The sequence below is a fragment of the Chamaea fasciata genome, unplaced genomic scaffold (genome assembly GCF_029207755.1).
Source record: "Chamaea fasciata isolate MVZ Bird 193981 ecotype frontalis unplaced genomic scaffold, bChaFas1.0.hap1 SCAF_5, whole genome shotgun sequence".
In the NCBI taxonomy this organism is placed as follows: domain Eukaryota; kingdom Metazoa; phylum Chordata; class Aves; order Passeriformes; family Sylviidae; genus Chamaea; species Chamaea fasciata.
Window position 1 is genome coordinate 34,777,618 of NW_027094090.1, and position 121,896 is coordinate 34,899,513.

The 121,896-nt window shown below is 39.4% G+C and overlaps 3 protein-coding genes and 1 long non-coding RNA gene across 6 annotated transcripts; 3 read left to right on the top strand and 1 right to left on the bottom strand.

Moving 5' to 3' along the window:
- Positions 1-45,033: 45,033 nt before the first annotated feature.
- Positions 45,034-76,086, top strand: RAP1B (RAP1B, member of RAS oncogene family). 2 transcript variants are annotated; one of them, XM_066183213.1, is made up of 8 exons: positions 45,034-45,187; positions 63,855-63,939; positions 65,334-65,402; positions 68,223-68,279; positions 69,359-69,499; positions 71,431-71,574; positions 73,307-73,422; positions 74,865-76,086. In XM_066183213.1, the coding sequence occupies exons 2-7, from the start codon at positions 63,883-63,885 to the stop codon at positions 73,391-73,393; spliced, it is 555 nt and encodes a 184-aa protein (XP_066039310.1). In that variant the 5' UTR covers positions 45,034-45,187; positions 63,855-63,882; the 3' UTR covers positions 73,394-73,422; positions 74,865-76,086. The 2 variants fall into 2 exon arrangements, with proteins under 2 accessions (XP_066039310.1, XP_066039311.1); XM_066183214.1 differs by lacking the exon at positions 45,034-45,187 and adding an exon at positions 60,894-61,011.
- Positions 76,087-82,381: 6,295 nt separating this feature from the next.
- On the top strand, positions 82,382-103,986 carry NUP107 (nucleoporin 107). Its single transcript, XM_066183215.1, has 28 exons — positions 82,382-82,447; positions 83,193-83,278; positions 84,271-84,360; positions 85,105-85,220; positions 86,082-86,217; positions 86,754-86,857; positions 87,347-87,474; positions 87,801-87,849; positions 89,057-89,128; positions 89,610-89,698; positions 90,464-90,542; positions 91,495-91,608; positions 92,515-92,605; positions 93,759-93,835; positions 94,359-94,418; positions 94,765-94,910; positions 95,022-95,070; positions 96,131-96,200; positions 96,642-96,760; positions 98,383-98,421; positions 98,779-98,929; positions 99,936-100,042; positions 100,969-101,071; positions 101,252-101,412; positions 101,605-101,730; positions 102,388-102,501; positions 102,788-102,955; positions 103,643-103,986. Exons 1-28 carry the CDS (start codon positions 82,440-82,442, stop codon positions 103,748-103,750), a joined length of 2,760 nt encoding a protein of 919 aa, XP_066039312.1. The 5' UTR covers positions 82,382-82,439; the 3' UTR covers positions 103,751-103,986.
- Positions 103,987-104,906: 920 nt separating this feature from the next.
- SLC35E3 (solute carrier family 35 member E3) lies at positions 104,907-110,910 on the top strand. Its single transcript, XM_066183216.1, has 5 exons — positions 104,907-105,339; positions 105,428-105,538; positions 107,061-107,219; positions 108,109-108,191; positions 108,643-110,910. The coding sequence occupies exons 1-5, from the start codon at positions 104,950-104,952 to the stop codon at positions 108,827-108,829; spliced, it is 930 nt and encodes a 309-aa protein (XP_066039313.1). The 5' UTR covers positions 104,907-104,949; the 3' UTR covers positions 108,830-110,910.
- A 5,489-nt stretch (positions 110,911-116,399) lies between these two features.
- LOC136290195 (uncharacterized) lies at positions 116,400-119,916 on the bottom strand. Of its 2 annotated transcripts, none has more exons than XR_010721038.1 (3): positions 119,844-119,916; positions 118,187-118,251; positions 116,400-116,692 (listed from the first exon to the last, which is right to left on the bottom strand). It is a non-coding gene; the product is annotated as an uncharacterized lncRNA (long non-coding RNA). The 2 variants fall into 2 exon arrangements; XR_010721037.1 differs by lacking the exon at positions 116,400-116,692 and adding an exon at positions 117,472-118,103.
- Between the last annotated feature and the right edge of the window lie 1,980 nt (positions 119,917-121,896).

Genomic DNA, 121,896 nt, shown 5'->3' on the forward strand with positions numbered 1-121,896 from the left:
AGAGACACCAAAATGTAATTGTGATTCCTGCCCTCAAAAGCTTCCACTTCAGCAGAAGCAGGAAGTTTGGGGTGCACTGGAAACTCAGAGGAGGCAAGCTCATCTCGAGGCAGAGAGCCATCATGCAAAAGCTAACTGTGGCCATGTGGGAGGGTGGGGGAACACAGACCAATCCAGAGGGTCACCAAGTGCCACCTCCGCGCTGCTTTTAAACTCAGCATAGATGAAGATCTGATTACAATACAGAGGTGAAAGGGTGAGGAAAGAAGGCATCAATTAAGATGTGATCATCTGACTGTGTGGTTAGGTATTTGCACATCTTCCTGTGTGCTCAGCCAGCTGTGTATGTGTAACATCTGGAGTTGGGAGGGGGAGTACAGCTGGGACATGGTCCTTTCCTGATTCCTGCAGATAATCAGCTTTTGTCCTGAGGCACTACACTTTGCTAAAATCTTCCTCAAATCCAATTTTAAACAGAATGCAAGTTCATACTGTAATGCTGGCTGGCCAGGACAGCACATAAATCAAGGTATGATGTGTGCAATGCATTTCACTGGGATAGTGAAGAAAGAAGTCAGTTATATTAAAGACAACAACAGCCATGTCTTTCTATGTGGCTATTCTTTCTATTATATTTAGATATCTAGACTTTTATCATTTTCTTGAATAAGTAAGGGCTGTTTCACAGAAGCTTCAGGAAAATGGCTGCATTTTAATACAGTCTAATTGACTTTTATGGTTATCTCTGAGGATTCCTGGTCATAAAAGCTAATTAAATTATGCTGATCTACATATTCAAGAACCATTCTATTTCTTACCCTTGAAAGAAAGAAAGAAAGAAAAAAAAAAAAAAGCCAACCAAACTGGAAGCTTATACTAATGATTAGAACACCTCAGTTTGATTTGTTCATTATTACAGGATTCATTTAACTTTCTTGAACAAGTAACTGTCCGTAACAGTTTGAAGAATGTTGGTTATGTGATTTCAGATCCCTCATTCTGCAAATGTAGAAAGATCTGTACACTCAATTTACAATTCTACATTCGTCTAATAATTCCCAAGAGAAAAGGTTAAAAAAAAAAAGGGCAAAACTAAATCATCTGAATCTGCATGACAGGGTCTTTATAAACTAGACTTTTTGCATTTTCTCCATTCTGTTCATTATCTTTTTTTTAGGTGTCCATTTTTTATTTTTACCTTTTAGTTCCATGCATCTTGTAAGAGATTCTGACTTCTTTGTATTAACAGTTAAACAGTGTGCTAATCCTAATACTGTAAAAAATTGTGGGTTTTTTTTATCTGAACTCCCATTATTTTTCTGCATTTACTACATGCACATTGCCAGGTTTCCAAGATATTTAAGTACTAAACAAACCAGATGAGTGCCAAGTAAGATTTTATGAAGCAGGCAATATTTCTAAAAGTCTTTGTAGAAGTTTTAAACTATCTTTCGGCACCTAAATACCTTTCAAAACATGGCCTAAGGCAGTAAGCAAAATTCTCCCTTAGAATTATGGCCACTTGACCTGTGGCAAAAATTACAGAAACCAGTTCCTCTAGAGTTAATGTCCACATATTTCAGCATTTTTATTTAGAGGACTTCTGACACAATGCACCATACCGATCTCTGTCTAAATGCCTTTATCGAGCTAAAAGCAGCACAATGCACACTAAAGAATTTTCAAGAATTGCCCAGCAGCAGCTCAGACTCCAGCAGCTTGTACCCACCATGTCAGGGGACACGAAATGCTCTAGACACCAGCAGTGAAGTGGCAACATGCTAATTTTGCTTTTCTGTTATGAATTGACTGAGCAGCTCTGACCATCTCTTTCACCTTCTGCCTGCCTGTCCCCTCTTCTCTCAACTTCTATGGCTCCAAGTATTCGGGGGACTGCTGTTAACATCTTGTTTGTATCTGGGAATTGCCCTGTAATGCAAGGCACAAGCATTGTTATTTCCACCATTTTTCCATACTGCTGACCCACTCTTTTTGCAGCTCCAAGCAGCTTTTAAAAACACACCTAACATGATTTTTTAAAAGTTCATTTACTAAACATAAGGAGACGACATCAAGAAACCAGTGCAGTTTGCACAAATAAGCACCACCAAATCCCTCTGCGAAGACCCTCAGTGCTGTGGGAGTTTGTAATGAGCATGAAAATCTAAAGATAACTTCCAACTAGAAATAAAAAAGAAAAAGAGGAGGAAAAACAAAGAAAAAAAACCCCTATCTCTTTCTACAATGTCACGTAAAAAATTAGCAATGTTTGGCAAATCTTTTGTATGAACCTCAAAAGGAAAAACTGTGAACAAAAGGAGATAAGGCTTCTGCTGGCTTGCTAATTTAACTAACCTGTGAAAGGAAATAGTGAGGGACTAGCCTAAGGACTGGTCTCTGCCTGTGTTTCATACTGTTTAAGACCTTACTGAGCAACAGGTGCCACTTCTTTAACAGGAGCACCTCCCTGGGGACCAGGGCCTGCAGGGTCTCACCAGGGGGATGGGCAGGGCAGGACCCCACCCCAAGCAGGGAGCAGGGCAGCCAAGGACTGCTGGGTTCCACCAAGAATCCAGATCACTGGCATGTCTGTGATGGAGAGGCAGGTCCAAGGGCAAGCCAGCCTAAAGACCAGGGTCCATGAGGGTCAAGAAGGTCCATGACCGGGCATAGCTGTAGACCAGCATGACAGCTCAGATGGAAGTCTAAAAGTACGGGCTAAAATGGGGCCCGTGGGTAGAGGCCTGGTCCCTGGAGAGGCAGGGCAGGGACAGTAAGGCTTTCAGTGCACCCACAATGCTTATCAGTCAGGAAACCTTGCTTACTCTGCTCTCCTTAAGGATCTGGGGCTCTTCCTGTGGTCTTCATGCCTTTCCTGTCTTTCCAGGATTTCTGTAATCTTTCTTGCTGAAGTCCTTGTCAGCACAAAGATGCACAACAGAGGTTATCTCCTGCACTGTCCTCTTGCCTTAGCACACCCTTGGGCTTTCGCACTCCAGCTCCTACTGTGACTTCAGTAGGCGTGGAGCTCCCTTCCTTTCCAGATGAACTGGTGGCTTTTTTTAGGTTCATCCTGGAGGAAAAGCAGCTGATTATGCTCACAAAGTTTAACCCAATCCAGAAAAATATTGGGGTCAAACAGTCTTAGGTACATATGCCTTAGTTGTATTTACGTAACAGCAAGCCCTTCAGGTTCTAATAAACAGTAACATTTAAAGGGTTGGGTTTCAGCAGTGAATTTGTGCACCTAAAAAGAAAGTGTGTCAGCTCTGCAAGAGGTCTGGTAATCCAGAATATCTTTGTTTTTACCTGGGAAATCTGACCCCCAGGTTCATCCTCAGCAGGGCTGGGCTGCAGGCACTGCTGACAGCTGTAGCAGTGCGTGCTGTGCCTCTCAGGCAAATCTGAGATCTGATCAGGCAGGTCAATAAATATGGCTGATGAATTTTAACTGACTAGTTTCACAGACCTATTATGTCTGTGTTCATAGATGGATCGCTAGGGAAGAGATTCACAACTTTCCGTATTAAAAATGTTTGAAGCTGTTTCACCACCACTTTGGCATAATTCAGAAGCAAACTGCTCCAGCTGGACGTTTTTCTTTTTAGCAAAGCTGCTCATCTGTGTCAGTTTGATCTAAGGATAGTTATCTTGCATTAGCACGCAGGATCTGATAAACAAGGGTGCACAATAAGATTAGAGCCTGTGGTGTTGACAGTAACATGGTCCATCCACAAAACCCTGCACAGTGCTTAGTGAGAACCCAGAAAGTCCATTCCCCATTGATCATATTCTGCTTCTAACCTCCCACCACCCTCACCCACAATACTGTTTTGCTCTCATGTCCTTCCCACAAGGCACCACAGTTTCTGTAACAATTGATTTTTGTGACTCAAATGCATTTCTGAATGCAAAACCGGATTGCAAAAGAACTGCTGAGGCAATGACTGTCACTGTTTTGGATTCCTCCACAGATATCTTCTAATGCACCTCTGAAAAGAAGGGGAAACGTGCCCTTTTAGCACAAGGGCTGTGCTAGAAATTTTGATTATCTTTTAGGAAAATGAAAGTTTTATAAGTCTTCAATTTACTGTCTGACTGTACAATGTCTAAGTGACAAGAGAGTACCAGTTTTTAAAAAACAACTCATATTTGGAAACCTCCTTTCCTATTGGAATTGGGAATATTGGTCACTTAAATAGGCACTAGGAATCTAAATGCCTTTTAGGGTCTAATCCTTAGATGCTCCTTGTCAGAAAATGGCCTGCCCACAGGGATACGTGATATGATTTTGACACTAAATTCATTAATCCTGAAACTAGGTGTGAAAGTGATCAGGAGGATTCTCTGCATGACAGACAAGCATCTTGCATCATCCAGGTGTTGTAAGTACATCAAACCATGGTTCATCTCTCAGGACCTCAGTAACCCTTATTAAAGCTCTGGTACTGATCATAAGGTTGTTTCTATGGGGAGATCTAAATCCTGAAAAAAATTAATTTAATATATTGACCACTAATACAGCTGATCTGTGGTGTGCCAGAGAGGCAAGAGGTGTTCATGCCAGGAATGACAGTCTTTGTACCAGACCTTCTTTAAGTAGAACATGAGAAAAACAGTTCTGTCTCTCAAAACTCTACAGTTTAAATCTAGGAAAAGATGCAGCAGATAGGCAGAAAAGAAGATGAGAACAAATTTAAGGAAATCATAAAACAAATATTTGTCCGTCTATTTGGTCTCGTGCAAACTCATGGAGAGAATATGAAAAAGGAGAGTTTTAAAGGAGAACTGAAGAGATATTATGAGGCAGCTATGCAGATGTTTCAGGGAGATCTTCTCTTGAGTGTTTGGGACAGCATGAGACAGAACATGGAGGCATGTGTTAGAAAAGCTAGCAGGAGGCCATGGGTACTGTACAGTCAAAGACACAGACGGGCTTCCCAGTCCTGAAGGAGGTGATGGGTAGGAGGAGAAGAGATACTCCCTTAGAGCATTACAAACACTGTCTGTTAACAACGAAAAAGCCCTCCTTGGTTTTGACCTGCTGTGCGTCAAAAATAGCTATAAAACTGAAATGAAAGCAGATGGACAAATAACTGCTGAGAGGAAGGACTCCATAAAAGCAGTATGAACAGAGAGTCTTCAAGTGTTTCTGAACCAGCTTTTTCTCTGCCTACAATTCAATAAGAAGGTACTGGGTGTACCTTCTGATGTTTGTAAAGATTTAACTACAACTTGAGAATTTTATTCCCCCATTTATTCTTTTGTTGTCTGTTTGTACTTATTTTCATAGATCTTTCTTACCACGCTGGATTTTCTAACATTCAACAACCACTTCTTGCTTCAGCTGCACTTTTTTTATATCGGTGTAACCACTTTTTGCACAGTCCCTTGGTGTTTGTGCTCTGCTTTGTTTGGATTAAAGAAGGACTTCCTCTTGTAATCCTACCGATTTCTGCTTGAATATTGACCAGTACCTACTTGTAAATTCCTGAAAGTTTTAGCGAGTTTTGCTTAATTGTTCTGATTATTATCTCTATTGTCCTTTATAAGGGAAAACTTGTGTCAGAGTCATCAGTATTCCACATTCTTCCAGCTCCAGAAACAACCCTGAAGTTAGGCCAGATAGATGCCTGGATTTCACCCTGTTAGTCTGATTTTCCATGTGTTTGCCAGATGTCCAGGTTAAAGCATAACACAGACCATTGAAAGTGCAAGTAGGAGGGAAGTAGAGTTGCAAGGAAGAGATAACCTTACCATGTCACACTGGGGACACCACATTCAGTATGTATTTTCACCCCTTCTGCAGAAACAGAGGTAATCTTCTCCCTGACACCAAAAAGGTCTGTGTTTGCTCTGAGGAGCCGCTGTGCAGGGCTGATGTGTTGGCAGGATGCTGTCCTGAAAAGAGTTCTCTTAAAGTTCAGGCACAGATGGATCAAAAAAAATTGACAGCTGTCCTGACTACAGCATTACCATCCACAAAAATATTGTCAGCACTTTTTTCTCTAAATTCTCTTTGTTATAGATACCTTACAACACTATCAGAATATACAAGCAAAAAAATAATCCCATATTATCATTAACACTTGTTTCTTCATTACTATTTTGGACTAAATGACCTTTACCATCAGCACAGTGAAGGGATATTTTTAGCAGTTGTAAACTGTAGCAATGGGCCAGAAACATGCAGTTTAGTATGTTTCAGTCAGAATCTGAATTTGTGCTATTTGGGTCAACCACATCCAATGTGAGTGTTTGTAATAAGTCACCTATATCAACAGTGTGTTTGTCCTCTGCTAAAGATCATATTATGTAGATTAAAGTACCACAATTCCTCTTTAAAAAAATTTCCTGACATGTAATTGTGGTGACATGGCCTTCAGGAGGCAGGGGCAGTGTGGTAGGTCAGGAGGCCGGTCGCCACAAGCTCTGCCCCATTAGTTCACCATTAGTGGGTTGTATGAACTCTCTGGGAAGTGTACATATGAAGGCTCAAAAAAGAAGCCCGCTCTCATCATTCTACATCTCAGTACTTATATTTAACTAACATTACTTTAATTACAGGAGATGTTTCAATGGGTAGTATTTAAAATTGGCTTCATCACTTCATGGTTTTTTTGACCTATTGACTATACTTTAATGTATAACCTACATATGCAAGAGGAGAAAAAGCATGAGTCAAAAGTAGGTGGTGGCAAGATCCTTCACCACATTTCAGTCCCTTTATGAAGTGTTGACAACACAGCAAAAAAAAAAAAATCCACAGTACTGGCAGCAGCAAATGCTCCTTTGAGTAAAGCACTGCTGAAGACTGTAGTAAAACCTGGACACTTGTGCCAATACTGTCCTAGACGAATGCCAGGAAGGGGACTGGTGAGGAGATGAAAATCAAGTGCGGCTCTCAGTTGGATTTAAGCTGCAGTGCCTTTAAAAATTCAGTATGTGCCACTGAAGGTGTACAAAAAGGTGAGTGCTCCCAGGCCTATGACATTTGTATCATATTTCCTGGGGATCCAGCCCAGTATTTTACCCACAAATTTTGAAAACAACTGCCATACAATATTGACAAACAGCTGAATTATTTATTTTGAAAAATAAAGAAGAATATGATCCAGATGGTATTGGAAGGAGACTGAGAGTCAGGAAGGCTGGGTTATATCCTGGTTCTGTCTTTAAATGGCTGTTTAATTGTGTAATTCTCTTAACATACATGCACATTTCCATGTCCATCTTTTCAATTATAGTGCTCATCTGATGATGAAGCCTATATAATTTCTAAGAAAGTAATTTAGATACCTGGATAGATAACAGGAACTCTGAGCATGCATTGCATTATTCCTGGCCCATCTGGTCTGAGGAGATCTTCACTGACATATTAAGCAATAATCTGATTGATCCGTCTTATGACTTCTTGACCTGAGCCATGATCCAAATTTAGATGTCTTTGCTGATTTGAGAAGAAGCTTTGGAGAAGGTCCTAGGTCTTTTTTCACTTCCAAACATCTTCAAAAGACAGGTGTTTATACTTAGGGATTTTCCAAACAAATCACTATTCTGCTGCCTGTGAGTCAAAGAAGAGATCTTTGAGCTAGGCTCTTCTCAGGGCTTGTTCAAACATTGTCCTTTCAGTTGTGTTCTCACCATCTCTGTCCTTCTGTTGGCAGGCTAAAAGAGGGTCATCATTCCTCCCATCTCTAAAACATACTTAACTTCCAAAAGTGTTATGCAGTAGGCTGTCAGAGACTTGATCTGGGCCTTTCTTGTAGATGATGATCTCCTGGCTTCTTTTTTTCATTTATAGAAGCTCTTATTTTTAAAGTTCTCTTTCACACCCTCCAGGTTCTGTGGGGTGCAGCCTTACACACAACATTTGTTTAATAGAGTGAAAGGCCCTTTTTACCACATGTAGTGTTCCTTCTGACTTCAGCAATAATTTTGCTGCAAACTGAAATCAAAATTTGCCCTGCATTTGGCAGGGCCTTGAATTAGCTGTTAGCTGCTAATTTTTCAAACAAATATTTACATTTGTGTTTTATTTGTGGCTGATCCTATGGGAAAAAATTAAATGTGTTCTTTTCCCAATTAAATCCGAATGATCCATATTTGGGGTTAAGAGTTCATGCTGTGATTTTTACTTGCTTTGCTGTATTTTATTGCTGAATTTGCTGTGTTGAAGAACTGTGCGTGTCAGAAATAGTCTGCAGGCAACTTAATTAGGCAGGAGTATACATTTCTGAATGTCGCATGAATGGTTCAGAAGTGTGGACAGGCAGCTTCAGAAGAACGTCAGCAGCATCAGAAAATGTTCCTCTAAAAAACTGGGAACTCTAAGGACAGATAAAGGGGTTTTATATTTAAAAATAACCTCCTAGCTAATCATTCTACCCACATGTTGAAGAGCTGCTGCTTTGTCATTTCCTTATGTTTGTTTAGTTTATATGGTAGTATATGCAATGTGTAGATAGACTGTGGATTGTTTTTCTAACCTCAAAACTCTGAAGTTTCACCTAGAATTTAAAAAGGGAGTATTAGAGCTCCTGTAAATGGGCTATTCTACTGATTTTGCACAGTACAGTCTTTCACGCTTCTGATCCCAAGTAAGATGATTAGACCAGACACTCTTGATGTTGTGAGTTTGTCGATGCTCACAGGGATCCCATGAAGGCAGAAAACCGAAGTGCATAATCCATTTATATAAAGTGACCTACAAGAAAGTGCAGTTTGGGGAATACACACAATCTAAACACCTCAACCACAGTCCTCATGCCAAAATCTTGCTGGGGCAGCGGGAAACTCCAGTGCGAAGAAGTCTACCAGGTGTGGGCCTTATCTTTGTGCCTTCCACACATCACCCCTGATTTCCCAGCTGCAGATGCTTTTGCTTCCCTGACGCTTTCGTACTGAGCTATTCATATGTGTTGATATGTTCTCTATTTGACAGTGTAACATTTTGTATTTTCATCTATTTATGGAATTCCTTACTCTTGCTACAAGAAATGTAGTTGTAAATGGATATTCCATTGACTGCCTAAGCAATCAGAGCTTTAATTTTGCTTTCAGTGAAGTTTCAGTTTTCCACAGATACAAGAACAGATCTGTATTCACAACTGCTTTTGATAATTAAACCAAAAAGAGAATAGTTGCCATTAATGTAATGCAGTTTTCCAAATCAATATTGAGGCCTCTTCCTCCCTGATCTGCTGAAATACAATTTCAGAAATGCAGAACACATGGCTGTTTGTGGGGAGGGAGGCACAGAGTTCCTAATGTTTCCTCACTGTTTGGAAAAAGTAAAATCTAAGTTGGTGAGCCATAAGAAAGAGAGGCTGAGGAGAACTGCTAGAGTTAAGCAGTTTTATAAAGCAAACAATATCAGCTTAAGCCACAGTAGTGCCTTTAATAGTTCCATGCAGGGGCAAGGTATTATCAATCTCTTTCTTGCTTCCTCATTAGTTATTTTTGGTTCCAGACAAGTCCTTCATTCCTCTTTACCAAGAATGCTGGATTTCCATCACCATCTCAAGAAGAACAGCGGCATAAAAACAATGTGCATGTCTGGGAGTGCTCTGAAGAATGAAGCTCAAAGACAGAAATTGTTACGCTATTTTAACAGAATAAAAAGGGTTTCCAATTTAGCAACTGAGTTTTTGTCATAAAATGTTATACTGGCAAAGACGTTCTTTGTAAATACATTTTCCAAGCCTTCCCAAAGTCAGCGTGTACTACATATATTTAATCTTGTCATTAGGATATCTTGCAAAATTGAAGAAGTAATATGACTGTTTCTGAAACAGTGAGGCCTCACATTGCAAAGTACAGTGTTAGAAAAACACACAGGGGTCTATATTCCATCAGAGCACCAAATTCTACCAAACACTGTAAAGTTGCATCAACTTCTCCTATTTGGTTGTTGTTGTTGTTTTGTTTTTGTGGGTTTTTTTTTTTAAGAGAGAGACAGAGAATTATGATAAAACAAAAATTTAATAAAATATTTCAATCAAAAATTTCAGAACATATTTTCAATTATCAGGGCATGTTTTTTATCTCATAAGAATGAATCTTCCAAATCTGTGGAAATCATACCATGCATCTGCACTTTTGGACATTTTCAGCATCCTCTAGGTCAAAAATCTCATGCACAGGTGGGATTCTCCTGAACATTCTTGTCTACTTTGGGTATGTTTTCATCTGAATAAGTGACTTAAGATTTCTACATAGCTAATCCCAATGCGAGAAGAAAAAAATCTTAAACAAAATTTCTTCTAAAAAATTTTTAATTTTATCCCAACCCCGACATCCAAAACCAAGATACATCAAGCCCTTTTAAAGTGCCTATCTGTTGATAGTAAAGATAGCCCAAGCTGCCTAGTTCAGACATAGATCTTTGTATTGCAGATGACTCAAGTTGGTTGAGATGTACTCTGCCCCATATGTCTTTTTGATTCTACAGGCTGTCTTGGAAGCAGACTAGGCAATAGACAGTAAAAATACTGAGACATTTTTGTTCTGTATACCAGAAAGTTTGGTATTCCCCCAGCAGGTCTACTCACCATATGTCTTTACATTTGTTCTGTATCACAAAATTGACTTCTTGTTGCATGGTTAAATACAACATTTTTGAGAAACTGACATATGGTGGTACCACGCCACTCTTCAGAACTGGGATTCTATGGAAAGCAATGGGGAATTCTGTTTAAAAACTGGTGTTAGAAGATGTCCTCAAATAATCTCTGCTAAATGGGGAAAAGAAGAAGGGGTTTTTTAATCAAAAGCACCTCTTCTTAAAATATTGGTAAATTACTTAACTACTATGAGTTATTTGTATCAGAAAATGCTTATAGCAGCTGTTGAGTATGGCACTGAAGTGGATCTGATTCTGTGCATCCAAATGCTTGAAAATTCTTTACACATAGACAGATGTTTAAGATGCAAATGTGTTAGAGCTGAACCTGTCAGATCTAAAAAAAATCGTTTGCTTGCTGTTTTCTCCCTCTTTCAAGTAACATTCATTTCATTATTATTTTTATGTTCCACGGTAAGGAGTAAATAATGTAATGGCAACCAGCTGTCTCACTGGCAACGTTCTCTCTGCCCCCTGAGGCTTCGGTACAGTCAGTAGGTGTCCCACACTGTGAGAGCCAGCAGAGGAGAGATCTGGGGAGGGCACAGTTACGCAGCTCCAGAAGGTTGAGACTATTTTATAAAAGCTCTCTGGGTGTCACAGTTTCCCTCTGGACTAAGTAACAGAGGTCAAACCATACCTCGTCCAGGGGTAATGTAGTATGAAATATCAACAAATTTTCTTGTTCCTGTGAGGTAATACTCCCTACATCCTAATGCTTCAGATAACGTGTCATCTTCAGAGCCCTCCACCCACTGCCTTAGCCACCCTTCCTCTGAGCTGAGGAGGTCTCAGCTGCAGGATTCTCCATCTGCACCAGTCACACCAGATCTTGGGTTCAGAGTATTTGATCTCGTTTCACACAAGCTCCCGAAGCTCTGCTGGCGTGCCAGCATTGCTGCTGAATCACCAACGTGTCTTAGTCAGCCTGCTTAAAATGGCACAGTTCTGAATTGTCTGATTGCCTCCTCCAAGCTGCATCTGACTTTGTGCTGGCATTCCTTGCTTGTTTCTAGCTCCTGGCTGGTCCTCTTCACTCGTTTCTAGCTACTGGCCTCATCTCTGAATTGGCACCCCCACGCTCCTTCAGACATCTGTGTTCCAAAGGCCGTGCCCCTTCCTCTGATGAGATACCAGGGCTCTCCTGCACTTGCGCTATCAGGCTACAAACCCTTCAGGGCAAGGGCTTACTATGTGTTAGGCACTGACCTCTTCCTGTACCACATCATGTACATTTACAACACTATCAATTATTTAAAACAGCACTGTCTTCAGTTCAGCCTCATGCTGAGTTAAGCTCCATAGCCTTTGGGTAGTTTGCGGCAGTTTTATTTTTCCTCCTCAGTGTTCACAAATCTCTTGCTGCTCTGTAGCACTTGTTAATATTTGCTAGGGGAGATTATATGGTGTATTATCACTTGAGAGAAGTGTTTTTGGGGAGATAACGCAAGCTTTCTTCACAAAAATCCAGCTACACCTTCATAGCAATGAAGCCAGACCTTATCCCCAGAGAGGCCTTGACTTCATTAGCACTTCCATTTAGTACAGACAAGTAATTATTAATATCAACATCCAATTCTAGCAAATCTAGCTGGATGTGCCACAAGGTGACAAGATGTAATGAACATAAAACAAGATAGACTTAGAAGAAGGGAAAATGTTCCTTTCACTTAACAAGGGACACAAGGCAGCAACAGCAACAAATGGCAGTGCATGAGTAGCTGCATTTTTTTTAATGTAATCTTATTCCCATACACTAAGATTTTTTTTTAAAGCTTTTTCTCTTGAAGTGTTTGGGACAATTTTAATTTTTTACTCAGGTTAATTAAGAAATTAAATTCTTCCTCCTGAAATATAAATACCAGGATGTTATATGACACAAATCTATTTTTATTTAGCTTAGAAATAGCCAAAGATAAATGCAATGCCTTTCCCCCTAAGGTCTGCCAGGAGCCAGGGCAGTCTGTTGGTGAACTATCAATTACCTTTCTACACATGGTAAACAATGGACTTGGCTAATCATTTTACATATCAGATTCAACGTCACCAAGAGCTTCATCCTCAGCCTGGGGAGGTGACTTCAAGTAAAGACTCACTGCCAGCCTCCAGAGTCACTGCTTCCTCACAAATTCCTCACACATTAGTAGCTCTCTACACATCCTTCCATCCATCATATCCCTGCTGGAGGCACCACAACAATGGGAGAATAGTTATTGCCAGTGCTGCTCTGAGGAGCACCTAGCAGCACACAAAGAGGATCCTACAGCACTGGGTGTAGGGAGATGGGGAAAACTCCCAGTCCTACAGTTTTTTCTAGGAACACACCTTAAAGTCCTGGAGGAGAAATTACAAATGGAGTAAACTTGTACACCTTCATCCCAGGAATCTGACTCTGGGATTCTATGATAAGAGGCCCAAAAGAAGAACTAAACCAAAAAACAGTGCAAAGACTGGAAATGCTGAATGAGAAGGACATCATTCTGAAATTTTTCCTTGTCCACAAAGCATATTAAAAAGCCACAGAAGCACAGACAACATAAGGCCTCTAAAGGCAACACTATAAAACTACCCTTTTTCTGACCCATGGCTCAGATAGAAAGCTTGAGGCTAGAAGTGCATTCTGTTCTTCTCTAAGTTTTAACAAATCATCATGGTGCATTTGCCATTTTTCCTATGGCTGATCAAAGAGATCCACTAAAGACTGCCCAAATATTGTAATTTTCTTTTAATTTTTTATTCACTGAAGCCAGTGTTTTACTCATGGTCTAGCAGCTCAAAAAAGGGAAGCAATAGAGGAAGAGAAGTAAAAACTTATGATTTATGTAGATTGCTGGTCTTCTATGCATTCTCAATTCTCTTTAACTTGCCTATTGTGCATAGTCTGGCTTCTTACTGGCCTTCTAAAAAGTGTATATTTCAACAAGGAATTTGAGTAAAGGGAACAGTGACCTTAGTGACTCCTTAAGGCAATAGCTGCAATAATCTTCTCAGATGAGCAAAATATACATGCATATAACTTGATTTATTCTCTAGAGGATAACATACTGCTTTCAGAATGACCTCCTACGTGATCAGCTGAGCATCCTCTAACATTCAAAGTGGTTTTATGTTAAAAGCAGCTTTCAAGGCAAATAGCATGACCTTGTAGAGGTGACAGGCCTGCTGCTGTGAAACGCATGCAATATCAACAGTCACCTGAGCAAACCAGCCCGGTGTGGGTAAAGCTGCATGCCTAAGGCATTTGCTGGGTATAGCCCCATAGCTGCAGCCATCGTGGAAGTTTTTTTATAACCGGTCTTTCCAACAGAGTTTATAAGCATTTCCATTAATAAAATACTATAAACACTTATGCCTTTGCCATAAAATCTGAGGTAACAAAATAATGTTTCTCAGAGGCATGATGTGAGGTTAGCTGTGCACTGGGAGTGCTTTCCTCAAGCACAAACTCATTCTCTGTTCTGATTAGGGGTCCATTAGGAAACAACTGGATTTCAGTGACTCCAAGAACAAGACAATTGCACCCCTCCTACCAAAACACTGTCTTCAGGAGGGTTTCTATGTGCCCCACTCTCTTCAGGCAAAGTGATTTTACAACACTCAGACTAGTGTTAACATAACACTAGTGTTAGCAAGTGAAGCAAAAAGTACAAGCGAATACTATGTGTGCCCAGGATACTTGCACTCCAGTTGTCAGCCTATGCTGTCATAAATTTACCACTGCATGAAGTATATTAATATTAACACAGGTAGCTCAAAAGTATGCCATATCTGCCTTGAGCAAATATTTATAGTCTGTGTAGACACATCCAGTTCAAAAGCCAAAAAATGTGGAACAAATGTCTATAAAGGCACTCTCTTGCTACTCTTTTTTTCTCTTTTGCATATTAGCAAACTAAGCTTCCTTTGTGGAAATTCTTATTATAGTCTTGCTTAGAATAGACTGGCAAGTGTTGGGCTGAGTCATACTAGGTCTGATCTCCCTTATATGGCAGCAACCTAGGAGTCACTCTGTTGAAGTTCCCTGGCATAAAATTAGGCTAAGTGGGATCAGAATTAGGCTCACAAACTTGTGCAAGGGTGTTATAGGTGCTGCTAGTGATACATGTATTTTGGAGTTAACCCCCATCTAATTCTTTACCATCACGTTCACAACAGTTCTCAGAATTGAAGAGGAGCTCAAATCCACATGGAAGAGTATACAACAAAATGATCTACAGCCTGGGAAATGGGTTTTGTTTTATTATAGGATGTGCGAGAGTCTCTCAAACACACAATTGATATGTGCAACACATAATGGCAATGAGACTAAAAGCACAAGGAAGGGTTACAAGATAATCCCTGATATAATTTTACTGATGCCTTACACTCTTTTTATTCTGACCCTCTAGGCTGTCATTAAAAACTACTAGGGGATTCCTTGTGATTTCTCTCAGAAGCTGGTTCATGAATCTCATGATCAGACTGGCTTAGAAGACCAATTGTTCCCTGACATGTAAGCAACATTATAACAATATTAAATAGCAAATCATCTCATCTTCACACAATTCCTGAGCATTTATAATTGCTTAATTGCTATGAGTTTTGTTGGCAAAAACTGTACAAACTACTTTCCAGGGTGTATTCATTTCCAACCATTTTTATTGTGGTCCCTGCTGTTCTTCTTCATTATTTTTATCCTCTCTGGGCCATGTACCACTTTGCTGAATCCAATGTCTTTTCTTAAAAGCCAGTTTTCCTTGCTAAGTTGTTAATTTTTTTTCCTACTGGCTTTGATGTCTTTCTTCAGTTTCTCAGTGCATCTTCAGAACTCCAATTCATTTCAGGCTTTTATTTCTGTTGATGACTGCTCTTTAATTTACGACTACATATGCCAGCAATTTACAACTGTCTGATTTCCTTAATTTGAATTTTTCACGCAATAATAACTAAGTCAATGTAGTGCTATCAACTTAAGGTGAAAAAAAAAAGGGGGGCGGGGGGAAAGGGAGGATACAAACCGACATCTTCAGTTGTTTTATGAATCTAAGTCTTTGTGCCATTTTTGGTCTTCTAATCTAAAGGTAAGGACAAAGATATGCAAATTAGAAACAACAACAAAAATAACACTGAAGGAGAGTCCAGTGTATTTGAAAATACTAGTTGGTTTAGCAATAAAGCTAATATACTCATATTTTTTTCAAATGAGATTTTAAATTTCAAGCCAAAATTCTCAAGGCCATTTGAAACTCACTTTCAAGAACTGTTTGAAGGTGAACCCCAGTCCAACCATGCAGCACTTGCACAGGGCAACTGTGGGAGGTCAAAAAATGGGGAGAAATCATAGTGAAGGGGAAGGAGGAGAAGGGGAAGGAGGAGAAAAGAGTAGAAGGTGAGGAAGGGAGGAAAAAGACTTACAGAATTATCCCCTGGTTCTTAAGAGTCCCCCAGAATATAGTGTACATCCTACCTTTCCCTTTTAGCTCACTACATGGCACAAAAACACTCTGTGCTTTGTAGTTTTCCTTTAAGAATGTGTTCGCCTGAACTTAAACACCTTGTAAGGCTCTGACATACAGAATTATTCTGCTCAGAGCACAAGGATCAGGCTTATACTTAATGTTGATGTAAACCATAAAGGCAGTGTTTTTAGTATGTGGTTAAAACAAAGAATAGAGAATTTAGCATGCCTAAATTCACAAAGAGAAAACTGGAACATACTTCTAAGGGAAAAAACATGTCGGACACCGTTCTCCTTGTCATGTTCATAAACCCATCATTTCTATGTGATTCCTTTTAAGTTCAAAGCACTGAGTTTTTTTAGTAAATGAGACAAGGGGGAAATGGTGAAAACAGTTTCCCTGAGGAGAACTATTCCCCAGTTCTTAAAAAGTTTGAACATTTCAGAACCTTAGAGAGATGAAAGCATTTTCTATTACATTTGTGTTTTTCTTCCTGGTATTTTTTATTTTTTATTATTATTACTGAACGTAATACAGCAAGAAAGAAACAAAGAGCTGATTCAGATCCATAAATGAGCTCTTGAGTTGGCTGACATCAGTCTCCTCTCAAAATGTTTGGAAAGGTTTCCCACCATTTTCAGTGGGATCGTACTTCTTGCTGTCCTCACATTGGGCCCCCATTCAAGTGTTTCAGGGCTTTGTAGGTGTTTTGTACTTGTTGTGTAGATTATGGAAGAAAATTCAGCACAAAAAAGAGCTAAGAAGAGTAGTTTCAGTTATGTCACAGATTTTTTTAATGTTTCCATCTGAATTATTCTGAAAATGTTTATATATAGCAATAGACTCACAAATAGCTGGCAGGAAGGGAGCTTGGGAGGTCCTCTAATCCATCCTGTAACATACAGCAGGACAGACCATACCTATGCCACTTCCCACAGATGCTTCTCCAGCTTGCTCTTAGAGATCCGCTTCCTAGGACATATACTCTAATACTTCATTACCCTTACCATTAAAAACCTTCACTAATGTCCAAACTGTGCGATGCATGTGCACTATCCCCCTTAGCACATTTTTCTGGTCTTATCTGACATGTACACAGAGGTCAGACAATTTCCTGTCCTGTCCCTGGCAGGCCTCAATGTGTCTGAAAAAAAACACATTTGAAGGTTGACATCATGTCACTCCTCCCTCTTCATTTCTCCACAGAAAATAACCTGCCTTTCCTCAGAGTCTGTGCCCTCATTATTTCTTGAGCATTGATCATTCTTGTTGCTCATCTCATGAAAATCTGCCATTAATTCTGCCTTTTCTGAAGTGGGATACCCCAAAATGGGATTGTGCATGGATGCGAAAAAAGATCCCACCCTTGTCAAACCCTTCCTCTCCAACTCGATATGGAATATCAATACGGAAACTCTTCGGCAGCCACGGCAGAAACAAATAGTATTTAAAGATCTATTAAGCTCAACTTTCAGGAAATTGCAATTTGGCCTCATTGTGGCATTTCTAAGCATTAAGAGGCATTAAGACTAGCTGCAGATACACTAGTGCAAGTGAATACCTACCCAGAGGGAAGAAAAGTTGTAGGTGCTGTTGGATCCAGACATGTTCCCCTAAACGCCGTGTAAGGGCCTCCACTGTAGTGTCCCACCCCTAAGGGTCATTTGCCTTCCTCACACACACATACACACACACCAAAAAAAAAGAGATGCAGAAAATCTGAGATGAGAGGGGGAAAGTGCTGACCTGCTGTAACTCAGAGTTGATACAAAATGATGCTTGGATAGCAGTGTTCTATCTTCATTCTTTCCATCTTTTACAAATATCAATCCACACAATTAGTACAAAATTTTCTGGAGACTTTCAGAGTTAATCTCCAGAGAGACTGGTCACTAGCTTTATAACAGTGAATCTTGTTCTGTGGGCTTCTCTTGTGTAGCATTTAGGATTCCATTCAAGAGCAGTTCCCCTTTGTCTGCTGCCTTCATAAATAATGGATGCATCTTGCATTAGAGATTAGCAAAGATTGTTAAGCTTGTTAAGCTTCCTTTTCTTACATGTGCAAGATTTGGTAGCTTTTGAAATATTGATAAAGTTCTGCAATTTGGTGTACCTATTATGTTTTTAAGAAAGAATTTTTTTAAAAAAAGACAAAAGAGGAAAATTATGGTAGATCTAAAAAGCAGATACCTTACTCTCATAAACATCAGAAAATGTGATCCTTCCGTCTTTAAATCTATGAAAAAATAGTTGCATTACTAACTTTTGTAATATTCTTTTAAGAAGACTCTACAGAGATTGCTGTAGGTTTCAAAGCAATTATGGTAGGAGGTCACGAAAAGCCTTCAGGAAATGCTGCCAAGGTACTGTACCATCTAAAAGGAAAAACACGGTGCTGGATACTTTTCAAATCTGATTGAGGGTAGATAAAGGAAGACAAATTTTTAAAGTCCTCTTTACTCATTTCACTGATGTTATTTTTAACGTAATACTTTACAATTGCATCTTTTATCTGAAAACACATGTTTAGCCTGGATATCCCTTTTAGGAAAAAATCCCCATGGATAATTCACTGCATGTTTTGGTGGGAACCATCTTTATCAAAATTGGTGACTTCTGTTTTTCATTTTGTGTGCATGCTACAGAGTTTAACTGTCTAAGCAGTAACATTGTGCTCATTGTTGTGGTTCTCTGTATGCAACTAAGTCCTATTTCCAGCTCTCTAGCCCATCCCTTCCACATATTCCACAGACAGGACTTGTAAGTACAGCTTATTACAGGGATGAGTTAACCAGTAATTTCATTGTGCTCCGTGGCTAGGATCCCAAAATGCAGTCTGCCTAGCCAAAAAGGGTGGGCAAAAATTGAAAGGCTGCATTAAATAGCCATAAAAGTTACAGGGTCTGATAATACATACAGTTATGGCAAAATCATTGCTTTCATGCTGTGGCCAACTTGCCAGTATCCAGAGCTGCAGGAGAGAAGAACAGGAATAAAGGCCTGAAATAACCAAGCTAATGAAAATTGCAGGCAATATGGTACAGAGCAACTTGGTGTCAAGGCATTTGAATGGTTTGCTCTGAAGTCAGCCAGGATGGCTGGTGCCACATTAGTGCTAATATGCCCTTCTGGAGCATGTTGATTCCTTCAAGACCACACAGTTGGGGCCTTTTGTCCATGTTCCACATTGCACAGATGCTCAGAGCTGGCTGAGAAGCACAGTGTAGTTGTACTCAGGGCTCTGCAGGAGTTAGCTCAGCTCCAGCTGGACTTGGTACCTCAAACTTAGTGCCAGACTTCCTAAACTGAAGCTGGCTTTGTGCAAAACCACATTGGGCCATGGGGTGCTTGGACACCCAAGTTGCCTCTGTTCAGAGCAAGCTTCATTCTGGTGGGATTAAGTAGTTCAGTGTACAAAATTGGCTGAGCTTCTACAGTGGCAACCTAACTTTAGATATGGTATAGCTATCTAACTGCTATAACTATCAAACTACTACTAACACTAACCAAACCACTGAGCCTGGTCAGATCCAAACTGCCTCTGTAATCATAACATGATTTATCCTGCATGTCAGTAAGCAGTCAATAGCTACCAGCTAACTCAACTGTTTCCCAGACTTTAGCTCTTAGTCCACACTACCCTGTGAAAACAAGGCTAGAGTTTCTGTCCTTACTTTCACCAATCGAGGGAACAGCAGGGTGAGGAACTCATAACTCATGAAATAGAACTGAAAAAATTATGGTTTAGCAGACAAAGAGCAGAAACAACAGGTCTTTCCACAGGGACAGAAATATTCAGCTTTCATGACCACACAGGGATATCATAAAAATGATCAAGAAAAGAAAGTTATTTGAATGTTGGAAGGCAGGGAACAGGTACTCTATTCCTAAATGGATTAAGTAAAGCATGACTGACTAGAATAACATGTGCCTTTTTAAATTACCCATTTAGCAGCACTAGGGAATGTGAAGAGAGCAAGAGAGATGGACCAGATTGTTCTTTGACTCTAAGGCAGGCTATTTGGACTGGAAGAGGATCAGAACTTGCAAAAAGCTCTTCACTCTTCTAAGATTTATCAGGTTACACATAATGTGTCCAGAAGTGGCTTAGCCTATCCCCACATCATAGATATGTTATAGAGGGAGAGTGGAAAAGTATGACAATATTTACAATTTTCTTCTCTTTCAATTTTGTGACCTCTATTCACCTTCCTTTCTGAGTTGTCATTTGATTCCTCTCTTCTTCCACCTTTCCTGTGAAGAAATGTGAAACAATCCACAGAAGTATTTCAAACCATAGAAACAGGGACACCAATTCAAGGAACATCAGTGCAGCCCAGGTTCTAGCAGTGGGCAGCAGTAAATGCCTAGAAAAGAATTAGGAACAGAGCAAGTACATAATATTGTTTCCAGAATATCTACTGAGCACACAGCAATTTGTGGTTCAGAGGACTCCTGAACCAGACATGGTGATTTTGCATTTAATAGCCCCCAATGGATTCATCTTTTCATTAAGTTGTCTAGTCACTCTGGAATCCATGCTAATTTTACTCATCTGCAGTATTTTGTGGTGAGGGGCGTCACACCTTCAGCATTCTCTCCTCCATGTTGTTACTTAAGGTTCTTGGCTTTGATATATGAAGAAAGTATTTCAGGAAATATTTCAAGAATTGACAAATGAAGGTTGATATTTGACCTTGAGGTGGAGACAGATATGATTTCCCTTCAGAAGATCGGACAAATGTACCTCTGCCTTTGCAGAAACAAAAAAACTTACCATAACTAAACTCAACAGTAGCATGTCTTTTAACAGTGAAAGTACTTGAATCCAGTTTCAGGTGCAAACTTTTTGTCATGCACAGCTGAATCCATTCGAAAAGTTGTCAAGAAGTAATCTAAATTTGGCTGCATAGTCGGACTGTGCAGATATATTGCTTTTTGATAAGTATTGAACTGAATTTATGCCACAGTATGGCTAAAGTGAGAGCAGACTCACTCCCATGGAGTTTCATAATCAGCATTTCCTGTTTTCCACCACTCCTTCTTTCTAAGGGACACAGTTCCCTGTGCCATTTCTCATAATATTCAAAAGAATTCACAACACAAGTGTGAATTATCTTGAATACTGAAAAAACCAAATCCTTTGTGCCTTAAGGTAATCAAACATATCTAAAATAATACAGCACAAGCTTTAAGCTCAGCAAGAAGAATTCTTTTACCACTAGCTTATTGACAGAAAATGAAGCTGAAAATTTTGGCCAAGCATACTTCTGTATTTTCTTTAGGCCTGATTGTTGTGTTCAAACAAAGGCCTTCTCTTTTCTACTTAACATAAACGCTCCTTGTTTAAATCCAGAGTTCATAACTTTAAATTTTTTCCTAGGGAAATTGTTCTATTGGTGTTACTAATGCTGCTGAGAAGACAAAATTAAAAAAAAAAAAAAAAAAAAAAAAAAAAAAAAAAAAAAAAAAAAAGTTTTCTAAAGCATTTAGGATTCTGCACTATATTAATATAGACTGAAACAGGGGAGACACTAAAGCACTGAGCTGGCTTTGGACAGCCTATCTGGCAATAGCCACTGCACTCTGCTGGCACACCCAGTTTTACCTGACATTGTCCGGGGATTGCTACAGAATGAGGTGCTGAGATTTGGACAGGAAGCTCTGGCAAAGAGATGGAAGTCCAGGATACCCACAGGGATATCACCTGATTTTGTGTAGGTGGATGAGATTATGTTAGGTCAAAGGCAGACAGGAAGAAGGGAAGACCAGGGAGTATTTTCCCATGGAATCTGTACAGTAACCTGGAAGAGGTAAAGGAAGACCTTCAAAAAAATGCTAGAAGAGGAGGTGGAAGGAGGAGAAAGAGAAATTAGTATGATGGCAGACATTCAATATGATATGACCCAGCATGGGACTAACTAGGATCAGAAAGTGGCTGGAAGCAATCCAAAATCCCTTATAAATTTCAAAATGTTTTCTCTGAAGATCTGGGTCAAGAAATACAATAATAAATGAAAGGGTCAAAGACTCATATATTTGACTTTGCACTGGTATGTACAAGTGTCTTCACTGATACAAAATTCCGTCTCTCCAGGGCATTGCTGTTTGCTGCAGCAAGCAGCAATACACTGGTTAATAGATTCTGGTTTTCCAGTTCCAGGAAGGCAAGATCTGCTTTCTGTTTCCTTCCAAGGACAGGACAGCTTCAGAAGCAGTGGGACAGTTAACAGCATGGGTATAAGCAGTAGAGGGGACAGAATGGCTCCATACATTGCTAGCCCAGCAAGCAGGATTTTGCAGGGGCAGAGTGGGCGATCAGACCATAGGGCTGTTGTTCCAATGACTGACTGCTTCTCCGCAAGACAACGAGAGGTGGGAGCTGCAAGCAGGCATAAGGCCACAGCTGTCCAGAGTGAGAACCAGAACATCCCATGTGTCTGTGTAGAGGAGAAAATGCCTTCAGTTGTCACACCCCCAAGTATCCCACCTGGGTTCCTGCCCCCTCAGGTTCAGTGGTTCAAGATTTTGCATGGAGGAACAGACGCGGGTTGTTCTTCAGCCACTACGTCATGCTGTGCTGTTTGCTCTAAACTTACATTCAAAACAGAGATGGACTTTTGAACTGCAGGCCCCTGGGGAGACAGAGCTATGCACCATTACTAAATTTAGATGCGTCTGAAGTGGAAAATGGTAAAATGTTTTGCAAAAAGCTAACTTTTCAGGATGCAACACGTAAGAGTTGTTCCACATAGCCTGGCTGTTACAAACAAATGATTGGAAAACAGGCAATCATTAATCTCTTTCTGGAAAGACATACAGATTCCTGAACTGTTCACACATTACTTCAGATATATCCAGAAAGAAAGGCAGGATTTTTTCATCCTGGCTCCAGTCGCACTGAGCATTTCACACTGGCATCTATGCTTAGGAATCGCTGTTCCCTGAGGAGGTATTTCAACCCTCTGTAGAAACAGATGACTCTATGTAAACACTCCTGCATTTCTTTACAATATTTTTGAAAGAGTTTCTTACACTATATTGTGATTTTTTTCTTTTTTAAAGCTATATGGGTATCATCAAAATTGATAATCTACTATAATTGCGTCAGATAATTACGTTATTTATGGCCTTGTTCAGTTCAGAGCATTTAATTATATTTTGAATATGACTTTTCTGTACAATCTTCAAAGTCATCATTCCAACAGCCAAATATTTATTACTTCTTAATATTGGGATACCCAAGATTAATTAGGGTACCTTACTACTTTGTGTGTCTTCTTGTGGCTTGTTTATAAAGATCTGTAGGAAATCTGGCTTTGGATTTCGTGAGTTTTCTGTGAGGATTCATTCACTGCATTGCATCACAACATCTGCTTCATGTAAACTTGTTGAAGGTCACTGGGACTCAGCATAGCAAGCAGTAACTAGGGGTTAGCTTGGTCGGTGGCAGCAAGTGAAGGTTCCTTTGCAGAACCTTTCAGACAAGGACTCCAGTCACTACAAGTGATATGTGAATTACCATGGATATTCCAAACAGTAAATCCAAATTACTGTTGGGATCTACAAACTGGAATACATAAAGAGGAAAAGAAAAAGTCCAGAGCTATGTTTCCTCCTTTAGTTTTCGTTCATTAACAATAGAGAAGTCAGATGCAATGAAATAAAGTGTGTACCTAGACCAGATTGCTTTACTATTTAGATAACAGAGTTTTTTAATAACAAGAGATAAAATCCTATAAAAATTAGTATGTTGCCTCACTGATGCAGACTGACGGTTCTGAGTAAAACTTGAATAATACAGCTGCATAAATTATAAGACAATATAATTTAAGATAAAATGCAACTATGTTGCAACACCATCTCTTTGTTTAAGTTGCATAGCAGGACAAGGGTTTCCTAAGCCAAATTTGATAAACCACCTGAGAGGTTTTTTTTTTTTTTTAGTTGCCTAGTTACAGAGTTTGTAAGTATCTATTACAAGGTTAGCCCATTTGTGAGGCATCCTAAATATGTTACATCTAAAACTACAGCCTTGGCAATGTACCAGAGACCCAAAGGTTTTTTACAGTAGTCTCTGATATGCATCAGATTTCAACAAAACCTACAGATTAAGATAATTTTTGGCATTAAAAAAGGTCCAGGCTAGGCCCAGACAAACAAAGACACAGTGTTTCTCCATGAGTTAGTCATTAAGCTTCTTTGTGATTCAATCCCCTTGATATCTGTAATATGCAAAACAAAAGTACATTTCCCTCATTTCTATAATTTTAAAATCTACAAATAAAAGACGTGTACAGTAAAGTACTATTAGCCTAAGTAATTCAATTGCTGTATCTCAAATCTATCTATCTATCTATTGATCTATCTTCTGTGATTCATAGATTTCCTCTCTTTTTACTAGCATTTTACATGGGTTTTGTACTTTTTGAAAACATTTTCAATATTTTCTGCTGACATGCTCCAGAATTTGCAAGAATTCCCTTTTTGCGACTCTGGTTTAGAGCCTGAATTGCCCTGATACCTGCTCCTCTCCTGATGGCCACAAAGGTAAGCTTGAAGCTGACAGCATCATCAACCGGTGCAGCAATGCCTTCTGTGGCTGCAAATAGTCTGTGTTTGGCACAATGGCCTGCCTGATGGTATTCCAGGTGACCTGAAAGCCATGTGTGCAGAGGGCAGAACCAGGCAGACCAAGGGCCATCTGGGAAGCTGGACCAGACCAGTCCCAGCATGCAGCTGTTGAAGCTGCCTAAAAGTGATCTCTTTCCTTTGAAAAAACTGAAGGGAAAGAAGGTGCTGAATAAACATCAGTCAAGCCAAGTCCTGAGAAGCAGACCCTGACCAAAACAGAGGTGTAATGTAATAAACTCTTCCTCTTATATAACCTTTGTTGAGAAAAATCACCAGTTATTTCCACCGTAAACTTCAACAAGAGTCAGATGTCAATTGGCCATCACTAATTATCACTATTCATCCTGATCTTGGTAATTTATGAGACAGCTCTGCAAAAGCCCAGGTCAGGTCTAAAGGCAGTGTGGGCCCTTCAGGGGGGACTGTGCCCTCCTGTAGGCATAATGCTAGCTTACAGCTTTCTCTTATTGTATGCCTTTAAACCATAGTTTAGATACCATATTGCTCTTCTGTTTTTCCTCAAGCCAAGCACTGACCTCTGTCTTCCCTGCCTGCATTTTGCTAGATAATTAGCAACTGCATGAACCATGCTGATGGGATGAAAGTGGACATGGAGAACTGGGAGCAGAGATTAAGGCCCCATTCTTTCACCTTAGAAACTGCAGTTTGTTTCAGAGGAGCCCATAAGAGTTGCCATGGCACTCATGGATTGTTTTTGTGCGTTGGGTTCCACTGTGTGGTGACTTACATAGATCTTCTTTTAATTTCCTGACATTTTCACTGATGGGGCTAAACTATGAATTCTTAGATCCTTGAACTTTGCTCTTATTTTGTGGTTTGAGCTCATTTTATTGACTGATAACGGTTTTATAATAAGAGAATTGTTTCTCATTAGCAGTCCAGTAACTGCTGAAGGTCTGTGCCTAGCGTAGAATACTTACTCCAGCACACCCAGGTACTTAAATTGACCAAGCATTTCAGCTGTTTCAAATGAAGGCTGTTTTAGTGAACTAGTTTCCATTAATTTTCACTGCTCTCTGACAACTGCTGCATCAGAGTTTCCTTTCTGTAATTAGCTATTGCAAATTTTGTATATATGAGCACTGTTTAAATATGAAAGGTAGCTGACACTGGTGATCTTCATACTGGTGCTGCCAGAGTGATTAACTCAGTCAGAAAATGAGCAGGGAGGAATATGGAAGACTCACAGGAGTGAACTCCTGCAATATGAAATGCCATGTGATGATACTGATCAGAGCCATGCAGCAATCATGTGGTGAGTAACGCCATGGTCCACCACAACCAACCAACACTCCCTGGGAACAGCTCCCTCACACTCTTCTGGCCCCCTCTGTCACAAGGCTAACTTTGCTGCCATACACATAGATATACCACTATTGCAATGAGAAACTGACCTAAAGTGCCAGTTGCAGAGTAAGGCCATGGAGAAGTGAGGCTGCCAGGCCAGTCTAGCCTTTAAGAGCTCTCCCTATTGACACACCTCCAGTGCACAAGTCATCATTGTCAGCAAGTGGCCAGCTTTTCCACTGGTGGTGACACCTTTACTGGGTCTCACCATTTCTTTTAGGCTCTCATTTGTGGCTCCACAAGACTCTCACAGCAGTTCAGCGAAACTCTGTGTGGCTGCTCTGTGACTACCAGATTGAACAACCAACGTGGACTAACAGGAGTTCTTGATTTCCCAACATAATTCACTGTGTCCCTCAACAACAGCTTCACCAGCACCAGTCATACAGCAGTGCAGAGGAGGGAGAAGGCAGGAAGACAAAAGAGCTGCAATTTAATTAATGCCATAGCTGACAGCAAAGAAAACATCTGTGGAGCCACCATGTCCACACTGACTGCAGAACAACTGAACCTCCTCTGGTACTTGTTCCTGTCTGCAAACTACTTGACAGAGCCTAGAAAACCTCTTCAGGCTGAACATTTAACTTTGAGATGGTTAAAGTCAGATTAAAAAACCCAGTCCAAAACATCTCTGAGACTTTGGTGTGAAGAGACCACATCCTGGCATCTTGTTTGCTAACCAGGTTATCAGATGCTTCATTTCTGATCATGCATTTCTCTTGGTGCCCCCTCACTGCCTACTTTTCTTTCCCCTACCCTTTCAAAATCTATTTTGACCTTTTCATTTGCTCTCGCTTCTATTGTACTTTTTTTCTCTTTTCTCTGATGTTTTTCCTCTTCTCTTTTTTCGCTCCCCGGTTTCAGCTTTACTTTCCATACTTTGTTTTCAGAGTGCTGCTGCCTCCTGGGTTGTCACAGTAACACCTCATAATTAGCTGGTGTATTCCTCATTGTGCTGTGGGGTACAGATCTAACTGGCCTCTCAATTTCGCTGCTACAACTCGGTGGCCAGACCAACGACAAGGCCTTGGCTGTCCCTTCCCCTTTGTGCTAGCAGTCACCATTGTCCTCCTAAACCTTTCTTCTCCCTTACATCCACATGTCTTCAGTGAAGAAGGCTGGAAAGCAGCTGATACAGCCTCAGAGCCAGCAGCTTCCTGCTTTGGTAACTCGTCAAAAATTTGCATTCCTTGAAACCTAATTTGGAGCTGGCAAGTCTGAAGCTGAGCTTCAGCAGTTGTGTGCACATGTGATTTCAGGCTGGTGCCCCTGACTTCAGGGAGCTGCACACACCAGAACCACGCTTGGGCCCACAGGACCAAAAACTCTGAAAGATGCAAATAGAAATAATCCTGAGAAGTGAAATAAGCAGTGGCTGGAAAGGAGGCAGGAGGAGAAACAGACATGGTCCTCAGTGTTTGCCAAGAGACAGCTTGCTGTCCAATCTGGTTTATAACCATTAGCCTATAAAGAGGTACTTCCCAGCTCTCCTGTGCGATAACACTGAGGATTCAGTGCTCTCCAAGTTGCAAAGGATCTATGCACAGCCTGTTGTAACCAAACAGTGTGGTTGATGATATGTTTCCTGCAGGTACTGCTACACATAAAAAATATTCCAGATTATTTAACCCCAGTAAAGAAAGCAATTACTGTCTTTAATTCAGCTGCACTGGCAGGCCAGAACCACTGTAAAGGAAATTCATCTCGAGGATGTCTAAATGCCAGAGCTGGCCCCTGTATAATACAGCTTACTGCAGCAGCATTAGCTGCAGTACCTTTCATTACATTCTGCTTACACCGTACAATATTGGGTAACTTGATATTTGTCTAAGTGACATTTAGATTTAAGTCCAGAAGAAAGCTGTGATTGTCATCTTTTGTGAAAACATTACGTGAGAATTTTAGGTCCCTATGTCACTTGATGTAAATCAGCTCTGTATATATATAGCTACTAAACTACCCTCAGACCTTGTATGGGCTATGATTTTCATCATATTAAGCATCTTTTGGTGTGATTATTGTTCAGCCATTTATGTGTGACTATGATAAACATACTTCTTTGGAATTAGTCCACTTAAAAATACATTGCCGTGATCAGCTCGCCCTTTTTAGTCCTTCTCAACCCCCACTTGGTAATTTCTCCCTAGTTATTTTAATAATGTTTATCATTGCAATGGTTCTTAATAGGATGGTCTAGCTTTCCCTTCTCACTGCATGAAACACTGCTGCCGGAGTTTGATTTGCATGACCTAAATGATTTCTGCAATCACTGCTCTCCAGTTGTTTGTCCTGGAGGGACAGTGAAGGATTATGCTCTTTTAAAAGCATTTCTATTTAGCAAATGCCTCATTTGCAATAAGACATCAGCATTTACCACATTCATAAAGCAGCTAATAAATTTCATTTCTGCTTCAATTTTCTTCCTTCACAGAAGACCAGAGAAAAAGATTGCATAATTGAGATCCAAAAGCAGGTAATAATTCCTTACCTTTAGCCGTTCAACTGCAGACATGTAAGCCTGTTCAAAGCTGCTGAATGTATCAGCAGCTTGCACTATCCATCCTATCACAAGGATCCCTCATGAAGACCTCCATATACCACTGCATAAAAATGAAGGGAAGACCACTCTACCGAAGCCTTGAACTTCTGTCCCTCATGCTACTGTTCCTTGCTGCCTCAGTTTCCCTTCATTTAAAATAAAATAAAAATCAAACCCAGGAATTTAGCACCACAAGTATTCTAAATTTGAAGATGATATTTCTTGTATGTGGGAGACTGACCCGATCCATAGGAATCGCATTTAAGAATTAAACTGCTCCTAGTTCAAGCTCATCTTTTGGGAATGGGGAACAGAAAAAGGATGGGGTGAGGTGAAGGGTTGTTGTTCAAGCCTTTTCCAGTTGATCTCCCAGATGGGCAATTCTCTGTACCACCAACTAATGGAGGTAACACTCTCTGGGCCAGGAGCTATTAAGCCACTCCATAGAGGCACTGAGGAAGAGTTTGCTGAGAGGAGGAAGGGTCTGAAGTTCTCCATCATGATGCAGCTATTTTAATACAAGAGGCATATTCTCCTCGTAACAGTAAGCTAAATGAGACTTTGAGTTGATTAATGATCATGGCAGAAAAAGAACCAGCAGTGAAAGCATTTGTAAGTCACTGTACACCTTCCAGTACAGCAAAGGATTCTGAAATAAACTATTTCATGCAGTGGCTGCTGTTAAAGGGAGGCATTCACAGTGCTTTGTTGACGGTTTATTCATACAGGTATTCACAAAAACCTCTAATGTCATGTCAAAAGCAGCAATAATGGATTTTCCACATCTTCTTGAAATACACTGTCTTTCTTAAAACAGGATATGTCTCTGCTTCTGTCTCTGTGTTTCTGTAAATCCTAGGACATTGATACTGGACCTATTAGACCTCATCATAGTAGAAGGAGTAATTATTTTATAATCCTTATAAGTACAACATAACTGCATAAAAATTATTTCCTTATCTCAGCTTCCATATCTGGTGATGCAACAGCATCCAGCTGCACAGTTCATTCATTAAACTGATCTCTTTCTGGCAAAGAGAAGGAACTTCTTTGGGAGGACACCTTTTTTTTTTTCATCTGTCATTGAACCCAAGAGAACCTCTCCCTCAACACCACCAGCAGCCTAGAATATTGTTCCTTGGAGCACAGCACACTTTCCTCCGCACTGCCAGCCTGCTCTTGCCGTGGATAAAAAATCAGCTGAGCCAGCAGACACTTGTTGCATTCTAAGCATTCCCCATCACCCACCACAAGCAGTGAGGGCAGCTTGGCTGCTGGCTGCAGCAGGAGCAACACAGAAGGCCTATTAACAGAACAGACTTTACGGTGTCTCATCAGTTACACACACACACACACACACACAAGTACACACACCGACACACAGAAGTGCACACAGGAAAAGTAACAGTGGCTCAAGAGAGATAAAAGTAATTTATAATGTTTCCACCTTGCAGTGTCACAGCAAATCCAAAGACAGACAGCTTCTTAACATGTGGCAAACAGCTACAATTGGAAGTCTGACCACTAGCAGACTGTTTCTCGGCTAAATTTGTCTTAAAAAGGAAATCACAGAATCTGTTGTCAAAAAAAGAAGAATCCTTTACAAAGCCAACACTCTCAGAGCAAGTGAGGTTCACGGTAAATTGATACAGCTCATGCAACATCAGGCAATATGAGGTGTCATTTACAAAAAAAAATATATTTGGCAGGGAACTTCGGGTCTGTTGGCTGAAGCAGGAAAAGCAATCAATACATGTTGGCAATATTTACCCACTTAGAGTGCTGCCAAATGTGAATTTGCAAGAATGTATCAGCTGCTTTGAACTGGTCTTTGACTTTGTCTCTTCATAGACAAATGTGAATTGAAGCTAGAGTGATCCACATTACAGAAAAAGAGATATGGCAGGAATGCACAGGGTCACCCCTATTATTTGTTCTTGCTGTAAGAGTCACTACAGAAAAAATTAGGTCAGATACAGTTTCCATAGGGATTAAGTGAGGTAAATCAAATTCATAACAGAATATGAGTCTGAAAAAACTCAGCGTGTCATACTAGATCATCCTCTACCTGGAATAAAGCATAGTTGTGTTTTTTTTAATTGGAATTGAAATTTTGAATTTTACAAGAAAGAACCCACATCTGGTACATTATCTGTCTCCTGCTCCCTCACTCTCCCTTCTAGTCCATCAAGCCAAGGCTTTTAGATGCATCGCTCCACCAAATTACAGACTGAGGCTTCTGCAGTTGTTAGATGACATGTTGTAAATGAAGAGTAAAAAACACCTACCAGACAGAAACACATCCTGTGGCAATAAAAATTAGGACAAACGTGACTTTTGGTTATTTAATTTGATTCCTGGTGGTTATTACAATCCAAATCCTATGAAAATTTCACTGAAAAACAATAATTATTTCAAATATGTGGTCCTAATTAAAAGCACCAGAAATGTCCCACTAAGTCAAACTAATGATACATACTGTTCAGTATTTTGTCTCCAATGGAAGATGTCTTCAGTGGAAGATGTTGTTCATGGCGAGCATGTGAGTCTAGACACTTTCTGCTTTCCATTCTTTTACATCTCCCAGCAAGACAATTGCTGTTGTAGCATGTCTGATGGTGCATTGCCTGGTGCTGTTAGCATGTTTACTGACATTTTTTCTGCAAATCTGCCTCATCTTTTTTTGTCCTGCTGGTATATTCCACCTTCCCAACCTCTCATATCTCTTGTGTAACATAACAAAGCCTTCCCACTCTCCACGATTTTTGTAAGGAAGACCCAGCTAACCCAGAGACTGACCTTGGGCCGTGAATGACAGCATGTGGGTCCCTTCCCAGAAAAATGTCTTCCTTCTTGTTCTGCAACATTTCTTCTTCCAAGAAATAGTTTGAAACTGAAGAACTGGTTTCTGCAGAAGAGCAAGGGCAGGAGAGGAAAATTAGCTATTTGCAAGTTGCAAACAGAAACAGGGCTCTCCTACAGTCATACAGAATTATTTAAAAATTAAGCAACAAGCTTGAGACATGGAATAAATCAAAGGAAAACCAAAGTTGTTCTAGGACTTTTGCGAGCATTTCTAATTGTGGAAAGAAATGAGAAAACTGTCAAATGGAATCTCTTTGATAGGACTGCATTAAAAGATAATTTCCATTCCCCAGATGCATGATCTAACTCCTAATGAAAGGTGTGTCCTGAAGAACAGAATTTGGCCTTATGTGAATCTAATGAACCCAACATCTTTAACAGGCCTCTCAAAAACTCCTTTGTTCTGCAAAGTGTTTTACTGTACTGTTTACATGAAAGAAGCTGTACAAAAAAATGAGTCAGATTAAATGCTGTAGGGCCAGATTTCATCTGACCTTCCTGTGATACTCTAGTAAAAAATTAAAGGAAGGTCTTGCACAGGGAGTATTTCTTTTTCTTGCATGAAGCAGCAGGTATGCTCCCTCACTGGGGAGGAAACAAGGACTCAGGTCTAACTTCCCTCTGCAATGGAGGAGATACTGAAAAGTTGAGACCATTGGCATTTCCCCCACACAGCAAAACTAGGAAGAGCACTGCCCAAGGTATAGGCTTACCTTTCAATAATATATAGCTTATAAAAGGATTATGGCTTTCCCTGACACTGTGCCTGCAGGGCAGAGCTGCCTGCAGAGTGTGGGGCTGAAAGGCCTATAGGGGTGGTTGATATAATTGTTTAAGTCGGAAACAAAATTCAAAATAAAACTAATCTTTTAATAAATCACAGAGGTCTACTGTCCGACACAGGTGATGAATTCTAAATAATTAAAAGCTTTATTTCTCTTACAATGCAGATTTATTTTTAATTTTCCCTGCAGCTGTATTGATATCACCTTCTACTGCTTTTACTCTTAATGGCAAATCTGTTTATGTCCCTGGAGCACTAAGTTCAAGACAAACAAAACAACGGGAGACCCTATAGGTGTCATGTAGCATTCTGGAAGAACTGCTCCTAGGTATGAGCTCTGTTCAACAGAAGTGCAAAACAGATTGGGAGAATGACAGTAAAACAGACACTTTGGAGATGCTGTATGATCCCGAAGGAATGGAAAGTGTTTTGGATGTGATTTTTATTTGTTGCCAGAGGCCTTTAAATGTGCATAGCAGAGAAGGAGATATGTTTTCAGTTAATAAAATAAGGTTCCAATTTACATGAACATTCATTATGAAGTACTATTAACCTGTAGATATGGCCAGATTCTACTTAGTGGCAAACCTGACAGAGACTGAAGTCAGACCTCTGTGGCTCCACTCTTCCTGATCATTAACAGCCAGCTTTAAAGCAGTTTTAAAACTACTGACAGCAGGACAACCACAAGGCAAGGCAGAAGGGACTGCTGTTTCACAGACACTGTAGCTGTTAGATCTGACCTGGCTGAGCTACCCAAGCTGGCTCACACCCTTGTGCCTGGCTTTGGGATCCACACTGGGAAACTCTGCTGTGCTTTTTGCTTCTGGGGACACGGAGGAAGTGTGGATGGACCCCAGTCAGATGGACCATCCAGTCAGATGGACCTCACAGCAATGTCTCTGGACACACATCTCATGCATTTCCCTGACCCTCCCTGGAGAGGTCCTGGTCTGATCTCTGTCAGGACAGCAGGAGCAAGGCTCTCAACAGCCTGATCTCACAGTGAGCATAACTTTTCTACAAGTGAGGGATGAACACATGACACTAATGCTATAAATGTACTGAGGGAATTCAGAAAAGCTTCTGTCACACTTAGACAAAAGATTTTCAGGATGACCATAATGGGCCATAGTACCAAGTTGTCCTCTGGTCCAGAGGAATCCTTTGAGCAGATCAACACCTCTGATTGCAAAAGAAAACCTTATGAGCACAATATAGAACACATGGACTGAAGAAACACAGAAAAACTATTAGATTATTGTAACATGGCAGGAGAAAGGGATAAAGTTTTCAGTACTTAAAATCCAACAGCCATTTCTTGCACCCATTTTGACTATCAGTTTAAATATGAACATTCCTGATCTGTTCCAAAGAGTTGCTGGTTAATGTATATACAGTTTTCATATAGGGCTTTTTCCTTAGCATTGCTGAGTATCTGTTATTCTCATACTTTATCAGCCAGTAGGAATGGAGTCAGCATCATTTTACACTTGGCCCACAAGTTCCTGTGAGTAAAGAGTACTCATCATCTTCTACCATTGCAATCAGTAATTATCTTCAGGATAATTAGCATCTGTATCTTGGAGATCTCCATCAAGAATCTTCTTTCTATTGTGGACTGTAACTATTAGGTTGAATCTCAGCCTGGTATGAACTGGCATAGCACCCTTAATTAATATCTTTTCCTTTCCATCTGAGCTGGGAGGAAGCCTTAGGAATACATGTTGTTAAGAGATACTCAAGGCAGCTGTGAGCTGTTGAACTGAGTCTCCCAAAATCTGAATATACGTTCCTTGTGCACTCTGAGCTCTGAAAGCTATAGCTTTGTTGTAAATATGTGATCAGACCCTTGACTTGTCTAAATAGAGTGTTGCATAGAATGGAGGTATCACTAAACTGCTAAACTTTGCACTGATAGAAATTATTTTTTAAAGACACAACAAATTATTTTCAAACCTTAAAACTTCACAGACAGTATCTATGATGCAAGAGTGTGTGGTCTGCATCCTTCCCATTTTAATCAGTATAATTATAGGGGATTATTTTGTATCATTTTTTACAATGACACAAAGTTCATGTATCATCATCTAGCAACCAAAATACCAGTGGCACTTCATGGATCTATGTCAGCCTGAGAACAAATAAGGTTATTATTTTTCCTCTGCCTCAGTTGTTGCTATGGCCTGTTTCATGCTTGCTGCTGAAACATGACTACAGCCTACTGTAGCAGCAGATCTGTACGCAACCAGGGAGCTGGCAGTGGGAACAGGGAAATCAAGTCCCCACTTCCTTTCAGCAATAAAAGCCTCAGGATAAAATGTCTGTAAGCCGAGTGCTACTGAATGAGCCCGTTCGGAGGAGTGGAAGCAGGCTAGGATTGAAGTCTAGCTATTTATCTCTTCTTACAGCAGATTTGTGAGTGTTTGCCCTGGAAAGAGGAGAGGCTTCAGAAGCCATCAACGTTCACAAACCAGAGTGTTAGAGCAGAAGTGTTAACGCCTTTCTGTGGTTCTGTGTTGTCTTTGTAAAAAGATGTTCACTACATCGATCTCACAACTTGCAGAGAAGCCATTAGTAATAACAAGAAGGTTTCTGTACCTCATAACATTTCTCTGGATTAAAGTAAGGTATGCTTATTCCGGGACAACTACATTTTCAGGCACACATAATCCACTTCAGTTATTTTAGTTAATTTTCTCCTTGTAAATAAGTACCACTAGCAATGGCTAGGATGTTGATATGATTCTTTTATGATCTTTCTCATCATATACCATTTATACACAATTGTAATTAATATTATTACATAACCCTGTATAATAATTGCATATGGAATATACAGGTCTTAGTATATGTATGATGTTGCAATAATGTATTATGTAACAATGTATTAATGTATATAAAGTGTTGTAAAAATAAATAGTAAATATTTGTAGATATATATTATTTGCTACATATATGCACAAGGCAGTGATGGGTACTTTGACGCAGAGTATCACTGTTTGAGGCATATATAAAAAAAATTTAAGAAATAAGAGAAAGAAGCTATAGTAAAGATTTTCTATCAATATCCAAATTGTTTATGACAAAGCATTTTTGAGGATAAGTTAGGATAAAATTATCCCAAAAAAAGAAAATAGTAATCAACAATCAAGCTGTATTTTCTTTTCTTTCCCCATTAGAATGACTTTGATTTTTACTCAATTCAGATAGATTCCAACATATTCAGGAACTGTCACCAGACCACTTATCATTCACAGAGAAATATAACAGAACTTGTATACCAGTAAATGAAACAGGACCATCTGATATTGCCAGCATAATATCAGCACCTTCTATTTAATTTGGATGAAATTAATCTGGAAGGACAGCAAGGTCCCAAGAAACCAAATTTCCCTAGTTTTACACAGCAGAAATAGATGCAATTTACTGGAATAGTGGCCTCATTTATGTGGGACAGACCTTCCAGTTGGAGTTTCCAAGCACCCCAACATTCATTTCACCAAGTTTCACATACGGTATACATATCTATTTTCTGTGCTGGAGTTACATGAGCTGTGAACTGCAGGTGTAATGACACAGGGCGCACAGCCTCTGCACTCAAGCAAGGAGAATTGCAGGACATTTATGAGAAGATTGGGGTGACATAGGCAGGAGGACAAGACGGTGGATGTGTTAAAAGGAACAAACATACTGAAGATATGAGAAGCAAAGAAGGTCATCTTCAAAACACTCCTTGTCAACAACACACAGAGAGGGCAACCGCAAGGTCCCCAGCTCCAGTGGAGTTATTGTCTCGTTTCGAATCCATGTGGTGGCTCTGAATGGCTTAGAAGTTCCTCACTCCCTGGATTTGTTCGCTGTAATGACTGCAAGCACAGGGACGGTGGCTTTGAAAAGCTGCTCAGCTGGGGGGTGACGATACCTACCAGGATGCCTCTGTTGTGTGTTGCAACTTCCCAGTGCCACCCTCAGCTGCTGGCACTAGCCAATACTGGGCATAAATAAATGTCTTTTACTGTCTCTGCATGAGGTATTCAAACACAAAAAAGGGCAGGCAAGTCCCTAGCCTATAAAGCTGCTACGAGTATATTGACAGTTCACTATTGTGACTTCATCAAGATTTGTAAATACATTAGAATGAGCAAGTGATACACTCAGTGTCAATTAAAACAAGAGGATGACACAGCACTGAGCTGATACTAGCCAAAGATATTTCTTGATGATCTGAAAACCACACCTATCTACCGCTGATGCTTGGGGCACATTATTTCCATAGGCTCAAACAATTAGAGATACCCTTCTGAACGATGTTTATCTAACACTGCTTTCTTCACAGTAAAGACTGTTAATGCAGCAGTTGAGCAACTCCAGGAAGGCACAGTTATCCTGAGATAATCAGGAGCCTGAGGGCTCAGAGGCAGTCATCTGTGTTCTCTGCCCCAATTTCATCGGTATATTAAATTAAAAAAAGAAACCCTCTGTGTTAATACATCATGAAGGTCAAACATTGCATTGCAAAGAAGGGTGGAAATTCAAAAATAGGATTCCCAGAGCAATTCTAACTAAATGTTTACGTGTATATAGGTACAGTGCATTATCCCAAATATTATTATGTTGTCACTGAAAACCCATTAGACTGCAGAAAAATTATTAGAAAACTGATGTATCAAAATTGTTCATTTGGGGTTTTTGCCTACATATATATGTTTATGAAGTGTGTGGGTAAGCAAGTAACCAAATCAATTTCATTTTGGAGATGTCTTTTAAAATATTCTTTGATTAGTTTTGTAATTCACTTACATATTATGCTATTACTTATATGGGAGGGCAGAACTAAGGTTCACCTGTCCATTTTACAAATTCCACATAACTACATGTTTTATGTGATACTGGTACCAAACCACAGGACACCGAGTATATATTATGTTTTTAATTGTCTTTTAGGTAAATTGCAGTTTCTATATAGGTTCAGCTGGCATGATATACTGATACACTCTGAAAGAAAATGGGCCTGAGATTTATTAGTTGTGTTTAGGATTCTTAATTATGGACTAAGCTGCCTTGGACATATACTAGCAAACCTGGAACAAGCTGTAACAAGCTGACAGACATCTATATAACAGAATAGCTCATGACTCTGCTGTGCATAGGTAGCTTATTAGAGAGCATTAAAAAATATATCTCCAGAGTGTAACTTGGACAAGTACACACTCAGCTTTTTCATCATGGGTGTCATGTATGTGGCAAGGAGTCATGACTGACTGCCCTCCCTACATCGTCATCTGAGAGAGTCATTTAATCACACTTTGGCTAGGTAATCACACTTTGGCTAGATGAGCAAAAATCCTGTGTATAGAAAATTCTGAGAATTACTCGCCCTGTGACTTGTTGACACTCCGTGTTCTCTGTACCTTAAGTACTGTGGGCAGTTGTGTTCACTTTCTGGAGTCCATGTGCCTTCATGAACAGCCTAAACCACACAGAGAATGTTTCTGGGAACTAAAATACAATGTTATGCCTAGAACAGGGCAGATATAGGGAGAGTAGGATATGGGCTAACTTGGGAAAACTTGAAGCACCTCAGAACTTCTTCTACAAAATGAAGGATTACCCCCTGAGGACTTTTCCTCCATTACTGAATGCCAGAGACAGGAAAAAAAATCACTTAAATGATAAAAAGCTACTCACAAGAACTGGTTATAAAATGACGGTTGTCTACAAGGCACTGCTCTTTCTCTGAATCTACTGTTTTGAACCAGAATTGTTAAATAACAAAGTACAAATATAAGAGTGTTTTCAGGCAAAAAAAAAAGCTACAGTCCTCTCTTTATAACACTGAGGAGCTTAAAAAAAAACAGTGTATTTTACAGAGTAAATACTGATCTCTGAGCATAAATTTCAGTGTTGTAGTGGATGAAAGGAAATTTAAAGGAGATTTTGAAGTTGATTATATCACACAACTCCACCCTAGAACTAAGTCTTTAAACTACCATGTTAAAGCAAAAAGGAAGACAAGATAAAAGATAAAGACAAGAAGGGGGAAAGGAAAACTTGCTATTTTATAAAATAATGGGATTATGTAGAATAAAGGAAAGACACAATAAAAGGAGTTAGAGAAAGACAGCATGAAACCCGTTACTTTAGTTCATTGTGGCCTCACTGGTGTCTGAAACTCATATAATTTCATGATCTTTTTAAGGAAGAATGGAAAAGGAAAAATCTAGAAAACAACAAAAATTAGGAAAAGCAGGGAGGAAAACTAACAATTCAGGTGGCAACATCGTTAAAACAAATTAGAATTTTTATTTTATGTCACATCATTAAAATCATGGCCCTGTGTCTTCTTTAATTCGAATTGAATTTGGAAATGCCACGCGGGGCACACAAACTGGCTACACAACTAACATAGCCCATGGAGTATCACCTTAGCATGTGAAATAGAGCACCAGGGCATCCGGAGTATCATTTTCATGAAAGGAAATGCAACACCAGGGCAACGGCTTCCATTCTGTCCCTATCCTTGGTAGTGATTCACAGGCCTCCTCTTCATCAGCCTCTGAATGTTCGAATCCTGTCTGGAGTTCAAATTTAATGCTGCTTGAGGTTGAAACAGAAGATTCTGTGTAGTGCAGAGGCAATTAAAAGTCTTGGGACTTCTGAATTTCTAAGAAAGGGAGAGGACAGCATTTTCATTTCAAATGCATGTCTTTATTGGTAAAAAGTGAATATAACAACAAAGATATCTCATGTGAATAGGATATTATGAAATCTTCAATTTGAAGTTCAACAGAATTGCACAGCAGAAGTAAAATGAAAGTATTCATAAAATAAATCTATTGCACAGATCTTCTATTCAGACTTTCAGGACAGTTAAGGAACAAGTAGGGGTTTGATCCCTGAGTCCTTCTAAAGGTGACAGCAGAAAGGAGCAAATAGGTTATAGGCCTACTAGGTGATAAACCACCCTGAAAGTCAGACTAAAGTGAAGCAAACAAGCTGCAGAGAATGATGAGAGGGAGAGAGAGAGAGAGAGGAGGCAGAGCGGGGAACACCACATTTCTGCACAGGTCTGATGCCACCGATTATGACTGCACCCACATGACCCAAAAAAACACTCAAACTTTTCCGGAACACACTGTGAACACGGTCTGTGCCAGATGTAACAGCTTATCTGGAAATGGTTGAATACATGGACTTACTCAAAATCAACATTTTCCTGTTTTCACACTGCTTATTTAGAGGATACAAAATTTCACTAAAATATTTTCTTCTAACTATATTAAGTATACTGTTGGATTAGTGGTAAACTCCTTAATGAAATTACTATTTCAGAGGTTTGTAATTTATGGACTTTCTAAGAAAGAAGTAAAACAAAGAAATTTTTATCAGCTAAAAAAACATTCATTTTGGAAAAAAATAAAAGAAAAAAAACCGGAAAAAATAGAAAAAAAAAAAGGAAAAAATTAACCTGCTTTTTTTCCATGGCCAGAGGAAAGATATGGCAGAACAAGGCCACATGTACAGAGAAAGCTAAGAAAACAATCATTTAGCAAAGTTTTGAAATAAATTCTCCTTTCTGTGCTGTACATTTCGTTTTTCTAACCAAACTGAGTAGCAACACCAATGAACAACTAACAAAAAAAAATATTTTTCTGTGAATGCTTTCAGCCCATTGGGTTAATTAAAGCTTGATTCTGAAGTGGACAGAAACAAAAAAGAAGCAATGAAAAGTCACTTCCACATCTACATGTCAGTGTAAATTGCTGTATTAGTCGGGATATAATTCAGCTGCTAGGGAAAGCAGGACGAAAACAATGAGTATTTTTAGGCCTGTCATTGTTAAATATATGTGTTACTTTCTTAATATTGACATGAAGCAGAAGTGAATATATATTTTAAATGCAAGTATTACTAAATGTTGCATATCCCTCAAGGGCTGAATTTAGGTCCTGATATAAAGCTCATTAAAATCAACAGGAACCTTTCTTTCGTCTCCAGCAGTCAGAATCTAGATATAAATGAGTATGCTAAAAACAAGTAGCAATGAAAAAGAAAAAAAAAATCAAAGTATAAAAGAAGGGTACAATAGTTAAAATGTTGCTACTGACATTCAGTTATAATTATAAACATGTTTTTACCAAGCAAAAATTCTGTACTTTCATGTTCTCACAGAGCAGAATGAAAAGTACTCACTTTCCCCATAGCACTATGGACCCAGTCCTATCTTTGAACAGGATGTTCTATTTAGCTCAACGCATTATTCTAAAATATCTGGTAATGGGGTGAAGGACATTCTTGGGAATAGTGCAGAATTATAAATGAGGAAACTGTTCGTTTACAACTTTATACTCACACACTGTGATCAGTCATCATCATCAGTTAACTGCCATTGCACCCAGCCCTTTTATGGAAGACTTTGAAGAACTATCCAGGTATCACAGCAGCTGGTGATTCACAAAGTAGTAGCCCCCTTTCCACATCACGCGCTGCTAGGAGCTTTCTCCTGGAAAAACGGAGAAGTAAAACTTCTGAAGCTTTGAAATTGTGGAAATGTCTGTGTGACTTTTGGCTTTTTTTTGAGAGAAATAGTCACCCATATCCTGGACAGATTTTCCTCCAGGTAATTACAGTCCTTCTCTAGTTTCAAGTAGATACATTATTCTTCATTTACACTTTTAAAGCACTTATGTTGCTGTGACAATCTTGTTCCTTATCTGATGAGCTGGTTGGCCAAAGCAATTTGAAATCCCTTTTCCACAGAGGATAAAATAAAGCAGGCTTTTCCTTTTACCAAACGAATCCTTATTTTTAAGAGTTTAAATTCCAGAGCTGTAGACATTTTCTTGAATCCCTCTGCAATTCAGAGTATTGTGCTTTCACAACAGCTATGTTGTGAAATAGCTATTCCTTGCTTTATCTGAAGTAACAGAAGTGATATAAAAGTAGTCTCTCAAAGACAGAAGAAAATAGATTAAAAAATTAGACCCCTGTAAATAAATGCTGACATTTACAATTTAAATTGCAGTAGTGTCCATTGCCTGTTCTTCCCAAGCTTAAAAGAACAAAGGCAAATTTTGCTTCTCAAAGCAGTTATCACAGGGTAGGGAAGGAGACAAATCACAAGATAAAGGGAGAACTATATCGTATGAACAAATAATAGGATTCTGGCCAAGGCTAAGGAAAAGGGTTGGTTCAGTAAGAGATTTTGGCAGATAAATTGAAGAGTCATGGAACATCACTTAGAGATAAGAAAAAGCATTAACTCAAGATAGTTTGGAGGAGGAAGTGGAACAAAGTGACAGAATTTTCCTCAACAATGAGGTAAACATATGGAAAGTGAAAAAAAAAAGTCGAGAAAAAAATCTTCATATCAAGTTTCAGTCAAGCTTGTGATTAAACCAATGTTTAAACAACATTGATTAGCAAACAGCAATACAGCAAGAAGATGCAATGAAGAGACATTAAGAAGCAGAAGTGCATAATGGAAGCAGTGTCTGAAGGGAAGATGATGAATGAGTAGAACTGATAATTATCAGGTGAAAAACCTCAGGCTGAAGCTGTATCAACAGATACGAAGACACAGAGAAATTGCATTGAGTCTGGAGGGGAAGACACATCCCTGAAACATCTAAAGGCTCCATCCAGACAGGTATTCCCACTCTGTGTGACTAAATCTTCTGAGTATGGAGAAATAACAAATGAAAATCATATTGAAGGATACAGAATGAAAAAAATATCTCATATACCTATGTCTCAAAAATATGTTATTTTTCTTTAGTGTTGAAGAAGTTTTCTCTTTATTGCTCTTATGATCTAAAGCACATTCTGATCTAGTAACCATTCTCTTGCTGGAACATCTGAGTTGTAGAGCTAAGAAATGATCCCTTTCTGTCCATTTACCTTAAAAGATGAGAAATTTGCTTCCCCTCTGAAAGAAAAGCATCCTCTTAGGATTTACCAAATGGCGTTTCTTTTCCCTTCAGGACAAATTTCTAGAAAAGCTCACAGCTAGCTGGCATGCAGCCAGCACTGTATTCCCTGGCACCACATACCCATTTAACTTTAGAGTTTGCTGGCACAAGCCAGCTCTGCATTCTGTCCCAGAGATGGCTGTGTTTCAGCAGTAATGAAACTGCAATACACATAGTGCCACATTCTTCACCCCAACACCCATGCAGTCCCAGTGAAAATAATGCAAAGTCAGAAAAATTACATGGAGGTGACCAAAGGCTACCCTGCCAAGCTTTTATTAAAGAATCATTTAAAAAATATTACTTTGTTCTCCCCAGATAATCTACCGACCCCCACTTTACTCCCCCACTAATTCCACGGAACTTTTAAACAAGATTTATCAGTATTTTCCTCCTCATCTTCCATTAGAGGGGATCTTCTATGTTCTCCTGTTTCTCACAAGAGCCATGACATTACCAGATGGTTCACTGTGTTAGTGATGAGCAGACCGAACTACCTCCAGCTAAGCACTGGTCATCGAAACAAAAGGGGTTTGAAGTACATGCAGGCAACTGGTAAATTAGGAGGCATAGATTACAGCATAAAGGACAAGTGCTACAGTGGTTTAGAAAGGTCTGTTTGATGTTAAGATTTATGTGCATAAGCAGGTCTCTACTGCTTTTTGTTCAGAAAACAGGAGTCTGAGTATTTGACCTTCTTCTTTTAAAAATTCCAGATCAATGCTGGGCACAGGCAGGCCCACTAAAGCAAGCTGATGTGTCTGTGTTGTTCCTATTCAACACAACAGTGCTGTGGGCACATCCCCTTCATTTCACCCAAATTCCTGCTTCTCTGGGGAGTTGCTCTATCACAGGGAAACCTTCAGCACTTGTTCAGCTGCTTGAGTGACCGTCAGTCATTAGACACATATGAAACTCTGAGCAAGATGAGCAGAACAAGCCCTGTGAAGTACTGGGTGAGTATGCTTAACAAGCACACCAATTGCTATTTGCCAGTCACACTGATATGAGTATAGCTGGTTTAAGAATTGTGCTGAGGATTAGGTAGATGATTCATAGGAAAATCCAAAATTAAGGGCCCAATTTACATTCAAACTATGTGGCTGAGAGAGTTGGGGAGAGGAAACACTTGGTCTCTTGCTTAGAATGAATCCTAATTGCCTATTTCTTCAGTCTCCAAATGTGTCTATATTAAGCAAACCATATGTTTATATATGTGTATACACACTTCTTGTAAAATACTAAGTTCCAGTTACCCCTAAATGAAACTCAAAACTCCAGGATCTGCTCACAGAGATTTACTCAAGACTCCCAAAGGCCACCTTCCTCTTTTCTTACTGTTTAGCAAAGAGGAAGATTTGCCCCAGAGTCTATAAAACACAGAACAGTTAAAGGCACACTGTAAATACTATGACATTAATGACATGTATCTATTCCTGGAATGCTGCAAGTTATTTGTGATTAACCTAGTTCACTGAAGAAAGTTGTGAGGCCTGAGGATATATATCTTTGTTCTTTTCCTCTGAATATTTCTGGGTACTGATAATAATATCTAGTGACAGAAAAAAATAAGAACACAAGTATTTTTCTGTCTGGTGAGCTGATATGCTACACAGCTAATAATTGCATGAAATGTTCTTCTGTTTTTCACTTGAAAGGCTGTATTTCACCTATTTATCTAATTAATGATTTTTGTCCTGCATAGGATGCCTTGCTGAGAAAAGATTGGTTTCTATGGACTTGTTTTTTCACAACCAGGCCTCTCTTGCATTATCCATCTTTTACAGGGATTCATTATCAAAGGACTGCACACGGGTTTAAGCTGCAAAACACCAAGAGATTCGTCTGGACTTTGGAAGAGATTTTATGACGTTCAGGATTTGGGAGCAAAAGAAAAGAAAAAGAAAAACCTTTTTTAAAGTGTGTTGCTTTCTGGATGCCCTGTATTCTTCCCTATCAAGGGCAGCTCATTTCACTGGACACCCTTTGACCCTGCTCTGAGTTTCAGCATCTCCCACAGATTCACTTGAAGTCATATCGTCTCCCTTTTCTATGTCTGTGCTAGAGACAGAAAGCCTCTGCTTCCTCCACACCCACTCTCCTTGCCAGAAGCCACACTGCAACTTCCTGTCAGTTTTATACACTCTTGTGTAAGTGTGGAAATGCCGTGGACTTCCTCAGAGCACAAGTTTTATCTGAAAGCACCACGTTAACTATTTGCTAAGTTTTTCCTAGAAACATAAATGCTCATTTATTTTTAATCTTTATCAGCTAAACCCTTTGTAACTGGAAAATATGAGTGACACTCGGGGTGGGGGGGGGGGGAAGTGATTTACATATTTTAGGACTAAAGTAACAAAAAAGCTAAGTAATTGTTTGCAGGCATTGGGAATCCTGCCTTGTATCGGCAAGACTGTTCACATGCACAGGCATAATGATCCACATAAACCCAGCACTATGCGGCATCTCTGAAACACCCTTCACCAGTGCATCTCAACACCCTTTGAGAAACGCAAGGAATACCACACTGGCATTTACTTTTCCAGCTCTTTACGTTCTTAATTAACTTTAAGCAACCACACTGCGCTTCTGGCGCCCCTTCGAGCTGTAACTAACCCACAGCCCGCAGCACCGGGAGCGGCCCAGCACGACCCGGGCCGAGGGGCGGCGTTACCCAAGGAGAACCGGCCCCCGCCGCCGCCGGGCCGGGCCGGGGCGGGGCGGCCGCGCGCCTGCGCAGGGGGCGGTGCGGGGTCAGCCCTCCCCGCGCCCGCCCCTCCCTCCGCCCCCGCCGCGCCAGAGCGAGGCTGGGCGTGCGGCGTCACGGCGACGGCCCCGAGCCGCGCCCCGGCACAGGCGGCGAGCGGAGCCGAGCGGAGCGCAGCGGGCGCAGCGCAGCGGGATCGGCCGGCGAGGCGGCGGCGGCGGCGCGCGGTCGGCGGGGAGCGGAGGCGCTGTCCGGTGGGTAGCGGCGGCCAGCGCGGGCCGGGCCGCTGTGGCGGGGAGCGGCGCGGCGTCTCTGGTACAGGTGGCGAGGCGAGGCGAGGCGAGGCGGGGTGGGGTGGGGGCGGCGGCGAGAGGGGGGTGGCGGCGGCGACGGTGGGGAGCGGCGCGCTCTGAAGGAAGGGACACCAGCCTGGAACATGGCGGAAGTGGAACCGGGAGCCGCCGCCTCGTCCGGCCTCAGGCGTGGTGGGACCCCGAGGGGGTGGGGGGAGCGGGGCGCTGGGGGGCAGCCGTGGCGGCCGGGCCCAGGGCCCGGCCCTGTCTTTCGCCGCCGCCCCCCGCCCGGCGGTCCCCGGAGCAGAAGTTGGAGCGGAAGCGGAAAGTTGTAACCCCGCGGGTCGGGGCCGCGACGTGGGGCCCGGACGGCCGCGGGGAGGGGCGGGTGACGCCCGGCTCGGCCCCGCCGCGGGCGGGGAAGGGGACGGTGCCCGACCGCCGCCGGCGTTGTCAGCGGGAAGTCCGAGCCGAGCCCCACCTAGTCCGGCCGTGGGAGAGAAGCCGCTCGCTCTTTCCGGCCGGTGTGTGGGGGCGAGGCGGGGGGGTCAGGCCGGGCGCGGCCGGCCGGGGCAGCCCGCCGGGGCTTGTGCCTGCGCTGGCCACGGAGTGGGACAAGTAGACAGCGCTGTGGCCTGCGAGTTCCCTTCCTGCTTTTCATAAAATGAAAAGGAAATGACAGGGATGTTCGCCTCGTCTGAACACCCCACCATCACTCGTGTCAAAGCAAATGGAAGAATTTGACTGACACTTCCTGCGCCAAACCCGTCTAATGAGCCTGAGATCCTTGTACCCTTCTGCGTGCGTTGGTGAAGAAGTGGTGGAAGGAAAACAAAGTTTACTGAGGGGAGAATAAAACCAAATCTGACCTCGCATTGGCCCTAGATTACAAAAGAGAGTGAGAAACCAAGGTTTTCTGTGAAAAAAAATATAGCGTGCTTTTACTCCCATTTCCATCTTGGAGGCATGGGTTATGCTGCTCAGGGTAAACGAAACAAAAAAAAGGAAGGTCTTTTTCTATACTGCTTTGAGGTACAGTAGGAAGGTAGTACAGTTCCAAGAGAGAGGATATGTCAGAGATGCCTGGCTTGAAAATCATACAAGTTGTGTGTATGTTCTTGCATTTAGATGTTTTGATTAGTGTAATTTTAATTTTCCACATATAGCAGGTACATCTTACCCCAGGATGAGATGAGTAGACAGTGTATGACAAAGACTTTTCAGTACTCTCACAGTGAAGTATATGTTGAAATTACTGTTATAAGAAAAGGAGACAAGAAACACTCATTCTTTCTGTGAATTATAATTAAAAGGCAATGAAGCAATCACATTGCCTTTAAGAATAACCATTCAAAAGCAAGCGTATTTCCCCTTGGAAAGAGTCTCTAACCTCTAAGAAAAATTTTGAACATTATTTAAGTTACTACCTTTTGGATAACTTGCCTCTATATTAAAATCAAAAGCTTTTGGGAGGGAAAAAAACCTAACTAAACTTGGTAGAGTTGAGTATCTTCATTTTTATTATTCATTGCATCTTTTTTTACTCTTGCTCAAAATCTATCCTGTAGACTAAATTCTAGATAAAAATGAACTGAGTGAGTAGTGGGGAATACTTGTACTATTCATATTAAAGGCTTTGCAAGAATAAACTGATTAGATGTGATATTGTATTCTTTTGGTACCTGTGTGTTTTCAGGGATGCTTCTTGTAGTGATATGAGCTGCTTCAGCTTTAACTTAAAGTTGTACTGTAAAATTGTATTTATATCTGTACCCAAGTAATGAGTTTGGAATTACTCAGTGCAATTTAAGTGCCATGTATCTTTTTTGCAGCAAAGATGATCATACTTGGAGCACCTGTCTGCCTGGGAGTGAAATAATCTGCAAAACAGAGTTGAAAGACCCAAAAAAAAGTAAACTCAGAACTTTTATATGGGGGAAGAAAAAAACAATAGTCTTTACTGTTGGTACCTGTGCTTCTATTACTATATATGTGCACTACATAAGTTTTCTGAGTGGGGTTAAAATTGTGCTATTTTGTTCCAAAGCTCTCCTGTAGGACAGTTCTTCAAAAATAAATCTGAAGTGAGCCATGACAGTTCTTTTTGTGCTGTGCCAGTTTTTACAGAGTAAAACTGACTGTCTTGTTAATTGAGAGCCTTTCTGGAGCAGAGGCAAACAGATGGGAATCTAGGTGAGGGCCTACAAAAGGAGGGAGAAATTGCTTCTATGGCTGAGGAAGGAAGTGTGCTGAAGGCTACACTGTAGCTTGTGATCTCACAGTTAGTAAATGTGGCAGGGAACTAAAATAAACAGTTGTCCACCTATCATCTGAGATGTGGGAAGTGCAAGAGTCACAGAAGTACTTGAGTACTTGATGCTTTCTGCTACTGTGCCAATCCTGTCATCCAGAGAGCTCTGCTGGCTGCTCAGGGTTAGGTGCAGAGAGGTGTTCTTAAGGATAAGAATATCTTACCCATTCCAACAGGCACTCTTGTCCTTGCATGTATGCTGAGAGGGTGGGAGGATCCTGTATGAATTGGTCTTTCTAAGTAATGCTTCGATGACTTTCAGATACCTGCTGACATTTGAGAGTGTTTGTCGTGTTAGCCTCAAGTTGTGAGTTCTAATCAAAATTGGTCTCTCAGTAAAACAGATCACTCAGCATAAGCTGAGCGAAAGAAGTCTGTGTTTAGCTTGTGATTGTGAATGCTGCCACTCCTTTACCTCAGAGCAAATCCAAAAGCAGACTGAAGTGCACTGTGTGGTGGTGTCAGTATGCTGGATCCCTGCTGAGTTGGGGCAGGCTTCTGCTGTGTTCTGTTGCATCTAGGTCAGGTAGAGGGATATTTTAGACAGCCTCCTTATTCAAAGAGATGAAAGGAGTATCTACAGTAACTACACCTTCATATTTCAAGGTAAATTTTGTTTTCCTGCTCAGATGTGCTTAAGATGGTCTGTTTCTATTCTCTCATAAAGCAGAGGAAAAAAAAGAAGTGTTTTTGTACTTGAATGTCATTAATAGACCTGTTTTCAAGTTGATTGAGTTTTTAAAGTTCTTTAACAGTTGAGTGTAGTAGATCTTTAGTACCTTAGAGCATCTAACGTATGACTTTTTCCTTAAGTGCTGTCATCCATGAGGCAACTGGGTGAGACAGGCATAGAAGAAGTAATATTTTGATGAAGTCATGGTAGTTTGCTTGTAGTAGGCAAATGCTATTTGGAGAAAGTCAAAGACCTTGTCTGCTGGTACAGACTGTTTCTTCATGAAGCAGTTGAATGAGGTTACCTTCAAAAGCAGCAGTAGCTTATGGCTTGAAGCTCTCATCTCTCAAGTTTTAGAGTGTGTAAAGAAACACCGGACAACTAAAAGTTTTTATTTTTATGTGTGCCTGTTCATGCATGATGTTGTGAGCTCCTGACATACTGCATGTTCCTCTCTAGCAGCAAGGATAGGGAGGAAGGCTGTAAACACCAGGTTGGAAATGTGCCTATTAGGCAGCTTTTGAAATATAAAATTATTTGGATGCTCTCTAGCTATTCAGGATGCTTTTTCAAGAACAGTGTTTTAATAGTGATTTTTACTCCTGAAGCAGTAGAGTGAAAGTCACTATAAGACCCTAGAGGAATGCGCATTATAGAAATACAGAAACTTTTTAGAGGGGAACCAGGAAAAAGAGGAGGCATTTGACAATATCTTGTACACTGTCCCAGTCAGCACTCTATAGTTATTAATCTAAGGACTTGATGTTATTTGAAGCAAATCCCTGCTATGCAATGATGAAAAGAGACTGCCAAGTAAGTCCACATGGTTAGTTCATTCCTGATCAAGGGAGGAAGGCTAGACCATAGTGCAGGAGTAGGACAGCCTAGCCCTTCTACTGGATTGGTGTTTGCATCCTGTGGCAGACAAGCAACATCTCATGTTTCTTCCCAGCTTGAAATTCTCTTCAGGAAATCTGTACTTTCTTAGATCACTTGGTATCATTCCTGCAGCTGTTGCAACACAGGAAGCTGGCCTAAATCTGAATGACTTGACCAGGTCTTCTGCAAAAAGGATATTGTGTGCCGCTGTTACTCATTCATGAAATAATTTTCAATGTATCCCTAATAGTAGAGCTGTGAGAAACCGTACAGCATTTAATTTTTGGACAGTATTGAAGACCTGGAACAGGAGAAGAGTTTATTTTCGTAACTGAAGACAAAGCAAAGTTCTTTAGTTACTTAGTGGTTATTATTACCTAATTTCAGTAGGTAATCTGGATTAAAGGAAAATATGTACTTCAGCATTTCCATTAGCATGGCTTAATGTGTAACTTTTTGTGACATTAGATGGCAAAAGTTTTTTTCTTAAATTAACTTCTTAACTATTGCCCAGATAATGTATATTGTCTAACCTCATCTTCAGTTAATCTGAAATAATTTGTGAACACAGATAGTCCCTGCAACTGTTTCTTTTTGTTTCTCTGCATTAGTTGTCTTAGCTTTTGAAGTCTTGTCCTATTTTTCCCACTGACAGTCTCTCTTTCTGAAACCTAACCAATTGTGCCTTCACTTTTTTATGTCTGCAGTGAGGAAAAGTTTCTTAAAAGCATGCCTTGTATATCAGGAGGAAGCAAAAAAACCAGTACCACCACGTCTCTGTCAAGGATGAACTGCAGACACTTGTGAGTTATCTATGTGGAGCTCCAGAGGTGAGGTACAGGAGATAGAAGGAGGACCTGTTACTAGAAGTGGCACTTCAGCACTGTGGAAGTGAAAATGGTTTTGGTAATTGCAGAGTCAGGCCAGCTACTTTGAATAATTTTTTAGACTTTTCAGGTACGGTCAGTGTTTTTTTATTTGAAGCTAGTGTGCTGAACAGTAGTTGGACTGCATCAGAACCCAGATAGCAGTGATACTTAAGTTGTAAAACTGTGTAGTCCTTGTTTGTAGTTAATCAAACTTCTATAACAGCTGGTCTAATATATTCCTCCCCTAGAAGTGATTTGTTAGAAGACTAGTGGAAAGTTGCAGACTGTTTTGGAAGGGTAAACTGGAATGTGGAGTGGAAGTAATCTCCATTGAAGTGGAAGTTACCTAAAAATCTTACTCTCTGCAATACAGTGTTTAGGACTGGATTGATTTATTTATCAGGTGACATTTGCTGTTGATACTGATTTGTGGATGCCTGATTGCTGGAAATGTTCAAAGCCAGGCTGGATGAGGCCCTGAGCGACCTGATCTGGGGGTTGGTATCCCTGTCTGTGGCTGGCAGAATTACGTCACCTTTCTACTCAAGCTATTCTGTGTTGGTGGCTGTGTCCAGGTGTGTGTGGAGGCAGCCCAACAACCTACAGGAACCTCTGTTATTAATCTCCTAAATGTGAAACAGTTATGGGGGATTGGTAGAGTTTGTAAGGTGCGGTCAGTAACCCCTCTGTGATCTTTTACTGTGAGACTACCTACAAAGTAACATTCTGAAAGCTTGATGTACAGGTTGACCCATAAATGTAGCCTATTTGGCTTCATGATTGCTTTTTGCATAAAATATTGCTGAAGAATTTTCTTTTGGTTAGGAGAGTGTATAAATTAATACAGCTTGCAAAATCTTGACTCTTTCACTTCTGGAGTTACATTTATATAGTTAGTATGAATGAGGATATATCATACTGTCTTTTTGTGACCCTTCTGACTGTTTTAAAGTAGAGATTTGATGGGCAGTAGACATTCTGTGAGTGTGGTGATTTTATTCCCATTCAGGGAATGATCCTTTTGTTATTTACTGCCCATTGTTAATATTGGTAGAAGCATGCAGAAAATACAATGTGTTTTCATGGGTTTTAAAATGAGGAGCATCAAAACTAAGTTAGGGGTAAGTGTGAACTCACATTTAGAATTCTTACAAATATAATACCAATCCATAGATGAATTTCCAAGGTAGTTTTATGTCAACAAGTATACAGTTCAAGATGCCTTGGACTTGTGTTCTTTGTGAGCTGTGAAATGTTATGTTCAAAAATCCAACCTCGACCAAGATATGTTATTTCACAATGTGCCATGCTTCTAGAAACTGATGCCAAATTGTCATCAAATTGTCACTTGGTGGAATCAAAGAGACTTTAGTAGTCCTGTGGCATCGAGGAGCACTGAAGAGGCAAGAATAGCTGACTGTCATGCTGGAGAATATCACTCTTCCATTTTTCTGATACAGCTTTTTTGACTTAGTAGCAGATTAGATGGGATTTCACCAAAGAAGAGACGCCCTGGCACTTAATCTCTGTGGGCAGTGCGTAAGTTTGGAGACAAATAGAGAGAAGCTGTAATACTACAATAAGCAAGCATTCATAACTAGTCTTTATTGGGATGCTTGGTCTTCAAATGTTCTTATTTCTGGTATATTTTCTACTTACTTTTAAGTCTGAATATGAGAGAGGGAAGCAAGCATTTCTGAATTATAGCTATGTATACATCTAGTTATTGTTGTCCTTATTTTATTGTTACCTTTTCACCTTTCTCTATATTTGAGCTTAAATTTTTATATTTGCTTATATTTTTAATGATCCTCTGGTTTTTGTCCTGATCTCCCTAAACCTTTTATTTCAGGAATTGCCAAAGCTAAATTGAGGTTCAGCCAGAGATCTTTTATAGAAAACTTAAGTGTGGTAGCTGAAATTCTGCAAAGGCTGAGGAGTTGAAAATTAGGTCTTACAGTTAAGTGCTTTAGACCTCTGTGTGTGTTTGTGTTTGGCATCCTTTTGATCTGTGTGTTGCTTTTCATCAAACTCTTAGGAGTAATCTCAGAAGACGAGTGCTGTATCAATGTAAGTACAAATTAGAGTGAGAAAATAGGAATATTTTGTGTGGAGCCTGGAACAGAAAGATCTAGTAAGTTGTCCGGTTTTATGCTTGAAGAACAAAAAAGTCCTGAAGTCCTCCTTTTCTGCTAGAAATCTGGGTCCTGTTTAGCCAGGAAACCAGTGAAGAAGGAACATTAAGTGCACGTTAGTTTGAAAATTATTAAACTGCAATAACCAATATTTAGAACAATGTGCAGTCTTGCTAGCTAGTTCTGCTTCTAGCCAGAGGCAAGATCTTACGATGCAGTTTGCAAAAATGTTTTTTAAAGACAAATATGTCAATTTGAAAATACTTGTATTTACAGGTAATGCAATTCTCTCATTACTTAATCTTATTGTGAGAGTACTTTTTAAATGAATTTTGGTGCTATAAGTTTCACAGAGGAAAGCTGAAGCCTCTTTTCTGAGCTGAATGCTGAATCTGCTGTGGTAGAAGTGAAAATAAGGAACTGTTCACACACTTGCCTACAGAAGGCTGAAGTCACAGATCACAAGAACCTAAACAGAGTAAGCATTTGATAAACTGCAGGCACCTTAAGCAATGTGGGAATGAAAGACAGGTTTCCTGAAGGATAAACTTGCTTCACTGGGACAGTCAGGATGGACTGAAAAGTCATTCTTCTGCCTGGGCTTTGCCCAAAATACAGATAGTTTTGAGATGCTTGTATTTAATTGGCTGAAAGTAAAACTCGTCAGTGAAAGAGTAAGGATGTAGTGGTGATGCTCATTCAAGTGCTGTGGTGATGTGACTGTCATAGCCTAAATAATAGATGACCCTTAAAGGACAGACATGCAGATTTTATTTAGAAAGGTCTGCCCATCCAAAACCCTAGAGTCAATTTAACATTTCAACTGGAGCAGGCTCCTGGCAGGGACTTGCAGACTGGTGGAGAGAGGAGCCCAAACTGGAGAAGTGTCCTGGTAGGACTTCTGATCCCTTGGGGGTCCAATGCTGGAGCAGCCTGTCCTTGAAGGACTGCACCCCATGGAAGAGTGATCCATGCTGCAGCAGTTGGAGGGGTTCTGTTGCCCGTGGGGTGGACTCATATTGCTGCCATTCGTGGAGAACTGTTGTTTGTGAGATGGACCCACACTGGTGAAATTCATGGTAGACTATTTCCTGTGGGAGGGACCCCACGCTGGAACTGGGGAAGGACTCCTCTCCCTGAGCAATGGGAGAAACAACCTGTGATGGACTGACCATAACCCCCATTCCTTCCTCCCTGTGCTGCTAGTGAAGGAGGTAGAGCTTAGGAAGGAGGGAGGGGTGGGGGGAAGATGCTTTAAGGTCTTACTTTACTTCTCATTATCCTGCTCTGATTTTGTTAGTAATAAATTCTGTTAACATCTCTAATTCCAGCCTGTTTTGCCTCTGATTGGATTTGGTGAGTGATCTCTTCTGGTCCTTACCTCAGCTCATGAAACTTTCATTGTATTTTCTCTCCCTTGTCCAGGGCAGACAGTAGTGATAGAGTCTTTGGTGGGTGCCTGGCATCCAGCCAGACTCAACTCACTACAGATAGAAAAAATACAGCACCAGGCTTATGAGTCAAGATAAGGACAGGGAAGACCACTTGCCAGTTGTTGTCATGGGGATAAAATAGACTTAGCTTGGGGAAATCAGTTTAATTTATTGCAAATCATATCAGAGTAGGATAATGAGAAATAAACCCAAATCTTAATAACACCTTCTTCCCAGGCTTCACTTTGCTCCTACATTTTCTACCACCTCTCCCTTAGAGGCACAGTGGGCTAGAAAATGGGGGCTACAGTCAGTAGCATGTACATGTTGTCTCTGCTCTCCTTCATCATCAGTAGGAGGAATCCACACACACTTCTGCTCTAGTGTGGGGTCTCTCCCGTGGGAGATAATCCTTCACAAGCTTCTCCAGTGGCAGTCCCTCCTGGGGATGCAGTCGTTTGGGAACAAACTACTCCAGCATGTCATTCCCATAGTGTTACAGCCTCCTTCAGGCATCTGTCTACTCTGGCCTGGGGTCCTCCGTGGGCTGCAGTGGAACAACCTGTTTCACCATGGGCTACAGGGGAATCTCTGCGCTGGCACCTGCAGCACCTCCACCCCCTCCTTCATTTCACTTTGGTGTCTGCAGAGTTGTTGCTCTTGCATATTCTCACTCCTTTCTCTGCTGCTGTTGTTCCCCCAGCAGTTGACCCCTCCAACTCCCTTCTCAAATATGTTGTCCCAGATGTGCTGCTGTTGCTAATGGACTCAGCCTTGGCCTGCAGTGAGTCTGTCCTGGAGCCCATCTGGCGTTGGACATGGGGGAAGGTTCTGGCAGCTTCTCACAGAAGCCACCTAGCTAACAAAACACTGCCATGCAAACCAAATAAAATTTGACTTCTAGCAAGGTGAGTCTGGAGGTATGACAGGTTTCTCCAGAAAATGGCAAGCTTTGAAGATGCAGAGGAACCAAGAATTATGGTCTAAATGTGAACTAGAGTGCTCTTAAGAAGATTCAAATAGAATCTTGTGGAGACTTGATTAAACAAGTTTAACCCTCATTAATTTGGTAACTGTGTACTAAAGATCTAGTCCATGTAGTTGAAAGTGGTGTGGGGATGAGTATGATTCAAATTCATTTGGTTAAAATTATTCAGCTTTTTGTGTAGGTGTCCTCATGGAAGAGGACATGAGCTCAGGCTTGCAAGTGTGAATTGCTTACCTTTGGGGTTATGCTTCTAACTCACAGATCTTTCACCTCTTGAAAATGTGAGACCCATTAAATGAGAGTTCTAGGTGGGACTAAGGAGCATCAGCTGTTCACAGAGCAGATGCAGAGCAATGGCAGTTCACAGCTTTGCATTCAAACATTAGCTAGAATTTGATTTTGTCGGGGCTGTTGGTTTGTTTTTGGGTTGGGGTTTCTTGTGTTGGTTGGGTTTTTGGGGGGGGACAGCATGGGGATGGAGACTCATTTTAGTGGCTGGGATTTTTTCTGTGAGATTTAATTTTAATTGGTTGAGGGTTTTTTGTGTTTGGGGTTTTTCTTGAATACCCTCTTCTGAAGCTTGTGGCAACTTAACAGTTGCCTAAGTGTACCCCTAAGGAACAACCAAGTTGTCTGTGCATCTCCATATGGGCAGGGGTGTGAAGGTCAATGTCTGCAGTTGTCATCTTCTAGTTAAGGTTTGCTTGTGAGTTGGACCCTTGTGGAGCAACCACCCCTAGGTTCAAAGTGCTACTGCCTTGCTGCCAGAAACAGAACGGGACGTTTTGCCCAAGTTTCACCCTCTTCAGTTAAGCATGTCAGACCTTTTAGAAGCTCATGTTCATCAGTGGATTCAGCTAATGGAGTTAATTGTGAAAAGAAGCAGTTAAGGTTGCGCCTCCATCATTGCACAAGTAGCAAAACCAAGTGGCGGAAAATAGTAGTTGTTGCTGGGTGTCAGTGTACGCCTTTTTCAGGTTACTTTAAGGACAGATGTCTGAAGCTGTAACAGAAGAACCTTTGGTGAAATTAGCTATAATTTGGGTGACTTTGAGTGAGATTTGTTGCTCATGTTCAAATACCATGTTTCTATTAGGGAAGTATCAACTGAGAGTCAAAACAGACAATGAGTTACAATTACTTGGGACTGTGGTGGTATGGTTCAGTTGTCATGAAAGAGCTAGTTTTATTCCTGTTAATGAATGCTAGTAGGGAGTAGTCCCAATTTGCATAGAATCAGTGTCTTTTCAACAGATAAAACTTCCAATCTTAATTTGAACAACGTATGGGAATTTGTAAGACTTTTCTCTGGCTACCAACCTGATTTGTAATAGAATTACTGTAAATTGTACTGTGGAAGGATACTTTGTACACAAAGGGTCTACAGTAGCTGGGTTTAAATGGCCAGTTACAAAACATCATATAATGATGGAAAAAATCTTTATATCTGTGCCTTGATGATGTGTTAGTAATCTAAACAAACATGAATAAAACCCAAACTTCTTATAGTGAGGACAGTACAATTAATGATACATTAGCATGCAAGCTCTGGCGTTGCCAGGGTGTATATGATGTGTAGGTTATGGAGAAAAATAAACAAGAGAGAAAAAAAGGTGGTCCTGGAACTGCAGTTGAACGCAGCATTGGCTTAGGTCTGTAGAAGGAAACCCGATACAAGGCTTTCAGCAGCCAGTGGCACAATCAACATAGAGCTAGGATTGCCAGATATTAAGCAGATACCAGATGGAATTTGAGACTAGGTCTTGCTTCTGAAAGAGAAATTAAGATGCCTTTTTCCAAAAAAGAGTATCTTAAGCCAGCTGGCAAGCTTAAAGTAACTTTCAAACTGCACTTAAAAAAAGAAATATCTTAACTCAGAAAACTTCCATGCCTTACTTGTAGTCCTGCTGGGTTTTACATTGTTTTGTAGCTTGAAAGATAAAATTTAGTGTAACAATTATAGGGACAAACAAATACTTATGTCTCCTTTTAATCAGAAGGATGCATATCAGGTAAAGCATTCTGTGTGTATTATGATGTGGCAATTCATTAACTTGGAAAAATTAGACCTAAATACTGATCCTTCTCTGTCATGACAATAGAGCCAATTTCACAGCATCAAATTGCTGGCTCAGTTCTCAGAACTTGCTTTATGGTTGAATATCTAGCTTATGCATAGCAAGATATTGTAATGGGGTAATTATGCCTTCTCTGAATTTAATACACTTATAGTATATTTTCAAATCTGTGTGTTGTTTCTGATTATTGCCTGCCTGGATTTTCTTTGAAAGCATAAAAACTATTTGCAATTCAGTTTCTTCGGGAATTCCAAGGTCATAATTTTAACTGTAAGTCTGACTAGTAGGACATTCATGAACAGCTTTCCTAGGGGATGGCGACTGTTTGACAGGAATAGGGAGAAAATGCAAAACCATGGCAAACAGACACAAAAAAATCAGGATGATAAATGTTACAAATTCCATTTGGAGCTTAAATAGATTCTGTTGCATAGGCTTTATAAGGTACTCCTCATTTGAATTGACACATTAAAATTTTTGCACAAAGTTGAAACTTGAACTCAGTAAGTGTTGAAGCATAGTGTATTCTTAGTAGCATAGGAATGTTCATTGCATCACTTGCTTTGAAAGTGCTTTCTATATTTTGTGTGAATCTACTGCAAGTTGCACATGATTGCTAGTCTCTCACATCAGGAAGCTTTCATCTTGAGCTATCAGTATTGACTTTAAGCAGGCAGTTTTTACCCTTACAACATCCATTAAATTTATGTTCAAATTTAAGACCTAGCTGGGAGTTAACTTTGGCTTAAGAAAAAAGCCCCACCAGATTTTATTCAGCTGTTCTAATTATAGACAGTGGAACTAGTCTCACAAGGTCAGATGCTGTTAGCTGCTTTGCAGAAATGGTCCCTGTGTGCAGTATTAGTCAAGGTAGCTCCCTTCAGTGGAAGGAGGAAACCTTGGTTAAACTTTCTCACTGTAAGTGTCCCTGTGGGCTGGTGAAGCAGCAGGTTAAACCTTGGTGCCATGTTTGTGCTGCAGTAGCTTGTTCGCAGGTCTCTGGCTGTTTCTCAGGTGATTAGTATGATTTCATGTCACTGAATAAGCTTAACCACCCAGACAGCTTTTTGAAAATCCTCTGAAGATTGTCTGACATCAGTTAAAATATTTGAACATAATTGAAGAGCTTTTTTTGTCCAAGAAAAATCACAATATTAGTGCCCAGAAGAACTAGCTGTTCAACTGACAAAATACATGTTTGTCAAGACCAGAAACAATCAAAAACAGGTAAAAACTAGAAATAAAAATTGCTCCTAGCTTTGTTTACTGAACAGTTGATTTGCTTCCAGAGAGTCTGCATTAGTAGTGAAATAGCTGTACTTACAGGAATATAAAAGTATGAAAGTCTTTATTAGACCCCAGTCAGCCTTTCAGAATTGATTGATGAATAATGCTTTTTATAATTTTTTACAAATGTATGAAAATCAGCTCTGGAGTATTTTAATTTCTCTTTCATAACAGGTACACTTACCCTGTTGAGTAAGGGTTATCTAAATTGCTTTAACTTCTGAAGCCTCTAAAAGTTGGTGAAAATGAACAGGCTTCCACTTTGGGCTATGTTGTCAAAGTTATGCTCGTGTGCTTAAATTTTTTTTTTGGGGGGGGAGCCCTCCTCAGAGTTGAGAGATAAGAATTTAGGACATCACACTTATAAGTATTTGGGGAATATTAAGAACAGCACACATCATCTTTTAATTAATTGTTTACCTGAAGAGAAGGTTCTAAACCAGGATGTTGAAAATGTAGTGGAATCTGTATGGTTTGGCCATCTATTTGTGTATCAGAAATGGGAAATATCTCTGGAAAGACATAATTCTCTGAGCTTGGCTGGTCCTGTGACTGAACTAGTGCTATTTTTCCAAAAGTAACCACTGTTATCTTGTTTCATCTCAGGGCTAGTATCTGCTTTCTGAGAAAAAGATCAGATTTTTTTTCCCACCTCTGCTAATTGTAAGCAGGTAAACCAGTCAGTTGATTTGTTTCATCTGTCAATCTAGTGTTTGAATCTTTTTTTTCCCATGCAAATAGTTGGGATTAATTTAGGACTGCTGTTCTCAAGGTGGTTCTAACAAAGTCTCTTCCAGAGAGGTAAATGTTCTGAGGCAAAAATATCAGAAAATTTTAGTGAATGCAGTGCAGCCAAAGAATCAGGGTGTCTGTGAAGTGCTATATAATCATAATCTCTTCTGAAAATGATAAGACTTCTGGGAGGGCCAGTTTATTTAATTCCGTACCTGAACAACTAGTTCATATAAGCAAGTCTTGAGGATATCTTCAAGTAAGTGACTGTACCTAGTTCATGTCTTCGGCCTGGGGCTGAGCTCCAGTTACAGCTTCTTAAGGCTTAATATCACTTGAAAAAATAGGATTATTAGCTTTCCCATCTCTTAGATAACAAAGTTCAATCAGAACCCAAAATCTGAAACTAAAGGAATTGAAAGAAAATTAAATAAAAAATAAAAAACCTACCTCACTTTCACAACTATCACATCGGTCCCAATTACCAATGGTATATGAATTTCCTTGAATTCTTCATTGTGTGGTTGCTTTTTAGAAAAGCTGTACAAGCAGTAAGTGTGCAATTTTTTCCATTCGCCTCTACAATAAGGTTACTCATTCCTCAACTTCCTTAGCATCATCTTTCGTTTGCATTTTTTTAGAGATGTGCTTCAAGAAACTAATGAAGAAAATGTCCAGGAGGCACATTTTCCTGGTTTGTCTGAGAAGGACAGAGGCAAAAATGTTCACAGTCCTTGTCAGATACGAAACTTCTGAAATGCTGCATTTTCAGTTCCTTGTCCTGGTTAACCTTTCTTCTGTTCTAATGGGCTTATTCAAAGATGTGCTGCTCATCTTTGGAGAGAGTCTTTATTGGGAAAAGTGTCCATGTGCATATCAAGTGTGTGTGTGTGCTCTTCTAGTTTATCAAGTATTTTAATTCTAAGTATGTGACGGAGAAGTAGAATTAAGCAGTTAGCTTAATACACTGCACTAATGCACTAAGTACAAAAAGTAGTATGAACAGACTGGTGAGAGAGACTGCACAGACTCAGTGATTTTCTGGACAGTTGCATCTCTGGAAGTGTGCAAGGCAGTTCCTGGGACATCACTGGCAGTTAATGGAGGCAATCTAGGATTGAGCTCTGTACTTTTGAGAGATTGTATACTCGAGACGGCATTAGAATCAAGTTTGTGATAGTGCTGTTTATTTGGAGTAGCTTCCCTCATTTTTTCTAGCCAAATCTTACATTAGGCAACTCCACAGTTCAGTTATGTCAGATATATCTGTACATAGAAATACTCAACTCAGCTGTTAGAAGGCAGTACCTGCTCCTACTAAATTTAAAAAAAAGGTCTTGTTTTTTGCATACTTCCCATCTTCTTGCTCTTTAGCATCTGCATAGGGACAAAGTTGACAGTATTTTCCTGCCTAAAGATAGGGGAATGGAAAAATGCAAATGCAAAGGAAAGTTGGCATTGCTCTCACTTCTTGCAGGTCACTCACCTTATAGGTAGGCAGCCTTTAAAGCAAAATTTGTCCTTTAAAATAAACTCCATTAAATGAAGAGGGAGATTCAAACAAGTTACTTGGTGTATTTGCTGGGAATAAGTTTAAACTTATTTGTATCTAATTGTTGGGTGGTTAGGTAGATACTTCTCAAGTGTCCAATAAATCTGGGGATGTCTTGCTTATCTGTTGCTCACTTATCTCAGTATCTTTATTTCTGTTGTGCCTATTTGAGTATACTCATTTTGTATCCCTGAGGTGATCTGGGGACTACAGGCAGATACTGTTGTTGGACTTGACCCTAACTTACTCTAGAAATGGCAGCCCAATACGGTGTTTTATAGCTTAAACATCCTCTTTTAGACTTTGTCTTCTGCTTTTTCCCCCACTCATTTGTCACTAATGAGTCAAAAGGAAATCCTGTTGGCACTAGATGAATCTGGGTACATTATTAGTTTCAGAGTCAAGCATTGTGTCAACTGAAAAATAAAGTAAGAGCATGATAGGGATTTAGGATGCCAACCTGTCACTACTGTATTAGGTACAGCGTTAATAACGACACACCACTCTCTTCGGTCTCAGAAGGCAAAGAGAGCAATCTTTATCTTTGACCATCCTTTTTATGGACAGTTTTGAGGGAATAAACATGATTGGCCAGTCAGAAACAACACCCCTCTAACATTTTTTCAAGTAAACAACAAGTTGGACAAACACCTGCAAAGACTGTTCTTCGCCTTCAAGGACTGTTTTGATTCCTCCTCACAATTTCTCAGGCCGGTGTGAGAAAGTTAGGTGACTTAATTTCACACAGACTCTGCTGCTGCTGCCTGATCTCTCGCATTCAGCATCCACACCAGCCTTTTCTACAAGATCTGATATGGAAGAAGAGGCTTGATCAAGAGCAGAGCCAGGTCAGGTTAGCTGGGATTCACGGAAGAGTCAAGTTCAGGAGGAATCGGAGCCAAAGCTCAGTCTGGGGCGTGCTTGCAGCCATCAGGCATACTGTTCAGTGAAAAAGGGTGTGCTAGGCTTTAGCAATGTCAGATATTTGGTAGACTGCAGTGTCCTACATGATCCAGTGGTTTCTTGGATGAGGAGGCAAAGACCTGCAAGCAGGAGCATTTTGTTAGGAAGGCTCTTTTAGCTAGGAGTTAGCTAAACTCCTCTTACTGTTAGAAAACAGTAAGAGAAAGGTGAAGTGACATTAGTGCTGTTGCTCAGAGGCAGTGGGGTGGTAGATATAAGTGGCAGCAGGCTATAGATGGTGCTTCTTCTGCCTGCTGTGAAAGGGATGTCCAGGTTAACTTTCTTAAAGTGTTTTAGAGGATGCATTTGTTTGTGTTCCATTCCAAAGTGTAATGGCCAGATGGTAACATCAGTGCAGGGATGCCAAGCTACCTATATGCTATATGGGGGTGTGCACATATAAAGCATTACTGTGTGCTCTTGGTGAGTTAAAAAGTAACTGTACAAATGATAAAAAATTGTCATGGTAGAAGAAGTTAGTTACTTGTATTGTCCATTGCCTGAGTTTGAAGGGAAGGTCAGAGAAATGTTTAACCTTTACTGCAGTCTGGCTTTGTCCTCAAAGATCTTAAAAAGCTTTTTGCTTAGGTGTTCATTGATTAAGAAGATTGCCTAACCAAGCTGTAATACTGGAAATATATGTGCTTTAATTGTGTGCCACCACTTAAAGTAGGAAAATCAGCTCCAGAATGTTGTACAGTGATTGGATATTTAGGGCTGAACTTCCAAATCTGGATGCTGAAAGAAGCTTCAGCTTGCATTAAATTCCTGAATTGCTGTTTCTGAGCCAAAAGTGAAATTGGAAGTCTCTCACTAAAACCAAGTTAGTTTATTTCAGGATTTGGAATTTTCTTTGGAATTGTAGGTCACTGAGTAAGAAAAAGTCAGAAATAACTTAAAACAGAGATGTGGTACCTGCTGCTGAAGTTCTGTTACTTTTAAACTACTGTCAGCCTTCATTATTGATATCTCCATATTTAGCTAACTTCAGTCTGAGGACTGAAAAATTCAGCTTAAACTTTTCTTCTAAAGACAATGAAACTGCTGCTGGTTACCCAGTTTACTGTAGTGGGATTTCCACTACACCCACTATGTTTGTCATTCTAGTGATACCCTTCTAAAGATAAAAGGATAACTGAATGTTTGTTTTAAAGAAATGAAAGTAAGGTAATTACAGGCTTAACTTGTCATGAGTTTGAGAGGTGTCTTTCAGGACAGTTAGAAACAATCCTGTTTATAGAAAGACTGGACAATTTACAGATTTGTGGATCTAACAGCATTTACAGTGGTGCCAACTAGATGAAACTTGTGTGAATGGTTCTCGTGATCTGTGTGTGCAAAAAATTTTGTAGGGAGGGAAGAGTTTTTTAAGTCAGGAGTGAAAAGATGTCCTATTAGGTGTGAAAATCACCAGAGTCTCAAAATGTATTGTTAACGGAAGCCTGTGGAGACATCTTTTGCCAGACATCAGGTCAATTATTTTTCCTTAAGACTTTCTCCTTGTGTTCCTTTTGTGAGGGACAGTTTAGATAAATTGAAAGATTATGCATTTGCAAGAAGAAATAGGACCTGGTCTCATGATTTCTCCATCTTCTGACAACTGGTTGATTTAATAAGTGATGGTAAAGGCAGGACTCTACCATGGTGGTTAAATTTCTGCATAAATCCTTAGAGCATTTTGTTCTCAACACCTAACAGATGGTGTTTCAGAGATTTCAGATGGTATTTCAGAGATGCTGTCCAATTACTGCTGATGAGAAGGGTCTTTCTTACCTTACTTTCCTCCCTGCTTACATTTTACAAGCACCTGTGTTGGATCCTTGCACTTTCCCTTTTCCCTGGCCTGTAGATTATTCATTATTTGGGGAGGGTTTCATCTTTCCTTGGGGGTGGAGAGGAGAGAAAACGGGTAACTCAATCTGATAAGTGCTAGCTAGAGTCCCTGCAGGAAAGGAACTGAGACCTGCCTCAGGGAAGCAGTAACAGTCCTGCTAGCTCAGTTGCCAGCAGGACTGTAAGAGGTGATAGGGGTTTTTGAGCAGTTTGACCCAAAGACATGTCCCAAAATCTGTGACCTTGTTTTGGTTTGATGGGTCAGTTTCCAACAAAGATGAGCAAGCAGATCTTGCTTGCTCCACACCAGCTAGTGTGGAACAGGGAAGCAGATCTAGTTCGTAAAAGAGGTATAGTCTCAAAATACTATTTCAGTTGCTTCTACTTACTCATGAAATGAGTCATAACAGATCTAGTGGAACATTAAACATTAAACAGTTTTCAGACTAGGGAAGGGATTTTTTTGAAAAATGATTTCTGGGATCCTGCTGTTCTTTTTAAGAGGTGTTTGTTTGCTGGGAAGGGGAGGTTTTAATTTTCTTGGAAAGGTCTCTGTGATTCTTTGTTTAGTGCTTAAGTGTTTTAGAATGATAAAATTCATGCTTTCTCCTCTTGGATAATTATTTCTTATGAATAGTAACTGCCTGCTTTAGTATAGTAGGGTTTGTTTGATATTTATGGGAGAACCAGTAATGAGGTAGAGCTAATGTGATGGTTTGCAGCGTTTTATTGTGGCTGCAGTAGGAGTTGATAGTTAGAAAATATCTGCTGTATTAAAGAAGTTAACTAAGGAATTTTTATCAAACCCTGCTTAGTGAACTGGATTGTGGTGTCATTATTGTACTCCCTGCATATAGATCAAGTTTTAATCAGACTGATGTTTTGTGTGTTTTAGGTGTTGAGGTTGATTTATCTCTTGCATCATGCGTGAATACAAGCTAGTGGTTCTTGGTTCTGGAGGTGTTGGAAAGTCTGCTCTGGTAAGTATGAGGCAGTTCAAGTATGGGTTTTTTTAGGCTTACTATTTTTTTTTCTCTCTAATACACTCTCTACTAAAGTATATTTCTTTATGTAAGTTTGCACAAATAAATACAAGCATTAGGAATGCCCAGTGAGGCGTCATGGCCAGTAGATAGATCCTTTTTGCTGGGTGCATCTGCATCCATTGGTGTGCATTCTCACATGCTGCTGTTTTTGTATGGGTTTGGTTGATGGTAGTTGATCAGTCTCGTGCAGTGAGCTGCAGAGCTACCGCGTTATGGGGGTGCCTGGCTTTGACAGATAAATCAGCTATCAGCCTGTGGGAAATCAGGCTCCTTTGTGAATCTCTCAAAGGATATGAACTAGCTTGCCCCTGTAAGTCCTGTCTCTAGAAAGGTCTTCAGGGTGCCGTTTTCTTAATGTTTGACGGCAGTGTCTTTAGCACTAGTATTTTTATGCAGATAGAAATACAGATTTGCATGTTGGTGGGAAGTTGAATGGATTTGCTGCATCCTTTCTGTGAGAGTAGGTATATAGTTGTGGCAGGTAGATGATTAAAATGTGTGAGCTCTTTTATTTACAACATAACATTTAAATAATTACAGAACAGTTTAGTGTGACCTAGACTAGAATTGAAAAAGTTCACAAAATATGATGTTCTCAGCCTGCCTAAGAACTTTGCATCTTTCTGTTTAATTGTGCACCTTACCATAAAGTAAGTTCGGAGCTTACCCACTCCCTTGAATAAGAAGTATTCCCTTTTGCAGCAATTCATAAAGAAATCTTAAATGACAAATCATGTTAAGATTGTGAAGCAACATTTTCGTTCACCTCTGAATTCTTTATCTCACTGCAGCATTTCTGGATTTGAATGTGCCTGCCCTGGCTTGGCCATTGAGTCTTAAGTTCCATTTGACTTGTGCTAAAAACGTCCTTCTTGCTAGGTACACAGGAACAGCCTACTGAGTGTAGTTACGACTAGTAAAGGCTGGCAGTTGTTTTTTGACTAATTCCTGTGCTGGCAGATAAGTAGCAGAAGATGAAGTAGTTCTAAACACAAATGTAAAAGCTGTGCAGCTGTATAGTATCCTGGTCAACTAGAAACTAATACTGATTCTAAGAGTTAGGCAAACCTTAAATCCAATGCATGCTTTACTTCTTACCCTCGATGTGATGGTGGATAAAGGAAGGTGTAGCATTGCTTCATCTAACACTTAAATAGGCATACACATCTAACTTTCTGTTGTTTCTTAAAATTATAGTTATGACAACCATTTGATTTGCTTTAAAAATGTTATGGATAACAGAGTATATGGCTAGAACAGTGATTTGTGTACAATGTTTACAAAATGTTGCTAAGCAAGAGGATCTTACAAGAACTTTTGTGTTGCAGACTGTACAGTTTGTTCAAGGAATATTTGTTGAAAAATACGATCCTACGATAGAAGACTCCTACAGAAAGGTATGAACAAAAGACCTCTCTAGTGTTACAGAAACTTAAAGCTGTAGCACACATTGTCAAATATTTGAGTCGCTGCTTGAAAATGGGTATGCCTCATAATGCCATATTAAACCAGATAACAAGTTTGAAATACAAATGTTCTCCTAAAGTTTGTTGAAAAGGAATAATTCAAGACTAGCTTTTTAACATTTAGTCATAATACCTTGCTGGTTAGTCAGTAAAAAATGGTTATTTCATTGTCAGAGTTGGGAACATGGATTGAAAAAAAATACCAAAAACATTCCCACTTTTTAATTTTATAATAAATATTACTAGTTTGTTTATGTGTTAGTATTTGCAGGTAGATTTGGACTTGGAGGTACTAAGCTGCTTTACTACTGGAAAAATAGCTAAAAACAACTTCACACCCTTAGAACACTGGAGGCATCTATCATACTGTACTCATAACAATTTAAATGATAGCTAGATATGCTTCCATTAGATGGGTTGTTGTTTTATTAGTAAGCTAACACAAACCTGTCATAAATGAACAGGCATTTACAGCAAGTGGCCTGTTAGTTTCTCTCTTCCTGTCTTCAGCATGACAGGCTGAAAGTCTGATTCTGCTTGCATGGTCTTGAATCTCCATATTGCTCACTTTTCAGTTTCACCTGAGACCACGATTAAGATTCCAGACTAAGATAATTTATATGCAAACTGCTACCATTAACCATTTGGTGAAAGAGAGAACTTTTTGGCTGTGTCAATTTCTAAATCTATCTGTCTTTTTTAGCTGAATTACTTTTCATATGCATTGATACTCTGATGCTGCTTATCATGTGGCCACAAAACCGTTGGTGTCTATACAAGGGAGGCAGGATGCACAAACTGTAGCTGGGAATGGGCAAACTGCAAGACCTCCTCTTTCAGCACTGAGCTACATTTGTATTGGGACAAAGGTGGTGCATTAAGAGCTGTTGCAGCCTGCCGTCACCAGAATCTCTTCTGAACAGAAGAGGAATTAGTGAGAGCAAAATAATAATTTCATACCTCTTTTCTTAGACCTCATATAAACTGTGTGTTGGAAAAACCCAAGTCTCTCCTAAGTATGTGGGCTTCCAGCCAAAGGTAGAACTCTTATTAAAGACACAATAGCAGAACCAAATTCCATGTTGACACTTTTTCTGTGTTAGAGAAGCAGGAATTTTTGGCAATATCTCAGTGTTTGGTGTGGGACTTTGCTGGGTAATGTAAATTATCAGTATATACTCCAGTATACGAAGTAATTTACCCAGTAAATGACTCCAAAAACATTCACAGGCTGAACTAAAGTGAAGTGTTTCCTTTGTTACATATTTACATTCTTAAGGTCATAGTAGAACAATGATGTTTGCTGGGTGAATTTTTCCAAAGTCTGTGTCCATGGAGCCTAAAAAAGTAATGCCATCTTACGAAATTTTGCCGTTTGTTAACTACTTTTTTTTAATTGCTGCTGCTAATAAAGATTTATTATATTCTTTTCAGGTTTGTTCCTGAAATAACTAGTGATAAATAACTCTGGGTATCCTTCTTTTCAAATCAGCCAGATTGTTCAAGTCTTGCTAAAGTCTGGACAACACTTTATGTAATAGTAATTTTCACCTTCTCACTGTTAGTTACAATTCTAACTTGTTTCTTGACTTCGAAATGTGTTGGTTTGGCAGTTGAAATTCTATGTTATTTACATTAAATGTAATTTTATGATATTTATGTTATTTACATTAAATGTAATTTTGTAATATTTAAAGTTGAGAGGATGTGACTTGTTTGCCCAATAATTGAGCTTGAAATCTTGAAACTTTATGCCTTGGTTTATTCCCCAGATATTTCTTCATAAAGTGAATGAATGCTGCTTAATTAGCTGAAGAACTTCAGCAACAATACCTGTTAAAATAGGCTTTATTTTTAAGGAATCACAATCCATAGGAAACATGGGGGAGGTGTGAAAGGAAGGAAAATAGTCCCCTTCCCTATCCACAGCTCAAATCTAGTTACAGAAGATCAGTTGCAAATGAAACTAGTGACAGTGCATTAATGGAGAGGAGGTAATCTTTTAACTAGGAGTTTTACATGCAGATGGAAACAAGGGAAGTTTGCCAATAGTTTGAAAGAAAAATAATTTTAAAAAATGTGGGTAGTCCACTTGAAACAGCTTGAGGGTGCTTCCATGTGCTTTGCTCCTCTCAGGGCCATTTCTTTGAGGTATTTCCACTACACAGAGGAACTCTGGAATGAATACAGAAATTGTTCTATCTTCTTAAGCTTTCCATTTTTTGCCAACTTTTCTAAGCTGGGTCAATTTTCTAATTAGCGTTCCTAAAGGCTTGTTTTGGGGACACCACGTCTAGTGGTGGCTGTTTAATTGTTTGCTATGTACTACTTACTCTCTTATAGATGTAAATTACTATTAAATGAGCCTTAGTATGCCAATCCTGTTTTCTGGCTTTCACTTGTACTTTTCTTTCAATCTGTGATGATCCCTGAAACAAGTGGAAATTAGTTGTGCTAGCTGCTGATAACCATCATTACAAATTTAGCAGCCTCCCTTTAAATAATCAAAAATCCCTAATCACTTTGCAAAGCGGTACTTGGCTGCTGACACTGCATTTGAAAATGTCACTGGGGCTCTTCGAAAGGCTTCTTCCTGCTGTTTTGAAAGTGTATATCCATACAATCTTCTTAAGCCATTATGTTGCTTTATGCATTATGAATTTGCTTATTAAAAATCACACAATCTCTGATGTCTTTGGAGGGGAGAGTTGCAAGGGGAAAAGTTCTAACCATATCTTTCTCTCCTGACAGCAAGTTGAAGTAGATGCACAACAGTGTATGCTTGAAATCTTAGATACTGCAGGAACGGTACGTAGAAAACAACTTTCCTAAATACTGATATACAGCGTGTTTAAAAAAACCCCTTAAATATTGCAGAAAATAATTACAAGTTTCCCATGAGCTTATATTCTGTAACAAGGGAAAGAAATAGAGCATTTAAAGAGATGGTGCTCTTGATTTAAGTTTGTTGCCCAGAAAAAAATTAGGACCCACTGGCCACTGAGATTTGATTTCTGTTGCTGTAGAGAATACGTGCTTTCTTCTGATGTCCTTTTTCTTTTGTGTGTGAGATGTGCTGTGACATTGGGATAAAAATAGTATTGCTTCCGTCAGCTTATAGGAGCTCAAAGCAAAAGGGTTATGCTGACCCTTTGCATACTGGTCAGGTTTTTCTCTGACTCGTTCCAAAATTACTGAAACCAGTAATTTCCTTTATTGATTCCAGTGAGTTTAAGCTCAAGACTCTTGGAGTTTAACATGTATTCTCTGAAGTGTGGCAGTAATTTGGTCCAGTAGTAACTTATTTAAATTCCCTGTTACATGAATACGCTGTAAAGATATAGTAGGATGGAGTGGCTGTTTTCTAGAAATAAATTGCACTTTTCATCTGACATACAGCAAGGGACAGGCAGTGATTGATCAGGCACCAGATAGCCAAGTCGCCAATGCGAAAAAGGCACATGCCATTCTACAGTTGTACTGGTAAGAGTGCACAAGCAAGTCTTTATATGCAATATCATAGTTGTCACTGAAGTCAAGGAAATGTGACAAGTCTGTTGAGTATCTCCATCCCCTAGTCCATCTCCTTGAAAATTAATGTAGAGTTAAACATAGGAAATTGGCTAGACTACAAAATTTGGTGTCCGAAGGGATGCATTTACTTTATGATCCATTTTAAGGCACTATCTGGATATGGAGAAAATGTTGGTGTTAGAGATTCAGGAGAAGTTTACCTTCTGTAATCTACAGATTACAGTGTACCTTCTACTGTACTTCTCTCCAATGAAATTACTCTAGTTTCTCTAAACTAGACCCACAGTTTACAGCAGTGTGTGCAAGTAAAATGCAAATTGAATACAGCATCTCTGTCTTTTTTTTAATTACAGGAACAGTTTACAGCGATGAGAGATCTGTACATGAAAAATGGACAAGGTTTTGCATTAGTATATTCCATCACAGCTCAGTCCACATTTAATGATTTACAGGATCTAAGAGAACAGATTCTTCGAGTCAAAGACACTGACGATGTAAGATCTCTAAAAATTCTTGATACTTAAAGATTTCATTAGCATCTTGCAGTGTACACACCGTGGTCAGGTGGTCTCCAAGTTTTAAGTTAGGATGTATGAACCAGTAGATGCTTAGTACAGAAATGTAACTCTTAAGGTAAACTGAAGAAATATAACTTGTCATGTTACATGAAGAGTTGTTTAATCCCTTTCTTTAAAATACCTTAAGTGAAACTGGGTATAACTTTATTCATTAGACTGCAGCGAACATTTCTAAAGCAACTATGGTTGCCTTAATTACTATGAATGAAGTTTTCTGTTCAATATCCCTATTGTTTATGGTATTTTAAAAGCATAAAATTTTAAGTTGTAACCTTTAAACTTGCATGTTATGTAACTTTCATATTTTGTCTGTCTGTTCGCAATTAAGTTTGGTCATCCTATTTCCACACAATTTCTATTATGCATCTCTTAGCATTATTAAAGCTGTAAAGTGAGGCTAAAACATTTTTTAGAAATGATGGAAAGAACCTTATGGCAGTTGGAGGAAGTGAATGCTTGGTCCCCTAATAAAGGAAAGAAGTATTTCAAAGGTGAAAACAGCAGTAAGAGTGTGTTTTTAACCGAAACACCTCGTAGCCTTCAGGCAGAAAATCTACCTTCTTGAAGAAAAAAAATAAGCAATGAATGGTTTTTAAGCATGATCATCGTCTCATTTAAACTGTGTTTATGCAATCTTCTATCAGTTTGATACATTCCTTACTGCATGTATCTGCATATGCTTCTGCTGTCAGCAGACACAGATATTAACCATTTCCATTTCAGAGAAGTGTATTAAGACTTTTTAAATACAAACCACCTTGCACTTCCTTGACCATAAGCACTTGCAGGTCTTACCTATGTTCAGAAGATTTCTTCTTGGAGCAATTTATTGCACATTTTCACAAATGTGTCTCAGAACATTATTATTAAAGTTTCATGGACCTTCCCATCCACAACCTACCAAGTTATAGCCTTGGTTACTATGAAATTAGTTTTGTACCATAAAACCAAGATAAATGTGATGATATTTAAAATCTTACTTTGTGTGTTATATTTATGCTGATTAGTATAATTTTGGAGATATTTCCTTAGAACTGTATTTTTTAGAAGACACCCCTCAGTCCTGAAAGGTTTTCCATAGAATCGGGAGAAGGATAATAAGCTTCAAGTTTCAACTTTAGTTTCCATCAGAATTCACAGAAAAAGGGTTTTTTTATGCCAAAGCTTAGGCATGACTTGCTTTCTTGGTGGGGGGAAATGAAATGGTCAAAATATCATAAAACTTTAGTCAACACATGAATCTGTGAGGACTTTAACTATGTCCTTAAATTAGTAAAAGAAATGAATGGGGGGAAAAAATAGATGATGATGTTTTCTTGCTACAAAGCTCAATCAGCATTTTCTGTAGTTGGTAAGGTAGCATGTTCCTTTTCTCTGTGTGCTGTAGCTTGCTGATAAGAACTGTGTGATATGCTGAGAGTAGAGGAATGGTGAAAGGAGCTTCAGCATCTTTCATCATGCTACCCAGTATACGACAGTTTCCAGGATTTTGGGATTTGTAAGAATCATTTGGTAAATTCTTCAGTAGGCTTCTTGATACCTCAAACATCTAAAAATGAGATCTCATTAAGTCCTCTAAAAAACCTTGAAATTTGCTTAATTGGCAGTGCATGAAATCTTCAGACCATTCCTCGTATTACCATGCCAAAAGCCAGCCAAAATGCAGTCACTTCCATTTGAAGATTGAAATATCACACAGCTGTAAACTTAAGTTTTAGTTATACCAGAGCTTGATTATTCTGAAAATCAGGGTTCTCTAAGGAATCAGATGGCTTTTAGGTGTGCATTTACATTGTGCCATTGAAAATTTTCAATTGTTTCTTCGTTGGCATTGAATTGTTTTTTAGGTCCCTATGATTCTGGTTGGCAATAAGTGTGACTTAGAAGATGAAAGAGTTGTGGGAAAGGAACAAGGTCAGAACCTAGCAAGGCAATGGAATAACTGTGCATTCTTAGAGTCTTCTGCAAAATCAAAGATAAACGTTAACGAGGTAAGGCATTTTATCTGTGGTGGGGAGAGGTGTAGAAGAATGGGGACACTGTCCTGATAACCATTTACTGTTTATCAAGGAAAAAAACTAAAAAAATCATGAATAATATTCACTGTAATGGACAAAACTGTACCCTGCTATTGTGAGATGTTCAGGTTAAGGGATGTGTTTAGCTTTGACATGGCATGTTTTCAAATTATATTGATTTTTAGTGTAATTAATGTAATTTTCAAATTATCTTTGTATGAATTTGGGATAAATATTTCTCTCATGTTCCATTCTTTAGTTGATACAATCTCTATCAATTGAGATTGTACTGCTAGACTTCTTTTTTTAAAGACCTTTAAGAGAGTTAAGTCACTGAAACTACTTGATTTAAGTTATTTGTTGTTAACACTGTTTGAGATTGTGAGTACAAAAGCTATTAAAAGTTTTGTTAAAACTAGCTGCTCTGTAAAGTAAAAGGGATGCAAAATCCTCTCTACTATATATGTACTTGTTTATTTTACAGGAGCTAGACAATTAATCAAATGCATGCATTTTGGGGATTTGCCAGCATAAAGAAAGGGATACAAAAATTTTAGAAAAAAAAAGCTGTGTTACTATGTACATTTCTGGAACAGCTTGAATTTTATGATAAGTCATACAGTTCATTAGGTCATCTGGAAAACGTTGGCGGCATCAGTCAAGTTGAAAGGGCCTCTGTGCAAGACTTGCAAGTTATCAAAACAGTATGGTGGTTTTGACACAGATGATTTTTAAAATAAGTAATGTGTGTTTAATTAGTTGGGAATTTCTGGAAGCCACTGACTTTTTTTAAAATTCAAATTAATCACCGTAACAGTATAAAAGTCGTATGTTCAATAAACTAGAACTTCCAGGAAATACTGTAAGCCCTTTTTGGAACATTTGCTACTTTGCAGCCAGTGCTTAGGAAAGTGCCAGGATGCCTTTAGCATGAGGGCTTCCTTAGTTTATGAGATGCAGAAGTAATTGGAGCAATGTCAATTATGAATGAAACAGACGCTGTTGAAATGTTGTATGTTGATTTGTTTTAAATTAACCTTTCAAAAAAATCATGTTCTACTTAGAATTCTAGGAGGCTCAAAGTGTGAGAGTTGCATAAATGAGTTACTTTTCTAGGAAATTTTGTGTTTCTGTCATGCTGTAGGTCTAGAGAGGTGGAATTAGTTCTTTAGACTTCGGTATTTCTTAAGTATCTGGAAAACCATGATCTCATTCAAGTACAAGGGACTATTATTGAATATGTAGTGTATGTGAGTTACCATGAAAAATGTGTTGTTAGAACTTATTAGAATGTTCTTTATAAGAATATCCTAAGAGTGATTTGAGTTAGAAGAAAGCTGTGACCTGTTTCTTGACCTTACTGCTAAACTGCAAAGTAATACCATAGAGTAGTTGATCATTGTGGCATTTTTTCATGTGAGTTCAGATGAGTTTGAACCAGAGATTAAATGGCTGTGGGTTATAGATGTCTTTCCAGTTTGCTTCTTTGAAACTGTAGAATCCTTTGCAGACAATTATCTTAAGCAAGAAAAAAAACCCCAACCAATTACTAAATAAGCATACAATTTAACTTTGCAGCTTTGTGGTAGCTAAGTATTTTCAGGGGTTCTTGAGTATGTGAGTGCATTATGTGTGAAAATTCAAGGCTCGAGGTTATAAGAGAAGCCTCCTAATATCCATAATCAACTGATTTCTGTCTTTTCAGATATTTTATGACCTTGTGCGACAAATTAATAGAAAAACTCCGGTGCCTGGAAAAGCACGCAAAAAGTCATCATGTCAGCTACTTTAATGCATAGCTGTACTGTAGCTCTGAGCCAGGTAAACATTTTAAATTTTTCTATGCATTATGGCTATTCAAAACAAACAAAACAACAACTAAAAAAATCCTAAACAGCTGTGGTAGCTGTTGATGCAGAACAGCATTGAAAACTATTGATTTACATTATCATAGAAATGTCTGTGGTCTTTATTTTGCCATTTCAAAGTCAGAACTACAAATATGTGCAAGATACACTGTTCACACTAGTATGGGTTTGGTTTTTTTTCCAAGCTTTAAGGTGCTGGTAGAGTTCAAATTAACAGTGCTTTCTCTGATATTTCAAAGCTTTTGGAAATGTGGTTTTCTCTTTTAAAGCCTAATGGAATATACTGCAAGAGCTCAGTTATCTGGAGTTATCTGGAATATGCACACAGTACAATATTGTAGTTTGCATGCTGGTGTCTCTTTCTGCTTTGAACTCCTGCATATGCTTGTGTGATGTCAAAGGAATTTAGCTTCCTTTCTTGAGATTGTGTGGATATTTTGGAGGCCAAATCTTAATTATTAAATTGTAATATTTGGATGAGAAAGGTGAAGTGATCATTGTAACACTTGAAATATTTTACCTGAAGCTATTGGTTACTAGATCAATTTCTTACTTGTTTGCAGTTGGCTAAATTTCTACGTGACTTAATATGTGCACAAAGAATGGTGCTGAAGGATAAAGCAAGCTCCAGCCTGCTCTTTAGGCAAGCCTTTCCAGAAGTTAGTCAGGAGGCATGGATTTTTTTCTGCAGATTTTTTGGGGGGTTTCTGGGCAGGTTGTTTTCTCTCTCTCCATTTCCATGTCTTAGTATGGGCAGTGGTCTGTCTTGATTGACCTGACATCATCAAAGCTGCATCCCTTTCCTTCAATGTTATTGAACATACAGTGCTGCAGGTACTTCAGTACTGGGATCCGTAGACCTATTGGATGTACTGAAGGATCCTATTAGGACATGTCACTGCCAGAAATCGTAGGTTTTCTTTAATAATCAGGTAGTGCCATATGTAATTTTTTTTTTGGTATATTAAAAGCTCCTTAGTTTGAACAACTTAGATCAGTTAAAAGTAGAAAAAAAATGGTTCCAAAAGCATTAGCTGAGGGTGGCAGGAATGGTTGCTCCATTTCCTTAGTGGGACTTTTGATTCAGGAGCTTTCATCCTTCAATTGTGCTTGTTTTTAAAACCATGGGAACTGTCATGCTGTAAGCAAAACTAGTCCCATCAATCACATATTACTTCCACAATGCAGCCTGGATTCCTCTATGTCTCCTAATCCAGTAAGGATAATAATTGCGATAGTCTGGTTTTTGTATGTGTACAGTAGGAAGTGTATGATTAGTGTTAAGGTAGTTTTCTGTTTGTCAGGAACTTTGCTAGTTCCTGCTGTAGCTGTTTTAAGCAAAGAGCAAGGACAAATAGTTGTTACTAATACTAATCCCTTGTTTTGTTGTTACAGGTCTGAAGAACTGTTGCCCAATTCAACAGTGCCAGCATTCCAACTTTATTAAACCTACCAACATCTTAAATGGACTTTCCTGTGGTGGTACCCTTTAAGAAATGGATGAAAGCTACATCAGTTTGCACATTCTATCACTTTCCAGTGTCATGAGAGATTTTTACTTCTAAATATTCTGTGTATGCAACTGGTAAAACCAGAGCCTACATCCAGTATTACCGATAAGAGACATTGTTCATCCACCAATGTTGTACATGTATGAAAACTGTGTACTGTATACTTCAACAATCCCCACTTTCTATTGGAGAGTACAATAATGTAAATCCTAAAAGCACCACTATTTTAGCATAATAAAAGAAAGTCCAAAGAGCTCCTATATAGACTACTCCAGATAACTTTGCTTCATCGGTATTTGTAGCTTATTGTAACTTTTTTAAAGAAATACAGGATCATCATCATCATCGTATTGTACAAAAGCGCTTTGATTAACACAACGGCTATATAGTTTTTTAATTTTAGGAAAAACCTGTGGAGACAGTGACCTAGTCTTTAAGAGTCCTTTCAGTATAACGTCTGACTAAAGACATGGCCTTTAATATCTGTTGGGAAGGAAATGTCCAGACTTTTCAACCTTTTATTGTATGTTTCCTTTTCCTTGTTTACATAGGGAACAATGTTTATAGTTGTGTGTACAGTGGGGGTCTACAACAAGAAGTGTATATTTTAAGACAATTTTTTAATGATTTAACAATTTTTTGTAAATCATTTTCGGGCTTCTGCAGCTGTAGATTCTCACTGTGAATTCCCTTGCTTGCTCATGCATAAGTGTATTTGCAATACCAAATATACAGGTTTAGTACTTTTGCCTGTTAGTGATTGTTTTACATGTGTAACGTTTTGGTTGAGATGTTAAATGGTGGAAGAGTACTGTGGATGTGAATGTGGGAAGTAATTTTAATCATGTGTAATTGGTCACAGGGCCTAAGTTGCAGTAATTAACTTTTGCTGATTTATTTAACAATGCCTTGTTGCTTTGTATGCATTAACGTTTGGGTGTAAAGATTGTGTGTATATCCAACAGGGAGCCACAGTATTTAAATTGACCAACCTAATGTTACAACTGCTTTGAGGTGGCCAAATGTAAACTAAAAGCCTTAATTAAAGTGGTGCAATTTTGTATGACTTAGCATCAGTAGTTCAATAAATTTGGATTGCCATGCAAGGGCTTGCATTACAGTTATACTACTTGAATGTTCTGTGTTTTAGTAGTGCTAGTAAATATTGATTTTTAAATCTCTTGCACAGTGCAGATTCATACATCTTAGGATGAAGAAGAACCCCTATGTCTTTGTTTTCTGACAAATACATGCCATAGATATTTTTTCTAATGGTATCCCATGTGTGAATGAATTTCTGACTGAATGAAATTCCATTTATTTCTGGACTTGGAATATTCCAAGCTCTAACAAAAGGAAAAGTCTAACAGAAAAATACCTGTCTTCAAAGGTTACACTATCAATGGCTGTTTTGGAAACTTTCAAATATGTTGCCTGCTATTTTCTTTCTTTCCAGCAAGGATTAATTGTTAAAATCTACTTAGTCTGGCAAAAAAAATCTTGGGAGACAGAATGATTATTCTGCATGAACCAAACCTTACTTGTTTGCTTTTAAGGAAATCTGCAGAAGAGCATTCTTGCGGTATTGAGTGTAGAATTTTTCAGACTTGAAATACCTGTTAATAGCGTTGGACTGAGAAGTGGAATGCATGGACTGTATATGATTTCCTGATCTTGGCTGTACTGCTGAAAATTAATGTCACACCCAGAAGATACTTGGTACCTTCTGTTTCTCTGGCACAGAATTATCAGAGAGCTTGTTCTAATTCATTCCTGCAAATTCAATCAGATTAGTTTAGGTAATACTGGTAGGCTTTGAGATAGTTTATGTTGCCCAAAGTGAATTCAGGAGCCCAGCTGATCCCTCCTGCTGGTAATTTCATCAGTCATCACCATTGTTTAATGGAGGTAATACACTTCTACTGTGCAGAGCCAGATTTAAGACTGAAATTCCTTTTCATTTATCATTAGAAACTGTAATATGTGATGATCTCTCCATCCTGCTTGGTCCCCAGAGGAGAGGAGACTGGAGCAGTAGATGCCCTAGTTCTTTTTTCACTAGGTACCTACCTTCTTTGGTGAGCTAATCAGAATTTTTCTTCCTTCATTTCCAACCTCTTCTTATTCAGGTCTTGTAACACTTTTATGTCCCTGCTGTCCTTTTATTGGTCTTTTTAATGTGTTTCTTTTCCAGGCAGCTGTACAGATGGCATTGGGTGGGAGTGAGAGAAAATTCTTTAAAAACTTCATAGAAGGGGCCTTGGTCTGATCTTGGTGTCCAGCCAAAGAATACTATTGACAGGGAAGATCAGACTTTGTCCTAAAAGGCTCTGTACTGAAGGATTCTTGGTGTTTCTGTTCCTCAGCATTAGAGGTATTCAGTTGGATCAAACCCTTAAGGAAGTAAAATTTTCAGAATTTCTAGGCTTTAACATCTAAAGATTGTGCTAAAGAAGGGAAATATGTTCCCTCCTCCCTGTATTTAGAACTTATGTCAGATATGTAAAGCCAGCACATTGTAACCCAGGTAACACCTAAACCCTGGTAGTCTTGAAAATTTAGGCAAGCTTCAAGTGAACAGTGTCCCAGTTGTTAAAGGGAAGATGCTTGACAAAATGTTGCTAATGAAATGATGAAGTGTAAAGAAAAACACGTAAGAATTCTCTTTGTGTCTAAATAATTGTGGTGGAAAAAGCTGTTCCCGCTGAGGAAGTGAGCACCCAGTTCCCCATGGGAATTGGAACTATGTAAGCAGTTACCAATTCTAGAAAAGAATCCTGTCTGCTGAGATTTTTGAACAAACTTTACGTAACTCCAAGACACTTCTGTTACATACCAATGCTTATGAAGTTCATGCTAGAACTACTTGTACAGAAACGAACATTTCTCCTAAAGCTTTGGATGAAAACGTGCGTAACTCCCATTTTGAGAACTAATGCAGGCATTTTTGCAAATTCGGTGTTAATACACGTTTTACTGCTTGTAAAGTTAGCATATGCTTACAGTGCACACTGTTTTATTTCCTCTCTAATCTGAAACTGATATATGTCAGTATTTAAAGTCTGAGCCTTCTATGGAAAAAGTAGTACAGAAGTATTATTTAATGGAATTGCACTCTTCGTTTTAAGACTCTTTCCTTGCAATGTACATTTCTGTTACATCTTACCTTATCCTAGTGCCCTTTTTCATTCTCAAATTATTCTGTGAAATGAATGTTACTTGCCTGACTTAGAAGACTATTTTGAGACATTGCAAGATGTTTTCAGATGTCCAAATGAACTAAGTGTAAGCTCAAACTACTGCTCTCCTGTATAAGAGACTTAAATTCTGGAAAAGTATTGCGGAGTTAGATATTACAGTTCTTTAATAAGACATACTGGTTCTGTGATGCTAGAAATGAAAGGTGGCAGGAGTTTAAAATTTGGATTAAAATGTTTTCAGTAGAATTGCAGTTTTCTTTCAGGTGTAAGTAGCAAAGTAAATGTGAGAATTTTTCTTCTTTTAAAATGCTGTCAACAAACTGGATGAATCAAACATCATGATTTTTTTCCCCCAAGTTTTCTAATCTTTGCCAGTTTTGAAAACAGGTTAGTTGGGAAGAAGTTTGGCCACAATACTGTACTAGTTCTAGATAGACTTCAGTTTAAACATATCGACAGTAAAAAGTTATACTAGATGTGAATGGTCAAAAAATAGTCTATGTTACAGCTATGTAGCACTTTTTAAATTCTAATTTGATGATGCAGCCAAGTGTAGACAAAAAGCTTTTTGTTCAATTTTAAACTGCTGTCCCAACAGCATTAGGCTATATTTCAATTTATTGCTTTTATTTTGCCTGTGTGTGGGGAGGAGAATAAGGACAAATAAAAAGTTGATTTTAAACATATAACAAAAAGCAGTTGTGATTCGTTCTCTAAGGTAGCATTAGAGTACCGGAGTTACTAAATTAGGTTTTTATTTCTGAATCTCAAGCACGTTGTGCTTTTCTTTCAAAGGCTTATGAACAACTTGAAGACTTCTAAAACCTTATCTACCTTTTTCATTTTATACAGTAAACTCTGGAATGATGCTTATATTTGTGGAAAACTATACATTCTGAGTCTTGAACAAAAAGACAAACAAAGTTGTTTCGTAGTCTTGATTTTGTTCACGGTGTTTCAATATCTGGGCTTCAAATAACGTGTATTTTGCTGTGTTTTTGGGGCGAGGGGCGGCATTGTTTGTTTGTTTGTTTGTTTTAAATAACCTCCAAAACCATTTATTTTCAGAAGTTTGAGTCATCAAGCAGAGAGTGACTTCCTGTTTTCAAAGAGTTGCTCTTTAGGGAGAGATTTGTGAATGGATAAAAGAATGTCTTTGCAGTTCCACCGTACTCACGTCAGTCTCAAGAGATCCTAATTCTGCCAAACAACAAGCTCTACAGCTTCATTGTTTTAAGAAGTTTACTATCATCAGGATTTTTTTTTTTTTGAAGTTGTGACTGGGGCGAGCTTCATTTATGAACCACTGTCATTTCTAATTAATTCATGTAATGTCTTTTGTTTACCATGAACTTGGAGGCATGGGGCATTTCTGCAATCTTGAATACTGAGTGAAATCCAAGTGGACGTTGCAGTTCCTTCTTTTGTCAGTATACTTTACCTTTTCATACTGTGTGGCATTTTAACCTTCCAAATCTAGTAGGGAGGACTCAGTAGCTTCACTCCCGTACTAAGTACAAAAAAATCTCTACATGTGAAATCCCAGCTCTCATCAGCTGTGTTTACTGCTTGTAATGCACCCAAGAGCAACAAAGACCCTTGGCAGTACTGTCATGATTTTCAGACACAAATAAAATGAGTTACAAATTTGTCTCTTTCTTTTTCCTGTTTAATTTTTAAAAAATGCTTTTAGCTGAGCTGCCTCAATAGAAAGAACATGAGCATCAATTTGTTTTGGTAAGAAACAGCAAACATTTGGAGAGTCAAGATGTATCTAAATACTAAGCAATCACATGAACATCTTACTTAAATTCTTGAGATTAGTTTTTTTTTAAAGTTTCCATGCATTTAAATTTAAAAAAAATTACACACTTCCAGGAATGTGTTTCAGCCAAGAAAAGATGGGCTAAAACACAAACCGTTTTGCTTCTCTTGCAAAAAGGCAAGGTACAGTGTAGTTTCCATTTTTCTTTGTACCGAGTGCAGTTGTGCTGCTGTCACACATTGCACATGAACTTTGTTGAGCTCTTGCTTTTGGTAATTCCGGATTAACGTTTTTGTATATGCAGATAGCACATACGCAGCTTAGCAGGGCATTAAGAAAAATTATTTAATTCATAAGCTGTCTTAAAATGTACTTTGTAAAGGGTAACTGGAGTTTTGAGTTAGTTTACTTATTTGAAGTTCAGGATATACTAGATTAAAATTAACCTAGTACATCCTGTAGGCTCTGTTAACTTTGCAGAAAGGCAGTAGGGAGCAGAGGAACCTTAGGCATCGGCAGTAAATATGCCAGGTTTCCGTGTTGTGCTGGCTGCAGGGTCACCTTAGGGTGTCCTGCCTCTAAGGAACAGTGCTACCTCCCCTGCTATTATGGTAACAACTGGCATTAAGATCAGCGTATCTGATGCAAATATGTGAAACTTTAGGACAGATTCAGGAATTTTAATTATAAATTTGAATTTAGAGTCCTTTATATCACTGATTGAAAAAAAAAATGCATTCCCTTCTGCTTCTTGAAGGCAAAAGACCCTTTCATGAGATTTCCAGGGGTTTTTTTCTTCATTTTTTTTCCCCTATTTCCATCTTGGTAGATGAATATGAAATGGGATGCTAGTCAAAAAGTACTGAAACACACCTCCAGGTTTTTATCCAGTTCCCCCTGCCTTGCCTCCTCACTGGAGCCTCTCAGGTGCTTCCCCAGTCTGCACTTAGGAGAGGCTGTACATTCTGAGACAAGTTCTCTCAAAGGCCCAAATCTTTCAATCTTTTACAGGTTTGTTGGGTTTGGGCTTGTTGTTTTTTGTTTGTTTTTTTTAAGTATGCATCCTGCCTTCTTAATTTCTCTTCAGACTTACTTCCTTTGCTTTGTTCTCATCTGTCATTGGTTTGAATAAACTTGAGACGGAACACAAAGGAAGCGTCTTCTCTGTGATCATACATTTCTCACTTGTTTTCTCTCTGCCCTGAGGCAGGGCTAGCCTGAGGGTGTGAGCTGTTAGCGAACGATTGAACCAGATACTGATCCGTGCATTACTCTTGAGTTTCCCACTGCACTGGAGACGATAATGCTACATTGTTTCAGTAGGATATGTTGAGAGGTAAATTCTATTAAATATATAGTACTGATCTAGGATGTAATAATTCCTTTAACACTCAGTTTTCTGTCATGATGAAGGTTGCTGCCTTTGCTTGTGCTTTCTTGAGTCTTCAAGACAGAGGGAGAACCATTTTTTTGTTTTTTTGGTTTTGGTGGCTGGTTGGTTGGGGTTTTTTTAATCCAAAATTACATTTCTTGAGTGACTAATCTACTCTCTATAGATCTTCAGCTTGCTTGTATTTCTGCATACCCAGTCTTCATCAGCTTTCTTCTTGTGAAGCCTTCCGAAGTTAGCCTCTGGCAGCTTCAACGAGACGCTATGCTTGGGCATCGTGGTATTTTATCAGTATCTCAGGCAAGCTGGAGAACTTCAGACCGTGTCCTGCATTTCTGCTGCCTTTTGCAGCTGTTGTCAGGTGTATCCTTCTGTCTAATTTGCTTGATAGTACCCCATTGTAGCTGTAGGCCTAAAAATACCCAAGTACTTGCAAGTGTATTTCAGAACTTCCCTGTCTATGTGAAAAGATTGTTTGAACAGTTTTCCTTGTCCTAGAGCGCAACTAAACGAACCACGGTCACTTGCACAGACGTTTGTACTTCCAAAGTAGTAACGATGTTTTTCTGTATTAAAATGTAGGCTGAATTCATTTGTGGAAGGGAAGGGAGCGGAAACTTCATAATTCTGTTAAGTTTGTCCAGCCTTGAAGGGTTGAGTGATCCTGCATGGTGCTTACTTTACCCTTGAATGTTGGTGCCAGTAGACTGAATTACACTGGAGAAACGGGAAAGAAACGCGCGTTTGCAACTCGGTGAAAACAAACTCGGCGTTGCAAAGGCCGGGACGGCGGCTGCTCCGGCCGAATGAGTATGAAGCACTTTGCGCGTCTGGTTAGCGCTTTTCTGTGCGACGAGATGACCCCAATAGCGCCTGACACACTACGAGTTGTTTTTTTTAAGCTCTGACCCTCAGCGCGGCGTCCCCCGCACCGTCAGAGGAGAGCGGCCTCGGGGCGGCCCCGCTCGCTGCCCGCAGGACGGGCCGGGCCCGGGGCGGGCGGGGCGCCCGGGCGGAAGGAGCCCGTGTCCTTCCGGGCCGCGGGCCGGCGCTGGCGGCGGCGGGAAGGCTGAGCCCGGGCCCGGCCGCGCCGGGGCCGCCGCCATGGACAGGTGAGGGGCGGCGGCGGCCGGAGCCCCCGGCCCCGGGCCGCGCCTGCTGGGAGACTCCCCCGGCAGCGGGAGCGGGTGCGCGCAGTGCGGGCTGCGAAACGGCAGCGGGCCTGCGGCGGCTTCTGAGCGTACCGGAGGCTTTTTGTCACCCAGAGCTTTAAGTCTGGCTGTTGCTTCTCGAGTGTGTCTTTGGATTAAGCGGGAGCTGTGAGTTGCTCAGGGGTCGCGGGGCCGGGCCTTTGCCAGGCCTGCTGAGGCGCGGCCGCGCTGCCTGCGCAGCCCACCGGGAGCGAGTCCTCTGCTCCCAGTGACTGGGAACGCGGGTCTTCCCGTCGCCAGGGGAGAGTGAGCTTTCCCAGCCCGTGGTGACTGCGTTATCCGCAGGGAAAAAATCATGTAGTGAAATCATGCCATTCTTTCAATGTAATTTTTCAGTTCCAAATTGAATTTCCTACTGTGGCGTCTTTTACTAACCTTTTTCTTTTTTTTTTTTTTTTTCTCCTTTTTAATAGCAAAATGTTAGTTATGGTGTAGGAGGAACAAAGTCTGGGTTTCACGAAGGCTCGTTTCCCTGAGCTAATAAGCACTGCTAAATTTCTGCAGAGGACACTGGACATAAGTAGTAAGATAGGAGATGACCTAACACTTTAAGTTTCCTGGTTGTGGAGTTACTTTGGCATGACAATAAGATCTTGGATGTCCTGCTTGAATTCACTTGCTTGTTTTCTGTGTTGCTGTTTTGTAGAAATGGTTTTGAAGATATGCCATCCCCCCATGATCCAGAGATAGTCAGACCTGGGCGGAAGCAAGGCTCTCAGAAAAGAGTTTCTAGTATCCTTTCTCTGTAAAGAATTTTTTGTCTTTAACTGCTGTGTTCACCAGGTGTGTATATTTTTAATACTGCTTTGATTTTCCTGGATGTATGAACTCAGGTGGTTGTCCACCCAGGGAACCATGTGAGCCATTGCTGACTCAATTTCTCAGCTTTTGAAAAAGAAAAATAAGTTTTCTTCATTATATCTTAATTTTATGGTTTTATGCTTATTTGCAGGTATTGTAGTATCAGAGTATTATGATGATCTAGTGTATCTTAATTTTCCATCCACTGTGATAGCAAGAGTAGTGCACAGACATAGATTTAAATTTCCACAGAAATTTTCCCCCCTGCTTTTTTACAATAAGGAACCTCCCCATACACACCATGTAGTTTGACAGCTAAGATAATGGGATTTTCATGGTTATGGTTGCAAAGGAATCCAGTACATTTGCTTATTCTTCTGGGTTTTGCATCTGAAACAATGGTAGTGAGATATTTGCCCTGATTATATTGTGCCCAAGAATCAAGATGTTTCTGAATGCTTATAATACAAGCTACTGAAACTTTTATACAACTACTTCTTACTAAATCATACCTAGAGCACTGAACCTGGTTGCTGACAGGAAGAAGAGAAGTAGAGCAAGAGAGCACTTGGAACCAAGAGAGGGAACATTTTAAAAAATGCATTCAGACTCAGATTTTCTTGTTATGGTTGATGTAGCATGAAGCAGCTCCTCATGGGGCAGAATCTGAGCTGCTGTGAGGAGCTCCAGACCTGTTGTGTTCATATTTCTAAACTTCACTTTGTGCTGTCCCTTAACCCTCTAGCTTTTAAGGTTCTGATGAAACATTTTATGAAACTTTCTGTTATACTCTTAAAGACAAGATGTGCAATTTTCATAACGTTTGAGTTATGACAAAATATTTTTCCTTTCCGAGTAGTCACAGTCATTTGGAATAGACCCAAAAGTGTGTTTAGGAGAGTGTTTCTTAACTTATTAATCAGTTCTTACATCCCTGGATGACACTATTGGAAACATGATGCCCAAAAGCCACTTTCTTTCCCGAACTCCTAATTCATTACTTCACCAGCCAGGTAAGACTACTTGCTTGTTTGCTTACTATTTAGTTAAAAGATTTATGTGCTTGTACTTAATAATTAATAACAATCCATAAGAAGGACATGGATGTGCTCTAATCCAGTGAAGGCCCACAAAGTTGATTAGTGGGTTAAGTATCTGATATATGAGGAGAGACTGAGAGGAGCTGGGATCGTTTATCCTGGGAAAGAGGTTGGGGGAGATCTTGTAAATATATATAAACTTTTGATGGGACAGACTGAAAAAAGAGCCAAGTTTTTCTTGGTACTCTGAAAAGTCAAGAGGCAATAGGCTCAACAGCATATACAAGGAATTCTGTTTGGACATAAAACATAAAAAAACACCCCCTTTTTTCTGCTCTAATGGTGGTTGAATGCTAGAGCTGGTTGCCCAGATAGTCTGTTGAGTCTCTGTCCTTGGAGATAAATAAAGCTGGACAAGTTCCTGAGCAATCTTTTCTAGTTGACACACCTTTGGGCTGCCTTTTGTTTTAAAAGTTTGGAAACCAATTTCCAAGAAAGAATGAGTGGAGATGCGCTGCTCTTTATGCTCGTGTGTGTTTGCAGTAAACTCTAGTAACTGAAGGTGTATTGCCTATTTGGTGCATATATGGAACCTGTTTTCAGGCTTCTGTCTGCATTTCATAAGTACTTTAGTCTCTGTTAAAAATTTGTTTTGGAATTTCTGGATAGAGCAGAGTAGCTTTAAATACTTTGCAGAAAAACGTCTTTCTCTTTCAGGTACTGCATTACATCGCAGCTCCATGAAGCCATCAGATATGTCTGCCATCCTGGGAACAGGAGGAAAATCTCCTCTCATTGTACCAAATTCTGGACTTTTTGGCAGTCTGTCAATGGTAAGAGGGTTAGAGGACAGCATCTTTTTCTCTTTTGTCCCTGTGAAACATAAGAAGCTACCAGTTTAGTGTTTCTGCGGTGTTTGCTCCAAACACAAGCTGTGAGTGGTACAAGCTTGCTAGTACTGCTCTTGCTGTTTTCTGCTGATGTTATTTATTACTGTGTTGTTCTCTGAGATGATTCAGGGAGGAATAATAGAGGTTTATGAGGACTCTCCAAATACACCATGTGTGTTGAGCTAGTCCTCATGGCGTCGGCCTGTGACTACAAAAGTCCTGGCTGTGCTTGTTCACAAATTCTTCAAAGATAATTGTTTTATGTTAGCAAGGTAAAACTTTGGGATTTTTCTTATTTTAGCATTCTCCAGTATTAGGCTTCACTAGAGTGTTGAAGTTTAGACTTCGAAGAACAAGCTCCTCTGATGACTTTTTAGATGACACTGATTATCTTCTACTGCAATGTCTCTGAAAAAACACTGATGGGAAAAGTTATCAGTAGGGACCTCTGAAGTATCTTATCTCCATTTATTTTTAAATTAACTCAAAAGAAGTTAATGTGTTTTTCTCTATCTACATTTTAGTTCATACTCCTTTTTAGTTGTTTCTGTAACTTGATACGGACCATTTATTTCTTCATAAATTATCAGCTTCTGGGGTCCAGTTGATCAAAGTGTATACAGAACTCTTAGCACTGGGAACTACTAAGGCATAGTTGCATCTTATCTAAAGTCAGTTATTTCACTATTAGATTTTAGGACTCTCTGTTTATATACCGTTCATATAGAAGGAAAAAAGGTGTAGCTAGGCTTGTAATATCTGAGATTATAATTTTTTTTCTTTATGTTCTTGTTGTGGTTTTAGTTGGATGAAAGTAGCTGGACAATGGCACTCTCACCTCAGCAGACAGGAATGTTTGTAAATGCAGACATGTCCAATATGACAGAAGATGTCACTATGAGTGCTGTGTTGCTGCGTGAGGATGATCCTGGGGAAGCTGGTGAGACAATCTAAAGTTTTACTAATAATTTTTTGCAGTTCTGATTTGTGGGGTATAAATATATATGTCCTTTTTAAAAATTTTCTGTATGATTTTGCTGGTATTTCTTAGTCAAAAGCAGTCTAGTTTTAAAAGTTCAGATAATCACACTGTTCCAGTTTATTGGAGTTTTGTGTGTTTGCGCTTCCTATGGAACCTGTTCTGATGAAAGAAATGTGATGCTCTAGTGATGTGGGAAGCAAACTGGATTAGTTTTGTGGAGATACACCAATGAGTTTGCTGTTGAAATTCTTGCAGGTGGCATATTTACAACAAAAGTTTTGTAACTGACATAACTCATAGCTTCTGTCTATCTTAGTATCTTAGCTGATAAATACTTCTGACTTTGTGAGATAGTTCATATCATCATTATAATCATATAAATTTCCAAAACTGAGAAGTCTTGTCATCAGAAGGATGTTTTCATAGTCCAGTGGGGGCTTTTTTACTGAGTTGTGCCTCACTAATACGGCTGTTTCTTCTTATGTCTGTCCTAGCTACTATGAGCATGTACTCAGACTTTCTGCATTCCTTTCTGAAGCATACATCAACCACCATTTTTGATCTTGTGGATGAGTATGAAAATATTTGTAACAGTCAGGTAAGTAGTTACTCGTGTTTTTATTTACTTTGTTTTACATTCCCTTCCCAAAGCAGTGTTGCTGTGAAGTCACAGTGCTTAACATACATACTTTAAATCTTCCGGCTTATGAGTCATTGAACACCAGCATTGAGTAGCATCTCACTTTCCTCAAACGCTGCTTTGGCACAGGAACACCCATGGTGTAGCTTGCTGAATACTAAAATTGTCATCTGGCTGCTGTTCCACTGAAAGTGTCAAGTGGCAATATACCAGCAGATGTGTAAATGCTTTTGTTAATAAGATGGATTAAAATGTACTTATTTCTATCTACCATATATAAATAAATTAAGTCATTGTGTTAGTTTATAAATAAAATCATCACTTGAAGAGATGATAATCAAACCCATTTGTTGGAAACATTCAGGATAATAAAAAGATTACTGTAATGGCTTAGGCAAAAATGCACCGATGGGCAGTATTAACTCTGCATAAATTTATTTCCCTCAGGTGAATATATTAGGGAAAATAGTTTATCGGGCAACTCCTGGACAGCAGAAGTTTTCCAAAACTGCCAGTGTCTTGTGGCTTCTCAAGCAGGAAATGGTGACTTGGAGACTGCTGTCCTCGATTTATAGGTAATTCCTTTGAAAAGCACACTACTACATTTTTGTACTGAGATGACTTTCTTGGACAAATTTTTTATGGGTTTATAAATAGGGATTCAAGCAATTAAGTACCTATTAGTAAGTTGTTTATAGAAGTAGGTCCTGATATAAATTCTATCTATTCATTATCTATTTTCAGAAATGAAATTGTAAATAGTGTTCTTATTACCTTTGCAACTTCTAGGATTTTTAAGAACATTTTTGTAAAGTATTTTTAAGTATTTATACCTTAGGCATTTTACTCAATTTTCTCAGGTTTTGTTTTAATCTTTAGTGTTTTGCACTTTTATTTCTAGAGACAGAATACAGTCTGCACTGGAAGATGAAACTGCATTTGATATCACTGTAAGCACGGACTCTTGGCATTTTTTTAAGTGATATAAGAAGCTAAATAAGGAAAATAGAGGCTAAATGCTTATATTTTACAATCTCAAAGTGGCAGTCACTCAAAATTCAGAACTGAAAAATGAGACTGATTTTTATCAAGACAATTATTATTTCACCTATTGTGAAGATAAATCTAAATATTCAGTTCTAAACAGAGAATGCTAGTATAAAAATTATGGTAAACTATCCTTTGTTTTGTTTCCTTAAATATCCTGAGTTGAAAGGGATGCACGAGGATCATTGAATCCTACTCCTGGCTCTGCACAGCACAACCCTAAATTCACTAGAAAGAACTATTTATTTATTTTTAAAAGCTGCCTCAGTAGCTATGACGTTCCCATAGGTCAGAGATAATTTTGCTTTGCTTAAAAGAGGAACATGTGGTCTCAGGCTGTCTAGCCCTTGCAGTTATTATTCCAGTTTATCTCAAGAGAAATCCAAATTTTTTAGCATTCTTATTACAGCTGTAGTCATCTTCTCTATGTCAATACAGTGCTTCCAGGCTTTGCTGCCGGAATATGCTTAGGAAAACAAAACAATAAGTAAGGTGACTCTGCCTTTGTAAAATTTATGATTGCAGATCTTTCTTCTCAGTCATAAAATAGCTTCCTCTACGATTCCCACTGCTAAGTTGTCAGTGTTAAACACTGTTGTGCCAAAAATACCCAGCTTCCTCCTACCTGTGTTTTTTGGAAAATGGTTCTTCTGTTCTCTTTTTATTGCAAGTCTAATGAAAGTTAAATTAATGCAGGAGATTAGATAGAAAGATCAGGGCTCTGGGGTTGGTATCTTGTTTGTTTGTTTTTCACCCTTTTTAATGTTAAATGTGTGTATGACCTTGAAAAATGTTATTTTTGAATTTAAAGTAACAAATTGGATTTAAGATAATATGCAGGCCGTCAAGGAATCTACTGGGTGGAGTCTTTCTGTAGTCATGTATTTGTGAATTATGTTCTAAGTCTCATTTTTACAGTTTTTAGTGTAACTGGATGTAAAAGATTAAATAAAACACTGTGTAAGGCATTTATTTTTTAAAGAGAGGGAAGGGAAAGAGAGCCTACTGAACTTGTAGCAAATTTTGAATTAGTGTTTGTTTGATTAGATATTTCTGGTTTTGTGGAAATTTTCTTTTCCGTGAAGTAATAATCAGCTTTTTTTAAAACAGGCTTTAACTGCTAGTGAAAAAACAACTGTAGACAACTTGTTTCAGAAAGATTCACTTGTTCGACAAAGTCAGGTATGATGGAAAGTTTTTTAATATGAGAATGAAAGTAGATTAAATGTTGATAACACTGATGCTCTATGCACTTTTTGGGATTGCTTCTAATACTTTTTTTTAATATCCACTCAAGTGTGTATTAATTGTATGCATAAAAATGATGCTCCTTAGTTGCTAAAGATGAGAAAGGTTTTTCAGGCTATTTTGCAAAGAATGAAAGGCTGAGAGCTGTTCCTGTGTGCAGCATCTGTTACTGTTTCTGGTGATTGGCAAGCTGTTAAGTAGCACTGTGTTAGACTGCAGTATCCAGTGAGAAAGGGAGCTCAAATGCCAACCACCTTCATGTTGGATACTTACAATGCAAGTGAAATAGTCTTCTGGATCTCTCAGCCTTTTGGTTGCTGCTTAGATAACAAGTGGATCCAGAGGTGAGAGGAAGGCAGCAAAAGTATTATTTGTTCTATGTTTGTTTTAAAAATGTAATTTAAATTTATTCTAGCTGGTGGTGGATTGGCTAGAGAGCATTGCTAAGGATGAAATTGGGGACTTCTCCGATAATATTGAGTTTTATGCGAAAACAGTGTATTGGTGAGTTCAGATTTCCTTTGATTATATACATTTTCTCATAAAGTGTAAGATTCAGAGTTGCAGAATCACTCTTGAAAAGAAGTGTTTTTTGCAGATTGTTCTCTTCATTCACTTCTTTAAATTTATACATGTTAAAATTGAGACTTTTTACCCATCCACTGAAGGAAATCCCAGAAGTCAATTAATGCCTTTTGGGAGGCAAAGATGAAAGGAAAAGTAATGAAACCGTTTTAATTTAATTTTTGTCTGGCTTTAGTTTTTACCTAAGTTCTTATCATTTTGTGTCATTGACCCTTCACCACAAGCCGTTATTGTCACCTTTGTTATCACTGATGGGTTTTATGGCAGAATGGACCAAAGGCTACCTTTTAACACTAGATGCCTGGAATAAACCTGCTTTTAATGGCTGGTGAATACAGGCTTTTGGAATTATGTGTTTATCCTTAGTTAAATTTCTGTTCTAGACTGACTTTATAGTGAGTGCTAATGGGAAAATTCGTTTTTGCAGAGATCAGTTAATACATGAATGATTGAAATAACGGATGCTTTTGAAAGAAATCAAATATGTGTGCATTAATTTTAATATTGTACTTGTTGCGAAATATTGCATTTTCACAGCACTGGCAGAGTCCATTGATATATCAACCAAACCAAGTATCTGTTCTGTAAATATACTCATGAAACAAAATATATCTTTCAATATTTGTCTTATTGAAAGATGCTTGCTTAAAGACATTTTTCTGTAAAACATTTCACTGCTTTCAGGGATAACACACTACATTCCCTGAAGCAGCGACAGTCAAGTACATACATGGGAAGTTCTCGTCCTCTGGTAACAGAATTGGTAAGTATTATATAAAACTAAGGCTTGGCTTCAAAATGGGCTAGAAAGAATATATATGCTGTCTTCACAGATTGCCACCAATTCTTAGATAGTTGTGCTGTCTAAAAGTTGTGGTAGTATCTAAAAATTGTTGCAGAAATTGTGAGGCAGAGCACCTCAAAAATTCTTTCCAGGATCACTGTGGACTTGTGTTTTCTTTCAGCAATCACTTCCATACTCCCACCTCCCCTCACAAGTACATGTGATCTATTTGGTGAAGTAATTTCTTTATTATGACTTTTTATGTCTGAAACAAACTCATGTCCCTAACCAGTAAAGTTTATAAAACCCCTTGGGAGCCCTTGCAGATAAGGAAATGCTGTCTTTATGCAGTAACTAGTAAAATGAAGCCAAGCCCTAATGCAATACTTTGAGAGCTCTGTAATAAAATCTAAAAGGAGAGAAGTCAAGGAAGGAAAGGACTGTCCATTAGAATGCGGTGATGAAGTGCCTCAGTGACAGCAAAGCAGCCATGGAAGATTAATTCAACTGGGGAGTTATCTGAGGTATTGATTGGCTTTAGAAAATCTCTTTGGATTAAATAGAAGCAACTGCAGCTGTTGTAAAAAGCCTTCTCAGATAGAAGGTGGAGGAGGACAAAGTCTGGTAGGCAGATAGACAGAAGGGCAAAGGATGTTTGAAGGTGAGAAGAGGTGGAAGATAAGAAATTTGGGGCAAATAACAAGGCAGTGGAGTAAATTAATTGCATTGACTCCTTCCAATAGAAACAGTGACAGAAGAGGAATGAAAGAAATCAGAGGAAAAACAGAAGCATCATGCTCAATATTACATGGGTTGTACAGATTGCTGGGCCTACATGAAAAAGTGACTCCAAATTATAAAGCAGGGCAGGACTTGAATGGAAGAGACATAGAGGTATTGTGTAGATGAGTGATGACTTTTTTCCTTGCAGGATCCAGATGCTCCTATTCGACAGAAACTGCCACTTGATGATTTGGACCAAGAAGATGATGCAAGGTTGTTGAAGTATCTCTTCACTCTCATCAGAGCAGGAATGACAGATGAGGTAGTGTAAGTTTTAATTACATAAACATAAATATCTTACTGTTAAAGCCAGTAAGCTGTGTACTAAAATGTCTATTTAAATTTGCCTTGTAGTGATTCAGTTTTCAATTTGTTGTCAATACTGACTGCCAAATTAGCATTTTAACCAAACTTGCTTTTAGGAAAGTAATTTTGGGTGTAGAATAGATGTTACGGAAAAAATGTAGTTTTGGGTGTTTGGGTTGTTTGACAATATTTTTTCACTGTTGTGTTTTGATACTAAATACTGCTAAGACAAACACACAGAATGCTTTAAAAGAGCATCCATTGATGGTTAGAGACACAATTAGGAAGATTATCAGATGTGTACACATGATGATATTTGAGTAATGGGGAGAAAAGGGGATTTGAGATTCTCATGCCAGACACCTTAACTGAGGACTGTGGTTACTTGCTCATATTCTGTTCCAGTATGGTGCACATCTGTTCATTTTCTGATGATGTGGGAACATCAGCATATTGCTGCAGGGCAGTGTGAATAGAAATTTGCAACTTCACTTGGTGTTGGGAAGGCTAAGTGAACTGGGAAAGTAGATCCTGCATGAAGACAACGATTAAACCAAAGGGCTGCGGTTTACACTAAACTTATCAGAATGATGCAAAACATCTGTCTAGCTAACAAAGATGAGGCTGTAGCACATTTTTCACATTGCTGTAAATACTTACTGAAAAACAAAATTTCAATGAAATAGGGTGACATTTACTTGGAAATCTTTCAGTTGTTTTGAGTTTAAGATCTTCTGTGCTTATTTTTCACATAGAATCTCTACACAAATTAACTATTTTAATGATGTTCACATTTTAAGAAGAAACTGAAGGTTTTCTTACCTTGAAGTGTGTTTTGCTGAGAAAATGCATTATTTTTCAGGCACAGCGTTTATGCAAACGATGTGGTCAGGCCTGGAGAGCTGCAACTTTGGAAGGCTGGAAATTGTATCATGATCCTAACATAAATGGAGGTATTTGCTCCAAAGTGCATTTGAGACAGATACAAAAATACTAAGATCTTGTAGTATCTGTTTGTGGCAAAGAGAAATAGTTCTTTCTTTTCAACTGATGAGCCTTTTTTGGTATCTGGAATATTTTACTGTGTCTTTTGAACATGTAAAAACTAACATGAAATTATTTTAGTTGAAGGTGAGTTCATTGAATCCATCTACACATACTAAAGCCACTTTTTTTCTTAAAGTCCGATATAATCACTAGGAAGTAGATGTATCAGAGTTCTGTACGGATCTTCTCCACCTCCATATAATACTTGGGGTCTGTATTTTCTTAACATCCAGCTTATTCCACTTCGCACACTTTTTGTTGCTTACAGACTCCAATTGGACTATATACCCAGCTTCAGAAAGGTGTAGTAGGACTAGAGTTCAGCAAATGTAAATGCAAGAAAAGGAGATGCTTTTAAAATATTTGAAAATTGTACAGTACTTTTTCCTTGGTTCCTTGCATATGGTTCCCCATTTTTTACACAGTACCTTGCTTCTCTCTGTATTCATTACATTGCAGCATTTGGCAAGGAATTTAGGAATGAGTCTAAGTGTTGTTTATAACTGGGTGTGAAAGGCTTAATGCTTTCCTTCTTTTCAAATCCTGATAGGCTGTTGCTTTTATCTGCATGTCACACCCCTGTCCTAGCTTTTTTTTTGAGTCTGCCTACCTAACCTGTTGTTACACAGGTATAAATGCCTGTGCAGCAGATGCATGCAAAACAGCACCACTGAAGCAGTGATGTTTTTCAGAAGCTTTGATTAAGACAAATTTTTTTTTCCCCTTAACTTCGTTTTTTTCCAAATGTAGGCACTGTAGATACGTTACAGTCAAAAGCATTATGTTATTAAAAGCTAGATAGCAGCCAAGTTTTTAAATTACTGTAACTTATAGATGCAAATTCACCAAACTAGCCAGAAAAGCCACCTTGCAGTCCAGTCAAAAGAATCAAGATACTTCAGGAAGAGTCCTAAAGGGGTTGAAATTGGGCTGTGAAATTAAAATAGACTTGACCATTTTTTAGATGTTACTGGATTCACTTTTTTTAATAGCACTTTCTTTTTCCTCTCCCCCTTGGGTTTTTTTGGGGGGTTTTTTTTAATTACTCTTTGCATGTAGGAAAAGAGCTGGAGCCTGTTGAAGGCAATCCATACAGGTGCATTTGGAAAATAAGTTGTTGGCGCATGGCTGAAGAGGTAAGACAATGCTGCTTCTCTTTTTATTAATAAATAAATTTGAACTTGTCTGAACTCTGAAATGGGATTTTAAGTAAACATTCCCACTCTGTGTTTGCTGCTTAGAGGATTCACAATTAATGCTTCTAAGAGGACTTCTGAAATATCATATTTATGTATTGTGAGAAATCTACATAATCAGCCCCACTTTTTCAGGAAACATCTGCCTTTGTTTTTTCTGGTTGAAAGTAAAACCACTGACACTGACTTTCATCTTGACTTAATTGAATGGAAAGAGAAAACATTGCTTTCTTTCCAGGTCAATGTAAATTTTTCTCCTAAGTTACGAGGGGATGCTAGCGAAGAGAAAGTCACTTGCTGTTCTTACTTTGGCTCCTTGAGTGTCTTGTGATTTTGCAACTTTACTTGGAATCTGTTAGATGGAACATTTTGCAGTGGATTAATCTCTAATAAAATGTAAAATTACTAGAAAACTTAAATGCTTTGTAATTTAAAGTTTGTGTGGTTTTGCTGTTTATTTTAGGAGCAGTTTAATAGATATGAAAGAGCAATCTATGCAGCCCTAAGTGGAAACCTCAAACAGGTATGTCAAGTCCCCTAGTTAAGCAGTGTTTAGTAGTTGTGCATGTCCTTTCTCATATGTGACGATATCATCAGAATTATTGCAGTTACTGGTTTCTGCACTTTTAAAGATCTAGTAAGCAGAACAATGGCAAACATTGCTGCTTTAGTAGACATGCTGTTTGTAATACTGACATGTCTTAATTAAATATATTATAGACTTTCCCGTCAAGGAAAGGCTGCTGTTTAAAGTGGTTACTGTACTACTTTGGTGCCTGAAAATCTGATCCTCAGTTATAGTTGCTCTGTTTGGGTTCTGATGTTTCTCCATCTCTTAATAATTTTTACTCTGTTTTTTTAATATGTAGCTTCTTCCAGTTTGTGATACCTGGGAAGATACTGTTTGGGCGTATTTCAGGGTCATGGTGGACACTCTAGTCGAGCAGGAAATACGAACCTCAGTAGTAACTGCAGAGGAGATGGAAGAGCTCCCTAGAGATTATTTAGAAACAAAGTAAGTTTCAAGTAAAATTATGCCGCTACTATACTCAACAAAGCATCCTGTATGGAATCTGTGTGGAATATTCAAGGTCACCTGTTTTGTCTTTTCTCTCTTGCTTTGAAGCTGGACTTCAGAAAAAGTTTTTGAAGAACTTCAGGCAACAGACAAAAGGGTACGTAATAACTGCAGTGTTTCTCCTCACTGTTTACCATTTTTAATTATTCACTGGGTTCTACTTTTTACTGCACTCTTTATTGAAATGCTCAAATATGCACAATGACTAATTTGTTTCGTATTTTCTCTCCCCAAAAATGTGTGATTTTCCCAATTCAAATAGATTTTTTTTCGTGCTACTATCTCTTAACAGTAAAAGTGATACAGGTTTTCTGTTGCCCTGCTCTCTGTCTGCCAAACCAGCTGTCACTTGTTGTCAGACATACAAAGGAAAGTAAATCACCTATTCAACACTTCAGTAAAATGTTCAAAATCAATTACATTCCATTTTCTTCATAGGAGGTTTGTGTGCATATTTCAGAACAAGCCTTTTAGAATTTAGAAGCGTATTTGCTTAGACTGAGACACTTTTTTACTTTTAGCACCCAAAATACTCAATTCATGTAAGATGGGGATACATAACTTACAGGTTAATTTTGCAGTGATTAAATGGAAACTGCACTTACTTTTATTTGATGGAATGGACACATGGCATTTTTCTTATTACTAAAACAAAGACATGCAGTCAGCTACAGATACAGCCAGCTGTATTTGCCATTGCAACATAGTGCAATCCTCACCATAAAGCAGATTTACAGATGTGTTTGAATTGCATTTCATGCATTAATGTATTAATTCCTCTGGGGAGAAGGTGGAATTTCTTCCAGAAGTAACTTTCACAGGCCTTCTTCTGTGATTTCTGTACATCTTACCTGTAACATCATTGTTTATTCTCCTTTTCAGAGCAAAAAGCCCTTAGTGTTGGATGTCTTCCATGAAAGTATTAACTGCACAGATCTATATTCCAGTTCTTTCTTTCTGTTTGTCAATGTTCTTGTAATTAGATGTGGAGACAACAAGTGCCTTTTCTCTTGCTCTTTATGAAAAATACCCTTTGAAATAGGATAGCTTTTTTCCCCTGAGGAACCTTTGCTTTATTTATAAGTTTGTTTCTTCATACATTATGCTAGAAGATTTATTCAAAGTTTGAATTTTCTTTTTTTTTTTTTTGTCTCCAGAGGGTTATAGAGGAGAATCAAGAGCACTATCATGTGATTCAGAAATTCATTATTCTTGGAGATGTAGATGGTGAGCATTTCTCTAAGTGATTTTTTTTATTGTCAACTGACTACATTATTTTGAGGGACCTTTCCGGTAACTTCTGTATGAATGGATTTTTAGAAGCACACAGTAGGCAAGCTCTGCATTAAAGCTGTGCTCTAATCAAGAATTGTAGGGACAGTTTGACCTACAAGGTAGTTTTCAAAGAAGTAATGAAATCATGGAAATCTGTCAGGATACATGCCAGACTGTAGCTGTAACTTCTTCTGAGAAATGATGGAATACATACAGTACATTTTTAAGCCAAACAGCTACATCTTTCCGAAATTGTTGCTATTCTGTTTTCTCAGACTTCTGAGACTAAATTACATTTGTTGAGTAAATGCATAATTTTGAAATATTTCCTAGGTGTTTTTTTTCTTTTTCTCCATGATGTGGCTAATGCAGACATTTCCTTGGTGGTTATAGGTTTGATGGAAGAAGTCAGCAGGTGGCTTTCCAAAGACAGAAGTGTGCTCCCTGGACACCTCCTTCGTTTCATGACACATCTTATTCTGTTTTTCCGCACTTTGGGTATGCAGACTAAGGTCAGTCACCTGTACTTGATTTGCTGTCATAGAAGTAGCCAGTCTTTGAAGTAGAAATGCTTGTGTGCAAATACATAGGCAACATAGAGTGATGGTAAATTAATACCGGGCTGAGGAGGAGCTGCATGCTTAAATAGTGTATTTGTTGGTCTTGGAACCTAAAAGAGATAAGAGTATCCTCCTCCTTTCCAGCTGAGCTTAAAAATTGGGTTTTGAGGATGGTGGATTTTACTCAGAAGCCCTTTGTTGAGAAGGTCCTGAGTCAAACTTCGGTGTTAGGCTCACTTATAGCAGCCAAGATGTTTTGAATATAACCTGTTCTTATAGACAACTACTGGATCGGTACCTATTGCTGCTGTAAGCTCATAAATGCTTTTGCTTGAGGTCATTAGTGCCAGCTGAAGATTTCTTATTATCTCCAAGTATAAAATAAGTATAGCCTACCACCTACCTGGCCTATTTATGCTAAATACACGGGTCACACAGCTGTAATTAGTAATTTCTGACAATATCACAAGTAATTTGGGGCTCTCCTTTTCTACTGTTTTAAAATTTAGAAGCTATTATGTATCAAGTAAATTTCTGAATCTTTTGGGAAAATGTGTGTTTTCATTAGTTGATTTAAGTACAGCTCTGAGTTATTGTTTATTCATGCTTCCAATCATTGCTTGAGTTCCTTGGGGAAATCTGTTTTGAAGTCAGTTAACATTCAGCTAAATAAGATGAGCGTTCGTGTGTGTGTGTGTGTGTGTGTGTATATACTAATTTTGTAGCCAGAGTCAAAATTTAAAGACCTACTTAAAGAGTAGGTCTTTAAGCTAAAGTGCAGTATAACTAGCCATTAGCATATGTTTGACGGAAGGATCAAAAAAGGTGCAATCTCCTACATTAATTCTATTGTGGGAACTTATAATAGTTGATTCTGCCTTTACAGTTTTAGAGTAGATGTATTTATTGTATGATTACTTGATCAACCCTCAGTGGACTTCACAGGGAAGAGGCAGAAGTGCAAACTTTTATGATGTTTGTTGTATATTGATTGTATGCGGTTTATATATATATATGCTTAGATGAAGGTCTTCAATTTACACACATAAAATTAAAATGATAATTTCTGAGAGCAACAAACACTTGAATCTTGGCTAAAGCAGTTTCAGGTGCTTGGACTATAGTGGTTGTTTAGTATAGGCTATTCCAGATGAGTCAGGTAATATTTATACCCTGTTACATTATCATTTTCTATAATAAAACAGGGCATGTAGTACAGTGCCGTAGTAATCTTTGTACCTGACATTTTGTTTATTAATTAAAAAATATGGTAAAATGGAAATTTTTAAAAATCATGTAAAAAGTAACATGCCAGTTAGACCAAAGACTATATTATCCAGTTGCTGAAAAAGAAAATCCTTGGAACACTGTATCTTTGGATCAGAAAACATGCTTTTTTAACCATGCTCCAAGAGAAACAGTTCTTCCAGTTGAGCATGTCTGCATAGATTACTGAAGCAGAAACAGGCAAATAACCTTGTGTCTGTTTTAATAGTGATAGCCTGTCAAGTACCTTTTATTTTATTTTCCACATTATCTGATTTAAAATTGAATTTATATCTGTTTGCAATAAGGAGGAAGTTTCTGTTGAAGTCCTGAAGACCTACATTCAGGTAAGCTTTCAGAAATACTGTTTGTTTTCTCTAATGTAATTTAGATGTAAAGGAGGAAGAAAAGCAGACTTAAGGTTACAGGATGATAAAAGCTATGATGCAGCTGATGCTCTTTTCTCAAGAGACACATGGAAGCTTGTTTAGAAACTGAGTGGAATCTTCCTGTATCAGAATAAATTTATTGTAAATTTATTACACTTTTTGGGTTTACCCAGTACATGTTTTTACTTAAATGTAAACACTTAGGTGTTTTCACTAAGAAGTATAGTATGCATATCTGTGATATATATTTTTATATTAGTGGATATTTTCTATATATTTGCTTCTTATTCTGTGTGTTTGCTTCCTACTGTGCAGCGGTTGGTATCTGAGAAGCACACAGATTTAATAGCATTTTATGTCAGCCACCTGCCCCCAGAGCTCGCTGTGGCTCAGTACGCTTTGTTTCTTGAAGATGTTACTGAGAGCGATCAACGCCACCACTGCCTTGAATTAGCAAAAGAAGCAGGTGAGAGACCCTGATAGTCCCATTATCATTTTATATCCTGAGTTATTTGGAGTTTCAGTAGTTTTTGCTCCAAAACCTAGCTATGAATATGATACTCTTTCCTTTCCCATGTCTCTCTGGTTTTCAGTTAAATAACATTAATTTACTGATCATTTCTTCGAGTAGGTGTATTGGTGTGTTTTCATTAACCAGGAATTGTTTAAACTAAATATCACTGCCTCTGGGTTTTGTCCAAACACACCAGGAAGTAAATGCCAGCCGCCTGTCTCAAATACATGTTCTGAAGCTTGACATGGTCATATTATTTCAGAGAACTAATTATAAAAATATACACCTCTTTGTGGATTTAGGAGGGTTATGAGAATCTTAAATTTTTTGTCCTATTTATAGTGCTTTTTCTTAGCCATGGTGGGTTGCTTGCATTAATTGTAAACTTCTTTCCAGGCCTGTACATGAAACTAGAAGGGATTACAGTGAAGCAGCACACTGCCCATTGCTTGACAATGCCTCTGTGCCACTCAGAATGCGCAAGAAAGCAGATTTCCTGCAGATTTCAGTGTTTTAACTTCAGCCATTTTTCAATCATTTTCTTTTAAACTCAGCTAAGGTTTCAAAAATAAAACATCCTGCTTAAGCATCTGTAAAAGAACTATTCTGAGCTTTGCCTGGGACATTCCTGTCGAATCATCATCTTGCTGTCAGAATTACAGGAATCGGTGATCTTAGCAGATATATCTATATACTGTCTTCAGCACAGACTGAAAAACTTACTAGTTGTCTTATTCTCATATTTGATATTCTCTGTTATATTAAATTTTGTTCCTGTAAAATACCCGCAATGAATTACATAGCGCAAAAGCTTACAATGGATTTTGACAATGTGTGTGGGAACAGACTGATAAGAACTACCAGGAGTAAGGAATAAGGTCAACAACTGGAGTCTGAAATTCAATTTGTGTCAAGTTTGAATTCACCATAGCTCTTACGCAGTTCTCTTTTAACCCAGGTCTGGACGTTGCAACCATAACAAAAACTGTTGTTGAAAACATCCGCAAGAAGGACGCTGGGGAGTTCAGCCACCATGACCACGTGCTGGATGCAGGCACAACAGAGGTGAGTACCTCACTTTGCAATCAACTATGGAGTTCTGACCATGTATGAGCCATATTTTTCTTTCAAAAATGGTGAGAATTGCCTTGAAAAAGCCTATGAGGGAAACGCGTTTTCCATGTGACCAAGTGGGGATGTTGCACAAATCCATGACTCTGTTTCTGCTTCTCCTTGCTCTTTGGGTGGGCGTTTACCAGCAGTCCTACCTGTATACAAACATGAAGTGAAGATAAGGCCCTTGAAATGTCTGCAGCACCCTATGTTGTAGCTGGGAGTAGGATGTTGTGTAGCCTCTACAATTTATGAGGATTAACACTTCGGATCTCAGATGTACCTTTTAAGATGCTCAAGTGGCATTTCTAGCTACAGCAGACACTGCTTTTGCTGACAGTTTCCTTGTCACTGCTACTGAGCATTGGTTGGATCCAACTCAGTGCTTTAGGGACAGCAAGGTAATGTTAATAGGCTCTATTCCAAGTACTGTTTAGAAAGCAACTGATCACTTGCAAATCTGTGGTAATGTTTTTGCTTTTCAGTAAGAGTTTAAACTCCCTAAGACAAAAAGGTAGCTTATCTAACACAAGAGTTGGAAAACTGTGGTTGCAGGCTGATGGCACCCCTGAAGATTATAGCAAGAGCTCCATAAAACATGTTGGTACAGTGTATTTTCGTATTAAAATTTGAGGAAAATGCATCATAATCCATAAAAAATGTTGAGAGATGGTGCTCTGAATATCTTGGAAACACTTAAAAATTATTTTTTATTATTATTCCAGATGGCAGAGATTTTCTAAGCTTTTGAATAAAGCGATCCTTGTTACTATGTTTTAATGCTTTCCAAACTTGTGAATTTCCCTGACCAGATCTAATGTGTGTTACATCAGCTGTGTGCTTGAAACGGTGGTGAATCTCTTTGTTGGTTTTTACAGGCGGATCAGCTGAAAATAGATGTAATTGACTGGCTCGTATTCGATCCTGCACAGAGGGCGGAAGCACTTAAGCAAAGCAATGCAATCATGAGGAAGTTCTTGGGTACTAAGCTTCACAAATATTGTAGACTTATTTTTAAATGTCGGTTTTGTTCTCATTGGCTCTTGGCACTATATTTGATATAGCTTTGGATCTAGTCTTTTAAAAAGCATGGGTTTGCCAGCTTAAGAAGATAAGGTATGGAAATTGCAAAGCTCTGATACCCAGTTCACATTCTCATAGCATCCAAGAAACATGAAGCTGCAAAAGATGTGTTTGTGAAGATTCCCCAAGATTCTATAGCAGAAATATATAACCAGTGGGAAGAGCAGGGAATGGATACTCCGCTTCCAGCTGAAGATGACAATGCTATCCGGGAACATTTATGTATTCGTGCATATTTGGTGAGTTTCAAATATGCAGTATTCCAAGTTGCTATTTAGAAATACTGCTGGCTTTGCCTTGGTGGTGGAACTTTAGCTTTGTCCATTTGATTTAATTTCTGACTCTTTGATGCATTAAACCTGTGCATGTAATGACATTCTGGTTATTAGATAAGTCAAAAATACCCAAACACTGTTTCCAATGCAATCCAGGAAGCCCATGAAACTTTTAATGAATGGTTTAAACACATGAACTCAGCTCCACAGAAGCCTTCCTTGTTACCACAAGCAAGTTTCACTGAGAAAGTGGCCCATGAACATAAAGAAAAGAAGTATGAGGTACGTGGAAGTCCACCTTATTTACTGTAAACCATTATGGTCTTGCTTTAGAGGCAGTTTAATTTAATGAAACAGTGTAGAAGACTGCTATTTCATATTATTTAAGGATTCTATTATAAATTATTTTTACGTTGAGAGAGTGAGACAATAGAATAAGGCCACTGCACAGTAAATACTGTTTTGTAATGACTCAGACTTACATAAAATATTGTAATGTAATAGTAATATTATGTGTTGATTGTCAGTGTTACTCATAAACATGGGCACTTGATTTTGCTATTAACTCTATTGAGTATTATCACCTTTTGTTTTTTAAAAGATGTTGCAGTTCTGTTTTGACTGAAGTTCTTTTTGCAGGTCTGTCCAGTAAAAATACACCGTATTCAGTTAATATAAACATCTGTTTTATAAGCATGGCAGAATAGGTTGTTAAAATTATCTTCCTCTAGTGGCTTTGCGTCTGAAAAACCTGTCTGACTCTCTGGACAGGGCATTAAGCAAGGATGGAAATAGCTGCTAGCAGCAGGCCTTTAAGTTTTAGCCACTGGCTGAAGATTCTAATTTGAATTTGAGCTGCACTGCCTGTTGCAGTCTGTTTTAAAATAGCTTTGGAAATTATCCTGTTCTGCAGTAGTTTATTTTTTGTTTCTTTGCCAGATGGATTATGGCATTTGGAAAGGCCTCTTGGATGCTCTTACAGCTGATGCTAAGGAGAAAATGTACAATGTGTTGCTCTTTGTTGATGGTGGATGGATGGTTGATGTCAGAGAGGTAAAATGAAATTTTTATGTCATGACGCAGACCACAAAGCACAGATGATATGTAGTTGTACCTTTGTGACATTTAGTTTCATGTGTTCCTGTTTAATTGGCTCTGGCCTTGCTGTGAGCATTTAGAGCTTGCTCCCCTTAGTTACCATACAGATCATATCTGACAGTCCATTCCAGGCTGCTGAGGCCAGTTTTCTGCCCCTGACAGTACTAATTGCATGGTTGTGCTGAGTTTCCTGTTAAAGGTAGATTTTCATAACACTAATGTGTTCTTTTGCTCTGGTAAGGATGCCGAGGACGACCCTGAGCGAACCCACCAGATGATCCTGCTGCGAAAGCTGTGCCTGCCCATGATGTGCTTTTTGCTGCACACGGTGCTGCACAGCACAGGGCAGCACCAGGAGTGCCTGCGCCTCGCTGACATGGTCGCCTCTGAGCGCCACAAGCTGTACACGGTGAGCTGGGCTTTTTTTTTTTTTACATTAAAAGCTCTGTGGGTTGGCTGTGTAAAAAGCTTCTATACAGAGAGGAAGACGCCATATGTTCCTTAACATCTTGAGTTTCTTTATCACTTCCCATTCACTGCAGTAGTAAAAGGTTTCCTTCTGTTATGACTTAAGGAATCAAAGAGTTTAAGTTTGAAACATTGCGGATAATAACCGGTGTTCTGACAACCAGTTCTGAGTACCACAATTACTAATTTTTTGGGTGGTGGCTGTTGTATTTTAACTTCATGATCTTAAAGGTCTTACCAGCCTAAATGATTCTGTGATTCTAAGTTTAGCTGTAGAATTGTAATTGATTTCTTTATTTCCATTATATTTCAGACACTGTATAAGCAGGCTTTGGTTTAGAGCAGTTGGTTTACCCATGACCGTCTTTACCTCCAAAAGCCTGAAAAACAACCCCAAAATGACACAGCTATCTTGAGCCTACCTTCAGGTTTTGGATGCTGCTACTAAGCTCCCGTGTCTTACTAAATGTCCTGAAATGCCTGATTGTCACACTATCTTAAATAGAAATAAATAATCAAATAGAAAAATAGCAATTTAATTAACCACCACTTACTTTTTTCAATCAGTGCTATTCATTGCAAATAAATATAACTTTATGATGTTTGGTTTCTTCTTATTTATTCTTAGGTATTTTCAAAAGAAGAACTCCGAAAGCTTCTACAGAAGCTGAGGGAATCTTCTCTGATACTTCTGGACCAGGATCTTGATCCTTTGGGATACGAAATTCAGTCATAAGTTTTCATGTAGATACTTGCAAAAATTTCTGAGCATGGACATTTTGGTTATTAACAAAACAAACAAGAGAGCCCAACAGAATCATTACTTGGACAAAGTGTTCTCTTTTTGTGGGGTAAAAAACCCCAACCTTCAGATTTCAATTTAAGCTTGAAAAAAGTATGACCAACTTCAGAGATGTTATTTGTTATACAATGTTTTTCATATTTTTTCCTAATAAAAGTGCTTGAAAATGAGGAAGTGTTTGTTCATTCTAATCTAAAATGTCATTATATAGATTTGATTATTCTATGAACCTCCTTCATCGATTTGCTGCATGCCAAAAAGAGCTGCCCGTAGACTGGAAACAGTACTTAGCATTAAAATCTGCATGGATACAGGGAGAAGTGACACTGCTGGATGGTGTATGGAGAAAGCAGGGGAGAAGAAAACAGAAGAAAACACACTGAAGGAAAGGAAAACCAAAAAGCAGAAGTGAGGGGTTAGTTCCAACCCTTGAGAAGAGAAGGCAGCCTTGCTTCATGGCTTGTGCTGTTCGCTGGTTCATGAAGGAGTTGCTAAAACACCGATGAAATCCTGAGCCAGAGGAAAGATGATCGTACGTTGAAACCTTCCGTTTGAGATTTTGTAGTTTATTTTGAAAGCTTGTTCTGCCCGTTTACATGTGTAAACATACATTTAGCTGCCTTTCCCCTAGGAAGACAGGGTGCAGAGGACACGTAGTGCAGTTAGGCAGGAATTTTGGCTCCTTCACCCAAGTCCGTGTCTCTTGACACCTGACAAAGAACGTACTTCGTGCTGTACATCTGTAGGTACAATTTCGTGTTTGTGCTTGCGGAAATGCCCAGTCCAGTTGCGGAGAGGTACTGGTGGTGTGCAGCGGAGGTGCGTTTCTGTGCCTCGGGGCTGTTGGGCAGGAGGTGGGGACACAAACAGAGGCACACAGACATACAGACATACAAACACCCACAGACATACAAACGCACACAGGCACGCGGACACAAACACAGACCTACAAACGCACACAAGCACACCGGGGCACACACCCGCCGGCCCCCGCCCCTCCATGCCGCCCGGGGCGGGCGGAGCCGCTCGGGTGGGCGGGGCCACCGGAAGGCGCGAGCCCACGTGTCCCGGCGGGGCGGGGAGGCGGCGGCGGGCCCGGCCGGTGCGCGGGCGGCCGCCGGGCTGCCTCAGCCATGGGTTGGCTGCCGGCGCAGGGCCGGCTGGTGGCGGGGCTGCTGGTCAATCTGGCCGCCTCCATCTGCATCGTTTTCCTGAACAAGTGGCTGTACGTGCGTCTGGGCTTCCCCAACCTCAGCCTCACCCTGGTGCACTTCGCCATCACCTGGCTCGGCCTCTACCTGTGCCAGGCGCTCGGCGCCTTCTCCCCCAAGAGCCTCCAGCCCGCGCAGGTGCTGCCGCTGGCCCTCAGCTTCTGCGGCTTCGTCGTTTTCACCAACCTCTCGCTGCAGAGCAACACCATCGGTACCTACCAGCTGGCCAAGGCCATGACCACGCCGGTCATCGTGGTCATCCAGAGCGTGGCTTACGGCAAGACTTTCCCTCTGCGGATCAAGCTGACCCTGGTGAGGAGGCGGCGGGGCCGAGGGGGGCGGGAAGGGGCAACGCTGAGGGCAGCGACGTCGCCTAAAACCGCCGTGTCCCCCTCCACAGGTCCCCATCACGCTGGGTGTTTTCCTCAACTCCTACTACGACGTGAAGTTCAACGTCCTGGGGATGGCGTTCGCCACCCTGGGCGTCCTGGTGACCTCCCTGTACCAAGTGGTGGGTAACGGCGCGGGCAGGGGAGCGTTGGGTGGTTGGGCTCCCACATACGCTGCCCCTTGTTTTGATCGCCTTTAGGTAGCACCCTGCCTCCCAGGAAACCTTCCGTGCTCCGTTATTTCTTTTTTAAAACCCCCACCAAATTGTGATAATCCACCATAACCCCTGATAAATTAAGGAATTGATCGTCCTTGCTGCTAAAAATTGGGGTGTCATCTCTAACGTGAGCGTTATTTTCAAGGGGCGAAGATTGCTTTAACAGTAAAACTCCTTTTTTTAATAGAGGGAACAGATGTTCTCCTTGCCAAAGCAAGTGCCTTGCGTTTGAGCTTTTTCCCTAGAAAGGATGTTTTCCAGTTCTTCAATCCCATGGTTTATCCTTGAGCTATTTATATTTTATCAGTATCCTTCTTCTGTTTCAACTATAGACATTCTAAGGTGGTTTTGTTAGAGGGTGGATTAATATATAAACACACATTACAACCTTTCCGGATAATTACAGTTTTAAAAATTGATATGTCCAAAGACTGCCTCAGCCCCTTTCTGCTGTAACATTGTACTAATAGCTTACCCGATCTGTTATTGACCATGACTGTAAGAGCCTCCTAAATTAGAAACTCCTGTCATGCTGATGCGATAGATTTAAACGTGCATTTCTTTGTACGAGGTGAACTGTGCCTCATAAAAAGTGAGGAGGCTCTTTGACTGTGGTGTGTAAGATGATAAATAATGGTCTCTTGACCTGTTTTGGCTAGGAGGAGGAAAGAGGTGCTGCATAATAACATTAAGTGATGTGTGTACTGGAGAAATAATGGTGCTTGGGTAAAATGATATAGATAAAAAAACCTGAGCAAGTTTATATGCTGGAATCCATGTTACCAGTTAATGTGATTTAAGTATTAAATGTCAGTTTTCAGCACAACACAAAGACGCGTCCTTTTGACTGTAGCATCTGTCTTCATAGCCATAGATAAGTAATATTTGTGAAAGCATGCAAGCTTAAAAATTGAAGTTAGAGGCAATTATAATCAATATTGAAATTAAATCCATTAAATCTGGAATAAACTGACAAAAGACAAATGTGTACTGGTTTTGTTAGCTTGTATGTACAGGAAAATGAGAAGAAAGCAACAGAATCCAGTCCCTGTTTAGGCAAGGATACTCGGCTCCAACACAGGCAGGATCTGGAATTTGTGTTGAAAATAAAGGGGAGCTGCTATTTTCTTCCCAGCTCCACAACCTATTTGTTCTTCCTCAAGTACGATACTTTACCCCCAGGCTACGGGAAAAGGAAAGTCTAGGCACTCTTTTCACTGCCCCTGCATACGATTTTCTCCTCTCATGGCTTTGTCACTTGAAAGAGATAAACACATGGGGCCTCCAGTGAGGCAAAGGTGAGGCTCAGCAGCCTGTTTAAGTAGTGCTGGCCACATGAGACTCCCTCTGTGTTAGTAGCCAGTTGGCTTTTGCTCAAGTTTTTCATTTTTTCCTCGTGTTTAACAGCTTTCTCTTTTGGTTTTAGTGGGTAGGTGCTAAGCAGCATGAGTTGCAGGTAAACTCTATGCAGTTGTTGTACTATCAGGCACCAATGTCCTCAGCCATGTTGTTGTTCATCATACCCTTCTTCGAGCCAGTCTTTGGAGAAGGGGGAATATTTGGGCCCTGGACGCTTTCTGCTGTGGTAAGGCTTTTATTGACTTTATTTAAATAATTATCACTGATGTAGTTAAATTTGATAGTAAAATCTGTTTCTTTGTGTAACAGATTTTTGTACAGTTCTTGGCTACGGTGAGATGAGAGGGGCATGTGCAGGGCACGACACCTCTTGTTGAGTCTGCCCCACTTCCCCTGAGAGGAGCGAGTCTGTCAATTGATTTCTCTCCTTATTCTTGTTTCTATTTAGAAGGCATCTGAACAACAGGAAAATCTATCAAAATCCAGAAGCTTCCCCTGGTGTATTAAGTGCTCTAGTTCTAGCTCTGACTGTCCACTCAAAGATACTCCCAACTTCTCTTCTGTGAAAGGATGCCAACAGTGGTTGCTCTGTAGAATTAGTAGTTTATTTTCACCAAGAAGACTATAGTTTCTCTCCATATCCTTCTGTCCATGAAATAACCAGTACTGCTGATTGTACCCCTCAGTGATGGGTCATTTCTTGTAGCATTGCATTTTATGAATGGGATAGCAGTATTCACAGTAATAAAATCAGATATTCTGCTTAAATAGTTTTTGTTGTGACCATAAATAGGACTATCTCAAAGTTAAAGAATACAACCTCTGTGTGAATGAATATCCAGATTTTCCAGATCACTCTTAAATGTTCACCAAGAGTAAAGAGAAAAGGCCTGTGGCTCTATCAGTGTATATTTATGGATGTCATACCCTGAGCTGCTTATACACATCACCCGTGTCTGTACTGATTTGAAGCTGTTTCTATTTTTGTCTTGCATATGTTTTTCTTGCCTGATATTTTGCATTTGAAAGCAAATGAAACTAAATAAATAACCTGGAATGTATCGACAAATTGCCAAAAGCAAGTCAGATTACTGACTGTGTCCATTAATCCACAGATAATGGTACTGCTGTCTGGAATAATAGCCTTTATGGTAAACTTGTCCATTTACTGGATCATTGGAAATACGTCACCTGTCACGTATCCTTTGTAACACTGGTCATTTCTCCTGTTTCCAGACTGATTATGTTGGAATTCATTTGGGCTGATTAATGTGGGAAAATTGTTTGATAACTTTCCTGGTTTATTTTAAACGATGAAGCTGGAAAAGCATGTTCGTGTTTTAGTGTGTTTTGTTTCTTTCTTTGGGATTTGTATAGGTAATGGCTGTTCGCTCGCTGACCTTCATACCTGCAGGGAATATTGACTCATTTTAATGACCTTTGGCTGCCTTGAGGAAGTGTTGGCATGTGAAAGGGGTGAAAGGCTTTAGGTGGAGGTTAGTACAGCCACAGGGATTGGGAAAACTGTATGAGCTGAGTCAACACCGTGTACCATTGCATGCTGTGGGTGGAACTAATGAAAATTCAAAGTGTTGCTTTTTACAAAAAAATAATACTGGTATTGGCTATTATCCTTAACAGATGTCTAGGTATAACATGTTTGGACATTTCAAGTTCTGCATCACCCTCCTGGGAGGGTGCCTCTTATTTAAGGATCCATTGTCTGTTAACCAAGGCCTTGGGATTCTGTGCACGCTGTTCGGCATTTTAGCCTACACCCACTTCAAGCTTAGTGAGCAGGAAAGCAATAAGAGTAAATTGGTCCAGCGTCCATAGAGCAAGAGCTTCTGAGGACTGTTGTGAAGGAAAACAAGTATTTAAATGTGCATTGATTTTAGAATGCACAAAATCGTCTCATCTACTTAAATCTATGGTTTTAGTTTAACTGCCAGGATTGTTCCTCTGTAACTAAACCAAACCAACTGAAGGATGTAAAATGCTGGGGTTTTGCCATCTCAGTCTGTCCTATCGTTTTCATTAAATTAAATCAGTAACTTAAAAGAGAAAAAGGCACACTTCAAATTGCTGTGGAAATTGTACTGAAGTAATTATATTTTTTGTATACCAAATGAGATCATGATGGCTACAGTTACAACACAGAGAGAGAGAAAGAAAAAGAATCCTGTCTGTTTTCAAGCCAGTATTGCTGTTGTGAAGAAACTTGGAGGCACTTTAATGCAGATGTTCTGGTGTGTAGTGATGCTTCCTCATTTTTGTCTGATGAACAATGAAGAGGGAAACATACTTTGTCCAGTCATTTTAAAAGAAGGCTGCCAGACTCATTCCTGTTTCTTGTATATGCTTTCTTATCTGTGGCTTCAAGACAGGGATGGATTTTTAGATGAAGAAAGCAAATAAAATTACAGGTGAAGAGGAAAGCAGAAAACTTGAAGCCACAGGCCAAGCTGTGAAAAAGGAGGAAATCAGATCTAAACAGTTCATCTTAATTTTTTCTTTTAATTTGTCAGGACATTAATGAAGCAATAGACATTTTGAAAAATGTTGTTACTGCTTTATAATTTTCTCTGTGCCAAAACCAAGACTTTACACAAGATCTTGTAAATACTTGTGAGCCTAATAAAATCTCTGGTTTTGTGGTAGTAACCAAATGTTTTGCAGCCCTTGCACACAGACACCCATGCTAAAAAATATTTTCGAGAAGGCTTCAGAAAGGTCACCATCTTTAGTGGGTGTGAAGGTTGCCCAGTTCTCTCTCTTGCCTTCAGCACCACCTGGCTTGCTCCGGTGCCCTTCCCCAAGGGTTACTTTGGGTGGGATCTGCAGGTTTGTTTGTTGTCATCATTTTAGGGGAGAGGCCCAGGGGCTGTCTGGACAATGCTGGGTGTGAGGCAGCACTTCCTCAAGAGACAGTCTTGGGAAATGTATCTGAATGACTGAAGAGTGCAAGGTGGGACCTGCTTCTGCTCTAATTAAAAAATGCTTTGAAAATTATTTTATGACAGTATCATGCACTTATTTTTACAACATGGATGGAAGAAGTTCAGTGCTGTTCTAGTTTAAAAAAGGGAAGAAAAAATAACTGCTTTCCATAAATCTGGTGAGAACATATGTTCACTAGATTTGCAGGGTTAGAATTTAATTGCAGTATCTTAATCTTTACATGTTGGGGTTTGTTTTGTCTTCATCTACCTCTATCAGATTTAAAGAGGGAAATTGTGTGGAAAAAAGCAAGAATTTAAGTTGTGCGGCCACTGACAGAAATAATATTTAGTTCCTCTAAGTTTTTTACAATAGAGGTAAGAAGTCTTTGTGTTGGAAACAATGCAATTTTTCTCAAGCTTGTAAATTATTTTTTCTGTTGCAGAGTTCTTGATTTAAGAAAAAGTTATTCCTCTGTGTAACCTAAGTTTATATGGTAACACTATATCATTTCAGAGTTACAAATACCTGAATAATTTTTCATCTTTGCCAACTGTTTCTTGGACATTGTACTGCTCCAAGAATAATTTTTAAATACAGTTTTGTAGATCTGTGTAATTAGTTTAAAAATACAGCCTGGACTATTGAAAGATGTATTCAGATGGTCAAGCTCTGGATGCATATCCTTCAGTATGTACACCTAGAAAGCCATTTGCATTAATTTGTGCTGTGCACAAGTTCTTTTGAGATGTAGACAGACTGCAGAAAAACAGCTAGAAAACAACTGAATTACATGCCTGTATGACAAAAATATTTGAGATGAGATGGATGTAAATATATATATATAAAGTGGTAGAATGAACTAAACAACCATGCCTGGAAATACAAAAGACTCTGTAAGGAGAGGACCAGATCTGCAAGAGAAAGTTAACAGCATCATTTTAAAAGTACATAATAAATATAATCTGGTGCTGGAAGGTGTGTGTGGGTGAGTCACTTAAGTGATGTGATTTTTTTTCATGCATTCAAGAACTCTCTTTTGAGATTTACTTTTATCTAATAAATAAGGTATCTTGAACTTTGTCATATAGTTCAAAATACTGAATCCAGGATGCTTGTGTAATTGTGGGATGGATCTTTGTATGCAGTGTTTCTTTGGATACCGTGTGTAGGGTGGGAATAAATTTTTAATCATTTGTCTGAAATCTGCTTATTGCAGAAGAGAGTAGTTGTTCTTCTCTTTTTCATCTTCTGTTTGAATTACACAACTTTGGGGGTCTAGGTGTGGATAAGACAAAATGGTACCACATGGATTTCTGTCCATGTGAATAGGGCAGGGAGATTGAACTTTTTGGACTCGTGGCATAAATGAGGGAAACTTTAAATCCTGAGTCTTATAAACTGGAGTCTTATAAAAATTACTGATGCTTGCTTATTCTAGTTTTTGGTCCACCACTTGAATGTGTTTTCCTGCTAACTATGTGTATTTCAATCAGTTTTGGCTTTCCTGAAAGAGAAATCATAGGCTTGCCATCCTCAGCAATGTGTAGTCTTCACCCTATGTGCAATTGAAGCTGTACTGTACACACCCTAATGTTCACTTTCTGCTTTTCATTTTACTTTATATCCAGACTTTGTATGACTAAACTGTGGTAACAGCATAGGCTTTGGTCCTTTTCTGCCATGCAGTGCTTTGCTGCTCTTATTAACATTCTTTACTTTAAAAAGCTACCATTGATGTAAGTTCAAATGGATCTGTAGATACCAAGATGGCATTTAAAAATGAGAGCAGATAATTCTGATTAAAACATGAGTAACTGGTGGTAAGTTATCTAGCCTTGTCCCCAAAAACACTTTGAAAGAACATCCTCAAGGTTTTCCTGTTTTCCCATTTTCCCCAAAGCAATTGGATGTATGTCTTCATTTAAGAGATGCTCAGTATAAAACTTTGTGTTGCCTTTAACTTTGGTAACCTGGTGCTTGTTCTGCAGCTTTTGCCTCGGGTTTTGTACAACTTGCTGCGTTCCTGCAGGTTCTGGGGCAGAGTGCCAGACGAGTTTCCTGTAGATGGGTGAACAGCTACTCTCTCAGGCTTGAGGTTGAAGGAGCGTGGTTTGCTGCTGTTACATGTATGAAAAGGAGGTTTGTCTTGCAGGAATTCTACAACATTCAGGACAGAACTGCAATTCAGCAGGACTGTATCCTCTCTCTGTCTCATTCAATGAAATGAGTGTCCAGCAATGGCCTGGGGCTAAAGCAACATTAAAACTTTGTTAAGGCTACACATAGCTTTTTCTTAAACTTTTTAAAATATATTAGTGGTAGTCAATGCTGGTTAAATATTAAGGTAAAATCTCATTTAATAATGTCTTATTATATGAGTTTCAGGAGAGTGGTTTTTAACATTTTGGAGTTGAGCTAATGTCTAACCCATATCTAGTTTGTCAAATCTGCAGAGTCTGTGAAAAGATGCTGGATTTCCTAGCTAGCTGTATATATCAGTACAGTTGGGCTGCTGAGGAGAGGCCTGCTCTTGAGCAATACTGGACACTGGAACACTGTTCTGGTATTTAGCAGTGACTAAGAAACATCTGGCCTGAAATTCACCAGCGTACTTAGGAAAGGAAAAAGGCTCGCTGATTGGTGAGAGCTTTTTAACTTCCTGCTTTTTATGCTCCTGCTTTCAGCAATAGGCTTGCAGGTTAAGGGAATTTGGAGAGCAGGACTTAGTCCCTCATATCACCTTTCATATAAAGATTTTTCTTCCAAGATGTTGGTTTTGCTTCCAGTTAAATAGTTATGTCTTACCTAGATTATGAAAGAAACAGAGTTTGGATTAAAGACTTGCAGGTGTTTGTTTGTGTTATGGGGTTTTTTCCTCTTAAAATTATATTTGAGCCTTTCAAAACCCAAGTTCCCTGTTTAATGAGAAAACAAAAAAGGGAAAATTATTTTAATAAATGAAAGACTACTGTGTGTATATAAGTGAAAATACATTCTGTTTTGCGAAAGAATTTCACTTTTCTAATTTTGAAGATGCAGCTCTTTGTTTTTCTACCGTTAAAATCAGGCAGATGTAAAGAAGCACCAGCTTTTCTGCTTCATACAAATTCAGTCTCTTCCTGCAGGTGCTCTCCCTTTGATCACAGTCTCAGCCTTCCTTTTGACAGCTCAGTTGTTGCAAAGATGATTGGGATGTCAGCTGCAGAGGGTTAAGAACTCAAAGGAAAAAACTACCAGCAGGAGCTGATATAATCTTGGGTGATGAGAAGTCCTACTGTAAGACATGGAGACATCTTACCAAACAGTGCTAAGTAGCAGGGAGAGGTGAGGGTCCATCTCCAGGCAGGTATTGCAAAGAATGCAAGAGCTAAATCGTTTGCATTTTTACTGTGCTGTAGTAGTTGACAAATTTAGTATAAAGTAGTTTTTTAATAATATAAAATTGAAAATACAAATGCCAATTAAAAAAACATAAAGAGCTGGATTCAGACAGTATTAAGATCTTTGCCAAGCTTGTTCCACAGCAATGATTAACCTTCCTTGAGAGAAGGGAGCTATTGTTACATAGGGGCCCTTGTCTGCCTTCCAATCCAGAAAAAATTATTTGCTTAAAATACAGGAGGAGTCAGGTTAACCTGAATTAAGAGGTAATTAGTCAGCTCAGGAATTGCACGTGCCTTCCCAGCTGCACTTGCTCAGTATCAAACAGGCACAATGTGCTGCCTTTATAATGGATAGGCAGGAACAGACATGGGCAGACTAAACATAATGTAATTAAAGTAAATTATATATTTAGAAACAAGTAGGGGGAACAATCCAAAGGCTGCCTGGAGGATTGGCATTGCAAAGATGTTTTCTGATCTGTTTGTGGCTTCACTAGAACATGAATACAAGCCATTCATTTGAAGGCATGTGGTTATATTCAAGGAGCTCCAAGAAGTCCAGCGTGGCTGTGAGTGTAACATGCACATGCAGGATGCACATGCAGGTTAAGCAGTATGTCTGAAAAGAGCAGGATTATTTTTGGAACCATAGAGGCTGTGTCTCATCCAGGAAGTAGGGAGGAGCTCTCTGGTTGAAGCAGAGCATAAGAATGTAATTTTTTAATGACCTTGGCACAAAAAACTGTTGTTTTACTTTCTTATTAAGAAGAGACTGATAAGCAAACTCAGTTTGTAAAGAGCTGTGTTCTGAGGCACATGGAATAATTATAGATACTGAGACCACAGAATAGAGGTGGTTGTCATTAAAGAAAAAAAAAAAAAAGTGAGACAATGGATTAAGAAACAACAGAGAAGGGTAAACAGCACATACACATCTAGGCAGGTTTTTAAATATAAGGTCTAAGTTTAGATGCTTAATTCCACAATTAGGCAGCTCAGTAACAGGGCCAGATTTGTCAGTGTGAACTTCTTCCCTTTCAAGAGAACTTGATAGAGAATAGCATTGGCTCAGCACTTCCAGAAAGGAAGCTGCATAATTGACAAGTTTGACTTTTTTTTTTTTTTTGTCTTCAACTAAATTAGGTATCATACTCAACCAAGAAACGGAGTCTGTTTCCTTACTCTGCCACAATTTTTTAATCCTCCTTTTTTTCTGGGGAAAAACCATTTGTGCACTTTATTTTCTAACTAGAGTGACTGCATGGGTTGTGTTTTACAATACACCAAAGTTGTGTATTAAAAACTTGGATTAAGATCTTCTTAATCAAGCTTCTGTCTTTGAGCTGAATGGAAAAAGCCTCTCCAGCTCCTATGATACAGCATCGACTGTTGTGAAATTAATGCTTCTCTCCAGAGTCCAAAGCAGTATTAAGGTCTGGGATTCCAAGTGGTTTACTTGTTAAGTGCATCTCTTGTGATGGTTAGTCAGAAACTGGTTTCCTATTTGTTAATCCAGTTGAGAGAAGAAACTGACAGTGATGATCATACGCCCTCCAGGAAATTACAATACATTTCTGAAAACACACATTCTTGATTTTCTGACTGTTAAGGTGGTTCTTCTGATCAGGATTAACAATGTACTAACATTTTTCAGCTAGTATCATTCCCCAGAGATGAGGTAGATTTTTTTTCTCAAACAAAGCCTAAGCAAAACTTTTCCACAAAGCATTTTCCAGTTCATTAATAGCTTTGTCTCTGTTGGGATAGGCATGTAAACCTTCATTCTATACCCCTAAACTTACAGTCTCAAAGACTTCCAGCTGACAGCAGTGTGAATGGACATTTGGGAGGTTGGCACTGAGCTGGGATTGCTGACCACCTGCACCAAGTTGGTTTTATAGAAATAGATGCACGTTTACAGAACCAGCTGTATTTGGATGTCATTCAGTCCTCATCTTGGATGCTGAAGACAGAAACGTAAATTCAGAAACTTTGAGAAATTAGCAGATGTAGATGAAGATACACTCCTAGCACACATCACATGAGACGGCATCATCAGTGGAATGTCATGTTCCTGCTTGAAGGCACAAGTCCCGTGTCTCCCCATGGAGCCAGCTTTTGCTTCTGCCCCTTGATCTGTCTGAACTGAGTTTATCGGGCCCTCTGCTAGGCAGAAAGCCACGACTGGCTGTAGAGCCTTCCGGGGCAGGCAGGCAAGTTTCTGTGTTGGGACAAGCGGGAAGGGTGACACCACATGGCTAGAAACAGGATCGAGGGAAGCGGGGCGGGGCTGGAGGCGCCTCTTTCAATAGTCCATGGAACGTCCACACGCCCAGACTAAGAAGGCAGGTTCTGAAGGAGGAAGTGTCACACATAAAGGACGTGGTGAGAAAACACTATTTTCATGTACAGCTACCAGCCTATCAGAAGAAGCTTCCAAAAAGCTTCTTAAGCACTCAACATATTTATGAGCCTTAAAGTGGTCTTGAAGTCTTTGGGAGACTGGCCCTGAGCCTCAGTGGCAGTTCTCTATTCCCCTTGTCACCCGTATAAAGGGAAGATCTTTGGATGTAAATTGTATGTTGTTCCTATTTTTCAGTGTGCTTTATTTAGCTGAAGCAGTCTGTGCTACATCATCTGTTTCTGCTTCTATAGTAATTCACTGGGTGTCACACAAATCACTGGGACTGGTTAATTTTCTAATCAGTTACTTGTCCCTAAGCAAGCCAGGATTTAAATACCTTCAAGTTAAGTATTCTCAGTGTTTTCATTGAGTGTAAAAGTAAGATAAGCAAGTCCCCTCATCTTCGGAGTTTCCTTTTAAAAAATAATGTAAATCAGCATATGCAAAGATGTCTGAGAAAATTATTTTATGATGCCCTTATTGTCTAATGAGATTTAAATTTGTGGTACTAGGAATGACTGAGATGAAGAAAAACTTACGTAAAGACTTTGCTGCCAAAGTGGCTTGGCAGGATTGGATTGTAGTAGAAGCCAGAGACACTGGGCTCTAAAGAGGAATCGCTCGCATTGGAAACTGAAACCAAAATCTAGTAAAAATGGAGAGCTGATATGCATATATAAAACCATATATTTTTCTTAGTTTTAGTGCAGTCATCGTTTTAGTGTTGCATAAAATAACTGTATGCCTGCATGAACCAAAAGGATTCAGTCTGTGTGCTGAGGCTGCCAGTGGTGTGTAGCAGTACTGCTCCCCAGCTACTTCAGGCTTCTGCTTTTCCAGAGACGATTGTCCTTTTCCTGGCTGTGTCATCAAAGAGGAATGTGTACCCTGCCGTGGTCTCCCTTGGATACAATCCTTGGAGTATCGGTTTAACAAGCCAGAGTGAGAACTGAGATGTGGGTAGCGATCCTGTCACCGAGAAAAACAGAAACTTCTCTGCATTGTTAGAGAATCAAGGCAGTACTTTATTCTGGCCAGGATGTTATTTCAGCCAGGATACGCAATAGAAATTATTTCATCCACACATGCCCAGGTTGTGCAGTGAAAATCATTCCATCACAAATGGTTTTTCACCACACGTTTCATGTATTTATACAGACTAATCCCAAAGAAATTCACGTTCATTGGTCTTAAATTACACAAATCTTAGTATTCTGTTTCCTATTGGTTACTGATCCCTTCGCCTTCGATGCTAATTTGGTCCTCATTCTTCGCTTCTCTTAGCGATCTTTGCCCTGACCAAGTGTCTCCTACCCCACCGGGGCAGGTAATGTTTGTTCGCTTGTCTCCTCTGCATCTTGCGGCTACTCCCAGTCTGTTGATGTTAAGCCCATCAGAACCCAGCCGTTGAAGAGCATATTTAGAAGAGAAACTTCAATTCCCCTCCCCTTGGTCAAAGGCGAACAAACCCCTGACTAAAGTCACATTAAAAATGTTACAAGTTGTATCATTTTCAACCATCCCTCCAACTTAAATTGTGTTGCAAAGGCAGTAAGTTTTGTCACAAAGTCCTAACAACAGCAGAAGGGAGTGATGTGTATTTTAAAATCAGCTTTCACAGAAATCGCTTTCAGTTTGAAGTACAGAGCAAATGAGTTATAAAACACAACGGCCTGCAAATTAGCATCAGAAGTGCCTTCTTTGGTACTATCAACACAACTCATCTTGTTGCAAACCTTTCGGCTCCTTTGCAACACAGGAAAAGCTGGGTTTGGGTAGCTAAAGTAATTATCAGTGCTAACATGCACTCTTCGCTTCTCCCTGAGTAACACCTGAGGGAAACTTGTAGGAATAGAGTCCCAGTTCTAACTGGGTTATCAACCCAGGTGACTGATACAAGAGATAACATTCAAGGTGTGGTTAGATGATAAGGAAAAGACCACTGAATGGCTCCCTGCCTTCAGGAGTTATTTCTCCATTTCCATCTCCAGTTCTCTGCTTCCAGCTGTGTGTCCCTGCTGCTTTCTTTATGATGTCTTATGTGTTTTTGATAAAGCAAGCTGACATACTAGCAGCAAATACAAGTAAATATCCTGCTGTTGAATCAGATAAATCTGGTCAAAGGACCAAAGCCACTTCAAAGAAATACTTGGCAAGGAATGCAGAGCTCCTGGCAAGGCCATTGTTTCAACAGGGCACTAGATGAGCTCAGGACATTCTTTGATGGTATTTGATGGGCTCAGCTGCATCACCAAACAGTCCAAGGAGGCTGAGGCAATCCAACACCACACTTCTTCCAAAAACATTCTCACCATCAGCTAGCAGCCATGAGTGAGGCGACAAGGAGGAGAATGGAACACCTCTCTCGAAGTTTTGTGCCCTGAAATCAGCCAAGCTTAATGTAATCTTCCTCCTCAGTCATGCTGCTAAGATAGCTGAAGATCCCACCTTTTCCCTGCCTACCTGTCTGCTGCCATTCCAGTGATGTCCTGCTGTGTAGCTGCTCAGGACTACCTCAGAGAACTGATCTACAGAAAAAAAATTGCATTATTTCTCAGGTGTGCCAAGTCACTTTATCCACTTTATACCATAGGTGCACAAATAACAGAAGGGGCAGCAAGAGGATGGAAGAAATGGCTGGGAACAGATCTCTCTGAAGTAACATGCCACCAACCCCTTTACAAAGGGATGCATGCTGAGTCTTCATCATCTTGCCATTAAACACAACCATTTTAGTGTGGCTGTGCAGCTAAGTAAGCCCCACAACTGCTCTATTTCTTGAGCAGAGCAGATAACGTGGCTGATTAAGGATCAGAGAGAGGGTAAGACAGGCCCAAGTCAATGACTCCCTGCAGCTCTACCTATACCCCATCCAAGAAGAAAGAGGAAATTAGATATTGTGATATCCTCTGCATTGAATGAGTTAAAGATCAGGATTGGCAATTATCTGCCAAAAAGGATAGCCTCTATTCTAACAGACTCTCTTCAATAGATATGGAGGAAAACAAGTGTTTCTGAGAATCTTTTTGAAACTGTATTTTAGCATGAAAACCAGATCTGTGCTCTCAGATGTCTCACTCCAGTGCTTTTCAGGGTATGTTTGTGTGAGGATTATTTTGTTCATGTGAGCAAACTGCAGCCTGTCCTCTGACAGCAAAGGCACGATCCAGTAATATCTTACAGTCCCACAAGAGTGGATTTGGGGTTTTTCCCTTGTGAGTAGCACTACACGGTGTATTTCTCTCAAGGTGTCCTACCCTCTGGCCTTGGCTCATAGATGAACAACATGTTGTTAAGATAAATAAGGCAAGTCAAAAGTCAAAGCCCAGTGCCTGCATATCTCTCCAAGTACATAAACAAACACAGAAGAAATTGCCAAATTATTTTTAAACTACAAACGTGATTTAAACTAGGATGCCAGGATGGATATTGCAAAACTAGCTGAATGAAGGAATACCAAAAAGTTTGTGCAGTTGCTTTTTGTGGACGCAAGAGATAACTGAGATATTAATGCTTCAATGGAACTGAACAAAGCACAGAATAGTATTTTGCATGGCTTCATCATCTGCAGTCAGAGCTTAGTTTGTGTCCTGCTTTTCCAGTGGCATCAGTGGGTTTGTGCAACTTTTATGTATTAATTACAAGAGCTTTTTTGGGTGCTGCAGATGGAAAAAAACCTTTTCTGCACCAGATGTCGCAACCAGCGAACCTCCCCTAACAAACCTCCTGCTGAGCCCAGCGGAGGCAGGGGCTCTGAGTCCCAAGGCTGTGAAACTGCAGTGGTGACTGTCAGACTGCCTAATGGAATAAGGGCAGGTGTCAGAAAAACAAGTTTAGTGGCACATACAGCCTTCAAAAATTCATGTAATTCATTTTGGCTTAATACTTCCTCTCTTCAAATACTGCCTTTCTGATAAAGACTCTGGATGTTATCCTGACCTGTACTACCCACTGGTACTTAGAGGTTTCAGTTTGTAAAGCAGCTGGAGTGGGGGGGGTTTCCCTTAACTTTGCTGCTTCATATTTAGTTAAAAAACCAACCAACCAACCAACCAACAGAAAAATTATTCTGGTAACAAAACCAGGTCATGGACTTGGACAAGAGTCGCGTGTTACTTGCCTGTTACTTGCCTGTTACATCTAGTGCAGACGGCCTCATCACAGTCCTCCTCAGGCTAATGCATGCCACATATTGGAAACTGCTACCAGCTGGCTTTCAGGTGGAAGTTATGAAGAATTAAAACTCTACAATCAAAGAAGAAAAACAGAATGTGAAATACATGGATATTGAAACACTTTTAAAAAGGAGCAAACCCTCTTGCTATATGCTTTTTTATTGATTCAATTCTACAAACATTTTCACATAGAACTGCCAAAAATCAGGACACATAATTGCAGAATAGATTGTGAGCTCTTTGTATGAAACTACTTTTTGTATCTCTAGAGCATGTATGTGTATATATATATATATATATGCAAAAAATATACTGTGGAAATATTAACAAAATCTGAAAAGCAGAAATGACATGGAGGAGAGAAGGACACAGGAATATGCAAGTCCTGGGAAGAAAACACTGTGGGAAGCAAAGTGGAGAAAATCAGAGGTGAATGTGAAAAAGAAGCTCAAGACAGTGCTGGTCATCCCAACCAGTGTCTGGCACCTGAAGTGCAGGATGCCAAAATTCCACGTCCTTAGTGTTTCTTACTGCAGATGTGAGTGTAAAATGTGTGAGAGCTTTTCCTTTGCTCCAGGGGGAAAAAAATGACATTTTCCCTTAATTTCTGTGACTGTCATGTTCCAGGGCCTTGGAACCCAGCTCGGAACAAGCAGCTGTTGCAGTGGAACTGTACTGCATCTCTGTGGGTCACAAAACTCCTCCCAGGAATACCCAGTTCTACACCAGTTCTCTGCTGAGTGCTATGCTGAGGTTACAATTCCTTTGCTCCACAGAGACAACAGTTTCTGTTTCAGCGTCATGAATGTGCTCCTTACTTACATGCCATTGTTTCATGTTTGTGTTTAAACAGGTACTAACTCACAGGCAGGCAACTGGGCACTGTAAAAAACTTCTCTCACTTGGCAACAAGTTATCACACACCAGCTCCTGGGTGCTGAGGTGACTTGTGATCAGGATCCACATGAAACGAGAGAGGGCATATGGGCAAAAGAAAATAGACAGACTGGGTAAGCAATGTGGTTTTTCAGGATGACTTAGCAAGATAAATCAGTTTATTTCAGGAGGTATATGGATCTATGCCTCATTTGGGGTGACATTTAATCTCAAGAAAATTCTTCACGGCAAATCTACTTCCAAAGTGGGCTTCAGAATATACATCCAGGGTTGATGACTTAGCCCTGTCTGTGATGGCAATAAACTCTTGGAGGGAAACTACTCAAATAAGTCTTGAGGGTTTCAGGTCAAGGCTACATCAGACACTAATGCCTCTAGTAAATTCTCCAAACTACTTGTCTAGCTACTTGCACTGTTTAACTGCATGTACTACAACTGTATGCTAAAAGTTGTACTGAAGAAGCTGTGCTCTCAAACACAGAGAGCCAGCAGAAAGGTGACTTTGTAATTCATCAGTAAATCAATTGTATTAGTAAAGGAAGAGGGCTGAGGCTTTTTTCAGGAATGGATGGTTCATCCTGTGTCAAGTAAAATCATACACCAGTCAGCAAGACTGCATCAACCAAACATTAAATTGTGGAGTCTGACAAGAAGGTCTGCAAGGAAGGATGTTATAGATCCTGTGATCCAAAGCAAAGCATATATTCTTTGTATAACAGGCAGCTAGAAAGCAAGTATGGAGCATGCAGAGGAGATGTGGGCAACTGGGTCAGCAGGACCGGGACAATTCTGGGAGACAAATGATCAGGTACATAGAATGGGTCTGAGTTAAGAAGCTGGTTGTGTAATAAAATCCCTTCTGGGTTTTGTTGTTAGAAACAAACAGTTCAAGTAACAGAGAGACACTTAAAATAATTTTTTTTCTTTTCTTCCTCTAACCTAGACTGCAGCCTGACTTGAATAGTACTTCAGGCCTGACTTCATCATCAGCTGTAGTTCTCTCCATGCATAGCATTCCAAATAGACTGGACTTGGATTGCATGCTGTGTTTGCTCGCAGCTTCTCCTGGATCTAGATTGTCCCTGAACACATTTCAGTTTC

What these genes read in the sequence shown, in the direction of transcription:
- RAP1B (XM_066183213.1), top strand. Translation starts at nt 63,883, where the DNA reads ATGCGTGAATACAAGCTAGTGGTTCTTGGTTCTGGAGGTGTTGGAAAG. An exon ending in GTGTTGGAAAGTCTGCTCTG is followed by an intron (nt 63,940 to 65,333) that starts GTAAGTATGAGG and finishes TTTGTGTTGCAG; the next exon opens with ACTGTACAGTTTGTTCAAGG. An exon ending in GAGTCAAAGACACTGACGAT is followed by an intron (nt 69,500 to 71,430) that starts GTAAGATCTCTA and finishes ATTGTTTTTTAG; the next exon opens with GTCCCTATGATTCTGGTTGG.
- NUP107 (XM_066183215.1), top strand. An exon ending in TGATCCTAACATAAATGGAG is followed by an intron (nt 92,606 to 93,758) that starts GTATTTGCTCCA and finishes CTTTGCATGTAG; the next exon opens with GAAAAGAGCTGGAGCCTGTT. An exon ending in AATCATGAGGAAGTTCTTGG is followed by an intron (nt 101,072 to 101,251) that starts GTACTAAGCTTC and finishes ACATTCTCATAG; the next exon opens with CATCCAAGAAACATGAAGCT.
- SLC35E3 (XM_066183216.1), top strand. Translation starts at nt 104,950, where the DNA reads ATGGGTTGGCTGCCGGCGCAGGGCCGGCTGGTGGCGGGGCTGCTGGTC. An exon ending in TGCGGATCAAGCTGACCCTG is followed by an intron (nt 105,340 to 105,427) that starts GTGAGGAGGCGG and finishes CCCCCTCCACAG; the next exon opens with GTCCCCATCACGCTGGGTGT. An exon ending in GGAAATACGTCACCTGTCAC is followed by an intron (nt 108,192 to 108,642) that starts GTATCCTTTGTA and finishes ACAGATGTCTAG; the next exon opens with GTATAACATGTTTGGACATT.